We start from the raw sequence: 109,971 nt of genomic DNA on the forward strand, positions 1-109,971 counted from the left end.
TTTTAGGTAATATTAGGCTTAATATTATTAGGTTTAATATTGGTTTAATATTAGGCTTTACCTACAAAATTGCCGTTTAGTATACATATAGTTAGTTAGTTAGTTAGTTACTTTTTCATAAATATTTTTTATTTTTGTTTATGAAAATATTATTATGCAGCCATGGTATAGAATAATCTCTGCCAGCGCAGTGTTAAATTTGTAATGTACTTCTTGAAGAAGTCAGGTCTGTGGGAGCCAACAAACTGTTCATAGGCATTTTGTACTGCGTCTCGGGTGTTGATTTTTTTCTCTGCCATGAAGTTGTCCAAACTTTGGTAAAAATAGAATTCTGTCGGCTTAAAGTCTGTTCAGTACACTGGATTACACAAAACATCCAACTCTAGTTCTTATAGCTCAGAGACCGTCTGTTATGTCAGTATGAGGTCGCGCGTTGTCGTGTAGGAGCAGCTAGGACGAGCGATTAAGCAAATCTGGCTGGAGATTCGCGAGCTTCTCCATAATTGTGTCCAGTTCCTGATAATACGCATCCGTTATAATGCTGGTGTCATTCAGTAAGAGGCTGTGATGATTTGTACAGGCACTAGAACACCAAACAGTGACGGGACTTTTTAGGGGTAAGATTTCGTTTGAGGAATTGCGTAGATGTTGAACGAGGTTCTAACCAATATGATAATCGCTTACAATAATCAACAATAACCCATTTGTGGTAATTACAGTAGATTACACAAAACTTCCAACTCTAAATTCTTGTAGCTTAAAGGTCGTCTGTTATGCCAGTCGAGAGGTCGCGCGTTGTCGTGTAGGAGCAGCTGGGACGAGCGATTAAGCAAATCTGACCGGAGATTCGCGAGCTTCTCCATCATTGTGTCCAGTTCCTAATAATACACATTCGTTATAATGCTGGTGTCATTTAGTAAGAAGCTGTGATAAATTATACCGGCACTAGAACACTAAGCAGTGACGTGACTTTTTAGGGGTAAGTTTTCGTTTGAGGAATTGCGTAGATGTTGAACGAGGTTCTAACCACTATGTTAATCGCTTACAATAATCAAAAATAACCCATTTTCCATCGTAAGTGATAGTGTGGTTAAGGATCCTTTCGTTTCCAATTTTTTTTACAACTGCCAAATTGATGCAAATTGACCAATCTTGTTTTGATGCTGCTGCTGCTAACTCAGAAGTTTTTTTTTCCTATCTATTCGCTGGTAGCCTAAGGGACTATTCCAGTTACGGCCGGACAGGTAGGAGAGCTCTCGGGCTCAACCTGAGAGAATTTCCTAACACTAGCCTTGGCAAGAGCAGTGCTTCGCAGAATCTACCACCAGATCGGAATCGCGACCCACTGAGAAAATCCGGCGAGAAACTCAATGGGCTGTGTCTATGGGCTAGTTCGCTCGTCAAACACTTCGTCATAATCGACGAGTTCAACGAGGACGGTGATCGGTGCTTGAGAGTACTCAGGAGTACCTACAGTTAACTTTCACTGTAGCCTTTAACCTGCCCGTGTGGATTAACAAGACGCCCTGCGATCAGTAATTACACAAACGGCTTTGAATTTTATTAAAGCGGAAGTCATTCGTGAACCTGTGTTGAGTATATATTTCATTAGACAAATTGAACACATATTAGTCAATCATAAAATGACACGTATTCATGTGTAGCCTTGTGAATTAATTTTGATTTTATGTTTATGTTAAGGAAGTAGTAGTATCTTGCGTTACCTATTGGACAACAACTTCTTCATATAATTTTTGGACGGTGTGTGATGTATGAAACATTCCTTATAATCTATGTTAACCTACCTAATGTAATCCTATATAAACTAAGTGTCTATGAAATAAAGCGGAGTATTATTCGGTATATGGTGTTGCGTCGGAGGTATATATTTGTAATGAAACCAACGAGAGTCCGAATAATACTCCGATTTATTTCATAGACACTTAGTTTATATAGGATTACATTAGGTAGGTTAACATAGATTATAAGGAATGTTTCATACATCACAGGTGATTACATGAGATAAGGTGTCATACTGTTTTATAAATAACTTAACTTTTGAAGAGCGAGGCGAAAAATTTGAACAGAAGAGATCAAAAATCAATCAAGAAAGAATCAATGAATGAAATTTGTTTTATTGATATTCGCTAAAACAAATTTTGTTGAATGCTTATCCAGATTACGGAAACTTTCTATGTGTGTTCCACGAGAACTATACTTAAGTGGAATTAAAGAAATAATTTAATTTTACACGTTATTTAATTAGGAGAAGCCTATTTGTAGTAGAAGTGTACGATATTTCAATCGGCAGAATGAAGAAAATTAAGCTGTCCATTCATTTTTGAGAAAGAAAATCTCAACGACGCTTTTGCTAAAACAAAACAATCTTCAAATATGAATACTGAAGAATAAAGTTTTATTATTTAAAATATTAGCTAATATAGATTTCATTTTCTATAACTTCTATAATTATGTATTAAATATATTGTTATAAGGTTGGTTATTAAAAATAATAGTCCTGTTCCCAATGACGTCAATGTCTTTGGGAGGCTCAAAGAACCAAATCCATCAAATGCCGTAGCGGTGACGTCAAAAACTAAGGAGTATTTAATTGTAGAACGACGAATAGGCATTCTATTAACTGATAAACCGGTTGTAATGGCCGCAACCTTCCATGTATAAGACTATAAGTGTGGTCAATGTTTACTTGTTTAGTCAGACTTCACAAGCGAATCGTGTTGAACGTGTCATGTTTCGCAATAATGAAATAGGCAAATAAATTCGTGGCAATTATTCAGTGTAATGGATCAATTCTGACCAATATTACCTTCGATAGATTTAATTAACGAAAATTCATTTTTATTAACAAGACCACAATCATAAAATTGCCTTGAGCTTCGTTTTTTTTGCTTTCTGGTTTTTCCTGGCCGTTTGTGACAAGCCGCGATGATTTCTATAGTGTACATTACATTTTTTGCTGGTAAGTTTCTTAATTCTGTTTATATTGTATGAATAATTAATGGTTTGTATATATTAGGCCAGGAATATTTATTGCTGAATTATCTACATTTTGTACATCATACTATTCTATCGAATGGCAGATATGATGATTTTAATGCGTGAACACGATCTTGTTTACACATTTCATTATTAAATTAGTCGCCCTTGAACATTATGTAAGGTTTATGATTATTTATATTAATATGATTATATAGAGTGTAAGGTTTCTGATTATTTATATGATTATATAGAGTCCTGTACATATTAAGAATTATTATTAAATATGAGGTTTATATTGCAAACCATTAAAATATTGTTAAGTTATAAATTCAACAGTTGACAAATGTCGTCAATAGATGTCACAGGCTAACAAAATTACATCGCGGTAGCGTTGTGTGTAAAAATTTGTATAAGAAGTCCAAAGTAATTATGAATAAATCAAGAACCAAACGCATCAATGTAAAATTGGCAGATTAAAGCAAAGTGTGAACAAAGTTAGCCTGTTTAATTTATATGTCTGACACCCAAAAGGTCAGAAGCGGGATAAATAAGGCTCTAGAAAACTAACCTTACTACGCCCACGGATCGGTAAAACGTAAGTTATTATTAATTATTTACATCTGATTCAGTGATATTGAAAATTCTGATGGTTGTGATTTTTTTTTTTTTTATATGAATTTTCTTTGTCTTGTTCCTCTTCATAATACAAACCCGCACTGAGTCATTTTTTATTATTGCCTTGTAACCGATCAGTGCAAGCGCACTGAACAATCGACCACGTAATGATCACATGTGCGTTGGGTTGAATAAACCAATGACGAAGAACCAATGAAGAAATCAATGACGATTATAACTTTGACTTAATATAAGTAATTAAACTTAAAACAACAAATTCATTCTACCCACCTGCCGTTTTATTTACATGGTGACGAAAAAGTTAAGGGTTTTATAGGCTCTATTAGAATCTAACGACACTCGTTATTGCATTGGTTTAAATGTTTACATAAATATATTAGAGTGCGTCAGGTCTTTGGAAATACATGATTTTCGATGAATGCACATGCATAATAAAGTTTATTTTCTTTTCTGTTCCCCGTTCCACGAGGAGTCCTCTTCTAGCTTTTCGGAATGTACCCGATATTATGCCATTTAAATTACCCTATTCTACTTTTTGCAATTATTAAACCCGGTTAAAGCAGTTTATAATTATCATCATTCTAAGCTCCACAATGTGAGTTTCAGTTACGCTCATCATCTGTGACGTGGAGGACGACACTAGCCGAGGAGAAGGGTCTGGTGCTCGGCTAGTAAGAGGAAGTGGCTTAATGATAAAAGGAGCCCATGTGCTTAGTCGAGGGGAAGGACTAACACATAGGGAATGACCAAGGAGCATCCGAGGCTGAGGATGTAGGTCACATGTGCTTAGTCGAGGGGAAGGGCTAACACATGGGAGTGACCAAGGAGCATCCAAGGCTGAGGGTGTAGGTCAACAGGGAAGGATTGGGAGGATGAGCTCGCGGATAGAGCAAGGAGCATCCGAGGTTAGGATGTAGGGTCCATGTGCTTAGTCGAGGGGAAGGACTAACACATGGGAGTGACCAAGGAGCATCCGAGGTTAAGGATGTAGGTCAACAGGAAAGGATTAGGAGGATGTGCTCGAGAATAGAGCATGGAGCATCCGAGGTTGAGGATGTAGGGCGACAGGAAAGAATTAGAAGGAGGAGCTCGAGCATAGAGCAATATGTAACATTTGATAAAATGGACAAGGACACGATGATTCGAAGAGAACGGTTGCGTGGAAAGCGATCGAGTGAACGACGATCGCGTAAGCAGCGGTCGAGCAGGCAACAATCAAGCGGCTCTGATGACAGGGACGAATACGAAAGAAGGAGATGGAAAACAAGGACAAGGACAGGACAGAGGAGACGGCATGTGTCTTCCTCTTCAGGATCTGATATGGGGTCACCGCAGCTTCCGCGCAAGGTTGAGCGTGGTAAGGAGGACGACGGTTCAGATACAAAGGTATTAGTAGATAAATTCTTGAATATTCTTGACAAAATAAAAGGTTCAGATAAGCCCAAACTTACGTTCAACACAAATGTTATCCCCGAATTTGACCCAATGGCAAAGGAACAAACTATCCTTACTTGGCTGACGAAAGTGGAAGAATGAGCTCACATATATGGGTGGGAAGACAGGGAAATTATCCACTATTCCTTGCCCAAGCTTTCTGGTGTCGCTAAAACTTGGTATCAGGGCTTATCTAGCCTATTATTTTACATGGACTGAGTGGAAACAAAAACTTATAGAATCTTTTCCCCAAAGCGAGAACTATGCTGAGTTATTGCATAAAATGTTAGCAAAAACAGTTAGATACGGTGAGTCGTTTGAACATTACTATCATGCGAAAATGAACTTGTTAAATCGTTGCAAAATTTATGGCAAGGAAGTGGTAGACTGTTTGCTGTACGGGGTTGAAGATCGTGCCGTTAAAGTGGGTGCTCAAGCCGCTCAATTTAAGCAACCTGAGCAAGTGCTCAAATACTTTAGAACCGTGAAGGTAGGCAAAGTTCGTGACTCCATTAACGATGCCAACCTGAAAAAAACAAATCAATCTGGCACGAGCAGGGCGGGCCCTAGTAATAACGGAATCCGTTGCTTCAATTGCAACGAAATAGGTCACCCTAGCTTTAAATGTACAAAACTTATCGCGAAGTGTACGACCTGCGGGAGGATTGGTCATTAGGCGATTAACTGTTTAAAAAAATAAAACTCCGATTAATAAAGACGATAGTCAGGCCTTAGATAAAAATAATGAACAAAAACAAGTATCTAATGTAACTGGCGATGATAGTGCTATTGATAAATATATACTGGATATAAAGATTAACAACTCAGGGGTCAAGTGTCATGTAGATTTAGGGAGTCAATGCTCGTTAATTAGACAGAGTACCGCTAAGGAGTTGAACCTGAATATCGATGTGAGGGAAGGTATGCCGGTATTAAGAGGAATAGGAGGAAACCTGACTTGCCCTTTAGGTGTAGCTACCGTGAGTGTAGAAGTTCAAGGGTTAAAAAAAACTATTGAAATATATGTAGTAGAAGATTATGTACTAAGTTACTCTGCATTACTTGGACATTCCTTTACAGAGAAGCCTGATATTATAATGACTAAAACGCCGACTAAGATCGTATTTGAAAGACTCGCGTGTACTAAAATAAGACTCATAGTGGAAGATGACACGGAAATAGATGGTAACGTTGTACGTCCCATAATTGTTAATGCTGATGGGCAGGGAAACGGTAGCATCTACGTCCATGGCTCGTTAAGGGGTGCTGAAGGAAAAGAGTACTATCTTTTTCCCGGTACGTACGAGATAAAAGACAGCCGCACAGCGCTTTTAATTTATAATGCCTCGTCAAACAAGGTTTGTATAAAGAAGGACACTCTCTTAACACGAGCACTGCGTAATACGCATCCAACACCTTTTTTCCAATCTTGTAGCGTTCTTACCGATAGGGGACTGGATGAAGAGATCAGTTGCAATCCTGAGCTAACAAAACAGCAGCCCGAAGAACTACAAAAGTTATTATTTCAGCATAGCGATTGCTTCTCAAGTGGGCTCAAGGACCTTGGGTTTACCAACATCACTGAGATGGTTATCGACCTTAACGACACGGAACCAGTCGTGTATCGCCCATGCCGTATGTCACATACTGAGCGACAATTAGTAAGAGACATGGTTAAGGAGATGGTAGATAATGGTAGAGCTAGGGAGTCATCTTCATCATATGCCAGTCCTATAGTCCTGGTACAAAAAAAAGAATAGTGAGAAACGATTGTATGTGGACTATCGAGCTCTAAACAGAAAGCCCAAAAAGGAACACTACCCCCTACCAAGAGTCGAGGATCAGTTGGACCTATTATCCGGTAACACCCTATTTACGTCATTGGACCTTGCTTCCGGGTACTATCAAACACCAGTCGCCGAGGCCTCCCGTAGTAAAACTGCCTTTGTAACACTTGATGGGCAGTATGAATACAACCGCATGCCTTTCGGACTAGTTAATGCACCATCTGTGTTCCAAAGGACAATCCATAAAATATTAAAGGAGGCCCAAATTAAATATGCTGTTGTCTACATGGATGACATACTGATACCATCCAAGGATTTTAGGGAAGGCATCCAAAGACTAGGCGAAGTTCTCACACTGAAATTAAGTAAGTGCTATTTCTTTTTGAATGTCATAGACTTTCTAGGGTTTGAAGTGAGTGCTAATGGTATCCGCCCAGGTAGTAAAGAAAAAACTGAAGCCGTCTCAAAATTCCCAACACCTACCAATCAGCACGAATTGCGTCAATTTCTGGGTATGTCTGGGTTCTTCAGACGGTTTATACAGGGATATGTTACGATAACTGCACCGTTAACGGATTTACTGAAGAAAGACGCTAACTGGGGTTGGCCGAACAGGATCAGGCGTTCACAGGCACTAAAAGCGCTCTGGTGGAGTGACCGGTGCTAGCTCTATACGATCCTAAGTCCGAAACCGAGCTACATACGGACGCTTGCAAAGAAGGCCTAGCGGGTATTTTACTGCAGCGTAACTGTAATGGTGCATTGCAACCAGTTTCCTACTTCAGCAGGAAAACTACCGCTGACGAACGCAAGTTTCATTCGTACGAGCTCGAAACTTTGGCGGTCATTGCATCTCTCAATCAGTTTAGGGTTTATTTAGTGGGAATACCATTTAAAATCTTGACCGATTGCAATGCACTCAGGTCCACTCTAACTAAGCGTGACTTGATACCTCGCATAGCTAGGTGGTGGGTCCAACTTCAGAAGTACGACTGTACAATCGAGTACCGGCCTGGTGTTAGCATGGCACACGCGAATGCCCTAAGCAGAAACCCAGTCAATTCTTCTTCAGGTAACACATGTACTAGATGTTTTACAAATACAGCAAATCGAACAGGACTGGATTACGACGGTACAAACTGCAGATGACGAGATAAATAAAATCAAAAGGATTCTTTCTGACCCTTCATCGGCGGAGGTAGCGGACATACACAAAAACTACAGACTGAAGAATGTCCATGTTTACCGCGTGGTAGGTGACGAAATAAAATGGCTGGTACCCAAAAGTGTACGCTGGCAAATTTTAAAAATGAACCACGATGACGTTGGCCATTGTGGTTTTGAAAGAACCCTACAGCGCATCCGAGGCCATTATTGGTTCGCGAAAATGCGGCGTCTCGTCCGGAAGTATGTTACCTCCTGCCTTGAGTGCGCGTACCACAAAGCTCCAGGTGATAAACGAGAAGGAGAACTCCACCCAATCGAAAAGATAAAGGTACGAGTTTCACCAGTAAGGCGTTTCAAGATTTTACGACCTCTTACGGGATCAAACATATTGTAAATGCCGTTGCAACGCCTCGAGCAAACGGGCAAGTAGAAAGGTTTAATAGAACGATTTTAGATGCTCTATCGACAGCCAATCACGGCGGCGACGACAAGTCGTGGGACAACCACATCACTGATATACAGGTTGGTATGAACACAGCTCGACATAAAACTACCCAAAAGAGCCCCTCTGAGCTACTATTTGGATTTAACATAATTAATAGAACGGAAAGCATACTTAGTACGGTAATCAATGACACCCTAAATAGGACTCCCATTGAGGAATTGGCGGAAGTCAGACAACAGGCTAGTAAAAAAAAAAAAAAACAGCAACAAGTTAAAGATGCAGTCAATTTTAATAAGCATAGGAAACCAGCGAGGCAGTACCAAGAAGGGGATTTAGTACGCTTAGCAAGGCAGGCTCCGCACGATGGAAAATCTCAAAAGCTCTCTGTTAAGTACCAAGGCCCTTATCGTATACTAAAGGTTCTTCCCAATGATAGGTTCGTGGTAGAAGATATACCAATGACTCGCAAAAAAGGTAGAAGGTATGAAGCAGTTGTATCTATTGATAAGATTCAGCCTTGGATGTCGTTCTGTAGAGAATTAGAATCTGATGAATCTAGTTATAGTGTTGATGACAGTGATTAGATACTTGATTACTCAGTTTATGTTTGACATTTAGTTACTTAAGAAAGAAATTGTTATTTTAATTATTATTTTGATAGAACTTAAAACCATGGAAACGATTTAGCGATAGATATGTGTATGTACTTAGTATTTATAGCAAAAAAAATGTTTAAAAAAAATGTTACACGTCATATATAAACCTAGTGTATAATTAATTGCATTTATTATTATTATTTTTTTTGTAACATATATATTTTGTTTTTTTTTCTTGATCTCAAAGCGAAGGGTCTCGCTTTAGGTAGGATGGCCGAGCTGTAAGGTTTATGATTATTTATATTAATATGATTATATAGAGTGTAAGGTTTCTGATTATTTATATGATTATATAGAGTCCTGTACATATTAAGAATTATTATTAAATATGAGGTTTATATTGCAAACCATTAAAATATTGTTAAGTTATAAATTCAACAGTTGACAAATGTCGTCAATAGATGTCACAGGCTAACAAAATTACATCGCGGTAGCGTTGTGTGTAAAAATTTGTATAAGAAGTCCAAAGTAATTATGAATAAATCAAGAACCAAACGCATCAATGTAAAATTGGCAGATTAAAGCAAAGTGTGAACAAAGTTAGCCTGTTTAATTTATATGTCTGACACCCAAAAATTAAAACTTTAAAATAATCAAAACGTCAGTATAGGCTAATGTATACAATCCATTTATTATTTCTCATTAATAATGTCCTAAATGTATGTATTTATCAATAATAAAATCTTTTATGAATAGATTTAACGTCACAATGCGCACTAAACATCAACTTAGATCTAATTAGATTACGAGATTTGTTAAAACATCTATGCCAAATTATTCACACGAATTACCCTTAGGTACTTAATAGTAAGTATAAAAATAAATAAACGTGCTGCATTTCTAAGATTCAGCGTATTTCTAGGAGTCTCTTTTGTGTCATGAGCGAGGGAAACACAATAAAGTGATAAAAACGCACTAGAAGGCTGAATCTTAAATATCTTTCATAAAGATTTTTACTCCTACTTAGAATCGAAGTCGTCGTGGCCTAAAAGATAAGACGTCCGGTGCGTTCATGTTGAGTGATGCACCGGTGTTCGAATCCCAGGCGGGTACCAATTTTTCTAATGAAATACGTACTCAACAAATGTTCACGATTGACTTCCACAGTGAAGGAATAACATCGTGTAATAAAAATCAAACCCGCAAAATTATAATTTGCGTAATTACTGGTGGTAGGACCTCTTGTTAGTCGGCGCGGGTAGGTACCACCACCCTGCGTATTTCTGCCGTGAAGCAACAATGCCTTTCGGCTTGAAGGGTGGGGCAGCCGTTGTAACTATACTATAGACCTTACAACTATATCTCAAGGTGGGTGGCGCATTTACATTTGTAGATGTCTATGGGCTCCAGTAACCACTTAACACCAGGTGGGCTGTGAGCTCGTCCACCCATCTAAACAATAAAAAAGAAAAAAAGAAAAAAAAATCGAATTCGGATTGCAGTAGGTTCAATACATACTAAACAAGTAAAGTGAGATTTGATTATGGTTTCAAGTCAAGCTTTATTGCATTGTTTTTAAATCTTTATTAATCTGTGCGCTCACAGGCCCGACGGTATTTACATACATTTTTCTTAATATTTACGTCGTAAGAGTTTGCTTTCGAAATCTCACAATTAGTACCTCAATCAAAGCATACCTAACGTGTTATAAAATATCATAAATCAATATAAAGTGAATCAATTAATAACTATATAATTCACGTACATAAAATAATAATGTCTTATTTTTACGAATTTCCCAATAATTTAGAACGCTATTGATATTAGCAGTAATGTAAACATAATCTCGCCATATTTGATTATTTAATTATATTTGACGGAGTTGCTGGGTCATTGTATTTAGATTAAATATATTTGAAACTTAATATATTTGATAATACACATTTACTTACGATCGATAGGTTATCTCGGACGACCAAAAGGTCAACTATGAATAAAAATATGTGTATTATGTATATTATGTGAATACTAAACAGAATTCTACATCATATCGTTTCAAATATATTTCGTTTGATAGTGTGTTTAAAATCATATATTCTGACAAAAAATATAAGTTTTCAATTATTAATACAGGACTAATTATAAACATGTATAAAGACTATCGATTTAACAGTGTACATTATTAGCAGACTTATTATTATAGTTATTAAATATCATTGCTATATTATAATCATAAAAAAATTATACACATTATTCGAATTCACGAAAGGTGCAAGCTATAAGGCATACTTGAAATACGTTTAGCAAAAGCACGCTTAGAGAAATTATAGTACAGATTTAAGTAATATACCAAATGCCGAAATTAAAAGACAGCATTATTTTATTGATTAGATGTGTGAGTGTTTGGATGTGTGAGTTTACGGCGCACTAGGTACAAAGTGGCCAACAGAGCCCAGAGACACGGCAATGTGAATATCCCAACCCATTTTCAGATATTAGATTGAAGTCTCATTATCATCATCAGGCCACAGTCGCCCACTGCTGGATATAGCCCTCTTTCAATCCATGACACTGAGCCTGGTCTTCGGCTCTCCTCATCCAACTCTTGCCGGCCATCCTTCAGAGGTCATTGCACCATCTAGCCAGGGAACGCCCCACGTTACGTATTCCATTGCGCGGTTTCCACTCGGGAGCCTGTCTAAGTCTAATCCAGAGATCGTCAGTTCTACGGCATATATGACCAGCCCACTGCCACTTTAGCTTAATGACTCTTTGAGCTATTCGATGGCTTTAGTCAAGACTCAAAGCAGAAATCATTAGTGCTTCGCAGCAGATATCCGTACTACATGGGCACCTATCCTTCTATCCTTGCGAGCAAACAATTGCAAACCGTGCGACGCTTTGGGAATTCAAATTTATCATCGCTGAGATGAACCGGTAATAACGTCAAGGCAGTTTGTAGACACTTGAAACTAAAATGATAACTACCGCCAAATTTTAGATATTATGTAGAAGTCACAAAGGTATTGTATTCACGTTATAATAATGATTATATCGAGGTAAATAAAACAAATTTAATGTGAATGTACAATCAATGGACGGAGGTCCGGTGAAATGTTAGTTTGAATGTCTCAGATCTTTCATTAAATTGTAACGCGTTAAGTACAATAACGGTAAAGTTAGTAGTTTAATATTATATGTATTATATATTTGCTATATACATACATATATGGACGATTCATTGTGGCGGACTATGGAATTAAGCCTACATCTAGCAGTGGAGTACAGACTGATGATGATACATACGAGTATAATATGTATTTATTTTTCTTTATTGTTTATTAATGCGCTAAAAGGTTATGTTTATTTTGACCACTATAAATATTGTTAAAAGTCGCAACATACCTGCCGTAATTTTTTCAGAATGTGTCAAGATGAAAACGGTTGTCTACAAGACCGCCTTTTGTACCAATTGTACTTGCCTGTTAACTGATTTTCAATGTTCATTACGTTTTGGTGTGCAATAACATCTGTCTCATTCTAAATTTATTACATGAATATTAATAATATTATGATCAGTTAGATATTTGAAGTTACATCGATCTTTGTTTAATCTTTCACATTTGATTCGAATGTGGATTTGCGGTTTGATATCGTGCTTGCATTTTAATTTAATTTCTTGATTCGAGGTTTCATATTTATAAGTTTAATTAATGTCTTAACATAATTGAAACTTTAATTGAATTTTCGTCATACACGTTAATCTAAAATCTTAGAAATCTAAAATTGACACTACAAAAATGTCAACAAGAAAACTGTATGTAATAGTTTGATTATGGGATAGGAATGGGATTTACATTTGTTACTTTGTACATATTGGGGCATATTTAATAAATAACGAAATAACAAAAGGGCAAGAATCTTGCAATAATCATGAAATAGATCAAATGCTACTTCAAACCTGAAATAAAAGTGTTCTGAATTAATTCAATTCGAGAAATTAAATTCTGAGTTAAAAAAGCATTAAAATATCATGTGAAGTAGTCGCCTGTTGTATTATGTATCCGGGTCGGAAAATATATTGTAGTGCGAATTGACTTACAGTTTTGGTTACAACAAAACAAAGTCCGCTCGCTTGACGTCAATCTGCCTTGGGAATTACACACTTTGGATTGGCGAATCAATCGAGTAAATCATTAATAGGATATTTAAGTAATTAGGTAGAAGCGTGATTACCAATATGATTAATAGAAAAGTTGTTATCCCCATGATTTTTTAGGACAAAGGCCAATTTAATGATACATATTCCACGACTAAGCAAATAACAATTTTCCTCAACTTATTAGTAACTAGTGAAACCCACACCACTGTGACTATAGCTAATTGTAAACAAAGCTACTCATTTGTAAATTAAATTTACTCGCTAGAGCTGATAAACAAACACAAATTTAAAATTCTTATTTATTTGCACACATAAATATGGATAGTTTCTATATCCTTTTCTTTTATTTCTTCTTCTTCTTCTTCTACAAATTCAATTTTGTTTTCAGCTCAAATTCTACTATGTTCATCTGCTACAGCGAACATAGATCCGAACACCCTAAGAGATGTGTTCGGTTACGGCAGCACGTACAATCCAATTGGGGCCGTAGCTACCGAGACCTATCGACAGGTAGTAGCAGTAACTCCGTACAATGAAACTCTTGTGGATCCTGATTACTGGGATTTAGATGAATTCCATCCATCTGCTGCGAATTTTGATAAATTCGATTGGACCCTGACTAAGGTATGTGTTTTGTTGCTCGTATCATTACGAACATTTGTTTGCCATCCATCGAAGATTGATTGGGTAATTATATGGCTTACAGTGCCTATTCTGTTCTGAAGATTGATAGCAGAAGCCACCTTACCTATAGTGCGTTGCACATGGCTCTCTGGCACATGGCACTCTCACATGGCACTCTCAATGACACTCTGCACATGGCACTCTCAATGAACGTGCTATATTTGTACCTATTCTACCTATTCAAGCTTGTGTCTAGAGACGCCTTTGTTTATTAGGATCGGAATTCAATCTAACTACATTATTTCTAAAATGTAAACGAAAATTTTGCTGTATGTCATCACTACGATTTTCTAATGTCTTAGTACAAAATAGCGCACATGTTATTTTAAAATGTCCAAAGAAGAGAGAAAATAAATCAACAATAGGACATCGAAATGCGTTGAAAATTATCCGATAGAAATATAAGAGATCGTATTTTTTTAGCTGAGCTGATCGATAAGAAATGTGACAAATTACTTGTATTTACGACAGGCAATTTCGACTGAAATAATTTTTAAATTTTCATTTTTTTTTCTGCGTAGCGTGTAGCTGCAGTCTCGGGTGATAACTTCTTGATCTCCCCCCTGGGTCTAAAGTTGGCATTGGCTATACTCACAGAGGCGGCCACAGGTAATACGAAATTGGAACTGTCGTCGGTGCTCGGCTTTGCTCTGGACAGAAGAGAAGTCCGAATAAAATTCAGTACAATTATTGATTCTCTTAAGGTTTGTATCTATATATTAATACACGAAGCAAAAACTTTGTAACTCCTTTTTACGAAAATTGCACGGACGGAAGGTGTGAAATTTTTCAACGCTTATAGAGAATATAGAGAAGGAGTGCAGAATGGTAATTTTTTTTTTTGTAATATTTAATGGTAATAAAATTATGCATTAATAATACATTAAATCAATAAACATTACACACACTACCATTTATTTGACACATACACATATATATAAATGTGTTATTACTTTAAGGCTTATGAAGATTACTCGCCTGCCAAAATAAAACGGCAGATCATTATTATTAATTGGTATTGGAATGATAGAATCCAAAACTGTTTCACGTTTACTAATAATAGACTATGACGGTAAAGCTTGGTTCGAGCTAACAATACCACCTGAGCCGCTGTATATAAACTAATAAATCTATAATTTTCTTACAAGGTCTTGCACGTATCGCAGAATTTTATCTTGTCGATATCTAAAGTATTTAAGTACTTAAAAATAGTAGCAGCCCTACGCTTTGTATCAAGGCATCATAATTAAGCTAGCGATCCTTTTACCACTTTTACGTGTTGGTCACGGGTGTGACAGTTGTCACTTATTTGAAATATCCATGATTTGCGTCATGATTATGTAGTTGGTACAGCATCTACTATTCTCGTCTTTTAAACAATATCATACATAAGATTCTTAACAGCCTGCCTATTGCAACTATTAGTAAATACACTTCTGGGATCTTTATGGTGGCTCAACAGTATTATGGGTAATGCAAACAAATTAACATAATTTTATGCATTTATCTGTAGCAAATCATTGATATACGTATTTATACGATCGTAAAAAGTAATACCGTAAAATTCATTGTATTTATTAATTTTACAATTGCGAAACTTATTGTAGCGTGACGAAGCAATTTACCGACAATTTTTGTTAAGAGAGAGTTTATGAGCGGCGGAAAGTTATATATGTATATATATATATATAGCATAAATCGAATAGCCGACGTGGATGAATTCGCGAGGCATACATAATACGATCAGAAAATAAATAACACAGTTCCCATTTAGTCATGTGTACGAAATTGACTGACCACAAAATCTTATCTTGTTTGAGTCAGACTATTGTAAGTGTACGAACAAACAAACAATCTTGGGTTTACTGTATAACCAAATGCGAAACGACATACGTAATTTAAATAAGGAAATGAATGATTTGTGAGGCTATGAGAAATCTTAGCTATAATTATTCATTTTACAATATAGGTAGGTACATATTATGTGTATTCTTGTTTGACTTGCGGTCTATTTCATATTCAACGTCATGGAAGCAATTGGGTTTTTTAAACTACCTAACCTAATGTCGTTAAGTACTTGTTTCGTTAGATATTTTGATATATTTTTTTGCGTTTCTTTCTTCGCCTGGTTATTGAACTTAACGCAATCTTAAATTAAGAGAAAGAAGTCCTACGTCCTTTTCATTTAAAAGACAAACCGACCAGAAATTCGTCGGAAATCGTTCCAACCGTGGTCTAAAATTGTCACAATTGTGTTTTCTTAAGATATTTGAATAAAGCTCCGTGATCCGGAACGCACGATATTTTGACAGGGAAATATTCTGTGACATCTATATATCAATACGTGAAGCAAAAACTTTGTATCCCTTTTTACGAAAATTGCGCGGACGGAGAAGTATGACATTTTCCACACTTATAGAGAATATAGAGAAGAAGTGCACAATCCTAATAGTTTTTTAAAATAATGCCTAAAAGGTACATTAAATCAATGAAGAAAACATTATACACACTACATACCATGTATTTGACGCACACAGTCATGCATACTATTTATTGTCAAACTTTTGTTCTTGACGTCTGTTGTCAAATTGAGAATAGATTAATTATTGTTTGTCTTTGTTATAGTTTAATCTTGGCAAAATTTGTGATTATAGAAGTATAAAATACAATCATAATAGTGCACAAACTTACGATTCCAATTAATTATAGTCGAATTTCGACTACTGCGGAACGTCTAGTTAATATAATTACCGCTAACAAGACGAAGAAATGAAAAGAACCATAACCGTATAAACCGTTGTAAAAATAAAGCTGCAATTGCTTCAATTGTGGTGTTAATTAAAAGTTAATCGAAAAACACGACTTTCACCTGAAATAAAGAAGAGAATCTGTTCGGAGCCCCTCTCTGTTCACAACATGCCACTATCTAATAATATAAGATCTTCTGCGTTGATCCATTCCTAGTTTTGATTGATATTCACTGATTTTACGACGTCTAATTTGATTCGATAACTTGATAACTTGATTTTTTGCTGCACACATCGACTTTTTGTAGCGTTCTTGGCCTTGCGAGCATTTTAATTCCTCGTATACTCAAATCAATTATCTCGGGATTGAAATCGTGCAGACATTTTATAAAATCAAAGTCAATAAACGTACACAATTATGAAATATTATGCAATAAAAACGGAATTAGCGAAATTAGTAAATTTGGAAGTTATTCGTATTAATTATCTTATACCCTTAAGCGAGCAATTCTTGTATATTAATATATATATATATAATCTGAATCTCGGAAACGGCTCCAACAATTTTCATAAAATTTAGTATACAGGGGATTTCGGGGGCGATAAATCGATCTAGCTACGATTTATTTTCAGAAAATGTTGTTTTATTCGTGTTTTCAATAATCAACTCTTCCCGACATCTATTGGCGAATAATAATACTATTTTTATTAATTGAGGGCAACTAACGGCTTTAAAGACACAACAAGATGGCGATATCAAAAAAAAACCGATCAAAGCTCGATCATTGTCTAGTTTACTATTTGCATTGCATTGAGGGGTGAATGATCTCACGGCCACGTGATAATCGGAGCCCGTATGTTTGCTATAAGCTGTCATTTCTATTATCGAGCTCGCAGGTGGTTAAACCAGTCTTGTCTTCTGACGTAACTGATTCGCCGTAGATATAAGCAGGATGGTGGTATATAGTCGTGTAGGGCTTAGAATAAGCCCTACTTCCAAACTAATTGATTATATTTGTATTCATTTTATTTGAGATTCATTATATCCCCAATAAATAAACTCGTAGGGATGATATTCTTTAAATGAAAGTTAGCGTTTATATTATTTATTCTTTTTATTTCATTCAGAAACAAAATCCAGAATACGTCTTGAATCTCGGCAGCAGAATTTACATAGGGGACTATGTTTTGCCGAGACAGAGATTCGCTGCGATCGCCGAGGAGTTCTACAAAACGGAAATCAGAGGCATTGATTTTTACAATCCACCCGAAGCGTCTAAACAGATCAACGCCTGGGTCTCTAACATAACTCACGGGAAAATACCCGATTTAGTCGATGATGGTAAGTGAGAATGGTTGTAATTTAAAAACGGAGACCTTAGAACTTATATTTTAAGTAGTTCCAGTAATCACTGAACGCCAGATGGGCAATAAGCTTAAGGAAAAAAGGATTATAAATTATCGTTGTCACGGACATTTCATAAGCAAACTATTTAGCTAATTGACTTCGTTTCATTTATAAAATAAAATCGACCTAAAAATCGCTTCGACAAGGCTTATTTCAACAGATAGGTCCTTTTTACGTTAAAGTGGCAGTTATTGCCCAAAATGCCCTGAGCTTTTAAGAGTAACGTACCTATATGATCTCAAAATTACATAGTTTGAAAATTCAACGAGTTGTAGCTCTTTGAATTGAAATTAAAAACAATTTTTTTACTGGTGGTAGGACCTCTTGTGAGTCCGCGCGGGTGGGTACCAACACCCTACCTATTTCTGCCGTGAAGCAGTAATGCGTTTGAAGGGTGGGGCAGCCGTTGTAACTATACCTGAGACCTTAGAACTTATATCTCAAGGTGGGTGGCGCATTTACGTCGTGGATGTCTATGAGCTCCAGTAACCACTTAACACCACGTGGGCTGTGAGCTCGTCCACCCATCTAAGTAATAAAGAATAAAAATAAAAACAATTACGATTTTCTGATATATTTGTTTTATTGTTTTAGATGACGTATCTGGAGTTGTTGCGATAATCCTCAACGCTTTATACTTCAAGGGCTCTTGGCGACATCAATTTCCTACAAATGCCACCAAATCTGCACCTTTCTTCGTCACACCGGACCTTCAGAAACCAGTTTTGTTTATGAACATCAAAGAAAAGTTCTATTTCACGGAGTCAGCAAATTTCGACGCAAAAATCCTGAGAATGCCTTACAGGGTAAAGGTTTAAATAACATGCCTTTATTTGAGAAGTACATATAAAGTGAACCCCATTACCCCAACTGGGTCATGAGGTCGTAGTATAATTTATCAATGACTGCTGTCCCACCTTCCAAACTGCATGGTTTTGTAGCAGAAGTAGGTAGAGCCATTCCGATCCAAGCACTCGCCGCGTGCTGACGTGCTCATTGTTCGTTCGATCGCCCGACCTCGGTTCGTGGCACATCTGGCGTCCAAGTGTTTTCTCGGAAGTGACTACCTGTGCTAATTGCGTCGCACCGCCGTTTGTGAACGGGCGGACCCCTAAATTCCTGGAATTCGTTCAGCAACTTAGTGGCCCGTTTGTGAACGGACGGTTGTGTGCCGTAATTAATCGTGATTATTATAGTTTTGGGGCCTCGCCGTAAGGCGAGTGTGTTTAAAGTCCCGGGGTAGCCCCCCCTGGGCACGTGACAGTTACAATGGAGTCCACGATCGATCTGTTCGCGGAATTCCTCCGTCTGAGGTACCCGACATTATCGGCCGAATTTTTAGAATTTAAGGCCAATCACGCCGCGAACTCAGAAGCGGTCTCCGTCGCGCCCGCCGCTCCCGTGTCCCCAATACTCGCGAGCAAAGCTCCCGCGTCGATCGCTGCGGTCTCGGTTCCAGCCCTGCGCTCATCCGCAGCACACGTCGCGTCCACGCGTTCATCCGCGGCCTCCATCGCGCCCGCGCCGTCCTCTGCCCCCGAGCGATTGTCCGTGGCCTCCGTCGCGACCGTCAACCCCGCGCCCTCTAAAACGCCCGCCTGCGGGTCGCCCGCGCCCTCCTCTTCATCCGACTCGGAGTCGGACATGGAGGTCGATCTTTCCCCCGCCCCCTCGACTGATGGATTCACAGTAGTCCAAAAAGGTAAGAGGCGCGCTGCGGAAGCCCGAGCTCCCGCGGCCGCCAAAGTAAGCAGAGCCGCGAACGCGTCGCGCCTCCGTCCACCGACCCCCGTTGCTCCCCCTGCCCGTGCTACACCGTCGCCGCGCCCGGTAGTACAAAAGAAAATCCAAGCCCCTCCCCCGGTAATCCTTCAAGAGAAGGCAGCCTGGGAACGAGTTTCCCTGGCCCTTAAGGCCAAAAATATTAATTTCACGAATGCCCGTAACCTCGCGAACGGCATTCAAATTAAGGTTCAAACACCCGACGACCATAGGGCCCTCTCTTCTTACCTCCGTAAGGAGCGTATAAGTTTCCATACGTATACGCTCCAGGAGGAGCGCGAACTTCGTGCCGTCATACGTGGCATCCCTAAAGAGTTGGATGCCGAACTCGTCAAGGCCGACCTTCTGGAACAAGGCCTACCAGTAAATTCAGTGCACCGCATGCACACCGGCCGCGGTAGGGAGCCATATAATATGGTTCTAGTCGCCCTCCAGCCTACCCCCGAGGGTAAGCAAATTTTTAACATACGTACCGTCTGTAGGCTCTCCGGTATCGCCGTCGAAGCCCCCCATAAAAAAGGCACTCCTAGCCAGTGCCATAACTGTCAACTGTACGGGCATTCTTCCCGTAACTGTCACGCGCGCCCCCGATGCGTCAAGTGTCTAGGCGATCACGCTACGGCCCTTTGCACTCGCGATCAAAAAACCGCGACGGAACCGCCTAGCTGCGTCCTGTGTCGAACACAGGGTCACCCCGCAAATTACCGCGGATGCCCCCGAGCCCCGAAAATAAATCGCCGCGTCGCCCGCCAAAACCGCCTCCGAGCTTCCCACCCAGACATCAAAGCCTCGGCACCCTCTGTGTCGCAGGCTAAGCCAGCATTCGTTCCGGCGCCGGTGCCCAGTGGCTCGGCCTGGGCGAAACCGCTGCCGTACACGAACACGGCTACAACTCCCTCCTCCGCGATTCGTCCCGCCCCCGCGATACGCCCCTCCCCCGCGAATTGCCCTCCGACAGCGTCCGACAATCTTGCTCTAGCGATCGACTTCTTTCAATCGATTAACTTTGAGCGCGTTAACGCTTTAGGTGACGCCATCCGCGCCGCCTCCACTGCACAGCACTTCATCGCCGTTGTGCAAGAATACGCCGACGTATACGCGTCGTTAAATACGTACGTCCTCCCCTCACTCCGCCGGTAATCAATGGCGTACAAAAGTAGGCTGAAACCCCTATCCGTAACAATAGGATTTTTTAACGCATACGGTCTCGCAAATCAACGTGATCAGGTTTGTGATTTTTTGCGTGACCATCAAATTGACATATTTTTAGTACAGGAGACTCTACTTAAGCCCGCGCGCCGCGACCCTAAAATCGCGAACTATAACATGGTTAGGAACGACAGGCTCACTGCTCGTGGTGGTGGTACCGTCATCTACTACAGAAGAGCCTTGCACTGCATCCCGCTCGATCCCCCCGCGCTCGTTAACATCGAAGCATCAGTATGCCGAATCTCACTGACGGGACACGCGCCGATCGTTATCGCGTCCGTTTATCTTCCACCGGATAAGATTGTTCTAAGCAGTGATATCGAGGCGCTGCTCAGCATGGGAAGCTCTGTCATTCTGGCGGGCGACCTAAATTGTAAACACATCAGGTGGAATTCTCACACCACAACCCCTAATGGCAGGCGGCTCGACGCGCTAGTTGATGATCTCGCCTTCGATATCATCGCTCCGCTAACCCCGACTCACTACCCGCTAAATATCGCGCATCGCCCGGATATACTCGACATAGCGTTATTAAAAAACGTAGCTCTGCGCTTACACTCGATCGAAGTAGTTTCAGAGTTAGATTCAGACCACCGTCCCGTCGTTATGAAACTCGGTCGCGCTCCCGATTCCGTTCCCGTCACGAGGACTGTGGTGGATTGGCACACGCTGGGCATCAGCCTGGCTGAATCTGATCCACCATCGCTCCCGTTTAGCCCGGACTCTACCCCGTCTCTTCAGGATACCGCTGAAGCCATAGACATCCTAACGTCACACATTACCTCGACATTAGATAGGTCATCGAAGCAAGTTGTAGCGGAGGACTTCCTTCACCGCTTCGAATTGCCCGACGATATTAGGGAACTCCTTAGAGCTAAGAACGCTTCGATCCGCGCCTACGATAGGTATCCTACCATGGAAAATCGTATTCGAATGCGTGCCCTACAACGCGACGTAAAGTCTCGCATCGCCGAAATCCGAGATGCTAGGTGGTCTGATTTCTTAGAAGGACTCGCGCCCTCTCAAAGGTCTTACTACCGTTTAGCTCGTACTCTCAAATCGGATACGGTTGTAACTATGCCCCCCCTCGTAGGCCCCTCAGGTCGACTCGCGGCGTTTGATGATGACGAAAAAGCAGAGCTGCTGGCCGATACATTGCAAACCCAGTGCACGCCCAGCATTCAATCCGCGGACCCTGTTCATGTAGAATTAGTAGACAGTGAGGTAGAACGCAGAGCCTCCTTGCCACCCTCGGATGCGTTACCACCCGTCACCCCAATGGAAGTTAAAGACCTGATCAAAGACCTACGTCCTCGCAAGGCTCCCGGTTCCGACGGTATATCTAACCGCGTTATTAAACTTCTACCCATCCAACTCATCGTGATGTTGGCATCTATTTTCAATGCCGCTATGGCGAACTGTATCTTTCCCGCGGTGTGGAAAGAAGCAGACGTTATCGGCATACATAAACCCGGTAAACCAAAAAATCATCCGACGAGTTACCGCCCGATTAGCCTCCTCATGTCTCTGGGCAAACTGTATGAGCGTTTGCTCTACAAACGCCTCAGAGACTTCGTCTCATCAAAGGGCATTCTCATCGATGAACAATTCGGATTCCGTGCAAATCACTCATGCGTACAACAGGTGCACCGCCTCACGGAGCACATTCTTGTAGGACTTAACCGACCAAAACCGATCTATACGGGAGCCCTCTTCTTCGACGTCGCAAAAGCGTTCGACAAAGTCTGGCACAACGGTTTGATTTTCAAACTTTTCAACATGGGCGTACCGGATAGTCTCGTGCTCATCATACGAGACTTCTTGTCTAACCGCTCTTTTCGATATCGAGTAGAGGGAACCCGCTCCTCCCCGCGACCACTCACGGCTGGAGTCCCGCAAGGCTCCGTTCTCTCTCCGCTCCTATTTAGTTTATTTATTAACGATATTCCCCGGTCGCCGCCGACTCAGCTAGCCTTATTCGCTGACGACACAACCGTTTACTACTCAAGTAGAAACAAGTCCCTAATCGCGAGTAAGCTCCAGAGTGCAGCGTTAACCCTCGGACAGTGGTTCCGAAAATGGCGCATAGACATCAACCCAGCGAAAAGCACAGCAGTGTTATTTCAAAGGGGAAACTCACCGCTTATTTCCTCCCGCATTAGGAGGAGAAATATCACACCCCCGATCACCCTCTTCGGCCAACCTATACCCTGGGCTAGGAAGGTCAAGTACCTGGGAGTCACCCTGGATGCATCCATGACATTCCGCCCGCATATAAAAACAGTCCGCGATCGTGCCGCATTTATTCTCGGCAGACTCTATCCCATGATCTGTAAGCGGAGTAAAATGTCCCTTCGGAACAAGGTGACACTTTACAAAACTTGCATAAGGCCCGTCATGACTTACGCGAGTGTGGTGTTCGCTCACGCGGCCCGCACACACATAGACACCCTCCAATCCCTACAATCCCGCTTTTGCAGGTTAGCCGTCGGGGCTCCGTGGTTCGTGAGGAACGTCGACCTACACGACGACCTGGGCCTCGAATCGATCCGCAAACACATGAAGTCAGTGTCGGAACGTTACTTCGATAAGGCTATGCGTCATGATAATCGCCTTATCGTTGCTGCCGCTGACTACTCCCCGAATCCTGATCACGCAGGAGCAAGTCACCGTCGTCGCCCTAGACACGTCCTTACGGATCCATCAGATCCAATAACTCTTGCATTAGATACCTTCAGCTCTAACACTAGGAGCAGGCTGAGGAACCCCGGTAACCGTACGCGTCGAACTCGACAAAGAGGTCGACGTGCAGCCTAACCCATGCATCAGCCCGCTGAGTTTCTCGCCGGATCTTCTCAGTGGGTCGCGATTCCGATCCGGTAGTAGATTCATTCGCGAAGCAACTGCTCTTGAGTTGTTAGGTCTCCTTCGGAGGCGCTCGGGCAGTTGTTAGCAAATCCCACCCCTCCTGGCTGAGCATTTGCTCGCCCACCTGTCCTGGTGAAGCTGGAAAGGCCTCCGGGCCACCAGTAATCCTTCAATCATAAAAAAAAAAAAAAAAAAAAAAAGGTAGAGCCGTGGTATTTGCTCTATACCCTACAATTCTTAATAATCGAAATAATATCATTAAGATCCCTCTACTCTTCTAATTTTGTTGCAGGATTATTTAGATTTCCCTCGTGTTCTTCAACCGATACTTTCGGTCTAGCATCGTTCTTTTATATATTCTTGATGTACCTAAAATGCATCGCAAGGTGCATAACGTTAGTTAGGTTGCCATTGCCAATAGATCACGCAGTTCAATTGTAACAGCGCTCCCGGTAACGCAGAGCCGTCGTGGCCTAACGGATAAGACGTCCGGTGCATTCGTGTTGAGCGATGCACCGGCGTTCGAATCTCAGGCGGGTACCAATTTTTCTAATGAGATACGTACTCAACAAATGTTCACGATTGATTTCCACGGTGAAGGAATAACATCGTGTAATAAAAATGAAACCCGCAAAATTATATTTGCGTAATTACTGGTGGTAGGACCTCTTGTGAGTCCGCGCGGGTTCGTACCACCACCCTGCCTATTTCTGCCGTGAAGCAGTAATGCGTTTCGGTTTGAAGGGTGGGGCAGCCGTTGTAACCATACTGAGACCTTAGAACTTATATCTCGAGGTGGGTGGCGCATTTACGTTGTGGATGTCTATGGGCTCCAGTGGTGGGCTGTGAGCTCGTCCACTCATCTAAGCAATAAATAAAAAAAACTTGCCCCAATTAATTTCAACTGTCAGTTTCAAACGTTTTAGTTATTAGAATTAGGTAAAAAAACGTTTTTTGTTTAAAAAGCTTTTCTAGTAAATTCTCATAACAATTTGTTGTGTCATTCGTGCGAGTTTTTTAACGTTCTCGATAGAGTAAAAGTTAACTCAAATTTGTATGGAGTTGGAACGTTTGCCTACGTTTGCCGCCAGGGACACTGTTCCAACTGCATACAAATTTGAGTTAGCTTTTACGCTATCGAGAACAGTAAAAAACTCGCACTAAGCACACAGTTGTCGGTGTGGATTCTAGCTACGCAAGAATTACAGTGATGGAAGTGAATGATGCAATACCAGACTTTTAACAAACCAGATGAGCTGTGAGCTCGAACACACATGACATATAGATATATAGTATAAATATATAAGTATAAGTATAAGTACAAGTACAAGTACAAGTACGAGTACAAGTACGAGTACAAGTACAAGTACAAGTGCAAGTACAAGTAAGTATAGGTTAGTTACATAATGTGACCAGCTTGTGTGTTTCGTTTCAGGGTAACAAATTCGCCATGTTTATAATAGTACCGAATTCGTTGACCGGCTTGTCCCGTATTATGAACGGTCTGAGCGATCTTCATCTAGAAATGAATAATTTACAAGAGAGAACGGTTGATGTTACCATGCCGAAATTCCAGTTCGATTACACATCAAAACTTGAGTCAGTACTGAAGGAAGTAAGTGTTTGTAATGAATAAGTTGTTGATGATATTAATAGGTAATTTGTCTGATCTGATTTTGTTGCTAATTATTTTTGAAACTTGTATAGTTCAAAGAAAATATTTTATAAGTGTACTAGCGTAGTTATATTGTCTGCCACGTGTGCCTTTTTGTTGGTAAGCAGCTACCTAACCCCTTGAGCTCATGGATATCGTCACCCACATGAATTCGGTCTGACAGCCTAAGCCGGCGATTATGTCGCGCTAGCAACAGGCCGGATGGTGGTGGTACCTATCCGTACGGGCTCACAACGGTCTTAATGATTGAAACTTTTATTTTGTCTCCACGTGGGTGGAATTGGAATCCTATAGTGTGTTTATTCAGTCACGTAAGAATTTACACTATTACTTGACGCTGGCTAATGCACAAATCGTGCCAGAGCCAAATAATAAAGAAGAAGAAGAATTTACACTTCTTTGACGTAATTGAATTATTTACCAACATTAAAACAATTTATTTATTTATTAATAAATTATTTTATATTTACATAGTACCTATATATATGTTACCTCAAATCATGAACAGTCTTAACAATGAAATTAATTAAGTGTACCATCACTTCGTCATGCATTGATATTTATCGTAGGCACGCGAAAAGAAATATAATTTCAAAACATTTAAATAAATTCTCTTTCTTGGTACACGTAAGGAACACAGTGTTGATTTGTAATTAATTTCAGTTGGGCATCAGACAAGCTTTTGAGGAAACCGCGTCGTTTCCTGGTTTAGCCCGAGGACAACTTCTTCATCAAAGACTAAGAGTGTCCAAGATCGTGCAAAAGTCTGGTATAGAGGTCAACGAAATTGGCAGTATCGCTCATTCTGCTACAGGTACTATTCGACGCACTGTTTTTTATTGCTCAAGAGTCTACAGTTTTCTTATTAGTGAGCGGTCACCATCGTTCGTGGATAAATAAAACTGCACAATTAATTTGCTGCCTGCTTTCAGACATCTGTATGCGTAGTGCGAGGTTTTAACTTCGAGAACAGTGCTCCTAGCGGCAAACGTAGGCGAACGTTCCGACTCCATACAAATTTCACTTAACTTTTACGCTATCGAGAACGTTAAAAAACTCGCACTAATCACATTGATCGAAAGGTCTCAGTTGCACTGTTCTATCGGTCGAATAAACCGTGCGATTGATTAATGGCCTAACGTGGTAAAGCCATTTTCAGGTTAGAGCGCCGTGAGCTCACCCACTCATTCTGCGAATCTAGTATAACCTGTCGAGACTACTAGAATAGGTAGCAAAATAAAAAGGTGGTAAAGCTTGTTTTTTCGCTGGGGTTCACGGTTACACTTACAATTTTTATTTATACAATTTTTATTTAGTCTTATTGTCTGACATTGTTCACCTCTTTTATTTTTTTTATTGCCCTAGTAGGCAGACGAGTATACGGCCCACCTGATGGTGAGTGGTTACCGTCTCCCATGGACTACAGCAATGCCAGGGGCAGAGTCAAGCCGCTGCCTACCGATTACCTGAAATCCGCCGCTTTAGGGTGAACAACCTCATCCTCCTTGAGTTTTGCTGTTACAACCCTTTAGCTATAGGTAGAAGAGCTTCCAGTCTAACAAGTACTAATTTGTTTTTTTGAATTTCACACAGAAATAGGAATAGTGAACAAATTCGGTGAGGACGACGAAAACGACTATGAAGTGGTGGTTAACAAGCCGTTCCTGTTCTTCATACAAGACGAGTACACGAAACAATTGCTTTTTACGGGAAGAGTCTCCGATCCTTCGATAGTCGATGGGGATTATAAAGTACTATAGAATTGTTCAATAAAAAATACTTTGTTACTTAATGCAGAAGTTGTAATTTTAATTTCTTATGGCTTTTCGAATCAGTCTTCGGGCAGCTAAGACATTGGAACAGACTGAGATAAACAATTGCTTCGAACACAAAATTTACAAGTACCAGCGCCGCCTGTTGTATGTTGATGGTACTAAGACAAAAACCTCTTAATTTCCAGTAATAATAGTACAAAGTTTCAACATAATCTGATAAGATGCCCGACTCCATTGATCACAAAGAAACACATGCATTTGTGTCTATAATCATTCATCTCGCTTGACGAGAGCTGCAAGATCATCGGAAATATAATATTACGCGTCATAATATAGTATAGATTGTATTTAAATGAAATTTCATCAGATGCTCAAATGACCTATTGAGTTTAACCCGAAGTGATGATGATGTCATTATTTCAATTGTTTATGGCTTTTTGACTGTCAATAAAATTCTTAATTAATTAGAATCTTTTTTTTTTCATGTTTCGAACTAAGTTGTTTTTGTAATTAATTCATTTTCGCCTAATTCAAGTAAAGTTTACATTCTTAAAGTTTTCGTAAATGTAGATGAAAATGCGGTTAAATAGAAAATAATCAATTTATTACATGTTAATCTTGATAATGAATAATACAAAGATAATAATAACATTAATAACACAAATATTTGTTTTATGAAACTACTTTAAGCAGGGTATTTGGATTAGAAATAAAACATTTTTTTAATATTTCTGACATCTATATATTAATACGTGAAGCAAAAACTTTGTATCCCTTTTTACGAAAATTGCGCGGACGGAGGAGTATGAAATTTTCCACACTTATAGAGAATATAGAGAAGAAGTGCACAATGCTAATTTTTTTTAAAAATAATGCATAAATGATACATTATATCAATAAAGAAAACATTACACACACTACATACCATGTACCATGACATGGGGTAAATTGGGATCCTGGGGTAAATTGGGACAAACCTGCGGAAGATTCTCAAAGTACCTGTAGCACGGAATCTACCTAATTTTGTTTATGTTAATATTTATCAATGTATAGAAGAAAAACCAAGTTAACTATGGAAGTACTAAATATGAGTTAAGTTGGTCCCAAAAATTCGTCAAATTAAATTGAAAATAGTGGTTGAAAAGTGCGTTTTAAAACAGCTTAAAGAACTTTTAAAAAAAGTAATATTATCGTTGTTTTTTCAATAAGATTACAGTTTATATAAGTTTTTAATACACCTGGAAATACCACAACAAACGGTAAGTTGCAATATTCTTATTTTAAATACAATATTTCGACAAAATAAAAAATGTATATTTTTTCCTTTCTTTTTGGGGAAAATTGGGACGTATGTAGGGTAATTGGGAACGAGACTGGAAAAATTAGGGACGAGAAAACACAAAATTGGAACGCCAAAAGACAAAATAGGGATGGCTTGTTAGGGTTGTCACTTATATCTTATAATAGATTTTTTAGCCTATACTATCACTTAATTGCGTGATGTAAAGAAGGTTAATGTGTTTATCAGTTAGTTTATGTAAGTATTATAGGTAAAAGAAAAGTATATATATAATTACTTTTTTTTCGCGACATTTACCTTGTAATATCTGCCCGGTCGTATGTTCTCTATAGCAATAAAAAAAGTTAAAAGTTAAAAGAACTCAAACGAATCAAAACTTTTGTTATTTCAGAATCTATTCACGCGTCGAATCATGATTTTGTTAACATTCAAAACGCACACCCAAATAAAAACAGGCCTCAGATTTTAAATGTAACATTAATTAAAAATCCGAGATATCCAATTATGAGTGAGTGAATTAATTGAGTTTAGTTAATTAGCTTAGAAAGAATTTCTTTTATTTTTGTTATTATTGGCAGTAATCAGATAAAGCTGTTTTTTTATCTTATTCACCTGATATCTTACTCTTGCTCAAAGATTATTTTGAAAATGTTGATGAAATAAAATTGTATTATTGCATTTCCAGTCCTTTTGTTTTCTATTTTTTATTCTATTTTATCATTTTGTTTCAGAGTTGTGATTTTTAAGGAAATTAAATAATAATTTTCTAAAATATAACATGCACATACTTTTTTTGATCATTGTATTGTTGATTATCATTCACGTCACATCGCTTCGGAATAGAAACCAGCTTAATTTACACTATGTTGTGTATTGTGCTTAAATTATGGATTGTATTCATAATTTCGGTCCATATAAATAATTATATGGCACCTACCTATATATCGCAGTACTGCGAGTTGACAACCCTTACAAATATCCCAATTTAACCCTTAACCGTGTCAATTTACCCCGGACGCTGGGTAAATTGGGACGGCCATTATTTTACCGATTATTTCTTTAAAATGAATAATTAAAATTATGTAACGGTTTTTATCACCTAGGTACGTTCAAGACTCAACTTATTTCTTTGGTTGAGCAGTGACTATTTAATTGGAACTATTTTAAAATTCAATCTGAAGGTCGATTTTGTCCCTATTTACCCCATTGTACGGTATTTGACGCACACACGCATGCATACTATTTATTGTCAAACTTTTGTTCTTGACGTCTGTTGTCAAATTGAGAATAGATTAAATATTGTTTGTCTTTGTTAATATTTTTTATAGTGTAGTTTTGACGAAATTTGTGATTATAGAAGTATAAAATACAATCATAATAGTGTACAAACTTACAATTCCAATTAATTATAGTCGAATTTCGACTACTGCGGGACCTCTAGTTTCATTAGATACGTCAACTTTTTTGTAACCTTATTTTAGCTTCCAGTGTTATCAATGAAAACATCGGAACTGTCATAAAGCAGTTGTTTATCGATTGATTACGGGTTTTTTGATTATAATTATTTTTAATTTGTTTGAAACTATTATTTTCTTTGGTTGATGATATACGTGATCATACTCTTTAAATCATGTGCAGAGTTGTGCAAGAGTCTTCTGAAACATAGATACTTCGTGGTATTTGTGATCGAATCCTTGGAGACTTACAGAAGGAATGTATAAAAAAACAAGCAGTAAATAACACACAATAATTTGGGAGTTCTGAACATTAATATAGTGCTAAGATTAACTGATTTAGTTATATTGTACGACGATAAAAATGAGCTTGTCCAAGTTGTAACATCTTATTGAAGGGAAAATTCAGGTCGAGAGGAGAGTCTATGTATATGTTGTATATTGTTATGCGCTGGGGTTCAGAATAAGTAAAAATTCTACTGAATTACAAATTAACACTATTAGCACTTAGAAAATGTCACAAACACTTTAAAATTCTCAATTCGCTTCTTTCGCTTCGGGTAGTTCCGATAACTAACTGACTGCGTGCCATCTCTGCAACGCTTTTATAGCCGGTACCACATCCCTAGTATTATCGAGAATATTCCACAAAAGTCGAGTTTTGTGTATTTCCGCTATCTGACAATAGATGGCGTTATACTTCTCGAGCATTCTAGATGCTACTTGATCTTTCTATATTCGTTTGACTATTCGGCGATAGATGGCGGTACTCTTACCGGTGTAACAATATTTTTAACAGTGTATGCCAGTGATACAACGAGAGAAACCGCTCTCTGTTCTTATGTAAGTATTCAAAGTATATATGGTTGTCGATCTCCGATAAGGAAGGACAATACTCGAAAAATGATTTTGTCCTGTCTGAGATTTGATCTTTATTTGCCTACATTTATACTCAAGCATGCTGCCGCTCTAAGCAAATATGGTCCTACCGTCGTTAAACGAGTGGGGGGAAGGCACGAAATTGACTTGTGAAACATCAATAACTGTTCTATCTCAGTGAAGACTATTATGAGTAGAACATTCAGTAGCGTACATGATTAATTTAATAGTAACTTTCTATTTTTCGTCGTCACATCCTTGGCAGTATGATCGTGGCGGTCATGTTTTCAGTAATAAGTTTAGTCCTACCTTCCGGCTGAGCTACTTACTGCCCTAATTACTAATTAAAGCGTTAAATTTATAAAAATAACTATAATTTCAGAGGTAGTCTGACTTCGTTTCGTTCATTCACATCGAATTAGTGCGTTCTTCTTATTTTGTAAAGTTTAACTCTTATTGTATTTAATTAATCTCTTATTATGTTTGTAGCAAACTTAAATACACTTTACTTCGATTTTAGACAAAAATAAACATAAAGTTAAAAATCACAGGACAACAGCTAAGAAAAAAAGGAATCAAATTTAATAATAATCTAGAGATATTGACAAAAGTGACTGCACGATGCGTAACGAATAATATTTAATAGTGTTTAGCATACTTATTTTATTGAATTAGAAAAACAAAAAATACAAAATTTGCTCATCCCTGTCGTCTGATTCTATGCTATGTTTGTATTCAAAATTTCAAGCCTCTTACTCATCAAGGATTTAATTTACAAATCACATTTAAAATTCAACACGGATAAAAGATTAAGAAAACGAGTTTTTAAAAATGCTCTATATTAAATCTAATGTCCATTTACAGTTAGGATTTAAAATTATAATCATGCTAACATTTTCAAAAATTGTTTTTTGTATGTATTTCAAGGTGTAGTTTAGTATAGTTTGTATTAGGTATTTTAAACGATAGTCTCGTAAGAAGACCCCTTTCAGCTTTCAAGGAACCTAAATGCATTGCTGGGCTAAATGAAATCATAGTTACCAACTAGCTGAGTCCCGCGATGTTACCCGCGGTTATTGTCGTAACGCGGGTGACGCCGCAGGGCGAAGCTAGTCTAAAAAAAGTAGCCTAAGTTACTCCCTACATCATCAGCTACCTATCAGTTAAAGTCTAAAATCGGTCCAGCTTCCAGAGATTAGCCGGAACAAACAGACAGACAGACAAAAATGTAAAAAAAATATATATTGGTATATGTGCTGGGTATACATACTTGCACATTTAGTTAAAAGTGGTTATTTTATTATTACAAACAGACACTCCAATTTTATTTATTTGTATAGATTATGATTTTTTTTTGTCATCTCCAAATACAGTTGTGGCGTTTAAGACCGCACCTTTTTATGATGCGTAAGCCGGAACGCACGAGAGGTGGGAAAAAGAATATAGTCTGTGACACGGGACCTTTTTACCGCCAAATATTTAAAACGTAAAAATAATTTATAATGTGTTTAATAACTAATGTAATATAATTACTTAGAATTGTACAACAATAAAATTTATATTGTTTCAACTGTGGTGTTAATTATATAAAATACGACTTTACGGCGAAATAAAGAAGGGACTCTATATGAGCTCCCTCACAGTATAACAGATCAGTCGCTCACCGGTCATTGTTCTCGCCGTACTCATTGAATGTGATGAAGAGTTCGACATGTAACTTTACCGCACAGACACAACCCACTGAATTTCTCGTCTATGTGCTTAGTGCGAGTTTTTTAACGTTCTCGATAGCGTAAAAGTTAGCTCATATTTGTATGGAATGGGATCGTTTGCGTACGTTTGCCGCTAGGGGCGCTGTTCCAATTGCATACAAAATTGGGTTAACTTTTACGCTATCGAGAACGTTAAAAAACTCGCACTAAGCACACAGTTCATCTTAGGTGGCGATTCTGATCCGGCTCTAGATTCAGCGAAGGACTGTTCCTGTTAGGGCGGATATTAGCAATGTCTCTCAGGCTGAGAGCCTCGTGACCTCGCCAACCAGTCCGAAAACTAAAATAGCCCCATCAAGGCTACATACTTATAGTTAAGTAGGAAAAAAGTCAGCCGCATTTATTTTAGTATTCGATGTGCCAAATCTTTCTGCACGTTGTCAAAAAAATCTGATAAAAACAATAACCTAAAAATATCATGACATTTGAAGAACTGGTTTCTGTTCGATCTATGTAGGTACATAATACATATGTGATGTCACGTCTAATTATTAAGCAACTGTATGTTGATTGGTCGTTCACCTAAGTAAGGTAATGACGTATTATTTTTTACAAAGCGTATAAATTCTCACCACTCGCAGTCGTAATATAGCAGTCAATGGAGGCAGTATATACAGCGTGAGCTGTTTTATCCTCCCAGAAAATACATATAAACAAATGATTTCGCTAAATAATTAAACATAAGTGCTCAATTATGCGTGTGTTAATATGTTTTGGTAAGTTATTTTGTTTTAGTCAATGTTAATAACAACTATATTCAGGTTTTGCGGAAACCGTCTCGAAATCGAGTTTTTCAAATCCAATTATCCGGATAAATAATATTAAGATTCAATCTTTTTCGCCATTTATTTATAAAGTTAAAGTACTAAAATGTTTTCGCAAACTTGTGATAAGTTGGTTTACTTACACTATGATTGAATTTTCATTCATAATCTAATAGGACAATGACAAATGACAATGGGGGGTTAAATTACGTTTAAGAGAATTAGAATTAAGAATAGAATCGGAAAAATGCAGATTTTTTTAAACTTAATTTATTATTTGATATCCTTGACCTGCAAATTAGATGTTTAGAAAAAAAACCCCTATGCCTATGCCCTCCCGGTCCCTGATAACAACTTAATACAAGAAGAACCGTCAGCTCATTTTCACATGAAGAGGAACCAAGTCTTTAAAAATACTACACCACAAAAACTGAAACATTGAATTAATGAATTGAATTTGGTTGGTAAATTGTTGCCATTTGAGTTAAACAATTCTTAACAAACGACTAAGGAGTTTTGAATGACCATTGTGTTGAGCTTGTGAGATTTTCCTTATTTTCGATTCCAACATTGGAACCAATTTCGAAGCGAGTTTGTTTAATACAAAACTCGTTTTAAAAACCTCGCCTTGACACGTTCTCGATAAAAAAGTTCAAACAAAAAAACCTTTGTAAGCATGGTTCCTTTTGCGTAATAAAGTGCCCGTTTTAATTATGTATGACTTCCACTAATTGCTCAATTATTTACAATTATGATAATCTATATAATATTTATTATAATCTATGTTAATTGTAAACGCTGTGTGTACTCGTTGGTGCATTATTTATTTTTTATTGTTTTTTGATCTCTTCCTTGTTTTGGTAGGCTAGTTTGCGAAGGTTCTACCCATGCTTTGTTCAATGAAGTAGCAAGCGGGGGCTAATTTTGGAAATAGGTTTTCATTATAGCCGTAGTATTAATGATTCCGCATCGGTTCTGTAACAAAAACAAACGCTTTATTATTAATTAAACACGCACACTGCGTGTAAGACAGTTCCTTACCGTTTTATTTATTTATTTTTTATTGCTTAGATGGCTGGACGAGTTCACAGCCACTTTGTGTTAAGTGGTTACTAGACCCCACAAATATCTACAGCGTAAATGCGCCACCCACCTTGAGATATAAGTTCTAAGGTCTCAGTATAGTTACAACGGCTGCACCACCCTTCAAACCGAAACGCATTACTGCTTCACGGCAGAAATAGACGGGGTGGTCGTACCTACCCGCGCGGTCTCACAAGAGGTCCTACCACCTGTAAAATATACCATCAGTTCTGACGATCGAATACTATATAGTATACGAGGCATTTCGCCAAAATACTGTTCTGTATATTTGCAAATCTAATGCAGAACATATTTGTCAACGATGTCTAAATTAATTAAAATTATAATTGATTTTAATCAAACATACATTATTATATTTCCTAAACGTTTTTTTCATAATAATTTGTTTCAGTCGTAACTTTCGCCAGCCTTCAGACGTTGGATTGTCTTGATACACGAGCACTGTACTCCAGATTGAACTTCTTCGATATTGATTTGCTGAAGTACTCGGCTGAGAATAAACATGGCAATGTGATGGTATCGCCGGCAAGTATAAAATCTACGCTGGCCATGTTGCTGGAAGGAGCTACGGGGGAGACGGCAGACGAAATAAGAAGTGCTTTGAGACTTTCGTCAGTAAAAGACGATTTGAGGGAGCAACTGAATCTTTATTTAAAGGCTTTACATGTACGTATGTCTTATTAACTATCAAACGCGGAGGTCCGAAGAGATTGTTTACAGCTTCCACGCATTCCTAGTAGGCTGTCAAATGGGAGCAATTGTTTAAAACTGCAAGGTAATGTACGTGTGACTTCAGAAAACTGAAAATGTCACAAAAATGTAGGTAGCCAACCCAGCAACCTCTTTAATACCGCTACTTACCGCTTTTAATACAAATGCGAAGAGGTACCTAAATTACTGAGTTATATTGAAACTAAGTCTGATCTATCATAAGAATGTTTTTAAACGTAACTTAATTGTTTGGATAAAATTTTGTAACATTTTCTCTGACTACACTAGGTGTGTTCGGCTGACGTAATTTTGTATACATTCGAATTAATAAGACAAATTTACATGAGATGAAGACATCCTTTAAAAAGTGCTTTCATCAAAAATATAGTTATATCTACGGATCCCATTTTCGTCGCGAGTTCAAATAGAATAACAATCTCTGCGGCGAGTCTCCAAATGGGGTGAATTGAACTTGGTTCAATTCAACCCGTCAAAGTCGCAAGTTTGCGTGTTCACTGTGAAGAAGAACCCCTTTGTCAAGGCGCCGCAATTCCAAGGAGTATCCCAGCAACCTTCCCAGAGGATCGGGATAAGTGGGGTCGACATTTCGAGCAATGTCCAGTTTCGGAGTAATTTGGAAGGCAAAGCCAAGTTGGTGTCCAAAATGCTGGGAGTCCTCAACAGAGCGAAGCGGTAGTTCACGCCTGGACAAAGACTTTTGCTTTATAAAGCACAAGTCCGGCCTCGCGTGGAGTACTGCTCCCATCTCTGGGAAGGGGCTCCCAATTACCAGCTTCTTCCATTTGACTCCATACAGAAGAAGGCCGTTCGGATTGTCGATAATCCCATTCTCACGGATCGTTTGGAACATCTGGGTCTGCGCGGAGGGATTTCGGTTTCCTCTGTATTTTGTATGGTATGTTCCATGGGGAGTGCTCTGAGGAATTTTTTGAGATGATACCGTCATCTCGTTTTTACCATCGCAGCGCCCGCCGCTGGAGTAGATATCATCCATACTACCTGGAGCCACTGCGGTCATCCACAGTGCGTTTCCCGAGGTATTTTTTGCCACGTACCATCCGGCTATGGAATGAGCTCCACGGTACTTCCCAAGCGCTATGACATGTCCTTCTTCAAACCAGGCTTGTGGAGAGTATTAAGCGGTAGGCAGCGGCTTGGCTCTGCCCCTGGCATTGCTGAAGTCTATGGGCGACGGTAACCACTCACCATCAGGTGGGCCGTATGCTCGTCTGCCCACAAAGGGCCTAAAAAAAACAATTTTCTAATCGTAATGTGTTCAATGCGTAAATGCTTGCCCACTACAAACAGACTAACGGCGACAAGCTTCGATCAACAATAGTTGATGATCGAAGGCGACAAGAGATTATTCTGGAAACCATGTTTGAGTTTGATTGTTACAAAGTCCAATTAGATTTTTTTTCACAAAATCTTAGTAGGTACATAAGATATTAACATGTTGTACGCTGTTCGACCCATTGCTGAGGTGAGTGTACCATTCCGGCCAAGCCAAAATCAGGGAATCATTAATTTTCATCAACTTGAGATTTTCATTCTAAAATTTATAAAATGCGAAATTTTGCACGAAAAATAAAAATAATAACAAAATAAAATATATAATAATAATAAAATATTTTTTTTGTAATTATTTCTAATTGAAAACTTATTTTTCAGTCAAATTCAACAGAAACCGTTTTAGAAAACGCCAATGCAATATTCGTTTCCAATAAATTAAGACTCAAGAAAGATTACGAGACAAACCTGCGGTATGTGTATTTCTCGGAAGCTGTCCCAGTGAACTTTGGTAATAACGGAGTCGTAGCACAGCAAATAAACGCCTGGGTTAACGGAAAAACCAAAGGACTCATCCCTTCTATTGTAGATCAAGGTTTGTGCCATTTACTTTACGAAAATTAAATTATATAGTTTAGACTAAAAACACTTTTAAATAAAAATATAGACATTGTACCTGGCTCAATTTATATTAAATTCGTTTATCTGTTTTTTGATTTAAGATTCCGAATGCATGTTGTTTCATTGATAAATATATCGACGCTTGAAAGGTAAACGTGACTAAGCGACAATGCGTGAACTTTACAGTAGACTAATTTAAAATTGAAATACCTGAAAACAAAATTTATTTTAACGAATCTAGCTGTAGTAGAATCTAGCTAGTAGCTGTAGGATTGAAATGATTTTAATAGACCTAGAAATATATATTTTTTGCGCATCGAATACGGTTATTGCCTATCATTTATGTACATAGCAGTTATTGTTGCTTAGTCACGTTTGCCTTTCAAGCGTCGAATTATGTACCTGAATTTGAAACTGTGCTTAGTGTGTCCGGTAAATCGATTATATAACCCTATAACCACAAATAAATTTGATGTTCATACGGTTCTTAAAAATCAATTTCTAGATCATAACGCGTATAAAATTGGGTTAAAATACGCTTCACGCATACTATAATACAATGGTAACTTTAATATTTTTTGTATTTGTATTGTAATATTTTTTTTCTTTACTTTCCAGCGCAAATCAACGCTTTCACAGAAATGATTGTGACAAATGCCCTCTACTTCAAGGGTTCTTGGATGCAAGCCTTCAATCCTAAGTTTACACGCCCGGCTTGCTTCTACAACAAGGGAGTTTGCCATAATGTGGCCATGATGGAACTTCAAACAGATATACAATACGCTTATGTGGATAACTTGAGGGCACATGCCGTGGAGCTGCCGTATGCGGTAGGCACTTAAGTATTGTTATTACGTTTTTGGAACGAAGTTCCTTATGGGACGATGCGGAGGGGTACCCTAACCGGGAAAAAAACGTCCGTAACGTAAGATTTTTATTGGTAATGTACACAGTGTACGACTTAACTTTGTAATAACGTACAAATTAGTAATGCACACAGTGTATGACTTAACTTTGTAATAACGTACAAAAAATAACATATTTTTTATCATTAATTGACCACGATCTCAGAGCGTTCGTTTGCGCAATACATTAACTCTTATTCAAACAACCGTGAATGAAGTGTACCACAATAAGTTCGCACGTTACCGAATGATCGTGGGTTGTTGCGAAACCTCCAGCTTTCTTTTCTTTATACCTCGAATAGAACTTAAAATTAATATTTTTATAATAAGGCACTTTACGAATACTACATGAAACCACACATCTTTTTTCAAAGGTATAAAATGTCTAAAATTGAACATACATATATTATATACATACAAAATGAATCATTCCAGTGGATGAGGTCTTTGGTAATATCATAGTATTATACATACTAGTGGTTCCGCAGTAGCAAATTCGACTATAATTAATTGAAATTTTACGTTTAACTATTATTAAGGTTCTATTGTCAAAGACTATTTTATACTTCTATAATCACAGATTTCGCCGAGACTACACTTTACGCAAATATTAATAGAGACATACAATATTAATCTATTCTCAATTTCACCACAGACTATAAACAATAAGAAAAGTTTGACAATAAACAAATAGTATGCGTGCGTGTGTGTGTCAAATATACGGAAGCGTGTGTAATATATATTTTTTATTGATATAATGTATTTTTTAAGTATAATTAAAAAAAAATATTTAAAATTCGGCACTCTTTCTCTATATTCTCTAAAAGTGTAGGAATTTCATACCCCTCCGTCCGCGCAATTTTTGTAAAAAGGGGTACAAAATTTTTGCTTCACGTATTACTCGTAATATATAGATAAGTACGTACTCGCATTTTCTTGCGATACAATCAAAACTTTCCCACCACAACTGTTTAGTAATTTACAAATTTGCATTGAGCTTTTATTTTTTATTGGGTTACTTCGACAGACAAGGAAACAGTCCAAGTTTGTTGAATCTTAATAAGAAGTCAGATGAAGTGTTATTCTTCTCACGTTTCCGAAGTACCTCTATGATGACCGGCCCTAAGCATATTGTGAAACATTTTAAGTACGGACAAGCTATACACAAAATACTCCAATCCTTAATATCATTACATACATAGATGACGACGTTTTGTGATGCGCGAGTCGATACTATCAATTTGTCTATTGCTGTTGTCAAAGCATTGAGACTTCGACCTCAAGTCGCAAGGTGGAACTAACGTAGCGATGTCTGACACGTTCGTCGACTTTCAATAGCAGAATGTATTTCTTTTATTTTAGCGACGTGTTGACGCGCGCGATGACGCACTTGGGAATTATGATCAGGTTTCTCAATCAAAGCTCACATCTTATACATAATGTCATGGTACAAGTGTCGGATACGCATTAAAATCTTATACCTTTAAACGAGCAATTCTTGTATACATATATAATCTGAATCTCGGAAACGGCTCCAACAATTTTTATAAAATTTAGTATACAGGGCATTTCGGGGGCGATAAATCGGTTTAGCTACGATTTATTTTCAGAAAATGTTGTTTTTTTCGTGTTTTCAATAATCAACTTTATCAATAATCAACTTTATGACTCTTACCGACATCTATTGGCGAATAATAATACTATTTTTACTGCTTTAAAGACACAACAAGATGGCGTTATAAAAAATAAAAAAAACGAGCAAAGCTCGGTCATCATCTAGATGATGATATTACTATTAATATTTATACTATAATGATATTACTAGTAATATTTATACGTATAATATAAGAATTCGTTCCATTTATTTCTGTTGGAATGTTCTGACGGATTGAATGTAATCATGGTTTTTTTGCTATTTTTTATTAGTCGTCTCTGTTGATAGCATAGTATGATGACATGTTGATAGATAGATAGTAACTCCTTCGGTTTTGCCTTGAATCGTTAAATGTTAATCGTATCATAAATAAAGATTTAATTAAGAGATTCATAAACCTATTTAAAACTAATCAATGAAATAATGTAAAATAAAATTAGGCCGTCTCGTGTGCAATTTTACCTATCTTGTCGGCAACATGGCATGTGCTCAAATCTTTTATGAAATGAAGTGTTTACTGTAACTCTTAGATACCATTGGAAAATTAGGTTCAAAAACGGCTATTCGACCCCCCAAGGTGGAACGCATGTTTGCTTCGTAGCAAAAATTCGCAGTACTTACAGCCTTTACCCAGTAATTAAGCAAGTTTTATTGCGAGTTAATTTTTTAATTAAACGTTAATATTCTTTTGTCGAGAAAGCGTCGAGATTTGTGAGATTCAGATCAGAGTAAATCAAATAATTTTAAGGTATGCTGGATGCTAGCAGCTCAGGACCGATGATTGTGGCAAGGTTTGGGGGTGGCCTATGTATATCCCGCAGTGGACGTCTGTGGGCCGATAGAATAGACTAGAATACAAAAGTAAATTAACACAATACATCAAAATTTTAAGTTATTAATTATTTTTCTCAGGGTAAGCGTTACTCTATGATCCTTTTGGTGCCAATAGAACGCGATGGCTGTGCCGCCCTCATCAGAGATCTGCCATTCATGAGTCTACCTCAAATATCCGATCTCCTGGAATCAACTGAAGTTCAGTTGTCCCTGCCCAAATTCACAGTGGACTACAATGAAGACATAATACAAGCTTTGAAAAGTGTGAGTATCATGTACTCGTATGTTTCAATTTTAATTAATACTAGATAATGACCGAGCTTTGTTCGGTATTCTTTTGTTGTTGATAATTTGTGTTCTTTAGAAATTATATTTAAATACGAATTACATATTGATAAAATGATAAAATATGAATTATATTTTGCGATCTTACCTATATTATACCAACCAACCAAGAATAATATAAAAATATGAACTGGTGATTTAATGAAAATATCAAAATTATCGATAAAGTTGAAGTTAATATTATTACATATTATTAAGAAAAAGGTCATGCAACAAAATCAGTGTTTTTTTTGCCAGACAAAAGAACAAGCCTGCTGAATTTAATATCACCTATATTTTTTATGTAGGTTTTTGGGTAGTAGATGCATTCATAAAACTTTCGGAGGCGCTCGGGTAGCTGTAAGCAAATCTCACCCTCCTTGCTGAGCCCGTGCTCACCCACCTATTCTGGTGAAACTGGAAAGGCCAGCGGGCCACCAGTAATGTACCGGTACTAGAGTTTATTTTTATGCTTAAGGGTTATCACACAACATGACAGCTGTAATAACTGATTCTGAACATAAATATAATGGTAGGCAGCGGCTTGGCTCTACTCTTGGCGTCGCTGATGTCCATGTAACCCATCACCATTAGGTGGGCTGTATGCTCGTCTGCCTAAAAGGGCAATAAATAAAAAAAATCTGGACGGCTGGCAGGCGTACACTAATTAAGTTTACTTACCTCTTGTGATTCCAGGCAGGTAGGTACCACCACCCTGCCCATTATTGCCGTGAAACTGAAATGCATTACTGCGTTTCGGTTTGAAGGGCCGTTGTAACTATACTTGAGACCTTAGAACTTAGATCTCAAGATGGGTGGCGTATTTACGTTGTAGATATCTATGGGCTGCAGTAATCACTTAACACCAGGTGGGCTGTGAGCTCGTCCACCCAGCTAAGCAATAAAAAAAAGCAAATCATAAATGTACTTTTTTTTTATTTTCAATACCAGATGCGCATCAACGCCCTTTTCTCACCGTCGGCAAACCTCTCCGGCATCTTTGAAGGCACAACTCCGTATGTTAGCAACCTATATCACAAAGTGCACATGTCAGTGGATGAGCAGGGGACTGTAGCTGCCGCGGCGTCCGCAGCCATGGTTGTGCCGCTCATTAATGATGGCGTAGAACTAAGGGTCGATCGACCCTTCGTTTTCTTCATAAGAGATAATAAGCTTGGCTTGGTGTTATTTGAAGGGAAGATTGACGAGCCCACAGAATATGTTGAGAAGCCCATAAACTATCGAGGTATGAAAGTTTAAGCTTATTCTATGTATAGGCAAATATGAAGCAGTTTGTCTTCTATTTATTAATAGTTTAATACGCACCGAGGAAGAAAAGTAGGACATTGACGCCGGCGAATTGTTGTCGTGACAATCGTTGTCGTGACAATCACGGGTGGGGATGTTCTACTTTTCTCCCTAGGTGCTTATAGTTACTAATTTTTTTTCAACCGGGATGAAAAGTTCGCTTTTAGTCCCTTTCACGCGAGACAAATTATTCGATTCTCAGATCCCAGAGGGAAAAAAGTCTTTTATTTTCTTAGTTGATAAGAATGCGTGATTTTTTGTGCTAACCGTAAAAAAACAATAGAGACAGTTCTTTCAAATTTAGCAAAACAATTTTTTTTCTAACAAAGGCGAAAATATAATAAATTAACTGGAGCTAAATATTGAGACGTCATTGATTACGGTCTGGAATTGTAATATGTATAAAATGAGTTAGATACGGCATCTATGTATATAAGAATATTTTTAATTTAATTTAAAAATAATAATGACATATTACGTAATTACATAGATTATGTACGTGATTTCCAATTTTAAATAGAAGTTGTTCTCAATTAGAAAGGTGTTTAAAAGTTTTTCGTCATTTTAGTTCATATACTGAATTTATTAACATGGCAATAATGGGATATTTTGCGTCGACTCCACATACTTTGGGATAAACACAAGAAGAAAACTGAGTTCATTATTATTTGTTAATGGTTTTCTTTTGTTTCAGTTAAAACATCACGACCATTTTTTGGAATCTTTTGAACCAGTGAAATATATATTGAATGATATTGAAATCATCACTGTGAAATGTACAAAAATATTTTAATATAGAATTGCTATATACCTACTGCGTTTTCATTTTTTTTTGACACAACAATATTCCTTTCTTTGCGCGATCTTCTTTTAAGCTTCCAGATTATTCAGGATATTTCAAAGTAAGTGTCATCATGAGGTTATAGCCCATCTGGTGTTATGAGGTCATCGGAATCCATCGACATCAGCGTTCTAATACATGAGGTCGAAATAATTAGGCTTTAATAAACAAGGATTCTTCCACATGACCACGAATGCTCTGCCAAGAATAACCGACTATGATGATGATGCGCACAGAATAGGCAAGATAGTTCTTGCTGGTGCTGGCTATAGATACAGCCTAGAAGAACACACGCGCACATATGAGATGTGGGTTCGAAGTCACACACCTATATTGTATAGGTGACTTGGTTCGCGTTTCTGTGTTCTCTTATAAATTATCGAATATCAGCCCTTGGACTTACAAAACCAGTCACAGGTTTATTTTATGAATAAATTCGCGTATAGAAACACCAAGGTCATCATTACGACATCCACAGGAAGAGACGTAGTGGTGGATATACGTCAGTACCAATTAGAGTAATAACTTTTACAATTAGGTGTCATCTTAGGCGACCCAAATAGGTTTCTTATCTTAATTTACAATGTTGTTCTTTATTTTGTATGAAAATTAACGATCTAGGCCACTGTTTCTGCAGTTGTTCATTAGATAAATATTGGGTTGGTTTCGAAATAACTCTGCGTTGAGCCGTGTGTTGGCGTAAGGCGTGTTGTAATCCTGCACGAGTAGGCCCCACCATCCTGCCTATTCCTACCGAGAATTAGTTATTTGTTCCAGTTTATAATAGCCATTTTTCATTGAGACTTCGACTACATGTCTCAAAGTAGGTAACCGCATTCACGTAGTGGTGTCCCTGGGCTCTAATCACTCAATAAGGTAATTCATCCGTTTAAATAATAATAATAAAATCGTGTTTTAGATGTTCTCATGTCAGATTGTATGTTGATTGGTAACTTTGATTGTCATGTTGGTCTAGTGGTTTGTGACTTGACTGCTACAGCCAAGAGCCTGTACTCTAAGGCCAAAAGCGCACTACCTCGCACTCAATTTTGTTTTGGCTTTTTGAAAAATAAAAAAAATTATCTATCAAAACCTCGTTTGTTCGTAAGGTAGATAAACTTTAGTATTTTAAAAAAACAGTGCAGGATTTGATTTTTTTTTGTTTTTGTTTAGATGGGTGGACGAGCTCACAGCCCACTTGGTGTTAAGTGTTTACTGGAGCCCATGGACATTCACAACGTAAATGCGCCACCCACCTTGAGGTATAAGATCTAAGGTCTCAAGTATAGTTACAGTATAGTGTTTTTCCTGTCTACTGCCAGTAAGCTAAAGGTTATTTAGTACTGTAACCACTTAACGTCAGATGGGCCGTGAGCTCGTCCACTCACCTAAGCAATAAGTAAATAAAAAAATAGCAAAACAAAAATTAACATCTTCTTCATCATGGAACTCGCAGTGTGTCAGCTTTCAGTTATATTTCGGGTTCAAGATAAATGAACTTTTTAAAACTGCTAATGATCCATTTTGGAAAGTATCACACATTTCGACTGGGTTCTGACTCTTTACGGACTGTTTCAAAAAATATGCACTATTAAAAAAGAATAAAGTAGCTGTAAATGATCAATCTTATATATTGAAAGTTTATTTCGATACTTGTGTCGGATACCAGGCAAATAATTTAATAATTACGTATGTATCTGGATTTATGTTACGGTGTACGTTTTTAACTCGCCAACTGGTCTAGATTGCAAGGAAGCGAGAAAATCCTGTTCTATTGCTAAGAGGAACGAAGTGAAAAGAGAAACTTTTTAATGAGCCCCATTCAAATAACTATTATTGTTATCCGCTGTTTCCGATTTCGAATTGATAGCTTAGACATAATTTCCGATCGTTAACTTAGATTTCCAGATTTAAGGAGTACATCTTGATATAAAATTACTTTCAAATTTTTTTTTTATTTTTTTTATTTATTGCCTAGGTGTGTGGACGAGCTCACAGCCCACCTGTTGTTAAGCGGTTATTGTAGCCGATAGACATCTACAACGTAAATGCGCCACACACCTTGAGATATAAGTTCTAAGGTCTCAAGTATAGTTACAACGGCTGCCCCACCCTACAAGCCGTAACGCATTACTGCTTCACGGCAGAAATGGGCAGGGTGGTGGTACCTTCACTAATTGCGATGTGTAGTCAAACTAAGTTACGTGAGATATGATGTCATTATCGGTGTCATCATGTTTTGAGTTTTCTTTATTACGCAATCTGATCGATATAGCAGTTATTCAAATGTAGTTGAGACTACGCTCTTATCTCTAAAGGTGAACATTACCATTGGTGTTATCCTATGGATTTCATTAATTTCAATTTTCTTCCCTATATGTTACAAATGTTTAGGTCAATCCTAAACATAAAATGACTGTTTTTAAATGTGGGAACACCCTAATAAGTATGGCAACACAGTTAGTTGCAGTTACAAAATAAAATCTGATCGTACGTGCACGTGTTGTACATCAAAAAATCCTTCGCTCTGAATCTAGTTTTTATTGACGTTAGCACCAAAATACAGCCCACGCTCTAGGCAACAAAAACAATTCAACGACAGCCGTAATATTTTAGAAATTATTCTATTAATAAAATAAGAGTAGATCTTGTCGCTTGGAGAATTTTTGTTTTATTTGTCTAGAACGGATTTATTAATTTACGGAACTACTTTCACAACCGTTTTTTTGTTTGTTAAATTTACATACTAAATTTATAAACACCGGTTTAATAAAACGATTGTAAAGCATAGTATTTATCGGTTTGTGGTTCCGTCGTCGGCACGTTTATGCGTGCCGCGAAACAGTAATGCGTTCTCGTTTAAAGGACGGAGCAGCCGTTGTACTATAAAAATGAAATATAGAACTCATGGCTCTAGGAGGATGACGGGACTTAGCTGACGTTTATGGGCTCCGGTAACACTAATATCAGAGGTGGGCCGTGAGATTTTTCACTCATGAACATAGAGTTAAAGGATTATCCATACCGTAATACAAACAACTACAGGCAGATAGAGGTAGGCAGCACGACGACTCTGAGGAATTGTTGGAGATGATACCGTCATCTCCTTTTTACCATCGCACCGCCCGCCATCGGAGTAGAGTTTATCCATACTACCTGGAGCCACTGCGGTCATCCACAGTGCGTTTTCAGAGATCTTTTTTGCCACGTACCATCCGGCTATGGAATGAGCTCCCCTCCACGGTGTTTCCCGAGCGCTACGACATATCCCTCTTCAAACGCGGCTTGTGGAGAGTATTAAGCGGTAGGCAGTGGCTTGGCTCTGCCCCTGGCATTGCTGAAGTCCCTGGGCGACGGTAACCACTCACCATCATGTGGGCTGTATGCTCGTCTGCCTACAAAGGCAATAAATAAAAAAAACCATGAAAACCCTCTTGTCGTGGCCCTCAGTAATTACATACCCGATCCGGTGGAACGAATGGTAAACAGTCGACGTCGCCCTAAACATGTCATTACGGGTCCCTGTTGAGCTCTGTGAGCTCATTTACTAGCTTGGCAACGAGCAGCTCAGCAAGTCAACTATTCCCTTGACCCAGTCCACCGAGTTTCTCACCGGATCTTCTCAATGGGTCTCGATTCCGATCCGGTGGTAGATTCTGCGAAGCACTGCTCTTACTAGCTTCCAGGTTGAGCCCGTTGCACGTCTGTGCCTTGTTAGAATAGCCGCTTAGGCTATCAGAGAATAAGTAGGGAAAAAAATGCTTATTACATCCATCCTTGCCATTGATAGTATGTATGGGTAGTATCTCCTTACATTGAGGTGTGTCTAAGCGACTCGTTATTCGCCTCAGTCAGTCCGAGAATTTGTTTTCAACTAAAAAAAAACACACAATAAAAATAAGTTGAAATACGAGGATAGCTTTCTACTATCTGTTGTTGTCCGATTGCGATTTCGTGAACTGTCATCTTCCTAAAACGAGAAGTAGCCGAACTAATCGAAGAACACACAATTCAGAATACATCGCTACTGAGTTGTGTTCAGTATGCTTAGTGAGAGTTTTTTAATGTTCTCGATAGCGTAAAAGTTAGTCCAATTTTGTATGCAGTTGGAACAGCGCCCCTAGCGGCAAACGTAGGCAAACGATCCCACTCCATACAAATATGAGTTAACTTTTACGCTATCGAGAACGTTAAAAAACTCGCACTAAGCACACAGTTAAACTGAACGTGTTGATGTAACATAGTCACAACTAAATTGGTGTTTCCAAGAATAAACCGATGGAACGCATCAAAACAGGTTGCAGATAACAATGGGCGTTTATCTTTTTGCCATAATTCAACGAGGAACGATTTTTAAGAAATTTAATTATACTGGAATCATGGTCAGGCGAGCGAAAGACAGTTTTAAAATGGCGTCAGTTAAGTGTGCCATTCCTATTCGCATTATAAACTTATTCACGCTCTTTTTATTTGCAAATGTTAACGAGTGTATAAAATGATAGAAAACTGTAAAGGCAGTTCACGGCACTTGGATTCGCGCTAACGACCGTTGACTAAGTATTATAAATAACGTTTTTAGAAGCGATTATTTCTCTGCTTTATAGTATCCTTTTGTTAAAGTTGGTTACGGTAAGCAAATAAATGGATTAACATTTAGAAATTTTGGAAGGTAGCTTTTTTTTTTTATTGCTTAGATGTGTGGACGAGCTCACAGCCCACCTGGTGTTAAGTGGTTACTGGAGCCCATAGACATCTACAGCGTAAATGAACCACACACCTTGAGATATAAGTTGTAAGGTCTCAGTATAGTTACAACGGCTGCCCCACCCATCAAACCGAAACGCATTACTGCTTCTATTACTATTACTGTTACTATTAACTACACTAGCTGTTAATATTAAATATCAAATTCATTTAAGGACACTTATTCGTGCAGGCGAACGTCAGTTGGTTACTTTTAAATAAAAAATAATTTTGAAACAGTTCTTGATTTGGTCAAGCCCTCTTCTTTGGATTGTTTTCGTACGAAATTACTCAGATCTCGTTTTTAAAGCTGTTACCCTTGAATTTAAAGTATCAAGGACTGCGATTTTGATGCTTCGAGATTGGTAGCTTGTTGTCTTCAATCTTGTTGCATGCAAGCTTTATCACGAAGCTTAAAATACCACAGCCTTTACTGTGGATTATATTCAGATTAGAATGGCAAATTAGAGCAAGGAATGCATCAAATTGTTTGCTTGTGAAATAGAAGTTTAAAGTTGGTATACTGTTTGTATTAGATAATTCCTTTCAATTTATTAAGTATTTACAGCTGTTCGACAAAAATGTACCCGAATTGGTTTGTCTTCTGGAAGTAATTAATGATTGTAAGTATATTGAGTAGTATATTAAAGTCATTTTGGACTTTTCACTGGGGTAGGACCTCTTGGGAGTCCGCACGGGTAGGTACCACCACCCCGCCTATTTCCGCCGTGAAGCAGCAATGCGTTTCGGTTCGAAGGGTGGGGTAGCCGTTGTAACTATACTTGAGACCTTAGAACTTGTATCTCGCGGTGGGTGGCACATTTACGTTGTAGATGTCTATGGGCTCCAGTAACCACTTAACACCAGGTGGGCTGTGAGCTCGTCCATCCATCTAAGCAATAAAAAAAAAATATATATATATTTTATTGTTCATTTTGTATTGACAGGTAAAGAAGCGAGCAATATTACCAGTAAAACTGATTTAGAGATTTATAATAAACTAGCGACCCGCCCTCGCTTCGCTTCGGATACTGTAATTTATTATTGACTAGCGACCCGCCCTCGCTTCGCTTCGGAAACTAATTTATTATTGATTTCTCCACTATTTAATGGATGTTATTATACATATAAACCTTCCTCTTCAACCACTCTATCTATTAAAAAACCGCATCAACATCCGTTGCGTAGTTTTAAAGATTTAAGCATACATAGGGACAGTCAGATATAGGGACTGAGAAAGCGAGTTTGTTTTATACTATGTAGTGATGATGAGGCGCCACCGAAACAAGGATGTGCTTACTGACTGGTATTAGTTTCTTTTAATGGCGTTCCAGTTTCTTAATTAAACAACATATCCACAATTTATAACTGGTCTCGATATAAATCACGATAGATATATTGATACGCTTCGCATCATTTAATTTTGCTAACCTTTCTACGAATGGCCGTTTCTTTTGCATTGTGTTTATTGATTTCGCGTGCTCGATAACGTAGAACTATGAAAATGTAGATATAGACTAAATTTTGTATAATTTTTTTTAACAACTATTTTAAGTATCTTATTGGACTTGTGTTTTTAAACACACATCGATAGCAGATATATTCCTGAGTAATGAGAGAGCTATTACAATTTTGTGTTAAGACAACTTACAATACTATCAAATGTAAGTTTGTCTGTTTGTTTTTTAATTTTTAAAATAAAGGTGTATTATCAATTATGAAGATTTTCTATTAAATCGTATTGTGCCATATTATTTTTCTGTCTTTTTACTGATGTTAGGGGGTATTGTAAGTCATCACCAATCTCCTCCTTCTCCCTAGAAGTCCTGCGTCCTCTTTTGTAGGATGGGACAAATTGGATATATACAATACTATTGAGGCTTGCAGCGGTGGTGGTATTAACATTACGCTTTCTGTGGTCTCCAGTAATGACTACACACCAGATAGGCTGCGAGCTCGTTCACACATGTAAGAAAGAAGAAAAAAAATCTTGAAATCTATATATGTATATAAAAATTAGTTGCCGTTCGTTAGTCTCGCTAAAACTCGAGAACGGCTGGACCGATTCGGTTAATTTTGGTCTTGAATTATTCGAGGAAGTCCCGAGAAGGTTTAAAAGGTAGATTAATATGAAAATGTTCGGAATTAAATAAAAATAACAATTTTGTTTCTCCTTTGATGTTTTGTTTGTTGTAAGTTAATTTTTTACAAAAGTTTAGGTGTTTTATTTATCGATTGAGGCACTACGAAGTCTGCCGGATCAGCTAGTAAGAAATAGATTTAAGAAATAGAATCTTGGTTTAAGTTCACGATCGATAGCTCGAACTTCTTGAAATGGAATCAAATTGACACACAATAGTGTTTATACTGCACTTTGGAATATGTTCTAGCGCATGCCACTTCTATGCGCACAGTAGCTTCTTCAAACATAACTGTACGATGTCTACATATAAACATAGTGGGACACTTTCCGTGGACGTCATTGCCTATCGAGCGGTGCGCATGCGCGGACGCATCCCATGCGCATTAGAACTCAAGAAAAATAGTTTTTAATTAGAAATATTAAAGTGGCCAGTATTCCAGGTGAGTTCATTCGGTCGTTGACATTTCATGAATGTAGGTCAGTTTTTTTTTATTTCATTGAAAGTGATTTTTTGTTTGTTTTTTTTTATTTGACCGTGAAATAAGTTAACATATTTTACAAACGCAATAAACACATTTCGAAGAAAATACTATCTGAAGAAACTGTGCAAAACGGACCATTTGTGGATTAGAATTCTAGAACCAGAATTACAAATATCTAACCGATCGTATGGAATGTTTATTGGATTGTGGAATATTTTTTTAAATCAATAACAGTTTAAATCGATATATTTCATTCGGATTATCAGAGTAGATTAATTTATCCGTTTTAAAGTGGACTGTTAAAGCAATTTTATTAATCCGCCTCGATGGCTCCATGTCACACATAAATTAGCAGATATTAGAATTTATCACCCATTAACAGTCCTGTCACAATTACATTATTATGTATATTGGGCAAAAGTTCAAGGTCGTTGACATAATTCTGTTAAATCACCATATTCTTTTACGGTTAATGAATAAATCTATGATATTAATTTTTGAATTCGCTATGACTTTTCAATTTAAAATTTCAATTAAGACATGTGATTTCTGATTTTATATCCGGATTGTCATTTTCTAAATACAATTTTATGTATAATCAAAACTCCGAATATGAAATAGAATAAAAATCAATACATGCGTTGAAGAAATAAATGGAGAGCTTAAAAAATAATGTTAGCTTTTCAAGTTGTATGGGTATTGAGAGGACATAGTTTATCTCTTTCCCGCAATGCGTGTATTTTTTACAATTTGTATCACGTTTTTGAACGTTGACGTCATTGTACAAAACGCAAAAACTTATTACTTATTTTATAATTCCCGAATACGTTTTTATTTTGTTTATTGATTGCAAAAACCAGTTAATACTTTTTAAACAATTAATTTTATTATGTAGTAAATCATTCAAAAGCAAAATTTGTATAATTCGATCTGAATTGACTGAAACTTCTACGACAAATGCCTTTTTCGCAAACCAGAATAGAAGAATGTATTAACTTAATACAATCTTTCAAAAAACATCACTCTAAAAATAGTCATTTTCTTGGTATGTAAAATTTTTTTCACCATATTTATGAGTTTTTTTTTAATAAAACTGTTCTAATTTTTCTTATAGCACTTCACGAAAAAAAAAAGAAAATTCTAAAGAAAAATGCGCCAATTGTTTGTGGGTATGTACATTTATATTTTTACACAATACATTTATATTATTTCTTACGAAAATACTTGTCGTTTTAGTACTTTAAGCATCTTTAACCCGCAATTTAAAGTTTACAATTCTCGGTGGTCAACACCTTTCTAACCTTGCAAATTTCGAGATGGTTGAGCCCGTGTTTTTCTTTTCTCTCTCCTACCTATTTTAGTAACCTCGAGGGCTTATTCTAGATTGTCTGAATAGGTAAAATAATAGAATAGGTGAGCTTACGGGGCTCAAACCTGACGACGTTGCTAACATTAATCCAAGGAAGGTAGGTTAAAGTAAAGCAAGCAGCCGGTTGTAAAACTCATGCCAAATTCCTATGATGCATGATAAAGAGGATATGTTGCGTCGACCCATAACGAAGGATAAGGGATTTTTTTTTCTTCCAATGCTGAAGCCTTAAGAGGCTATATCAGCTTCTTGACGTGTAGGTGACCTCACGGGGCTCAAACTGGGTGTGTTGCTAACACTGGCCCTAGCAAAAGCAGTGCTTCCCAGAATCTACCACCGGATCGGAAACGCGATCCACTGAAAAGGTCCGGCGAGAAACTTAGTGATTTTCATTTTAATAGTTACAGCGTTTTGAATACTTCAAAATGAGATATGTGATTCTAAAATATGTCGAAGCTGTTTCTAAAATATAATACGTTTTCGATTACACGCTTTTTGTCATTGAATTCGTAATTGATCTATTTCGCGTGAACGTTCATTCCAACTACGGAACCCTTCACTGTGTGCGAACTTAACCAGTTTTTTTAAATAATACCAACTTAAGATTGTTTAGATATTAGGTAGTGTATTCTGAATTCAATACAATAGTACATATATAAAGGATAAATAGTTTGATAATAAAACGTTGATAAGTAAATACATATGGTAGGACCTCTTGTGAGTCCGCGCGGGTGGGTACCACCACCCTGCCTATTTTTGCCGTGAAGCAGTAATGCGTTTCGGCTTGAAGGGTGGGGCAGTCGTTGTAACTAAACTTGAGACCTTAGAACTTATATCTCAAGGTGGGTGGCGCATTTACGTTGTGGATGTCTATGGGCTCCAGTAACCACTTAAAATCAGGTGGGCTGTGAGCTCGTCCACCCATCTAAGCAATAAAAAAAAAAAACATATTATACCATATAAGTTCTAAGAATAAAATTTAAATAGACAAGAAGTCCTTGTGTTGTAAGCTACTCCTATTTGCGCGTATTAGTTAAGATGACACTATGTGAGGTCATACTCTGCGCTCGGTACACGACAATGATAAATGATATAATTGAACAAATATACTTCAAATTATTGTCAAAGTTTTTTAATATTTTTTTTGAATAGCTTATGTTTAAATCAGTCATAGTTTCGATGATCGAAATTGATGAGATAATGTTTTTTCTTTGTTTTTTTTTTCGTGCATATAATGGAATGTAGCTAGGATGTGTTGACCGATTAAGGACCACCAATTACCAATTGTGGTAAAAACGAAATAATTAGTGACAGTATTAATATATTTACACTACGCTGTGCACAACATACGAATTTTAATAACTAAAAATACTTATAGCTTTTGTCACCATATTTATCACGATAATGTTATTTGGTTTGTAATTTTCATGGTTGCAGATAAATTTCAAGAATGTAATATGTAGTTACTGGTATACCTTCAATATTTAATGTTACTGGTGGTAGGACCTCTTGTGAGTGCGCACGGGTAGGTACCACCGCCCCGCCTATTTCTGCCGTGAAGCAGTAATGCGTTTCGGTTTGAAGGGTGGGGCAGCCGTTGTAACTATACTGAGATCTTAGTGGGTGGCGCATTTACGTTGTAGATGTCTATGGGCTCCAGTAACCACTTAATATCAGGTGGGCTGTGAGCTCGTCCACCCAACTAAGCAATAAAAAAAATGTGGGTAATTTTCATGCAGATAAATTTCAAGATTGTGATATGTAGTTACTGGTATACCTTCAATATTTAAATATTATACGGTTGTAAATGTAAGTGAGTTTGCTTGTTTGTTACGCCTTCACGTTTTTCCCATCAAGCGATTATCATGAAATTTTGGACACACGCTGTCACAGAAAAGGTTAGGGGTGATAACTTTCTTTCATAAAGAAGGAATCTTCTCGAACAGTGTAACTTTGTAGGGCGTATGAAGCCATTTGTTAAAGCCAATATATAATATATATTTAACTTCCAATCATTCTATGGTTTCTTCTTTCTTTTTTATAGTACTGGATGAGACTATCTATATATTAATACGTGAAGCAAAACCTTTGTACCACTTTTTACGAAAATTGCGCGTACGGAGAAGTAGGTATGTTTCCCATACTTATAGAGAGTATAGAGAAGGAGTGCAGAATGTTAATATTTTTTTAAACTATGCATAAAAAAATACATTAAATCAATAAAAAAACTACCGTGTATTTGACACACACAGGCATGCATACTATTTGCTTATTGTCAAACTTTTCTTATTGCTTATAGTCTGTGGTCAAACTGAGAATAGATTAAATATTGTTTGTCTTTATTAATATTTGTCTAAAGTGTAGTCTTAGCGAAATCTGTAATTATAGACGTATAAAAATAGTCTCAGACAATAGAATCATAATAGTGTACAAACTTATAATTTCAAGTAATTATAGTCGAATTTCGATTGCCGGGGGACCACTGGTATAAATAATTGTACTACTATAGAGATCACAACATGTGATTCATTCATATAGGTTGAATATCTAGCTAGCATGCTGTCTAATTCTGCCGTGAAGTGATCATGTGCTAGAGCATTAGTAGTAAATCGTGTTAAGCCACATCATATTTCGTATTTCATAGTGGCTTCACAATAATTAATATTCTGTACCCATCAAAGTAAACAAAGTTCTATGAACCAGTCGGTGGGTGGATCTTATTTGTTTTTTTTTTTATCGTAATAAACAAGTTGTAAAAATTGTAGATGTTTTGATCAGCTTTATTTTTATAATTTACAATTTTGATTAAACTATTTTACTGGATGTAACCCAACTCAAATCATAGATAAACTTTTATTTATCTATTGTTCATTGACCATAGACTATACCCAATAAGCATTGTAAAATCGTCATCAATAAAACTTAGCTCATAGCATTGGTTCGTGGTGCTTCTGCTGAAATTTCTCAGCGGGTCGCAATTACGATCCGGGGGTAGATGAATTTGGTAAACAGCTGCCTTTGTACTGACAGGTCCGTTTCGGTTCTATTCAGGCAACTTTTAGTAAACTATACCTCTTTTGACGGTCTCCGTGCTCGCTCACCTGTCTTAGCGAAGCTAAAAAGTCCACACAGCTATCCAGCTAGATTGTATCCTACAAAAAAAGCAGTCTTGTTAACGATCTCAGTGCGTTGGTCAGAGAACGCTGTCACCTATTCTCCAACGAATCTAACTCTAACCGAACTCTAATCATAGAAAAACTTTTTATTTATCTATTGTTCATTGACCCTCGACTAGACAATAAGACCCTAAGAATCCCTTAATCACAGACTACGACACCTACGAGAAGAAATACATGCTATTCTAGATCGAGACCACTCAAGTAAAACAAAAAAGAATATAAGGTTATTTACTGTTAAAAAAGATCATCAAAATATCAAATTCTTCATATCGAATTCTCAAAAAAAAAAACCATCTTCCTCGTTCAACCTAAACAAGTTTGAGGATCATAAGAAACGAAATAAGACTAATAATGCTTGTTTACGTATATATTTTAAATAAATTTAATTAAAATTCTCATAAGCCTTGACAGTATCCGTTTCGTTTTGAAAAATAAACTACAAAGGTGTATTATTATTATTGTTATGTTCCTTCGATTTACTAAGAACGGGTAAGCGTGATCGGAATGCCAATATCCTGATACTAAATAGATGCATTTTTTGTTGCATGTAAATTGTCTTTTTTATCACAGCAGTCGAAGGTAAACTTGGAATTTTCTAAAAATATCTATATTCAAAGAGCTTTAGGTTATATCTGATAAATTAAATAAAAAATGTCGTTGTAATATAAACTTTCATACAATAACTGTATCTATAATCGGTTTAATAAGATAAGATACACGCGGGACATTGGGATATTTCGAATTTTTTTTTTTTTTTTTTTTTTTTTATTGCCTTTGTAGTCAGACGAGCATACGGCCCACCTGATGGTGAGTGGTTACCGTCGCCCATGGACTTCAGCAATGCCAAGGGCAGAGCCAAGCCGCTGCCTACCGACCAAGCCGCTGCCTACCGAAATCGAATGTTAGGTTCATGCTTTTTTTTAGACAGCACTGGATATTTCTGTTAACATTGAAGGAATAACACGTAAAAAACAATCTATTTTAGAAACAAATAATTAACAATCAAGACATAATTAAAAAATGATTATAAAAGTATATTAATATTTAATAATAATAAAAAACATCAATAATAACATGTAAACATGCATAATCTATTTAATGCGTTAATTTATTAAAATAGTATATTACTAAAAAAAAAAAATTAAACTTTGCTAAATTGTCTCTCTCTATTGAAGAAGGCCAAGAAGTAAAGATGAGATTTGATTTGTTTGAGGCAGAAATATACCGAATAGGTTGCCCTTACTAAAACTTCACAAGATTTTGTTAATATAGTTCCGAAAACAAATGAATGATGAACAAAATAAATAAAAAATTGGAAGAAGCTTTTTATTATTTTTCAGTTCTAACAATTTTATGATAAAACTAAAGCCGGTACCTAATATGTTTATTATCAAAAATATCAGCTATGCATTATCGTACTGTCTATTATCTGCTGTATTCGTGTGCACAATAGCTTAAGGTCAGCAAAGTGCATTCACCGTGCATCGTCTGAGCTTGACTTTTCTCTCGTATAAAATATAAAAATAAAATAATATAAAGTTAAAAACTATACGTTTTTAATGCTAGAACAACTTATCAAGTATATAAGGCAAAGGATTCGAGTGCCGCGAAATTATTCGCTAAGCCCCTAAAATCCAAGATAATTACGAGTATTATTCATCAGTATACAGTCTTTCTATTCAGATTACAATATACTATTTACTATTAATTACATACAATATTATATGCAATATACTATTACTTACAATATACTATACCCATTTTACATGTATATAATACCATACCTAAGTTTGTAGCATTATGCTCACTTTGTTTCTTGTTTATCGTAAATGAAATTGGAGTTTTAGAGCAAAAACTAAAGACACCGTTATCAAAGTTTCTTAAGAACATGTTTTATCTTGAAGTCGGCTTCTTCGTGCAGTATAGCTGTGATTTTAAAGGCATGTTTGTTGCCTAGTTAAGAACCACACAGAGGACCGTTAGGCTGTACGTAAAACATCTAATGCACACGGCATATTTTTTAAATATTCTACAGATTAAATAAATTTGCAATAAAATAAAATATATAAGTATATCTGAAAAAAAAAAACTTCAACTTTAATAACTTACTTCTCCGTAGCAGTCAAATTTAAATATGGCCGTTTACTTAAATTTTTTTGTTTATTCTAAAAATAAATTGTTTGTATTTACTTTATATATAGATACAAATGATGATGTACTCGTATAACTACGTCTTGAAATATAGTTGAACATGTCAAGAACGTGTTTATCGTAAACATCTCCTTGCCCCACTGAGGAATTTCCGCATCTCGTTACAAACTTATTGTACGGTATAACTCTCAGTGTACCGTGAAGTAATAAAATATATTTATTACTGATCACCAGTGATATAAGATTTGATAAATATGAAGGTTGTGTTGTGGATAATATGCCTAATGATCATGACATGATCACGAAGCTATGAATGATGTAAAATAAAATGCGATTTAAAATCACTAAGGAGTATTAAGGTGTAGGTAAGATGTTTTGAACTCCATATACCTAATGTCAAGTTGATACCGCAGCTCATAAATCGAATGCTATCTTGGGATAAGGCAAAGTTTCAGTTCTACGACTGTCCCACTCAATGGTCCCACGTTTTTTTCTATTTTTCCTCCTTGAGCTCACAAGCTCAACCTGAGAGAATTTGCTAAAACTGACCCTAGCAAGCGCAGTGCTTCGTTTAATTCACCACCGTAAAAATCTGGCGACAAACTCAGTTGCGTGTGTCTCTGGGCTAGATTCTTCGTTGAACTCTTCGTCGTATTCGACGAGAAGGTTGATCTAGACCCACAAATTCGTATAAGAATAAGGTAAAATGGCGATACCCAGTCTGCAGAACTAACATTACGTTCTATATTTCTACAGAGAGCTCGTTAATATATGTATCTATATTCGTAATCATGATGTTTATGGCTTTCGGTAACCACTTACTTTGAAGTTTATGCGGGCTGTGAGCGCGTAGGTCCATTTAATGTAATAAAAAGCACTCATGTCAGCATATTATTAGTAAAATCAGTATCTACCCAGTGTTGAAATTCGACGTAATTGCTTGACTACAATTACTTACAGGGTATTTTCCTTACTAAGTCTCAGAGGCTTCCTTGAAATCAAACGATGGGAATAAGCTCGATGACGTCATCAAACATTTACATCATAATAAATACGTCATAAAACAGTGTTAAAGATTACGTGGTCGCAAAACAGTACTAGAAAATTTCTAACCATACGTCGCGTCGTCTCCGGGATGAGTTCCGTTACACTTGCAATAATATCTCCGGACCGTGACTGGCTGTAGAATATTGCTGCATTTAATTACAGTAATTACCCGTCAATGTGCACAGTTTCACGTCAATTTTAGCACGAATACAAAAATAAAACTACGGAACGAATTAACATTCCAGTCAATTCGAAAAGGTGTCGTGTTTTTTTGTTCCGTTTGTATGTTCGAGGAATGTATGATGTTTGGTTCATTGTAGCCATTTAAAAATGAATAAGATATTGTACCATTATGGAAAAAAGATTCCATTTTTTTTTATTCCCATTTATTCGGAAACCAAAAGAATTACAACAAAAAATAAGAAATAAATTTCACACTAACAAAAAAATTCTTTGGTTGGACCCTCTCGTCTAAAGATTCTTGCTATTCATCTCTGTGTTTCGCTAAATTGGTCCAATACTGTATAATATACAAAGGCTATCTTGCATAAGGTCTGCAAATTTTTCTCTCACCACTTGGCTCCGTCTATAAGTTGGCGATTTTTGTTCACTTCTCTGGGTTTGATCAACGCCACGCTAAGACTGTGTCGCTCCTCGACTTACGCGTACTCTTTTGTTTCGTTACGCTTTATTGCTTTCGTCTATTTTGTATTATAGTGTTTGAACTCGCTACCGCTTTATCTGTGCCTTCTGTACTCCGTAATTTCTCCTTCTAAATATTGTTATACTATCTGTGATTGGAAATAAACTGTCCATCCAATTACGGACTCGCTATTGTGCCGCCCGGCACTGGTGACCTTACAAGCACCATCACTGACTACCAAACATCCTGGCTACATGTCCCATCCATCACCGTTTTGACTTGTGCATAACTATTTATACTCCAATGCAACAAATCTTGTTGAAAGGGTTACGTTTCGACAAACGCATTAAATAATGCTTAAGGATAAGCGCAGTGGCATTCGCCCATATCAGTTGATTAACATGAATGTTTAAAAACTGGTACTATTCTATAGAATGTGTTTTTTGGTAGTTTCCATTAGCCGTTTCAAGTGAAAGCCGATTTAATATCAATTCTTTATCATGAATATTCGTGAAAGTTGTACCTAAAAGTAAACAAGTCTTTCTACTTTCATTAATATACGACATCCTGTATTTACATTGTCAACAGGCGCTGATAGCATGCCGAATTGACTTAAATTTCTTAAATCAAGGAGTGAGAACAATGCATAGATTTATCGCAAAACTTTTATTTGCTATATGCGTTCATGCGTCGCTTATCGGATTAAGTTGAAACTTTCTACAGTTGTTGTTGGAACTTTATATAGCTTGCGAGTCTGAGTAACAAATAGGTGCTATTATTATTGAGGATAGCAACAGCGGCACATGCCTGTGATCCACACCTCTTCTTCATTCGTTCTTTCTCTTTTAAGGATAACCCGAAATACTCTGATGCAGTTTGTATCCTAACGAGGTTTTCATAGGTTGTCGAAGTTCACTGGAAAATTTTGAAACGTATACAAATTTTTTAATCATTAATTTTGGTTAGGATTTTAGACTGAATTATTCGAGGTGACTTTGTTGTGATCTAATTTTAGATTTTGTTTTTGAGGACAATCACTAAAGCTTTATCTTTTCCTTCAATTTTTAGTAGTTCATTTTTGCTAAGCAGGTTTTACCGACTACAATGTTTCGTTATTTTTTATTCTTAGGACCAATATCTATATAATTTGAATTCACATTTTGCATTCCTACTAAGGTTCGTTATTATTGTTGTTACTAGGTGGTATTTTTTATATTTTTTATTGCTTAGATGGATGGACGAGCTCACAGCCCACCTGGTGTTAAGTGGTTACTGGAGCCCATAAACATCTATCTATAACGTAAATACGCCACCCACCTTGAGATATAAGTTTTAAGGTCTCAATATAGTTACAACGGCTACCCCACCCTTCAAACCGAAACGCATTACTGCTTCAAGGCAGAAATAGGCAGGGCGCTGGTACCTACCTACTCTCAAGAGATCCTACCACCAGTAGAATATATGAATATATATAGTATATGAACATCCGATTATATTGTAAGATATTTTCGAATCATGTTTACGATTTCTACTTAGGCTACGAAAATTAGGATCTATATCATATCTAGATTATACAATAGTAAGTTACAGATATTAGTATTCTTCATGCCGCTTCATTTTATTACAGTTGTGTGCCTAGCAGTGGCCCTTGTCAGTGCACGATGGGTTCGCGAGGGACGTTCCGACCAACCCAGAGACACCAGCTTTATTGGAGATGCTTCCAGTGAACTATCTACAGCTATATTACAGGTTACAAAATCATCTTTCCTCGAATCTCTTATATCTCCTCGCTTATGTCGCAAATGCTAAAACTATTTTTGATAACGTTTGATAAAGTCAATTGAAAACAACACCAGGTTTCTAAAATATTAAAAAATATATAAATATACTTAAAAAACAAAATGCTAAAAATAACATTCAAGAATGAGACAGATTTGTGAATATTCGTTTCAGGGTTACATTGATGACAATGAAAACATCGCGTTTTCTCCTCTCGGATACTCTGCTATTTTAGCCATCTTAGCCGAAGGTGCGAAAGGGGAGACCAGAGAACAATTGTATAATGCACTTCATCTGCCCCAAGACCCAGCTTTGACAAGAAAAACATACCAATACATCATGGAGAGACTCAAAAATGTAAACACTTACGCATACAATCAACCGGAGCTCAAGAACTTCTTCTATGTTTACAAAAATTATACAGTCAACGATGAATACAGAAAGATTTTGGAAGAATATTATCTAACAGATGTTAGATCAGTTGAAAAATACAATCCAGAATCTGATGTTCATTCAGACGACGATGACGACGAAGAAGCTATTCGCGTACCGGAGAAGACTGACGAACCCAGTGAGCCTAATGAGGATATGCCAATTAAAACGGAACCAAACGAGAAATTAATATCGTTCGCTTTTGTTGATACCCCAGAAAAGGTAGATGTTACTCAAATTGAATACAAACCGGCAAAGAATATTAAAGAGAAGATTAAGTTAGTGAAAACGTATCCAAAAAAAGAGGACTATACAGATGAAGAGGAAACGATGATTGCTGTAGAAGCTAGGAATCATGCTAGGAGCTTAAATGTAAATAAACCAAATCACGATATATCATCAGGTCTTTCTGTCAACAGCGTCAGCAAGAAGTCTAGTGCGAATAGTAAGTGTTTAATTTAAGTAATAGCGTCCTTTGTTGGATAACAACTGTAAATATTTGAAAAAAGTTTCGTAGTAACAAAATACTAATTTCGGTTATATTTCAGAGTCTAGTTCCGTTATGATCATCTTCAACGGCATGTACTTCCGTGGATCGTGGAAGAAACCATTCGATGTTGTTGAGCCTGGCCTCTTTTATAAATCTAGCTCGGAGAAAAAATCCGTTCAAATGATGAAAGCCACAGGCTCTTTCAATACCGCTTTCATCTCAGCTCTCGACAGCCAAGCCATTTATCTTCCTTATGATGTGAGTAACAAATAATTAATAAATAATAACAATACATACATAATTAGCTATATAGGATTTTTTTAAGTCCGTTATAAGGAGTTTGCAAAATGTTATTTAAAATCTTTCGAGATAGTCAAAGCGCTCATTAACATTCGTATAAGTTAGAATTGGATTAAATGTTGTTTTAACAAATACCAGTTGGTACCTACCATAACCCGTTTATTATGAATAAGATTATAATAATACATACTGCACAACCTAGCTGCATATTTTTAAATTGCTTATTTTTGCATAAGGGTGGTCGTTACGCTCTCCTGATTCTCGTCCCGAGGTCTCGTGATGGTCTAACTCGCCTTATTGCTGATCTTCCTTCCGTAACTCTGCAAGACATCGAAGATAGCATGAAGAAGGAGGAACTTCTGCTGTCCATGCCCACGTTCTATGTCGAAACTACCACCAAACCTATTGTTTCATTGGTTAAGGTAAGAAAATTTTAATACTAGTTAGCTAGCAGTGTTCGTTAGTAAAATATTTAATAACAATTTTATTAATACTGAAGGATCTTGAATAACCTTCTCTAATTGGAATTTGGATAATCATCAAGAAGGCATCGTTCGAGGACCCGTAAGAGATAAGACTAAAATTTTTCTCTTGCTTTACTAAGATCGTGTATTGAAGTTTGACAATATCCAACATATTCTCTACTTCCTACCTGAAGTATGTGTGGTCAGGCGAATTTTGAGTCCAAACATTTTGAGCCCGTCGTTCTGAATGAAGATTTGGATAACCTTTACTCCAATGTACTTGAGACTTCGATCAGATGTTCAAATACGTTTAGTGTTACGTTAAATGTTAGTATTGCTCTGCACATGCTCTCTACTAAAACGGGAGCTACCCCAAATTCCGTGTGCAATTTTATTATGTTAGTGAATACCATACCTTAACCGATAACAGTATAAGGATAACTCAATCATTTTGTAATTCATAATCGATTACTAATTTCACAGTTCGGCGTCAGTAAGATCTTCACACACGATGCAGATTTATCTGGAGTCTCTTCTGACGGAGGTCTGTTCGTTGAAGAGATGGCTCAGCACGTGTCCGTTCGCGTTGACAACTCAGATTCCGTAGCCTCAGAGATGTCAGGTATGTAATAAACCGGAAAAGTAGTCCGCAAATTTCATAAGCACTCTCTTAATACATAGAAGTCATGTGTTCCTATTTGAAGGTAGTTTTGTAAAAGAATTCAGACTTCGAATTCATGTTTCAAGGTCTGTTATTGGTCTCTGTTAAATTAATTTTGGACTCTAAGCTAACCCTCCAATGAAGTACAGTAATAATAGGAATCTTTGTGAAGGCATATTATTTTTAATCGACTTCAAATAAAGGAAGGAGATTCTCAATTCAGCTGTATTTTTAATGGATTTAGATATTTTTCTTAGATTTTTTTCTAAGCGATTCTCTTTAGTCGGGTATTGGTGCTTCTGATCTGTTCTAGTCTAAATTTTATCTGACCTGATCAATTTAAGATCTGACGAGTAATATTTGGTTTAAACTTAATGCATATTTAATTGACTTCAATGACATTGATAAGATTCTCATTTTTAATGCATTTTTTGTTTTAGAATTTTTTATTCTTCAGATCGTTTTTTTTTAAATAAAATTTTGTTTATCCCCGAATACTATTTGAAGATAAACTTACAATCAGTTAAGAACACATAGTTCTTCATGATGAAAAGATAATCAATTGAACATATTTGTTTCAGCTGCCAACGTTGACATGCCCCTTTCGAAGAATTTGCCACTTTCGGAGAAACCAGCCACCAAATTTAGTGTCGACCATCCATTCGTTTTCTTCATCATGGATACTTTAGATAATCTAGTGGTTGTCGCTGGAAAAGTCGTTGACCCAGAAAAACCTAAGCCTTTTGATTTTTGATTTCTCAAATTTAGTAATACTGAACTGAATCTCATTTAATTTTTTTTTTAATTCCATGTGTTAGCTATTTTTGATGTAGACTATTAACCGTTTCCAGCTAAAAAAATCTTTTCTTTGACTGTTGCGAGTTCATTTTGTTGTTCATTAGTTATGTTATTGAATACATAAAACAGTTGCATCAAAAAACGCCTTATTTAAATTACGCTGCAAATGTTACTTCTGTTTGAACACGACTTCCATGAATATTGCGAATTCTACGCCCACCTTTTTTATATACAAGTTTTACTTTACTTTTTTAAATTAAATTAAAATAAAATCCAGACGCATTTGATAACGAAAAAGTACATAGACTAGTTTTAAGTTAGTGTAAGTTTATTTATTCGTGCGTGTTTGTGATAGATTTAAATTGTAGATTTAAGATATTGATTTAAAATAAATTGTTTATCAAATAATGTGGCTATTGCGTTATTTTTATTATTACATTGTTTTTACGAAAACACACTGACTCTGTTTGTCAAGGGACTTTTCTATACTCTATACTAATATTATAAAGAGGAAAGATTTGTTTGTTTGTTTGTTTCGAATAGGCTCCAAAACTACTGGACCGATTTAAAAAATTCTTTTTCCATTAGAAGCCGACATTGTCCCTGATGAACATAGGCTTTTTTATTATTTTATTTTATTTATTTTTTTGGTTTCATGTGTGTTTTAATGTTTCCGAAGCGAAGCGAGGGCGGGTCGCTAGTTCATTATATTGATTTGATTGGCTATGTTCACCACACATACACACTTATCGTTTTGCAAGTTCATAGTTTGTGATTCTGTAATTTAAGCAGGTGATCGACTGGGCGTCCTTTGAGAGCACCCTACCTCACGAGGTAAATTAAGTAATCTCGAGTAAATTTTACTGTACTATATAACCTGCAGTACAAGAAAAAAAGTACAACAAATAAATAAGAGTACCCACGTACCACGATTCCGTCAGTCTGAGAGATAATTATTTTAGGCTAACAAAACTTACAAGTGGATTATGAAAGTAGACGGTAATGTCAGGAAGGCAGGCCCTAATAAGAATTGAATGGATTCAATATGAAAGAGAGATATGCGAGAGAAGTGTGTGAGTGTAGATGATGAAGATGATGATGATGTATGATAGGCCTGAATGGAAAAAGAGTACAGGCTACGCTGACCCTACATAATCGGATAGGGCCATGAAGAAGAACTATCCTTACAAATGTACTGCGCTTGGTACCATCACCTTGCCTATTTTTACTGTGAAACAATAATGCATTTTCATTTAAAGGGCAACCATTGTACCGTAAAAACGAAGACTTTAGAAATCATATCTCAAGGTGAGTGACGAGTGAGTGAGTGACATTTACGTTGTAGATGTCTATGGGCTCCGGTAATCACTTAACACTACCCAACTGGGTAAACTAGCTCATGGCCCACCTGGTGTTAATATTTTTTTACTGCTTAGTTAAACAATAAAAAAACATTAATGAAAACCCATTGAATATTATCTATATTCATAATTAAGAGTTTTTGGGCGATATTTCAATAACATACCAAAAGTTGAATTCGTTATTTAACAAGCAATGTTGTAAAGGAGTACTTAGTTATTTTTTTATAATTTAATAATTTAGTTCGTAAATTGGAACATCTCCAATTCCGGCGTAAAATATGACACTACTTGAGAAAACTCTAGAGAGGGTAGTTTTCTGTTACCACAGAAAAGTTGGCTGCGACGGTCACGCTGGTCGTGATTCGTGTATAGCAAAATAAGTAAATTCACTAAATGCCAATTAAAGTTACCTAAGTCCAAAATTCATTATTGAAAGTTTGCGTGTTGCGATCAAGATGGAGGCGAATAAAGAAAACGAGAATCGTTTTATACCTCAAACAAGAATTCCATTACCGATGGAGCCATTGCCAGCATTACCGAGACATCTACTAAAAGAGATAAATTTTAAAGCATTCGAAAATAGCAGACAGCCCTTGAAGACGATTAACTCACAATCCATGCCTGGTCAGAGCAATCAAAGTAAGTCCTTTAATCCTATGGTACCTGGACACAGCCGCGGCAAAATCGCACCTAATAAACCGAAATCACCGACCAATTTTGATTCGAAACATGTAACAACGAGACAAGGAAATGACGATTTGGATTGGAACTACAATATATTTAAAGACGAGAGAAATAACAGTGTAATTTCCGTAAGTGACGAGGAGAATGATAATGAAAATTTAAAAGAATTGAGGTATTTTGTTGAGAATAGAACTAAGAATTGTTTTGAAGATGCTAGAATGGCTATTACACCAGTAGTGAAGTCTTCGACTCTGGAGGCTGGTGGTGTTCGAAATATAAAAAGAAGCCTGAAGAGACCACATAGCAGGGAGTTGCAAGGTCTCTCTCCGATGGAAAAACAAGAGAGAAAAGCAGAAGAAAGAGTCAAGAGAAGACTACATTTTAACGAGCGTTTGCAAGAAAGATTACAGTCACCCGACTACCGTAAGATGCCTCATATTCGTATATTTAAAATCATAGATTATGATTTTATTAGGTACTATTCATCTATTATTTAGGTGTTATTAATTATAAGATTATTAATTATAAACTATAAAATCGATTAGTACTCATTTAACAGAAGATGGTATGTGGAACTATCTATTCATAGATATTCATATATGTTTTCTATTGAACTATTTTCAAGAATACCATACCACAAAACTATTTATTGACTGAGAGTATTCAACTCCCACAATATCGCCGATTTATATAAAGTTTGAATGTCGGTGTTGATTAAAACAATTTTATTAATCATTTTATTGATTACATTGTATAGCCATGTCTCCGGTTACTAATTTTACTATTAAGAATATTGAACTTCGAGTTTATGGCGTCTTTTAACATAAAAACAGCGATGACGGAATAACTTAAATTTATCCAATAGCGTGCAATGAAGATGTCGATAGATTATAATAGTCAATCAAGTTTGCCTTAGTGTAATGTATGTTTCAACTTAACATTATTCAATCAATTTAGTTTTAGAGATGGATAGGATACGAAGCGTCGGCTCTAAGGTAAATTTGTGAATATTTTCTATGATTAAGAAGTTTAGTTAACACCGACAATGGTTTATCTTTTATTTTGAAACTATCATTTTTGTACGAGCGGTAAGTGATATTTGATTTGAAATATACATTTTATTATACTACTTATAAAACGATGTCTTAAAGTAATCAAATTTTTGTTCATGGCCTTATCCCCCGGAACTTGTTTTCGATTTTTAATGGTGCTCATTAAATATTTATATAGCTAACAGAATAATATTTGTAAATGATGTATTATTTATTTGGATATCTTAGTACGGCGATGATATTTTTTTAATAATTTCGTATTTACAAAATAATTTGAAGTTATCATGGCCTAAAGGATAGGGGTATCGAGTGGGAGTGCAAGGGAAAGTCGAGGGCAAAAGATCTTGCGGACGATCTCCAACACGATGGACCGACCTCATAAAATCTGTGACTCACTCCAACATAAATGATTATTCTCACTCTGCGAAACATCGTGCCACATGGCGTCGCATCGCGAGAGCATCGGTGTCGCAGGATCCGACTGATGCATGACCACGACCACTCTGTCTAGTGTGTACGAATAGGAAGAAGAAGAATCGGGTGGTATCATTTTTTTATCGAAACACTTTGGTCACTCAAGTGCGTATGACTTCTACGATGAAAGAATAACATCAAGAAGTAACCACTGGTCACCCGGTGGGCTATGACCCGTTCATATGGTCTAGTCAATAAATAAAGAATCGCGACATAAATGTTTTAATATTATTTTTCGTCTAATTCCAGTGAAGAAATGCTACATGAAATGTATGACCCGGGACTATACGACCGATATGTTCAACTATTTAATATGTGCTGAAACGAAGCCATTGGAGGTACCTCGAACGTCTAGTATTACACGAGCTTGCGTTATCAACTGGCTAATCAAAGTTAATGTAAGTACATACAGATTTAATATGTTTTACTCTGGTGTCATTATCTAGGGAGGAGGGAGGAGGCTTTTTAGACAGCGGCTTAGCAGCGCTTCTGGCATTGCTAACGCCCGTGAGGTAACCCCCTTACCATCAGATGGGCCATATGCTCGTCTGCCTACAAGAGCAATAAAAAAAGAAGGAAACATTTGAACGGACCAAACTTTTTCTATAAGGCTAATAATAATTGTGTTTTTTTTTTAAGTGTAATTCATCACTAGCACTCTTTCATTTTTGTTTATGCATATTATAATATAGAACTTTTCATAGACGTATATACATATCTTAAATCAGGAGATACCAGTATATATGTATATCTTCTGAGCGTATTTTTTTGACTGGATGTTGCGAGAGTCATTCATACATTTGATTGGAGCACCGACTTTCTTTGTTGTTGTGGTGTGTTTATGGAAAGAAACTATGTTATCTTCTCATTAATTGAATTAATCTTTATTAACAACTTTAATGAATATATCTTTAATTCAGATAGCTTAAAACTGATGGGTAGCTCAGCTTTAACGAGCTTAGGAGTAATCTTAGCTTAATAACTTATCCGACCAAAAGTCTAGCCTAAATATTAATGTCTTATAATTAATTTTTGTGGATTTGTGTGTGTGGACGGCTATCTGTCAGATCAGAATGCATTGTTAGTTAAAATTTTAGTTAATAAGTATACCAAATTTTGAATTAATCCGACGTTTTGAAGGAGGTCAAAATCATGTTCAAATATATCTTTACAAACATACATACGTCTGAAGCTAATGAGAGCGTATTAAAAGAAATAAACGTTACTTAATCCAGGGATCTGACGGGAATCCAGCTATCATTCACACTGCCTGTTGGTACCTCGATTCGATCTTAGGCACCAGTCAAGTTCAGCTGGACAAGCTGCAGCTCGTTGCGGCAGCTTGTTATTGGATAGCGCAAAAGCTGCACGGGCCAGTGCTCACTGCGACGAGATTAGTGAAATGCGCTAATCACGCATTTTCAGCGAGTAGATTGATGGCTGCCGAGAAAGTTGTTCTGCAGAAACTTGTAAGTTATTTAAAGTATGAATGAATCTACTACTAATAGGAATCGCGATTCGACGAGAAAATCGGTGGAGCTGCTTTTTAAAATAGTTCATATTATTATTATTATTTTAATTTTTTTATTGCTTAGATGAGTGGACGAGCTCACAGCCCACCTGGTGTTAAGTGGTTACTGGAGCCCATAGACATCTACAACGTAAATGCGCCACCCATCTTGAGATATAAGTTCTAAGGTCTCAATTATAGTTACAACGGCTGCCCCGCCCTTCAAACCGAAACGCATTACTGCTTCACGGCAGAAATAAGCAGGGTGGTGGTACCTACCCGTGCGGACTCACAAGAGGTCCTACCACCAGTATTATGGATACGAGTGTCGATTTTACGTCATTTTCATTTATTTTATTTATTTATTTAATATATTTTGTACACACAGCTGTTATAAAGAACACGAAAATAAGGATACAGAGTACAAGGGCACTACTTTCTTGATTTGAGGTCTTAAAAAGGAATGTCATTCTAAAAATATGTAGACAAATGTTACAAAGGTTACCGTTTAAAATGATTACCTAATTAAAAATGATTAATGTATGAACATTCAATCTCTAAGAATCATATTAAGATTTTATGATAGAAAATAAGTATTTAATAGACCACTTTAAATGTTTCATGTTACGTTTTGTATTCGTTATATTATTATTTAAAAAATCGTTTAATTTATTTGCGTGTTACAAAAATTTGGTTTTTTCTTCTAATAAAACTGTATGTTTGTAAACAGGCCGTTTGTGTTCCAATGTAACATATTATACATACATGGTTTGAATCAAAACTTAGAGGCCTTCTTTTAATATGATTTTGAAATTTTGAGTATCTATAAATATAATTTATTCTTATAATCAAATTAAGCGTGGGTTTACGGGTAAAATGCAAAAATGTAATTGCATCTAATCATAAGATTTTGCTAGGGTTAAAATATTATATTATGGTTTTTGTCAAATCAAAGGCATCAAAATTTCTCAGCAAATATATACCTAGCATGTCACGGAATATTTTTTTGGATGAAGGCACAACATAGTGTATTTAAAATGCATACTACAAAATTGACAAATTTTCATAACTACCATGGGAGTGGGTCTTGATTGTATTGTAAGCAAGCCCAGTTATCCACCACTATCTTGTATATTTCTGTCGGAAAACAGTTATGCGTTCCGATTTGAAGTAGCACAGCTGTGATACAATACAATGCCCCTTTCTTGCGAGTGGAATTCACGATTATGATCTCTATGCATTCCATTGATCACTTAGCACCAACTGAATCGTGATCTCGATTTAATCATTACAAAAAAAAAATATGTGTGGCACTCGGGAACTGCCGCGGTAAAGCTATTGCATAGCATTTATTATCAACTTATGCAATTATAATTAGACAATGATAATTTAATATTAAAACAATAATAAAACAAGACCACGCTATATTAAACATTAATAAAAGCAAAGCATTAACTGTCCCTTTCACACTCATAAGCTAGACCGCGCGAGAGAGAGACGAGCAGACTTTTCATGATGCGCATGCGGTGTGACGTCACGCCACGCGCTTATTCACAAACACTACACAAGCGCAACGTGTGAATGTGTTGAACTCGAGTTACATAGTAGGCGTAGTTGGGGTGTCAGGTTATTTTCGTTACGGAATTTCTTGATTCAGTCGCCGCGCTCAAAGCCCGCGATAAAATCTATGCAATAGCTTAAAAAAAAACTTTTAGAGTCACAGTTGCTTTGTTTCAGCTACTGCGCCCCGGTTAACATTTGATTCCATTACAGAAATTTCCAACCCAACCAGTGGTCCCACAGGAATTCATAACTTACTTATCATGGTGGTGTGACAATAACCATCCCGGAGAGATTGAAGTTGCAGCCACCTTTTTATGCATGTCAGGACTAATGGTAGACAAAGCGCTATGCGAAGAGTATCCATCAGCTATAGCGGCAGCTTCAGTTAGAAATGCTCTGCTGTTGCTAAGAAAACGGGATCTGATGATGCGACTGGCGATGTGTCCTGTGTAAGTGGAATTTTTTTTGTCCTGATTTTGGGTAGAATAGCCAAACGAGTGGTGCATGTCGTATGACAGCTCATAAACTGATCTGTGCGTGACGTGACGCAGATTTTACTGGTGGGAGGACGTCTTAGAAGTTTACACGGGTAGGTACTACCAACCCGCTTATATCTGGCGTGAAACAGACAGCCGTTGTACTGTTGAAACTGAGCCTTACAACTCATGTCTCGAGGTGGGTTTATCTTGTAGATGTCTATGGGCTCCAGTTACCACTTAGCACCAGGTGGGCCGGGAGCTCATCCACCCATCTAAGGTATAATTTTTTGTTCATAGAAAATCAAAATATGTTTCATCTTCATTGACAATATCAATTTCGAAAAACTTTTCTTTATTATCTACTTTAATTTGTGAAACTATAAGTTGAACATATAGTAACTCCATACGGGCAGATTGCACCATCCTAGCTATTTCTGCTTCAAAGTAATGCTATAGAGATTTCGACCTCATCTCAAGATGAGCTGTACACAATTGATTCTTGATGGACTGGATTTCAGTCAGTGAACCTTATGATTTATAAAAATATGTCAGCTATTTTCTATGACAACATCTCGTGTATACGAAAATTGATTTTCATTAAATCAACTAGCTGACCCGGCAGACTTCGTAGTGCCTCAATCGATAAATAAAAGACCTAAACTTTTGTATAAAATAAACTGAAAACAAACAAAAGGAATCCGTCCGACGGGGGACACATCAAAAGAAAAACAAAATTGTTATTTTAATTTAATTCCGAGCATTTTCATATTTATCTATCATATCCTTTTAAACCTTCTCTGGAATTGCACGAATAATTCTAGACTAAAATTAGCCAAAACGGCCCAGCCATTCTCGAGTTTTAGCGAGACTAACGAACAGCAATTCATTTTTATATATATAGATAACAACAGGTTCTGTACATATTTCGCTCTAAATTTTTCCTTGCTTTCTTCATCCTTTTCAGATACAAATCAGCAGAGAAGAAAACTACGAACATGAGCTACGTGTGCTCCATACTCCGTAGGGCTGTACGTACGATTGCGGCTCCGATCTATGAATACAAAGCGCCCTTTGACCACTACGGTATACCTCCGAACTACATAGCACAGAGGATCATCAATGCTGCCAACGATCTCGCTGTCATCGATACTAGAGTTATAAGCAACGACCAGTCAACACTTTTAACTAGCCTGTATAATAACTAGGAATTGTAATAAGAATAAAAATGCGTTTTTAATCATTTGTTTTATTTCATTTTGCTAATGCGGGTGCATGAGGGTTAAGTGGTAACTGGCCCATTGAAATTAACAACGTTAATGCCGCCGTCCGTCCATCTTGAGACATGAATTCCAAGTGTCAGTTTTTACAATGCAACGGCCCCACCTTTCAAATCGAAACAAATTACTGTTTCACGGTAGAAATACGCCGGGTGGTGGTACCTACCAGTGCCGAATCACAAGCTATTCCTTCAGCGTAGAAGTTATTCGTGAACCTTTTTCAAGCACGTATTTCATTATACATTCATCATTATTGGTACCTGCCTACAAATTTTAACACCGGACAGTTGCATCGCCCGATACGAATGCACCAGACCTCTTAACTCATAGGCCACAATGACTCCCACCACGTGCCATTAGATCACGATAAAAAAAAATCCCAGAGATAACAAAAGCAGGGAAATGGTTATCTTTGAGAATTCTCCATAGGTTATTTCCCGCTTGTCACCTAGATCATAACTGCACTGGCATATTATTATATACATATTTTTATTTATTTATTGCTTAAATGGGTAGACGAGCTCACAGCCCACCTGGTGTTAAGTGGTTACTGGAGCCCATAGACATCTACAACGTAAATGCGCCACCCGCCTTGAGATATAAGTTTTAAGGTCTCAATATAGTTACAACGGCTACCCCACCCTTCAAACCGAAACGCATTACTGCTTCAAGGCAGAAATAGGCCGGGTGATGGTACCTACCCGTGCGGACTCACAAGAGGACCTACCACCAGTAATTAAACAAATTATAATTTTGCGGGTTTGATTTTTATTACACGATGTTATTCCTTCACCGTAGAAGTCAATCATGAACACTTGTTAAGTATGTATTTCATTAGAAAAATTTGTTCCCGCCTGCGGGATTCGAACACCGTTGCATCGCTCGATACGAATGCACCGGACGTCTTATCCTTTAGGCCACGACGACTTATATGTATTACTTATCTCTCATACTACACGAAGAAGGTACAACGTAAAAAAAAAAATTATACATAATTCTTTGATTTGTTAGTAAAATTGCTGATAACAGTCACGCTTTAGACTTTTATATATATTTATTCTCGTAATAAAAATTAATCCTGCAAAAAATATAATTTGCGTAATTACAATCAAAACACAGATATCAAGTATCAAGGTGGGTTAATCGTCGGCATAACTGGATTGCGAAGATTGTTTTCCGCTTAGATTAAGGCAGAGCAATCTTCGCTTTGTCGTATTCTGTATAACAAGATAGGATACATGTAAGCAATAAAAATAAAATGTAAATTTTATAATATTTTAATGAATTAAAGATAATCATTTGAACTGTACGATCTGGTTTGTTTACAGCTCTATTGATCTCCGTGAACGCTACAGTTGTTATCAAGAGACATTTGATATGATATTAATTTAATTCATTTTAAAAACAAATATATTCAATATCATAGCAATAAATATTGACATTAACAACAAACCGGATAAACGGTATTAAGTTTAAGAAACATAGGGTATAAGAAATCATTCGCCCACCCTCAAGTTCAATTTCCGCCATTTATGGACTTTTTTTTTTTAATTATTGTTTTGCGTGAAAGACTTATAAAATCTTATGCTATTGTCTCTCATGGAAGTGCATCCTAATTTTTACTCAATCGTTGAGTAAAATTAAGTAAACCAGTTCCCGTGGTCCCAGCATAGGAAAAACCAATGCTATTTACGATTCGAAATAGTTGAAACAAACTCTTCACACTAAAATGAGTCATATGTGCCAGACAAAAAGCTTCAATTTGGTTGTACTACGGTGCTGTTTGTGAGCCTATAGTATTATCTTTTTCCTCTCAGACTGGCAAATTGCTTGAGATGGCTTGAGTCATTCGTCCGACATACTAGGTGATGTTAAAACGTGTTACTTCAGATGTCAACTTGATATTTATATTGATTTTGTAGAATTTAAAGTGAAATTTGAAGAAGCAAAAGAAAAAAAAACACCAGTGTGAATAAAACAAGTGTAAATTTCATCATGAAAGTGTTTATTAGTGAGTATTTTTAATTCTTGTGAGTTTTGCGTCAATTTGTTATGCAAAATGTGTAAAAGTCATTGGGTGTTTGCACTAAATGTGAGTTTTTTACTTGATAAAAATGAAGGACATAGAGTTAGTAGTTTTGATTAAGGTTGCCAAACCAATTAGTAAAACATAAAAAAGTCAATGAACACAATAAAAACATAATTAATTATAATCTTAGTTTTGGTTTCAATTAAAAAAAAATCAAATCCGCAAAATTATAATTTATGTAATTACTGGTGGTAGGACCTCTTGTGAGTTCGCACGGGCAGGTACCACCACCCTACCTATTTCTGTCATGAAGCAGTAATGCGTTTCGGTTTGAAGGGTCGGGCAGCCGTTGTAACTATACTGAGACCTTAGAACTTATATCTCGAGGTGGGTGGCGCATTTACGTTGTAGATGTCAATGGGCTCCAGTAACCACTTAACACCAGGTGGGCTGTGAACACGTCCACCCATCTAAGCTATAAAAAAAAAACTTGTTATTTTAGGAAGTTCATACTTCATGAAACAGTAATGGAAAGCGAATGCAATTGACGAACGTTTCCCGCGTTTTACGAGGTCGATGACTTCACGCATCAGCTGATTTGTATTATCTTACAATGAGTGTAAAGAGTAGAGTAGTAAGCGCGATTTTCTCAAAACGTCTTTTGGAGCGAAACGTAGCGCAGTTTACGGTAGGAGTTGACTTGTAATTATCGTCACGCACAGAAAAAAACCCCTAAGCCCTTTTCATTCCAAATTCTCTCTCTTCTTCTGTAATTCTATCTCTTGCTTTTTCTATTGGATTCCATTGGACGCGTGCAATTAGTGAGATCGGAGCAGCAAGCATTGTGCCCTGTTGTAACTTCAATATTTCCTTTAGTATTCTTGTACAATTTTTAGTTAACAATCTCGTAATTTATTAGTAATGAATGAAACTTTTTCACATGCGGTACCTTTTTCGCAATTAATATAGAAGTTCATTTGTGACGGAGGCGGTCTCTCCGGATTTTATGATGCGCCACAGTTAACTCTTTCTATTTTGACTGTTTTTGATACTTTAGTGTTTAGGTTTTTCTCGTCTTCTTTGAATGTATAATTATTATCTGTCGATATTTGGTACTTCTTGTTTTTCTGTGTTTATTATAAAGAAGGAACACTACTATGCAGTATTCAGAATAGTAATAAACCATGATTTAAAGGCAGTTTTAGGGTTCCAGCTACTGATAACTGTATTCATTTTTTAATCCTACATTTATGGTCTATATCACGACTTAACACTTCGAAGAAATACATTTCTTCCAAAAGCACTGCTGTAAAAGAACGCGGAATCCCACCATGTGTATTTTCCCAAGGAAATCTCATGAGGTCACGACCTTCAGCATTGAGGATTATCGACGAAAGGAGGATCACGACTTAACTACAACGTAACTACAGTAGTGCGAGTAGCTATTTTACTAAAGCAAATATGTACATCAAGTAGACTTACAGCATTCATTTCGGAAGCTATTAGCTTTTGAAAAGTATTAAATTCACTTTGAATCAACATTTGATTATTAAGGGGGTTTTATGGGCCTTAATAAGGTTTTTCAACATGTTGAAAATTTCAGGTCTCACAGTATGCTGTTTCGTGTTAAGCGCGGATTCACAAAGCAGCTTCCGGACACAGAATCAGTATCCCAAATACGATTCCACAATCAATTCAGATCAAATTTATTTTGACGACAACCGACCTAGTGGCTCTATTAATATTCAAAAGGAATTATCTAATTTAAATGGATTGACGATTGGAACAAAAATACCGATTATTAACCCCAATTTCGGAGCTCCGCAATATAGTCCTTATGCAAACAATGTTATAATTCAACCGTCAATACAAACTTATAACCAAGAAACCACCAAAATCGTTCCTCAAAAGTCCGGCACACCAGCTAAAAAGATGACAGATACGTTTTTTCAAACGCAAGTAACACGACCCGAGATCGATAGTGTCGATTATGCTATAACACATTTTGGAATAAATATATTTAAGGTAAAAACATCTTTTTGTTTAAATCAAAGTTAGAGCAGGGCAAATTAAAGTTCATACGATTGGATACAATTAGATGATTTTGAATTTTAAAAAGAAAGATGGCCGCTCTTAATTAATCGATTAATGGAGTCGATAGACGCCATAACAGAAATAGCACCATCTACATTGAGATAAGAGGTCGAAATTCTAAAAATGATCGTTTCATTAATCGAACCCGTGCGAGTATAACTTGGTGTTAAAAATGGCCAAGATGGTGATGATATTATTTGATATTATTAAAAATTCTTAAATGTATTTCTAGTGCATTTAGCACACAAATAACATGTACATCATGTACAAGCACATTTCGAGACGTTCCTGAATAAATGGTAATGTAAATGTGGCTCTAAAAATTACTTGTTCAATATAATCCCGGTAAATTAGTAGTAAAATCCCGGAGTACATTGGACTTCTTACTCGTAGGCCCATGGGCTTTTTTGTTTTAATACGATCCACTAAATAGTAGAAATGGTTAGTCTTAAAACTATTTCCAAGTAATTTATGAATTACTTTATAATCACTATATCACTGCTAATTGCTATTTTCAGCAAATAACAAGCAGTCAGCCAGGTAACATGGTGGTATCTCCATTCTCCATCACGACATTATTGGCTCTTCTTCAACAAGGCGCTACAGGATCCACTTTGGATCAGATCAGTGCAGCTTTGCATCTAGCACCATTAAAGACTTCAGAGGTATTTAGGAATGTCATGGAAAACGTACAAGTGAGTTCCATTTTAACCTTTTTCCCCCTATGAGTTAGATAGGAATAGCAAGTGAGAATATTGTTAATATGGGCAAAGGGAGTAACAAAATAGGAGTTGTTCAAGGCTATTATCTCTTTTGACACGCTTTTATTAGCTTCATATGTGTGTATTTTTGTTTGTATATAACGTTTGTATGTGTGTTAACATGTGTATGTATCTTTGAACAGCATTTTCACTGACTTCGAGATATCCGAAAAAATATCTTACGGTCTCCAAGATTAAATCATAAGCTTCTTATTCTTGGTTAAGTGGAGGCAAACCAAAGGTAGGGAACCAAGAGAATGGTCGGATACTATAAGGAAGACAGTTAGGGGCAGCATCCAACAGGCGGTTTACCTCGCAGCGGACCGACTTTCATGGAAATACTTAAATACGTGTGATTGCGATCCTCGGTAATGAGAAAACGACGAAGAAGAAAAACAAGATGACCGATTAGCTTGGAAAACTGTAATTTCCTTCAGTTAATTGTCGGTTCCATCTGCTATTTATGGGTATTGTTTTAGTTTTAGACCACCGCCCTGACTATTTCTGCCGTGAAGCAGTAATACGTTTCGGTCTGAAGGATGGGGTAGTCGTTGTAACTATACTTGAGACCTTAGAACTTATATCTCAAGGTGGGTGGCGCATTTACATTGTAGATGTCCATGGGCTCCAGTAACCACTTAACACCAGGTGACACAGCCCAGCTCGTTCACCCATCTAAGCAAAAAAAAAAACAGTTTTTATACTCCGTAACATATCATATGTTTACGTAATTTTTTATTAATTTGTTTTACAGAAACGTAAATCTCAGAATATACTTAAAACGTTGAATAACATATTTGTGGCCGAAACGTTCAACCTCAATCGTGATTTCGAGAGAATTGCAAAAAGCTATTTCGGAAGTGATGTAACTCTCATGAATTTTGGAAGACCCGATGTGGCCATACAGAGGATCAATAACTGGGTAGGCGCAATGACAAATGGTAAAATAGAAAATTTATTATCACAAGGTAAGGAAACGAAAAAAAAAACCGTTACTGTTACTGTTTATTGTATGTACTTAGTCTGGCCATAAATACTGTTACAAAGGAAAAAAAAATTGTATTGCAAATAACATTTATTACTTTTACAGTGTGTTAGTTTAATACATAAATATAAAACAAATTAAAGTATAAAATGCTTATTCAAAGTGGTCTCCATTGGCTGCAATACAGTCCTTTAAACGTTGAGGCCAGTTATCAATAGAAGCACGTACTCTTTCCATGGGAAAATTTTTCACTGCCAATCATACGGATTGCTTTAGGGACTCCAAATTATCATGGCGTTTAGAGCAGGCCGTACTCTCTAAAACTGACCATAAATCATAATCCAACGGATTAAGATTGGGACTAGACGACGGCCAGTCTTCAGCTCTGATAAAGTCCGAAACGTTCGTTTCCAACCAAGACTGCGTAGACCGAGCTTTATGACCTGGCGCCGAGTCTTGCTGGAAGGACCATTCTTGATTATTGAACATGATGTTGTTAAGGGGCTTCACTGCCTTCTCAAGAATGGTATCTTGATACACTTGTGCCGATATTTTGATACCTTTTTCACAAACGTATGGCTTAGTCACTCCTTCATAGCTAATACCCTCCAAACCATCACTGAAGTCGGATAGTGCCCACGTTGCACTCTGTCGACTAATTGGGAAGCTTCCTTAGAGGTTTGCGCATAAATACGGTCATTTTGTTTGTTAAAATGTTGCTCAATTGTAAAAACATTCTCATCCGTAAACAAAATTTTTCTATGATCTCCCTTTGCGTACCGCTTCAGTAGTTGTTTCGATTTTACCACCCTATTCTCTTTTAAATTATCAGTTAAGAAATGACTAGTACGTCTTTTATAGGCTGCAAATCTTAAGTGATCTTTTAAAGTACGCGACATGGTTCTAGGTGCTATCTTCATCTCCCGAGATAAAATCTTTTGCTTTCGGACAGGATTTCTTCGAATTCTTTCCCTTACTGCTTTGACCACCTTTTTCGTACGAACACTACGTGGACGGCCAGATCTTTTTCTGTCACAAGCAGAGGAGGTCTCATTGCACCTATTAAAAGCCAGGTACATAAACATTTTACGAATACCAAGCGTATGGATAGTTTTAAAAATTGCATTTGGCTCCATACCTACTTTGTGTAATGCAATCACAGCGATTCGGTTCTCTTTATCACTCCACTCCATTTTAATATCGCAAAATATTGTACAATATATTGGTGCCAAAATGAGAAAACCCAATGATCAATCATATAAAAATGACAGATTCCAAATTCAAATGTAATATTTTGTTTATTTTTAATTGTAACAAACAGTATTTATGGCCAGACTAAGTATATTACTATAGATTGCCATCCGTTATAGACTATAGCTCTAATTTTCCACGTTGCAGTGTGAATGTCTCTAAATACGTAAAGTACACCTATTTATTGAACTGAGTTGCATACTGCCAGTTAAACTGGGTTAGGAAGGAATGTGTGAGCGCACAAATATGACCTAAGAAACGAAGGCACAAACGCTTTTAATATTATAGAGAAATGATGAATATACAAATATTCGTAAAATTATTTGCTTTCCCATGTTTTCAGATGCCATTAGCCAGAATTCGCAGCTGGTTCTCGTCAACGTGGTTTACTTTAAAGGATTATGGCAGATCCCGTTTAGAACGGAATCAACTGTACCGCAACCATTTCTTTTAAAGGGTGGAATACAGAAAACTGCACCATTCATGAGAACGAGACGCTACTTCAGAACGGGCTTGGATCCCATCACCAACGCGAAAGTTATCTCCTTGCCGTTTGAAGTAATAATTTTTTCTGGATAATTTATTCTGGTATATTCATATTTATTTTATTTAGTGGGACAGAATCGCTTGCCCCGCACTAGATAAGAAGCGGTTTTCGGAGCCCATAGGAATCACAACGAGAATGGATTATCTTAATTATAAAACTAGATCTTAGTTTTCGATCTACATCTATTATTGTATAGAAATTTTCTAAAGCGGAGCACACGAATATTGGCTGATAGGAATCTATCTATCTGCGGTAATGGCCAACTGTGCTTAAGTGGTCATCATTCATCATAAAAATCCTAAGTTAATTTTTGTATTTTTCGTGTATAGTGCTTTTTGAACAATCAGTGGACATACTCATATGTGTTCTTAGACGAGGCTTTAGTTTAGTTTACGCACGTAATACTGAATTTTGGCGTGGTGACGTGTCGCCGCGCTATATGATAATATATAATTTTACTCACTTCTACTACTCACACTGGACACTACTACATATGTAGTACTACATAGTAGTAGTAGTAATACTACATAGTAGTGTGCACGGTGTGGCGACGTGTCGCCATGCGCAAGCGGCTGTTTCTTAATATTTTTATATTATTTTTCATTATGCCACATTAATTTCCTCTCGTAAACTATAGTTTTATGCTTACAAAATACATAATATCAATGTTTCGCATCTGCCAGTCTTCCCGCGAAGGCTACTTTATTTATTTATTTATATTGACTTATTTATTATGTCTGTTTGAAATTTCAGAAAGACCAATATTCGCTTTTGGTTGTTTTACCGCATGAACAATCTGACATCGACACACTGATTTCTAGATTAACAGTGGAACAACTTATCGCTTACCAAAACTTCACAGCAATGGATGTTGAACTGGAATTGCCTAAATTTACAGTAAAGGGGGATACTGATTTAGTGCCGGTATTCAATAGGGTGAGTTGATCATTATTTGTTGTAAAACTTTATTTAAGCAATGCGTGTTTTTTTTGGTACTAGCTTCGATATTCGTGAGACGTATTCGTTAATGTTATTTTAACGGGTCAATCTCTAAATATTTTATTTTCATTTTGTTATTTCCGAATGTTCAGGCCAGTGCCTTCAATTATTTTAGAGCAATGTCAAAGATGCTAGCCTTCGGGTAGTGAATGAACGAGTGATAGCGAAATACATTAACTTATTAAGCTGTGATACTTAGCACCTTAGAAGGCTAGCATCTTTGACATTGCTCTAAAATAATTGAAGGCACTGGTCTGAACACCGAATTTTCTTTCAATTTTCTTTGATTGTTTTATTTTTCATGAAAGGCTTCTATTCCATATCTGAAATCCTCCTGTTATAAAAATGAAAACCCAAGTCGGAAAAACAAGCCAGCCATACTTCAAGATAGTAGATTAGTAAATTATTCAAAAGAATAACATTTTAGTCGTCGGTCACCTATAGGAAAATGAACATTAAACTCGATATTAGCTCTAAGTAGTACTAAAAGAGGTATTAAAGACTAAACTAGACTAGACAAGTGGACGAGCTCCTGGTGGTGACGAGGCTCACCCGGTGCTTACCAGGGCCCATAATAATATTAATAATCATAAAGTTTTCTTTATTCCATGCAAAAATAATTAATACTTAATTACAATAACAATTTACTGGTGGTAGGACCTCTTGTGAGTCCGCATGGGTTGGTACCACCACCCCGCCTATTTCTGCCGTGAAGCAGTAATGCGTTTCGGTTTGAAGGGCGGGGCATCTGTTGCACTGTTTAAGCTGAGATCTTAGAACTTATATCTTAAGGTGGATGGCACATTTACGTTGTAGATGTCTATTGGCTCCAGTAACCACTTAGCACCAGGTGGGCTGTGAGCTCGTCCACCCATTTAAGCAATAAAAAAAAACTGAACATACATTAATTTAAAAGTTAGTTTCTTATATTAATTTATTGTTGAATATTATTTACATTATTTCTGTACGGACCTCTTCGGGTAAAAGCCTCCTCTACTCGCCTCCTCCTCTCTGGCACCAGTGCCCATAGACATCAACAACGTAACCGGCCCCACCCATCTTGAGGTTGAGTTTTAAGTCTCAGTTATATAGTACAACAGCTGCCCCATTCTTCAATCTGAAACGCAGTACTGCTTCACGGTGGAGACATATAGGGAGTGGTACCTACTCTTGCGAGCTCACAACCACGCCCTAACACCTACCCTACCCTACGTAATTACGAAGATTAAAATTTTTACGGGTTCGATTAGTAATAAAGGCTACCACCATCTTTTCACGTATATTCACATTTATATGGACGTGTTTTTTTTATTTTCAGATGGGAATATCAAACATGTTTAGTAATCGCGCAGAGCTATTTGGCTTAGGAACCTTTAGAGAGTTTTCTCCGCAAGTTTCGTCCGCTGTGCATTCGGCAGTACTGTCCATTGATGAAAAGGGTGGTTCTGCAGCTGCTGCAACATCTTTTGGTGTTGTAGCGTTGTCTTTCGATGATCCTGCAGTAGTCTTTAAAGCGAACAGACCCTTCTTAGCCGTACTATGGGACACTGCTCTAAGCTTACCTCTGTTTATGGCTAAAATTGAAGACCCCACAGAATAATCACGATTGATAGTCTATTGAAGATAAATTACCATCTTGAAGTAAATACAATGTATTTGTATTTACGAATAAAGCTTTTTATACTAATTTTGATATAATTTTACTATTTTATTTTCTCCAAATATTTATAATTTAAATTAGGAAATGGAATAGAAGATAGGTCAAGTTCAAATATTTTTGGGAGGTACATTGCCGATTTAATCGCCGTGAAAAGTGATCTTACAAAGTTTGTCAAAATAAGGGTGCGCTTTCGTTATAAGATATAGCAAAGAAGAAGAATTTACAATTTTAATTTAAATCGTCTTTTTCTCACATTAAAATGTATATTTCAAAAAAGTTATAAAGCATTCCATGTTCGGTCAAATAGGTTTGTCTTAAACACATTATAATTTGATGCAGTAAATATTCGACATAGATTAAACAAAAAGGCTTATTAAAACTTTTTATTATACTATAATACGATTAAGTTAAATAATATGTTAGACTAAGTATATAAATGCAGGTCTAAGAGACAGACTGTTTTCTCTTGAATCTCTTAAAGTAATTTATAAAAGGATCGTTCGCGAATATTCTCAATTCCCCTTTATAATAATCTTCGATGTCTTGAAGCGTCTTCCCTTCAGTTTCAGGCATGAAGAAATATAAATATATTGTGCCAACAAATGCGAAAACTGCATAAACGGCAAAAGTTCCCCACAGCTTAAGCGAATTCTCCAAATCGATTAACGTTTTTGATCCCAAGAACGTCACCACGTAACTCCAAGCAGCAGCGATTCCTTGAGCTGAGGCACGACTCCTGGAATGTATAAGTTCATATCTTTCTTTCGATTGTTTACTTATGAAAGGAAATGTGACCATGCTTTTTTACCATAAAATCATATTTCCTTACACTATTTTTAATTCAAATTTATATTTTATTTTTTAGTTGGATTTTCTATAAAAGCGTATTTTTTTATTTATCGTTTCATATTACATAAGTAAATAAACATTTGGTGCCAAGAGGCTAACGGAGTTAATACATATAGCAACGAGCATGCCTTCGAGCATGCATTCGAGGCAGAATTAGGTAGGATAGTACTATTTACTTGTACGACCAGATAAAAATAGTCTTTTTTTATATCTTAGAGGTGTGGACGAGCTCACAGCCCACCTGGTGTTAAGTGGTTACTGGAGCCCATGGACATCTACAACGTAAATGCGCCCCCCACCCTGAGATATAAGTTCTAAGATCTCAGTATAGTTACAACGGCTGCCCCACCCTTCAAACCGAAACGCATTACTGCTTCACGGCAGAAATAGGCAGGGCGGTGGTATCTACCCGCGCGGATTCACAAGAGGTCCTACCACCAGTAATTACGCAAATTATAATTTTGCGGGTTTCACTTTTATTACACGATGTTATTCCTTCATCATGGAAGTCAATCGTGAACATTTGTTGAGTACGTAATTCATTAGAAAAATTGGTACCCGCCTGGGATTCGAACACAGGTACATCGCTCAACACGAATGCACCGGAGGTCTTATCTTTTAGGCCACGACGACTTCATTCTTTCTCTAGCAGGAGTGAGAAAATATTATGTAATTATCATCATTTTTACTAAAACATTCCTACTTATTTGCTCATTTATTTTATGATTTGAAAAAAGTAAAACAAAATCCAGAATTAAATTTATATAAAATATCAGGTGATTAACGTACTTAAAAGGGAACATTTCTCCAAGCAGCACCCAAGGTATACAGAGCCCAGTAAACACCGCCAAGGAATACAATAGCGCCTGAGGTATGTAGCTTTTTTCTACAGGAAATGTGGCAGGATCGTATGAAGACACCGAATCAGGTACGTGTAATCTTGCGTATATACTTAGTCCAGTGCTGGAAAGACCAGTGCCGAGAAGCGCTAGTATAATCAATTTTCGTTTACCGGTCATTTTGATGATACCGATGACTATGACGCCCATGATTACAGTTATAACACCGATCATTAGCTGTGGGTAAAACAGATTTAATTTAATACTTATTCTGGTATGGAAGAATTGCGATTAGTCCGGAATTTTACTTAGCCTGGACCGGTGGGTGAATTCAAGAACTAAGCTAGCGGAGGAGAAGGTTTCCTAACAAATGCCTGAGCACCTCCGAAAAAAACCTAGCAGCTCAAGAATAGCTGCTTTCATCTTAACACCACATGGGGTTCGCAACCCACTAAAACATTCCGGCTAGAAACTCAACGGGCCGATACTATGGGTTAAGTGTGACGTCGAAATCTTCAATAGGAGGAAGTGATGTTGCATGTTGCCGAAATAGTGATAAAACCTTGAAAATATTCCGACCTCTATCTATTAAATGGAATAACTTTTTAACTTGTATGTAATATCTTACCACTATCTTCTTTCCATTGTCCACCATCCCGAAGGCTCCACATACATTGACCATATTAGGTCTAATAGGTATGAGTCCACTCATAGTGTAGAACATAAAATATAGAATTACCAATGTTAATGGCCTTAGAGTCTCTTTGCCGAACATTACGCATTTGATCTTTAAGATGTATCTAAAAATAAAGTCAATATTAAACTGGTTTACTGGTGGTAGGACCTCTTGTGAGTCCGCACGGGTAAGTTTCACCACCCCGCCTATTTCTGCCGTGAAGCAGTAATGCGTTTCGGTTTGAAGGGTGGGGCAGCCGTTGTAACTAAACTGAGACCTTAGAACTTATATCTCAAGGCGGGTGGCGCATTTACGTCGTAGATGTCTATGGGCTCTAGTAACCACTTAACACCAGGTGGACTGTGAGCTCGTCCAACAATATAAGCAATAAAAAAAAAAGTGCAAACAGGTCGAAATTTCTACAAAAACATTGAGAATGTGTATTTAGTTTGGCGTTTTAAATACACTATGTTTTCTTTGGAAGATTTTATATTTTAGGTGCATACCTTTTTACTGGATTCATTCGAGCGTGGACACATTGCTCAATTTTAACGTCATCAGTGGCGAGACAGATTTCGCAGTTTTGCAAACTCTTCGCATAAACTGCTAATTTATCATATTCGTCCTTTACATTGTCAACAGTTGTCCACCCTCGAAGGTAGCACAAAGATTTTAATGCTTCTTTTTCTCTCCCTTTGAACAGTAGCCAGACAGGAGTTTCGGGTACCTTAAAAATTAAACTAGTATCTTTATTACGCAATATTGTGAATCAAGTCAGCATTTCAATTATATGTCTTCTTCTTTCCCTTAATCCCCATTATGTAGGGTCAACGCAACATATCCTCTTTATCATGCATCATAGGAATTTGGCATGAGTTTTACAACCGGCTGCTTGCTTTACCTACTTTAACCCACCTTCCTTGGATTATGTGTCCAATTTATAGTGGACCTTTTATATTTCATCATTTGTTTGTTTCTTTTATTTAATCCGTTTTTGGTTCTATTATTTCCACTTTATTATTAAACGCATTCACAGGAATTTTTAGTTTTTCATATACCAAAAAGATTATTCTATTCATATTTCGTTAAAATGAAAATTATCATTGGATGGAATTTGTGTATCTCTACGCATATTTCAGGCGATTTATAATGCCTTCCAAAAATGTACACCATTTTCATAAACCGTAATCCTTAAGAAGACTATTAAACTTTTATTGTTACTGTATTCGAAACTAAGATTTAGAGAATTATTTGCATACTACAGTATCTTTATTATCAATGTTGTAGTTTACTTTATTTTTTCAAATTTTTTATTTGTTCAAAAGAAACAGAAAAAAGGGTTATTTATTTTAACATTAGTATTCCGTCTCTTGAACATATGTTCTATATTTGAATCACAAATTGAAATCGCAAGATCATATTTAAATAACAATTAATAAATATGTATAATACTTACAAGTAAAACTAATAGCATGGAAAGAAGTGGTACTCCTAGACATATGATTGCCGCTTGTCGCCAATCTACTATTGTTCCCAGAAAATACATTACCAATATTCCAATGGACGTGAATATTTGAGTGACGGTGCATAGGGCTCCACGCATCGTGGGCTCACTGAAAATTTTAAATGAAGATTTTTGGGTTTAATGGATATAGTTATTTAAAAAGACTATGTCATAGTTGTATCGTTTTTTTTATTACGAAACGAATACAAAATTATTTAGTTCGATTATGATTAATAAATGATGATTAACATGATGATGGTTAAACTGACAAATGATTAATTATGTTTAATACAAAACAACAAAAAAGAAAACAGACTTCAATAAAATAAGCTATATAATATGATAATTAGTATAATAGTATAATATGTATAATAATTATACATACATACACCCATATTATTATATGAATTATTACGGATAATTCAAAAAGATCTTGATAATATTGAACTGGAAAACATTAGAAGCATCAGATTTTAAATAAAAAAATAATAATCCGAATCTGGGAAAAGATTTCTAGAATCTAGAAAAATTTTGAGGAACTAATATTTATAAAAAAAAGTCAAACGGAGAACCTCCTTTTTTGAAGTCGGTTAAAATAATGTATAACATAATACATATATATTTCCTTAATGTTAGATGTAAAACCTTTTTGCTATTGATGTCACTATTTGACAGAGAATTTCCCAGATTTTACTGATAGTATTGTGCGATATGTGTGAGAGTAACACAATCCTGCATATTTTTGTCGCGAAGCTATTTTAAATTCCAGTTTAAAAGGTGATAGAGCCGTAATGTAAGGTGGTGGGATTCCGAGATCATGTCTGCAAATCTAGTAATAAAAATAATGCGGATTGTGAATTCTACTGTTAAATAATCATTTATTCATTTCAATATTGTTTTTTAGTTTCTTCTTACCTAACTTATGTATGTCAATATATCTAAATTGAATAATAGACGGATATTTTATGGTGGGGCTCTAATATGTAGGGCTTGGCTAAGCTGATATAAAAATATTTGATATTCAATAAAATTTAGATTCCAAAGGAAAATAAACGTCTTATGTTGTATATATAAGAGCCGTTTTAATTTTTTTTCTGCATACCGATTAAATAATTTTTGGAATACAAAAGTAAATTGATAAATCGACAAGTGCAAAAGTAGTTTACGTATAGTATTTTAATGTATAGCACTTGTAGTTTCGACAGTTCAAGATAAGAAATCAGGTAAATATAATAATACGAAGATATTTTATTGACATTGACCTGAATAGTTTTGATATCATTTGTGATGAAATTTCACGAAACAATAAAAAAATATAGGATTTTGTATTATAAAAATGATAACTATTTTAATTAGCTGAGCAGTTTGCATTTAGACTTTAAATTTAAGAAAAAAAAAAACATAATAATAATGTTATGCCGGTACGAGATCTGTCATCAAATACTTAGCAGAAGCTATAGCTCAAATACTTATCAAAACAACTAGTATTATCGGGAGTGTTCGAGAAGTGTTATGGTGCTACAAGTAACACCATCTGTTGTCATATAGCGAAAATGAATATGGAAACGACTAATACTAACGGAAATGTTCTGGAGAATTGCAAACATGTCGTGTCGTCAAAGCAGTTAGTAATCAGTTCTATTAAAAGCAAAATAGCCAATGGATCAACCGAAGCGATGAAGCGAAAGAAGTGAATTGCGATACAAGTACCTGATGAATCTTAATAATTAAATTAAGTTTTAATTAATGATTCGGTGGAAGTTTTAATTTATCCCCAGCCCTAGGGCGTAACAATACCTTAAATAAGACATATCTTCAAAAGTTTTTGATCATATGTTTTTAAAGAATCTAAGATATGAGGTGGAACACTCAATATCTAAAGTATCATTATTACATATAATAGCAATATGTAAGTAGAACTAAGCAAGATGAGGTCTAAACTATCCTTTTGGGTTAAATTATAGAGCGGAAATAAGATGATATATCCATGGCCTAAAGGTCAAGACCCCAGGTGTATTCATATTGAACAATGATTCAATTCCACAAATAGCCACAAATTAAAAAAAAAACAGGTGCTCAACATGTGTTCAGTGTGCTTAGTGCGAGTTTGTTAACGTTATCGATAGCGTAAAAGTTAACTCAAATTTGTATGCAGTTGGAACAGCGCCACTAGCCGCAAACTGAATTATATTAACAAAGCAACTTCACAATTTGCAAACTAAAGTCGGACTCACTATAGCGTATAAGCCTTTTCTCAGAATAGGCCCAACGGTAATTTTCATTTATTTCGGTTACTTATACTTTTTTATGTATAATTATAATTTCAAATGGCTATTGGATTGCTTACCTAATTTCCCCAACATAAGAATTTATTGGCGCTTCCATTATCCCGGTTCCAATCCCTAACAGAGTATTTGCTATAAATAAAATCGGTACATTCCAGGCAAAATACATCAAGATCCAAGCTATTAAATGAGGTATATTAACTAAAAAGTTTGCTTTTTTCCTTCCAAAGTAGTCTACAAGTGGACCAGATAGCAGAGCCCCAAAAGGTTGAGCAAGATATGAAATGCTACCTGAAAAAGAAAATAACGGGTTTGTAAAATCTATTTCATTTTAGATGTATTAATTATTTGTTACTGAAAAATATTGCATACGGACGGAGGAGGATAAAATTATTGTTATAAATGGCAATTTTTCTAATGCGATACTAATAACTAGAAGAAATTATCAGAAAATGAGATACGCATACGCGTGAACACTTCACACGAGAATGGTGAACGACGTATCTAATCTTAGAAGATTGAATTACTATATGATAGTTGGTTTCTATTTCGAATTAAACCTAGTTACATAGTAATACGTATTATTATGTAAGCACATTGGCTTAACTGAATTGTGTGCGAATTTGTGACACCAGTCTACGATACCCTCTTTTTCTAAGATAAGTACGCGCGAGTCCATATCACTACTCAACAGTTCACAGTTTTCAAAGAAATCTTTCTAGAAAATCGTCGAAGAAACTTTCACTGCCATTAATTGAATTTGAGGAATCTCATTCCTTACGTTACATTGGACCGGACCGTCACGTCACAACCGGTTTTCATTAAGGCTAGGTTGGTCTACCATTTGTTATAAAGAGGTAAAAAAAATTGTTTTATTTACCCCAACATTACGTACTCATCTTGTTATAGCGTTGTTCTACTAATAAATGATAACACATTTTTATCAAATTACCGTAATGTTTTTCTATTTAAAAACAATTAGGTAGGTAACAATTTTTCTTAAGCCTGTCAATTAAGGATTAAGGGTCATACTGATAAACGTTTTGGGTTGACAAAATTCGTTAGAATTAGATGTATTTACATATATATTTTTTGAAAATTTGTTATAAAGAAGTTTTTCGCAAGAAATCTTCGCAATGTAAAGGTATATTTTACATTGACTTATGGATAATTCAAGAGGATAACAAAGAATTTGTTAAATCGGGGCCGTCGTTATATTGAGGTTCGTTATATTAAGGTTGCAGTGTATATTGAACTGGTTTTGATGGAGACTCAGTGATAACCCAAAATATGACTGCAGGCTCAATCATTACTGGTTGGGGACACCCTCTTGTGAGCTCGTACGGGTAAGCGCCACCCTCCCGTTTATTTTTGCCGCGAAGCAGTAATGCGTTCCGATGTTGGTTGGAACATCCGTTGCAATATAGAACTAAGACTTCGAACTAATGTCTCACGGTGGTTGCTGATGTCTATGAAGTCCAGTGACCACTTGACACTAGTAAGGTCGTCTAACCAGTTTTAAAAGTAATTCTAACGTGTTGTTGTTATTGGCAAGATTTCAATTTATTGATTTAGTGACAGAAAAAAAATACATACATAAATTCACCAGAAGAGATATGAAATTGTTTATTTAACTAACTTTACTTAAACTTCTTAAAGGAGCTATTTAGTATAATTATTGTAACTTATTTTATATTTATAGTTATATACGTTATGTTATGGCACTTAATTTTTCTTTACATATTCGCTGGTAGCATAAGGGGTTATTACAGGTTCTCGCGGATGGGGTTAGCTTACGGGCTCAACCTGGGAGAATTTATGTAAATAATTAAAGTGCAGAAATGAATTAATAAAGATAACAATTCTTCGTAAATTCTTTACATTAGTTCCTGGCTAGTTCTGTAGAATTAATAATAACGCTACAATATACTTAGTGTTCGTTTAGGCTCGTAACTCATACGAGCAACAAGGTGAAACTTAATTCTAAAACGCATCTGTAACTACGTCTTCTAATATCATAGGATTTTAAGTTTCATAGATTCATACTAAGAAACTGAAGGTTTAGGATATTTCTCCAGCTATATAGAGGAGTGAAAAGCGACATTCCGCTTAATACGCGACATTTATTAATTAATTAAAGGTGTGTTTTATTTAGTATTAGTATCAAAACCGGTCATCTTTCTCATCGAATCCGTCGCTTGCGACGAAGGGCTCGGCGAGTGAATTAACCCACAGACACAGCCCACTGAGTTTGTCGCTGAATCTGATCAGTGGGTCGCGTTTCCGATCCGGTGGTAGATTCTGCAAAGCACGACTTTTGCTAGGGTTCGTGTTAGCTGAGGAGCGCGAAAGGGAGTGGGATCCCTCTTCGGCTTCTCAGCGAAGAAGGCGGAGTGGGCGGCATGGGTGCGAAGCTCCCGCTCATCTCCCGTAGGGGCTATCGGGTGCCGGGTGCGGGAGTGCCCGGTACTCGGTTGTCGGTCCGGTGGTGAGGCGGCGCAAGGTGGCTCCTGTGCACCGCTCACGGTGTGTCTCCGAGACGACGTCTTGCGGGATTTTCCCGGGGATGGAGTGCCGTCTTATTATCAGGATTGGTACCGGCGACGGCGAGTCTTCGGCGCGCACTGTGCGGTACCGTAGGGTTTCGTGGAGTCGGAGTGGTGGGGCTCGATGGGGTTTAGTCGGTAGTCGGTTTTGCGGGGTAGCTCTTGCGTGACTGACGCCGTGCATTGCCTCGCGCGCCTTTCTCAAGGCGTAGTCTCCCGGCAGGAATTGGGAGAAGAGGAGGACCCCTGTCTTCTTCTTCTCCCTGTTCTTCTCTGGAGGCACCGGAGTCCGACATAACCCGGTCTCTTTCCCCCCTCGACCGGGTAACCGTAAATGGATTCCTCAGCGTTAAAAAAAAAGGGTTCGTGTTAGCAATAACGTCAGGTTTGAGCCCCGTGACCTCACCTACTCGCCCGGTGACGCTGATATGGTCTCTCAAGACCATCAGCTTAGGTACGAAAAAAAAAAGAGTATTAACAGTTCGATACTTTTAATTGAACTTTAATTAAGTTTACTCCATTCAAATAGCTGACGAAGTTTCTTGTTATGATGATATTCTTGTTATTATAAGTTTCTTGTTATGATATTTTTCGAAAATCTATACTTTAGCTCGCACTCCGGTAATGTTGCAAAAATGTCGCTTAAAACACTTTTCCTTTCCTTCCTTTCCCACTTCCTAAACCTTTCCCTTCGATATGGTCAGTCGACGTAGATGTTTTTGCGTACCGTTTCCCATTAGGCGCAGTTTAGTCAGTAGATGACGCGTTCGTTGTGTTATCTGAGCTATAATAATAATAATAATAATAATAAAAATCATTTATTGCCTTTCACATCACAGAAAATAAAATGAAATACAAATAACGTAGCTTACCGCAAAATAAAAACAATATTACTGTATCTAATGAAAATAATTAATATCTCATTTGAAACCAAGAATTGCCCATATCGATTAAGCCATGAATGTTTTTAAAATACGCATCGCATTTAACAATATAATATCTACATCGACGCTTGAAAGGCAAACGTGACTAAGCGACAATGCGTGAACTTTACAGTAGACTAATTTAAAGTTGAAATACCTGAAAAAAAATCTATTTTAACGAATCTAGCTTTAGGATTGAAATGATTTTAATAGACCTAGAAATATATTTTTTTTGCGCATCGAATATGGTTATTGCCTATCATTTATGTACAAAGCAGTTATTGTCGCTTAGTCACGTTTGCCTTTCAAGCGTCGAATTATGTATTTAGCTCCTGTACATTAAAGTAAGTTTAACGGTCTTATTCATAATGAGTTATCGGAGCTTTACAAGATTGTATTAAGACTACCACTACTAAACTACACTGTCAATTAATGTTTTCCACTGTTCCACACAATTTTCTTCAATAACGAGTAAAGCTAAATAAATAATAGTTTAAAAAGACTAAAAAAATACGCTATTATAGAAAATCCAACTAAAAATAGAAAATAAATTTTAATAAATTTCAATTAAAAATAGTGTAAGGAAAAAATATTTTATTGTAAAAAAGCGTGAGGTGCGATGGGTATAAAAAATGAGCAATTGGCATTGATACAGGGGAAAAAGAGAAAGACTATCATTGATGCGCTATTAATAAACTGCATTTTTTGTGATCCTACCTATGCGATAGCCTTGAGAGGCTATTTCAGCTTCGCCCTAACATGTAGGTGAGCTCACGGGGCTCAAACCGGAGTGTTGCTAACACTGGCCCTAGCAAGAGCAGTGCTTCTCAGAATCTACCACTGGATCGGAAAGGCAACCCACTGAGAAAATCCGGCGAGAAACTCAGTGGGCTCACCTGCAAAGGTTTCGAAATGATGCATCCGTTGCGGATAGAGCAAAAAGTAAAGAGGCCGCAATAAAACTGGTGGTAGGACCTCTTGTGAGTCCACGCGCGTAGGTACCACCACCCTGCCTATTTCTGCCGTGAAGCAGTAATGCGTTTCGGTTTGAAGGGCGGGGCAGCCGTTGTAACTATACTTGAGACCTTAGAATTAGAATTAGAATAGACCTTATATCTCAAGGCTCCAGTTACATTATTTTTACATTACATTATTTTTACAAGTTACATTATTAGAGAAACAAAAAAATAATGCAAAGCTACTAGCCAATAGCCACTTGTGAATGTTACAAACTAATTGAACGAACTCTGTGGTTGGTAGTTAGCAGCTCAGACGGTTATACCGAGGGTCGTGGGTTCGATTCCCACATCGGAAACATTCGTGTGATGAACAGGCTTGTTTGCGCTTTGTCCCGCTAACTATATATCTGACGCAGGTGACGGGCCAAAGTAAGGCCGCCATCACCCAAAACATGTCTTGTCGGATATCTCGACCCACTCTCGGTGCTTTTAGAATCTTCAAGGAAGAGTTCGACGCGTGAATTAGCCCATAGACACTACTCACTGAGTTTTTCGCCAGATCTTCTCAGTGGGTCGCGATTCCTAGCCAGTAGTAGATTCAGCGAAGCACTGCTCTTGCTGGGGCTAGTCATAGCAATTCTCTCAGATTGCGCCCGTGAGCTCACCTTTTTTTTTTTACGCTGGGGAATCTATTTACGCATACCCGGTCGAGAGGGGTAATAGACCGGGTTATGTCGGACTCCGGCGCCTCCAGAGAAGAAGAGGAAGAAGAGGAAGACCAAAGTCTTCCTCTTCTTCGAGATGATACCGGCATTTCGTTTTTACCATCGCACCGCCCGCCACCGGAGTAGAGTTCATCCATACTACCTGGAGCCACTGCGGTCATCCACAGTGCGTTCCCAGAGGTCTTTTTTCCCACGTACCATCCGGCTATGGAATGAGCTCCCCTCCACGGTGTTTCCCGAGCGCTATGACATGTCCTTCTTCAAACGAGGCTTGTGGAGAGTATTAAGCGGAAGGCAGCGGCTTGGCTCTGCCCCTGGCATTGCTGAAGTCCATGGGCGACGGTAACCACTCACCATCAGGTGGGCCGTATGCTTTCTGCCTACAAGGGCAATAAAAAAACATCTTCGCCACGAAGCCTCGTTTTCTAAGGTATAGATTTCATTCGTTTTGAACTTACCAAACCACGAAGCCTCTACTTGCGTCTGAGACAATCCTTCTGTGGCATTCAGCAAAGCCGGTAAAGCTATGGTTGGGAAGCTTACGGCCATACCAAGATCCAACAGAAGTAAGTTTGGAGACATACATGCTATTAGCTGAAAATAAACGACGATTATTTAAACTACAATAAATTAGACTTTTTTAATACGCTTTTATTAGCGTATGTATGTTTGCTTATTCTTATTCAGACGTATGTATGTATGTTTGTAACGGAATCTTTGAACATGATTTTGACCCCCTTCAAAACGTCGGTTTAACTCCAAATTGGGTATTATTAAGGACCGATGACAATTTAACATTAAAAAAAAAATTGAATTAAAAATAGTGTAAGAAAAAATTATTTTATTGTAAAAAAAGCGTGGGGTGCATGGTATCAGTAGTTATAAATATTTTATGAACAGATATGAGTAGAAGGGTTATTTTGATAATATCCTGAAATCCCACGCTTTTTTACAATAAAATAATTTTTTCGTACATTATTTTTAATTCAAATTTATTAAAATTAATTTTCTATTTTTTCGTTGGATTTTCTATAAAAGCGTATTTTGTTATTTTTTTTAAACTATTTTTTTTAAATATAACTTTGTAAACACACTTTTCGGTATAGTATGTTTGGCATTTAATTTTATGTGTCAAAAATCTGCCTGCATGTTTGTAGCACGCTCAGAAAACTGTTGATCATTCCGATTCAGGCACCCGTCGCGTGCTGACGTGCTCATCGACCGTTCGATTGCCGACCTCGGTTCGTGGCACATCTGGCGTCCAAGTGTTTTCTCGGAAGTGACTACCTGTGCTAATTGCGTCGCATCGCCATCTGTGAGCGGGCGGACCCCTAAATTCCAGGAATTCGTTCGGTAACTTAGTGGCCCGTTTGCAAGCGGACGGCTGTGTGCCGTAATTAATTGCGATTACTACAATTTTTGGGGCCTCGCCGTAAGGCGAGTGTGTTTTTAAAGTCCCGGGGCAGCCCCCCCCGGGCACTCGTCTATTATAATGGAGTCCACTTTTTTTTTTTTTTTTTTTTCCTACCTATGCTGATAGCCTTGAGAGGCTATTTCAGCTTCACCCTAACGTTTGTAGGTGAGCTCGCGGGGCTCAACCGGAGAGTTGCTAACACTGACCCTAGCAAGAGCAGTGCTTCGCAGAATCTACCACCGGATCGGAAACGCGACCCACTGAGAAGATCCGGCGAGAAACTCAGTGGGCTGTGTCTATGGGTTAGTTCGCTCGTCGAGCCCTTCGTCGCAAGCGACGGGATCGACGAGGACGGTGACCGGTGCTTGTGGTGCCTAAGAGCACCGTTAATGGATCAGGAGGATCCGTAATGACGTGCTTTGGGCGACGTCGACGGTTTACCATTCGGTCTACTGGGTCGGGTATGTAATTTCCAGCGGCTACGATGAGAGGGTTCTCATGTCGTGCCGCCTTCTCAAAATGGCGCAGCGATGCCGACTGTAGATACTTACTGACAGAGTCAAGCTCCAGGTCATCGTGGAGATCCACGTTCCTCAGGAACCATGGTGCTCCGACGGCTATCCTGCAGAATCGGGATTGAATAACCTGAAGGGGCTTCAAGTTGGTGCGGGCTGCGTGAGCGAACACTACGCTTGCATACGTCATAACGGGGCGTATGCAAGTTTTGTAGAGAGTTACCTTATTACGGAGGGACAGTTTGCTTCGCTTGCAAAGCATAGGGTAGAGACGTCCTAATATGAAGGCGGCACGGTCGCGTACCGTTTTAATATGGGGACGGAATGTCATCCCTCTGTCGAGGGTGACGCCTAGGTATTTGACCTGCGAGGCCCACGGTATGGGCTGGCCAAAGAGAGTGACGGGGCTAACGGCGGAGGTGTTTGCGCGCCTATTAGGGAGTGGGATGCTCGAAGTGGTATTCGGAGGGCGACCCCTTTTGAAGAGCACCGCTGTGCTTTTCGTGGGGTTGATGTCGATGCGCCACTTCCGGAACCACTGTCCCATGGTGGCTACTGCGATCTGGAGTCGCCGATGAAGCAGCGACATCTTCCTACACGAGTAGTAGATAGCCGTGTCATCGGCGAAGAGCGCTAGATGGGTCTCCGGAGACCGGGGTATATCATTGATATACAAACTAAATAATAACGGGGAGAGCGCGGAGCCTTGCGGGACTCCGGCAGTCAGTTGACGGGGACGAGAACGAGTTCCCTCTACTCGATATCGAAACGAACGGTTCGACAAGAAGTCTCGTATGATGAGCACGAGTCTGTCTGGCACTCCCATGTTGTACAGTTTGTAAATTAAACCGTTGTGCCAGACTTTGTCGAACGCCTTCGCGATGTCGAAGAAGAGGGCGCCGGTCGGGATTTGTTTACGCCTATTTAATCCTATCAGGATGTGCTCCGTGAGGCGGTGCACTTGTTGTACGCACGAGTGTTTAGAGCGGAATCCGAACTGTTCGTCTATGAGAATTTTGTTCGCGGTAACAAAATCCCAGAGGCGTTTCCTAAGGAGCCGTTCGTAAATTTTTCCTATCGTCGGGAGGAGACTAATCGGACGGTAACTAGAAGTTTCGTTTGTCGGTTTGCCCGGCTTATGTATACCGATAACGTCCGCTTCTTTCCACACCGCGGGAAAGATGCAGTGCGTCATAGCGGCATTTAAAATTGTAGCCAACATTGCTATCAGTTGGACTGGCAAGAGTTTTAGCGCGCGGTTGCGGATGCCGTCGGAGCCGGGTGCCTTCCTAGGTTGGAGGTTGTGGATCGCGTCTCTAACTTCGTCAGTGGTAATGGGGGGTAACGCGTCCGAGGGCGGCAGGGAAGCTCTGCGCTCGACCTCCCTGTCGACTAACTCGGTGTGTTCGGGGTCCGCGTGTTGAGTGCTGGTGGTGCACTGCTCTTGCAGTGCATCGGCCAGCAGCTCAGCCTTGTCATCGTCATCGAATGCCGGTGGTTGGCCTGAAGGGCGTACGAGGGGAGGCATAGTAGCGGTAGTTTCGGATTTGAGAGTCCTAGCTAGTCGCCAGTATGCTTGGTGGGAGGGCGCGAGTTGTTCTAAATAACTATGCCAATTATCGTTACGCGCGTCACTTAGGCGGGAGTGGACTTCGCGTTGTAGACGACGCATCCGAATCCGATTTGAATGCGTGGGAAGACGATCGTAAGCCCGGATTGCCGCGTTCCTAACTCTTAAGAGATTACTAAGTTCGGAGGACAGTCTGATGCGGTGGAAGCTGTCCTCCACATCGACTTCTTTTGAAGATCTAATGATCGCGGAAGAGATGTGATCGGTAATGATGTTTATGGATTCGACGGTGTCCTCGGGGGATAGATTCGAATCCGGGCCGTAAGGGAGGATTGGCGGAGCGGCTTCGGCTAGGCACGTGCCCAGCTTATTCCAATCCACCATGGTCCTCGTAACAGTGGCTGGGTTGTGAGGGCGACCGAGCTGCATAAGGACAGGTCGGTGGTCTGAGTCGAGCTCTGACAGTGCTTCGATGGAACGTAAGCGCAGAGTTACGTTCCTAAGCAATGCCAGGTCTATAGTGCTCGGACGGAGCGCGATGTTATACGGATAACATGTTGGAGTTGGGGGACCGACTACTTCAAAAGTGAGGTCGTCTATAAACGCGTCGAGACGCCTACCGTTAACGTTCGTACGATGGCAGTTCCACCTAGTGTGGTGGCAATTTAAATCGCCTGCCAGGATGACGGAGTCTCCCATGCCAAACAGTGACTCGATGTCACTGCTCAGGAGGGGCTTGTCCGGGGGGAGATAAACGGATGCGATGACGATCGGCTGGTGTCCCGTCAGCGAGATACGGCACACTGACGCCTCGATATGTAAGAGCGAGGGAGTATCGAGAGGAACAACGTGCAGAGCCCGCCTATAGTAAATGGCAGTCCCGCCTTTGGAGGCGGTGAGTCTGTCTTTCCTAACCATGACGTAATTCGCGACTTTCGGGTCACGACGCGAGGGCTTCAGACAGGTCTCCTGCACTAACAAAATATCTACAAGATTGTCGCGGAGGAATTCGAAAATTTGATCGCGTTGCCGCGCGAGTCCGTTAGCATTGTAGAATGCTAACGTAAGGGAATACGGTTTTTCTCTACCTTTTTGCGCCATTGATTACCGGTAAAGAATTTTTATAACGTGCGAGACACGGACTCGTAGACGTCCATGTGATCGAAAGCGGCCGCGAGCCGCTGTTCGGGGGTTACCGACCTACGGATAGCATCTGCGAACGATCGCAGACGGTCAAAGTTTACCGCGGTGACGAAGTCGCGCACGAGCGCGAAGTCGTTGACGACTGAGGGTTGCGGGGGGCGGTACGCGGGCGCGGGGCGAGGTGCGAGCAGGGGCTGAGGCGCGTGACGTGTCGCAGGCGGGAGCTGGGGTACGTTTTGTGTTCCCTCCTTTGTATACGGCAGCGGTTTTTTCCACGCCGAGACGGTGGGAACCGCAGCCGGTACGAAGGCTGGTTTCGGCACTGAAGGCGCCGAAGTCTTTGGGTCGACGGTTCGGGGGGCTGGGTGGTTCAGGCGTTTACGCGGAGCCCTAGGACATCCGCGGTAGTTTGCCGGGTGCCCTTGCTTAAGGCATAGGACACAGCTTGGGGGTTCCGTCGCGGTTTCCCTAACACGCGAACATTCTGTGGTTGCGTGATCGCCGAGGCATTTCACGCAGCGGGGGCGCGCGTGGCAATTACGCGCTGAGTGGCCATAGAGCTGGCACCTGTGGCACTGCCCGGGAGTACCACGTTTATGGGGGGCTTCGATGGTGACCCCGGAGAGGCCGCATATCGTTTTGAGACATGAGATTCTTTTCTTTGCCTCCGGGGTTGATTCTAGCGCGACGAGAATCATATTGTACGGCTGTCTGCCGCGTCCGCTGTGCATCCGGTGCACACTAATTATTGGGAGGGACTGACCGATCAGATCCTCCTTTATGTAGTCTATGTCGAGTTCCTTGGGGACTCCACGTATCACTACGCGGAGTTCGCGGTCCTCCTGAAGAGCATAGGTGTGATAACCTATGTTTTCCTTTCGGAGGTAAGCAGAGAGGGCCCTATGGTCGCCCGGCGTTGCGACCTTAATCTGAATCCCATGCGCGACGTTACGCGCATGGGTATAATTAATTTTGTTGGCCTGAAGGGCCTGGGATACGCGATTCCACGCTGACTTCTCCTGGAGTATCAGCGGGGGCGGGACAACTGTTTTAGGCGCGGGCGCGGTTTTTGGGCGCGGCGGTGGGATTACGCGGCGGGCGGAGTCCGACTCCGGCGTTACGACTACCTGCGGTCGGGAGGCGGTCGCGGACTTGGTTTGCTTCGTCATGGAGCTCCGGGACTCCACGACGCGAGTACGCTTTTTACCGCGCGTTACAGTTTGGAACCCATCCGAGGTTCCGGGTTGAGGGCTAGTCGCGGACTCGAAGTCCATCTCCGATTCGGTATCGGAGCCTGAACTAGACGCTATTGAGGTCGCGACGGACGAAACTGACGTGATTGACGCGGGCGCGGGGGTAGCGGGGGCGGGGGCGTTAGACGCTACGGCGGCGGCGTGCGTACGTGCGCTTGAACACGGACCGGCGGCGGGGCACGCGAGGCATGCCTGCGAGGCATGTTTGGCGACAGCGGCGAGAGATGCGGGGGGAGAATATTTACCAAATGAAGCCCTATAGGCTTCGAATTCGGGCGCGATTGTCGGATATTTTTCCCGAATGAAGTCGATGAAAATTTTTTCCTCCATCTTTACGTGATTTTCGCCCGGGGGGGGCGGCCCCGGGACTTAAACACGCGCTCGCCTTGCGGCGAGGCCCCTGCGTCGGTAACACTAAATTGGCCGAAGCGATTCTAGGAATTTTAGAAATTTTAGTGAATAGAATAAATAGAATAGAATTAGAGTGAATAGAACCACTGCACAGTTCCCGGGCGGCAATGCCTTGCAATTAGGCGCAGGTACAAATTCCGAGAAACACTTGGGCCACAGATGTGCCACGAACAATGATCTATTATCACCGGTAGTCACTTCCGACAAAACAATGAGCACGTCCACGCGCGTCGGTTGCTCAAATCGGAATGCGAGGAGTCCACGGTCGACCTGTTTGCGGAATTTCTTCGCCTTAGGTACCCAACGTTATCGGCAGAATTTTTAGAATTCAAGGCCCATCACGCAGCGAACTCGCCGGCGGTCTCCGTCGCCCCCGTCGCTCCTGCGTCGTCCATGGCGGCCTCCGTCGTGCCCGCCGATCCCGTGTCGCCGATACTCGCGCCCAAAACTTCTGCGTCGACCGTTGCAGCTTCCGCCCCAACCGTGCGTTCGTCGGCGACCTACGTTGCACCCGTGTGTTCGTCCACAGCCTCCGTCGTGCCTGCGTCGTCCACTGCTCCCGCTAAAACACCCACCCGCAGGTCGCCCGCGCCCTCCTCATCCGATTCAGAGTCGGACATGGAGGTCGACCTTTCCCCCGCCGCCGCGACTGATGGATTCACAGTAGTCCAAAAAGGTAAAAAGCGCGCTGCGGAGGCCCGAGCTCCCGCGGTCGCTAAAGTAAGCAAAGCCGCGAACGCGTCGCGTCCCCGCCCTCCAACCCCCGTCGCTCCCGCTGTCCGTGCCACACCGTCGCCGCGTCCAGTGGCACAACCTAAAACTCAGACCCCTCCCCCGGTAATCCTTCAAGAGAAGGCAGCTTGGGACCGAGTTTCCCTGGCCCTTAAGGCCAAAAATATTAATTTTGTCAGCGCCCGTAATCTCGCCAACGGGATTCAAATAAAAGTAACGACACCCGACGAACATAGGGCCCTCTCAAGTTACCTCCGAAAGGAGCGTATAAGCTTCCACACTTATACGCTCCAGGAGGAGCGCGAACTCCGCGTTGTCATACGTGGAATCCCGAAGGAGCTAGATGCCGATCTCGTCAAGGCTGATCTGATAGAACAAGGCCTACCAGTAAATTCCGTGCACCGCATGCACACCGGCCGCGGTAGGGAGCCATACAATATGGTTCTAGTCGCCCTCCAGCCTACCCCCGAGGGTAAGCATATTTTTAACATACGGACCGTCTGTAAACTTTCCGGTATCGCCGTCGAAGTCCCCCATAAAAAAGGCACACCTAGTCAGTGCCATAACTGCCAACTGTACGGGCACTCTTCCCGTAACTGTCACGCGCGCCCCCGATGTGTTAAGTGTTTGGGCGATCACGCCACGGCCCTTTGTACTCGCGACCAGAAAACCGCCACCGAACCACCTAGCTGCGTCCTGTGCCGAACACAGGGTCACCCCGCGAACTACCGTGGATGCCCCCGAGCTCCAAAAATAAATCGTCGCGTCGCCCGCCAAAACCGCCTCCGAGCTTCCCGCCCAGACATCAAAGCCTCAGCACCCTCTGTGCCGAAGACTAAGCCTGCCTTCGTGCCGGCGCCGGTGCCCAGCGGCTCGGCCTGGGCCAAACCGTTGCCGTACACGAACACGGCTGCAGCTCCTCCCTCCGCGATTCGTCCCGCCCCCGCGATACGTCCCTCCCCCGCAATTCGTTCCTCCCCCGCGACCAACACTCCGACCGCGTCCGATAATCTCGCTCTAGCGATCGACTTTTTTCAGTCCATCAACTTTGAGCGTGTTAACGCCTTGGGTGACGCCATTCGCGCCGCCTCCACTGCACAACACTTCATCGCCGTTGTGCAGGAATACGCTGACGTATACGCGTCGTTAAATACGTACGTCCTCCCCTCACTCCGCCGGTAATCAATGGCGTACATTAGTAGAATAAAGCCCTTATCCGTAACTATAGGATTTTTTAACGCTTACGGTCTCGCAAATCAACGTGATCAGGTTTGTGATTTTTTGCGTGACCATCAAATTGACATTTTCTTAGTGCAGGAGACCCTACTTAAGCCCGCGCGCCGTGACCCTAAAATCGCGAACTATAATATGGTCAGGAACGACAGGCTCTCTGCTCGTGGTGGTGGTACCGTCATTTACTATAGAAGAGCCCTGCATTGCGTCCCGCTCGATCCTCCTGCGCTCACTAATATCGAAGCATCAGTGTGCCGAATCTCACTGACGGGACACGCGCCGATCGTTATCGCGTCCGTTTATCTTCCACCGGATAAGATCGTTCTAAGCAGTGATATCGAGGCGCTGCTCGGCATGGGAAGCTCTGTCATTCTGGCGGGCGACCTAAATTGTAAACACATCAGGTGGAACTCACACACCACAACCCCGAATGGCAGGCGGCTTGACGCGTTAGTCGATGATCTCGCCTTCGATATCGTGGCTCCGCTAACCCCGACTCACTACCCGCTAAATATCGCGCATCGCCCGGATATACTCGATATAGCGTTATTAAAAAACGTAACTCTGCGCTTACACTCGATCGAAGTAGTTTCAGAGTTAGATTCAGACCACCGTCCCGTCGTTATGAAGCTCGGTCGCGCTCCCAATTCCGTTCCCGTCATGAGGACTGTGGTGGATTGGCACACGCTGGGCATTAGCCTGGCTGAATCTGATCCACCATCGCTCCCGTTTAACCCGGACTCTACCCCGTCTCCTCAGGATACCGCTGAAGCCATAGACATCTTAACGTCACACATCACCTCAACATTAGATAGATCATCGAAACAAGTTGTAGCGGAGGACTTCCTTCACCGCTTCAAATTGTGCGATGATATTAGGGAACTCCTTAGAGCTAAGAACGCCTCGATACGCGCCTACGACAGGTATCCTACCGTGGAAAATCGTACTCGAATGCGTGCCCTACAACGCGACGTAAAGTCTCGCATCACCGAAGTCCGAGATGCCAGATGGTCTGATTTCTTAGAAGGACTCGCGCCCTCTCAAAGATCTTACTACCGCTTAGCTCGTACTCTCAAATCGGATACGGTAGTAGCTATGCCCCCCCTCGTAGGCCCCTCAGGCCGACTCGCGGCGTTCGATGATGATGAAAAAGCAGAGCTGCTGGCCGATACATTGCAAACCCAGTGCACGCCCAGCACTCAATCCGTGGACCCTGTTCATGTAGAATTAGTAGACAGTGAGGTAGAACGCAGAGCCTCCTTGCCACCCTTGGATGCGTTACCACCCGTCACCCCGATGGAAGTTAAAGATTTGATCAAAGACCTACGTCCTCGCAAAGCTCCCGGTTCCGACGGTATATCTAACCGCGTTATTAAACTTCTACCCATCCAACTCATCGTGATGTTAGCATCTATCTTCAATGCCGCTATGGCTAACTGTATCTTTCCCGCGGTGTGGAAAGAAGCGAACGTTATCGGCATACACAAACCCGGTAAACCAAAAAATCATCCGACGAGTTACCGCCCGATTAGCCTCCTCATGTCTCTGGGCAAACTGTATGAGCGTCTGCTCTACAAACGCCTCAGAGACTTCATCTCATCAAAGGGCATTCTCATCGATGAACAATTCGGATTCCGTGCAAATCACTCATGCGTACAACAGGTGCACCGCCTCACGGAGCACATTCTCGTGGGACTTAACCGACCAAAACCGATCTACACGGGAGCCCTCTTCTTCGACGTCGCAAAAGCGTTCGACAAAGTCTGGCACAATGGTTTGATTTTCAAACTTTTTAACATGGGCGTACCGGACAGTCTCGTGCTCATCATACGGGACTTCTTGTCTAACCGCTCTTTTCGATATCGAGTAGAGGGAACCCGCTCCTCCCCGCGACCACTCACGGCTGGAGTCCCGCAAGGCTCTGTTCTTTCTCCGCTCCTATTTAGTTTATTTGTCAATGATATTCCCCGGTCGCCGCCGACCCAGCTAGCCTTATTCGCTGACGACACAACCGTTTACTACTCAAGTAGAAACAAGTCCCTAATCGCGAGTAAGCTCCAGAGTGCAGCGTTAGCCCTCGGACAGTGGTTCCGAAAATGGCGCATAGACATCAACCCAGCGAAAAGCACAGCAGTGTTATTTCAAAGGGGAAACTCTCCGCTTATTTCCTCCCGCATTAGGAGGAGAAATATCACACCCCCGATCACCCTCTTTGGCCAACCTATACCCTGGACCAGGAAGGTCAAGTACCTGGGAGTCACCCTGGATGCATCCATGACATTCCGCCCGCATATAAAAACAGTCCGTGACCGTGCCGCATTTATTCTCGGTAGACTCTATCCCATGATCTGTAAGCGGAGTAAAATGTCCCTTCGGAACAAGGTGACACTTTACAAAACTTGCATAAGGCCCGTCATGACTTACGCAAGTGTGGTGTTCGCTCACGCGGCCCGCACACACATAGACACCCTCCAATCCCTACAATCCCGCTTTTGCAGGTTAGCCGTCGGGGCTCCGTGGTTCGTGAGGAACGTCGACCTACACGACGACCTGGGCCTCGAATCGATCCGTAAACATATGAAGTCAGTGTCGGAACGTTACTTCGATAAGGCTATGCGTCATGATAATCGCCTTATCGTTGCCGCCGCTGATTACTCCCCGAATCCTGATCACGCAGGAGCAAGTCACCGTCGTCGCCCTAGACACGTCCTTACGGATCCATCAGATCCAATAACTCTTGCATTAGATACCTTCAGCTCTAACACTAGGAGCAGGCTAAGGAACCCCGGTAACCGTACTCGTCGAACTCGACAAAGAGGTCGACGTGCAACCTAACCCATGCATCAGCCCGCTGAGTTTCTCGCCGGATCTTCTCAGTGGGTCGCGATTCCGATCCGGTAGTAGATTCATTCGCGAAGCAATTGCTCTTGAGTTGTTAGGTCTCCTTCGGAGGCGCTCGGGCAGCTGTTAGCAAATCCCACCCCTCCTGGCTGAGCCTTTGCTCGCCCACCTGTCCTGGTGAAGCTGGAAAGGCCTCCGGGCCACCAGTAATCTTTCAATCATAAAAAAAAAAAAAAAAAAAAAAAACTGTTGATCTGGTCTTGGCCTTTATCTGGTGTTTAATTAAACAGTAAAACTCTAATTTACCAATACCTTTGTTAATGACTTTTCTTTTAATTATTTGTTAATAAAAAATTGATTGAGCTCACGGCTCGTCCGGTGTTAAGTGGTTACCCGAGCCAATACATATATATCACAACGTGACAGCCGCCACCCACCTTAAGACCTGAGGTTTATGCCTGAGGCCTTGCTTGTTCACTGTTTCGTTGTGATAAAAGAAATAAAATAAATAACTTTAGAGAAATTCTAACACTAGAGTTCAATGGGTGGTTTTGACTAGACTTTTTTAATTTGAATTCAATAAGGATGTTTAATACAGTTTCTGTTCTGCTTTTGACATTATTATCATTCTAAGCTGTAGTGAATATAGTTTTTATAAAAAAAAAATATAGGTACCTGTGACAGGACTGATCTAAATTTGCTCACGGACGGAATCTTTTCTTCAATTTGAATTTTGTGCACCATTTTGAGGAATATTGAAACTTTCAAAATTAAGTAATATGTTTGTCACTAAAAATCTTCGCTTTCATTATACATATTACCATCACCGTTTTTTTTTATGTTAAGTTAAATAAGAGGTGCACATATTTGATGTCCAAGTCAGCCGTTCTCTTCAACCAAACGGATGCAAATGAGTGAGTTGATAAAGAATACCGGTTATTAAAAATGGATGCGTTGTGTTTTTATATCTTTTCAGCGTAAATCATGAATGCATTTGTTTGTATTCTAGTCTGATATCACTCGTTTACTAGTTCTAAGCTCGCATAAGAATAGGGTAATGAGATTATCTTTGTTTAGTTTTATTATTTGAGATCGTTTGTAAAGTCGTTTGAAAAGTGTGTTATCGCATGAAACAAATACTTTGGGAAATATGGTGCATGTTTTCATAAGATTACGCGAGTTGTAGACATAATTATAAAACTTGTTTTTGCGGTTTAATCGTACGTAAAATTATTTTATCGAACATTTTAAAGTTTTTGAAATGTCAGAAATACCAAAATGAAAATAAAAATGCATGATTAAATGTTAAAAGTATTATATTTTTAATTATATCATAGAAATATGAAGGATTACATTTATATTTAATGGTATATATAAATACATTAGGAATAGATGTTCTTGTAAAATGAGGTTTTATAGGTTGACACTGTTTTCTCCTTAGATTTGCAAACATAAACACACTAGGTATATGCTATTCGTTATTTCTTTAGTTTTATGTAGATTCTTTCTCTTATTAATTTTCTTTTTGTGTCATAGTCTACGCTTGTTGATCCTGATATTTACATTTAAATCACACCGAATTGAGTTTTCGTATTTTATACTGACTAGAAAAATATTTAATTTTTGATAATTCCTTTGATGCATTTCTTTGCAAAACAATGTCAAGGATAAATAACTTATATTATTAACTAGCGACCCGCCCTCGCTCCGCTTCGGAAATATTAAATTTTATTATTGCTAGCTGAGTCCCGCGATGTTACCCGCGGTTATTATCGTACCGCGGGTTACGCCGCAGGGCGAAGCTGGTCTAATAAAAGCCTAGTATCCTAAGTTACTCCTTATATCAGCAGCTACCTACCAATGAAAGTCTCGTCAAAATCAGTCCAGCCGTTCCAGAGATACACTGGAACAAACAGACAGACAGACAAAAATAAAAAAATTTAATATATATTTTGGTATACATACTTACACTTATACTTTGGCCACATAGCACGAAGAGAGGACGGTCGATGGGGCAGAAAGATCCTGGAGTGGCGACCACGTACTGGCAAGCGCAGTGTGGGACGGCCACCTACTAGATGGACCGACGACCTAGTAAAAAGCGCTGGGTCTCGTTGGATGCAGGTGGCAATGGACCGGTCGCACTGGAAATCTATTGGAGAGGCCTATGTTCAGCAGTGGACGGCGATAGGCTGAAATGATGATGATGATGATGATGATGATACATACTTATGTACTGTGGCATACATTCTTACGCATTTAGTGAAAAGGGGTTGTTTTATTATTACAAACAGACACTCCAATTTTATTTATTTATATATAGATTTGTAATGAAGTGATTAACCAGGTCTTCGGGTGCTGGGTGACCTAGGTCAGCCCAACCTTTGACTGGTACAGGTGCTAAACGAGCATGATTGCTTAGGGAAGTAGTTGAGCATTGAATGCATAGGGCCGACACTGCGAATACCATGAACATACACTCGCGGTATGTAGGTAGGTCTCGGATTGCGCACTGATCGAGAGGCCAGTGATCGATCTGGCCAACAAGACATCCTGTCGAGGGAAGAATGCCATAGATGCGTTTGATTTCAAATATGTAAAAAAAAAATGAAACCCGGAAAATTATAATTTGCGTAATTACTGGTCGTAGGACCTCTTGTGAGTCCGCGCGGGTAGGTACCACCACCCTGCCTGCCCTGTATTTTAATTTTAAGTTCTGAGAAGATTCTGATATGAGAACAATCAAGCAATGTGCTTAAACACTGACACATCACAATCGGACAATGAACAATGGAAAATGTAAAACATTTACATAGACTGTGAAGAATGTGACTGACTCACTCGTGGATTATCTATTTCATACTGCAAACTGTTGGTGATTTAAATGTTAATACATATTTAGTTTTCATTTGGATTTTCCAACGCGATACTTAAGCGCCACATAGAAAACTTGGGGTCAAAATGGACCCTCTACTCTACGAAAAAACAAAATGTTTTGGTCAGGCGGACATCGGCGAGATCCGTCAACGCGTGGGGGGCGCTATACAGGCAATATCGGAGTCCGACTGAAATTTCCTATCGCTCAACAAACCACGAGCGACATGGGGATCACCATGACGTTTTTTTTTATTGCTTAGATGGGTGGACGAGCTCACAGCCCACCTGGTGCTAAGTAGTTACTGGCGCCCATAGACATTTACAACGTAAATGCGCCACGCACCTTGAGATATAAATTCTAAGGTCTCAAGTATAGTTACAACGGCTGCCCCGCCATTCAAACCGAAACGCATTACTGCTTCACGGCAGAAATAGGCAGGGTGGTGGTACCTACCCGCGCGGACTGACAAGAGGTCCTACCACCAGTAATTACGCAAATTATAATTTTGCGGGTTTGAGTTTTATTAGACTATGTTATTCTTTCACCGTGGAAGTCAATCGTGAACATTTGTTGAGTATGTATAATATTTCATTAAAAAAATTGGTACCCGCCTGAGATTCGAACACCGGTGCATCGCTCAACACGAATGCACCGGACGTCTTATCCTTTAGGCCACGACGACTTCAAACAAATATTGACACACGTGAACTACAAGAATTTATTTATCTTAAAGACCTTCAGCGTACAGTCTTACTATAAATCATACGTGACGTTTTGTATTCAACCGTAACTATATCAAAATGTTAAATACATTTTTCTATTTATCGCCTTTTAAGCATTTTGTGGAAAATTATTCTCGTTCAGTTAAAATTATGTTTGAAAATTTATAACGTTTTGTAAATATTAACTTTTACCATTTATAAAAGTAAACACTTTGTCATTGGGTTTTTTATTTACCAGTTCCGAGAGACGTGTCACTACACTACGCTATAGGTAAAGTACGTGCCAACAATAGTGTCAACATATCGTCTTTTCGCATTAAAAGTATAGGTACAATATCAAAAAATATTCGAAATTGAGTTAATATGCGGAATCGTTTGGTATCACCAGTATTTATCTCATAAATACTGTTAAAAGAGCGTAGTTTAGTTTTAGTTTTTTTTTTAGTTTACCTATATTTTGACTACTATTAACAAAATTAATACATAATTTTATCTTACTTTAAAAGACAGATAATGTAGCTATTAAAAAAATAAAAAAAATTATGTTGCAAAGATGATTAATATTAAAAATATCACATGTTAAACCTTTAAAACACTCTCCTGTAAAATTAGTAAATTTTGAGATTATACAGTTTTAATGCGAGAAGACGATATTGTTAAACTATTGCCACATTTGAATAATTACTATGAAGGCTGAACGACTCCACCGCGTATTAAGTAGTTATTGAATGCCACACCGCACATAATGACCCACTTTGACCCATGAGGTTGAAGTCTCAATTGTGCAAGATTGTTTCTCTGCAAATCGGAAAGTGACCGCAGAATTTTCCGCTGTCATATTAAACTTTTAATACAGTAAATTCCTACTACTCATGAGTACTTGTAGATAGATATGCATGTGCCTACTTCTTAACTGATAAAATGTTGAAAGACGTAATCTCGTATTTTTAATGCCGTCTATGATACCCGCTAACTACGCAACTATGACTAAACAGTTGGACAGGACGAGTGAATTATCTCAGAGGCTCGAAGAACAATGAAATGTTTTGGTCACGGTTTCACGTCGTGTATCAACACGAATAATTTTCGTATATAGTGATGTGGTATCTTCTGATCATCGTGACCATCATGATACTGCGGATGGAGTACTGCCATAATATTAACAGGTCATTATTATTATTACTATATTATTATTTTTATTGCTTAGATGGGTGGACGAGCTCATAGCCGACCTGGTGTTAAGTAGTTACTGGAGCCCATAGACATCTACAACTTCATGCGCCATTAACCTTGAGATATAAGTTCTAAGGTCTCAAGTATAGTTACAACGGTTGCCCTACCCTTCAAACCGAAAGCATTACTGCTTCACGGCAGAAATAGGTAGGGTGG

At 38.5% G+C, this 109,971-nt stretch overlaps 5 protein-coding genes and 1 long non-coding RNA gene across 9 annotated transcripts; 5 read left to right on the forward strand and 1 right to left on the reverse strand.

Moving 5' to 3' along the window:
* Window positions 1-2,690: 2,690 nt before the first annotated feature.
* Window positions 2,691-42,268, forward strand: serpin-3 (serine protease inhibitor 3). 2 transcript variants are annotated; one of them, XM_062669271.1, is made up of 13 exons: window positions 2,691-2,980; window positions 13,616-13,851; window positions 14,433-14,615; window positions 17,787-18,000; window positions 18,661-18,872; window positions 25,361-25,540; window positions 26,264-26,414; window positions 27,194-27,358; window positions 35,040-35,314; window positions 37,052-37,265; window positions 37,910-38,121; window positions 40,763-40,948; window positions 41,960-42,268. In XM_062669271.1, exons 1-13 carry the CDS (start codon window positions 2,947-2,949, stop codon window positions 42,266-42,268), a joined length of 2,571 nt encoding a protein of 856 aa, XP_062525255.1. In that variant the 5' UTR covers window positions 2,691-2,946.
* On the forward strand, window positions 3,015-9,664 carry LOC119628735 (uncharacterized). Its single transcript, XR_005244901.2, has 2 exons — window positions 3,015-3,595; window positions 4,243-9,664. It is a non-coding gene; the product is annotated as an uncharacterized LOC119628735 (long non-coding RNA).
* Window positions 42,269-50,384: 8,116 nt separating the features above from the next.
* On the forward strand, window positions 50,385-64,243 carry serpin-10 (serine protease inhibitor 10). The gene is given in 8 exon segments (NM_001146231.1): window positions 50,385-50,483; window positions 51,640-51,694; window positions 60,542-60,663; window positions 60,868-61,570; window positions 61,674-61,873; window positions 62,152-62,337; window positions 62,863-63,001; window positions 63,622-64,243. Coding segments are annotated over 7 exon segments (1,542 nt in total). The 5' UTR covers window positions 50,385-50,483; window positions 51,640-51,675; the 3' UTR covers window positions 63,795-64,243.
* A 614-nt stretch (window positions 64,244-64,857) lies between these two features.
* Window positions 64,858-72,198, forward strand: LOC101739653 (uncharacterized). Of its 2 annotated transcripts, none has more exons than XM_004931240.4 (5): window positions 64,858-66,306; window positions 67,659-67,807; window positions 68,645-68,878; window positions 70,693-70,931; window positions 71,926-72,198. In XM_004931240.4, the coding sequence occupies exons 1-5, from the start codon at window positions 65,655-65,657 to the stop codon at window positions 72,164-72,166; spliced, it is 1,515 nt and encodes a 504-aa protein (XP_004931297.1). In that variant the 5' UTR covers window positions 64,858-65,654; the 3' UTR covers window positions 72,167-72,198. The 2 variants fall into 2 exon arrangements, with proteins under 2 accessions (XP_004931297.1, XP_062525360.1); XM_062669376.1 differs by having other exon boundaries at window positions 65,484-65,838.
* Window positions 72,199-73,520: 1,322 nt separating this feature from the next.
* On the forward strand, window positions 73,521-82,602 carry serpin-12 (serine protease inhibitor 12). 2 transcript variants are annotated; one of them, XM_012694791.3, is made up of 7 exons: window positions 73,521-74,249; window positions 75,871-76,292; window positions 76,880-77,056; window positions 77,877-78,090; window positions 79,702-79,916; window positions 80,659-80,841; window positions 82,223-82,602. In XM_012694791.3, exons 1-7 carry the CDS (start codon window positions 74,234-74,236, stop codon window positions 82,502-82,504), a joined length of 1,509 nt encoding a protein of 502 aa, XP_012550245.1. In that variant the 5' UTR covers window positions 73,521-74,233; the 3' UTR covers window positions 82,505-82,602.
* Window positions 82,603-82,932: 330 nt separating this feature from the next.
* On the reverse strand, window positions 82,933-106,033 carry LOC101739796 (facilitated trehalose transporter Tret1). Its single transcript, XM_004931241.5, has 8 exons — window positions 105,658-106,033; window positions 94,329-94,464; window positions 88,780-89,008; window positions 86,385-86,541; window positions 85,435-85,655; window positions 84,881-85,052; window positions 84,203-84,489; window positions 82,933-83,300 (listed from the first exon to the last, which is right to left on the reverse strand). The coding sequence occupies exons 1-8, from the start codon at window positions 105,724-105,726 to the stop codon at window positions 83,009-83,011; spliced, it is 1,563 nt and encodes a 520-aa protein (XP_004931298.1). The 5' UTR covers window positions 105,727-106,033; the 3' UTR covers window positions 82,933-83,008.
* Between the last annotated feature and the right edge of the window lie 3,938 nt (window positions 106,034-109,971).

Source organism: Bombyx mori, chromosome 7 (assembly GCF_030269925.1).
Source record: "Bombyx mori chromosome 7, ASM3026992v2".
Taxonomy (NCBI): domain Eukaryota; kingdom Metazoa; phylum Arthropoda; class Insecta; order Lepidoptera; family Bombycidae; genus Bombyx; species Bombyx mori.

Bases quoted from the DNA above. Each gene is read 5' to 3' on its own strand.
- serpin-3 (XM_062669271.1), top strand. From the start codon at position 2,947: ATGATTTCTATAGTGTACATTACATTTTTTGCTG. The intron at 13,852-14,432 runs GTATGTGTTTTG...TTTTCTGCGTAG, and splicing joins TCGATTGGACCCTGACTAAG to CGTGTAGCTGCAGTCTCGGG. The intron at 14,616-17,786 runs GTTTGTATCTAT...TATTTCATTCAG, and splicing joins CAATTATTGATTCTCTTAAG to AAACAAAATCCAGAATACGT.
- LOC101739653 (XM_004931240.4), top strand. From the start codon at position 65,655: ATGGAGGCGAATAAAGAAAACGAGAATCGTTTTATACCTCAAACAAGA. The intron at 68,879-70,692 runs GTAAGTTATTTA...ATTCCATTACAG, and splicing joins AAGTTGTTCTGCAGAAACTT to AAATTTCCAACCCAACCAGT. The intron at 70,932-71,925 runs GTAAGTGGAATT...CATCCTTTTCAG, and splicing joins CGACTGGCGATGTGTCCTGT to ATACAAATCAGCAGAGAAGA.
- serpin-12 (XM_012694791.3), top strand. The intron at 78,091-79,701 runs GTAAGGAAACGA...CCATGTTTTCAG, and splicing joins AGAAAATTTATTATCACAAG to ATGCCATTAGCCAGAATTCG. The intron at 79,917-80,658 runs GTAATAATTTTT...TTGAAATTTCAG, and splicing joins TTATCTCCTTGCCGTTTGAA to AAAGACCAATATTCGCTTTT.
- LOC101739796 (XM_004931241.5), bottom strand. From the start codon at position 105,726: ATGGTGCACAAAATTCAAATTGAAGAAAAGATTCCGTCCGTGAGCAAA. The intron at 89,009-94,328 runs GTAAGTTCAAAA...TTTCTTTTTCAG, and splicing joins AGTAGAGGCTTCGTGGTTTG to GTAGCATTTCATATCTTGCT. The intron at 85,656-86,384 runs GTAAGTATTATA...TTAATTTTTAAG, and splicing joins CCATGCTATTAGTTTTACTT to GTACCCGAAACTCCTGTCTG.